This window comes from Bos indicus, chromosome 10, assembly GCF_029378745.1.
Source record: "Bos indicus isolate NIAB-ARS_2022 breed Sahiwal x Tharparkar chromosome 10, NIAB-ARS_B.indTharparkar_mat_pri_1.0, whole genome shotgun sequence".
NCBI classification, from domain to species: domain Eukaryota; kingdom Metazoa; phylum Chordata; class Mammalia; order Artiodactyla; family Bovidae; genus Bos; species Bos indicus.
In genome coordinates this window covers 44,011,649-44,148,369 of record NC_091769.1, presented here as the reverse complement: position 1 = coordinate 44,148,369, position 136,721 = coordinate 44,011,649, and the positions used below count along the sequence as shown (strand labels likewise).

The 136,721-nt window shown below is 40.6% G+C and overlaps 1 long non-coding RNA gene across 2 annotated transcripts; it reads left to right on the top strand.

Moving 5' to 3' along the window:
• Positions 1–30,438: 30,438 nt before the first annotated feature.
• On the top strand, positions 30,439–81,674 carry LOC139185241 (uncharacterized). 2 transcript variants are annotated; one of them, XR_011568824.1, is made up of 4 exons: positions 30,439–31,175; positions 62,768–62,938; positions 76,721–76,887; positions 78,543–81,674. It is a non-coding gene; the product is annotated as an uncharacterized lncRNA (long non-coding RNA). The 2 variants fall into 2 exon arrangements; XR_011568825.1 differs by lacking the exon at positions 78,543–81,674 and having other exon boundaries at positions 76,721–77,044.
• The last annotated feature ends 55,047 nt before the right edge of the window (positions 81,675–136,721 follow it).

Here is a 136,721-nt window from a genome sequence, read left to right as displayed (position 1 = left end):
AAGCTACTAGGAAGTATAGTAGCCAGGATTAACCCCAAGCTGTCTACCACCATAATTGGTAGGTGTTTTCAGACACTATAAAAATGTCACTTTTCTTCTTCATTCATTCAGAGAAAAGGCATGAAAAAGAAACACAAATCACTGTGTTCCTAGGTCTATGGCTATTTTGCCAGCACATCCCACAAAGCAGACTATTGAAAGACTGCTTATAATGGTTTCAGTGAGTTTCTGAGTAGGAGGCCTGGGGGCTGTGGCCCAGGAGGGCCCTCACACTGAAGCTGGCGGAGGAGGAAGTGGCACCCTTTGCTGGGAAAGCTCTGCTGAGCCCTCATGGCAAGTGGGGACTGGTGGCCGTGGGAGGGTTAACTCGACCACGCTTCCTGGTCGCTCCTGCACTGACTGACCAGTTTTGCTGGCAGGTCTCTCTGCCCCGACATGACTCAACTCCATTCTGTGTGTGGGCTTAGTTACTCAGTCGAGTCCGACTCTTTGTGGCCCCTTATGGGCTGTAGCCGGGCAGGTTCCTCTGTCCATGGAATTTCCCAGGCAAGAATTCTGGAGTGGGTTGCCATTCCCTTCTCCAGGGGATCTTCCCAACCCAGGGATTGAACCCCAGTCTCCTGCATTGCAGGTGGATTCTCTACCATCTGATCCATTACTCTGATACAAAGCAATCATAGGATAGCAGAACAATCAAATGACTGACTTCCTTTATGTTCTCAAAATTAGGAAAAACAGATATCAGGAGCAGTGGTTTTCAAACTTTTTGAGGGGGAGCAAGATTTTTTCTGTTCTGGCCTTTGGTGGTAACCTGCCTTTGGGAATCTTTTCAGTGGTTCCTGAAAAATCTAAAATGCAGGGGTTTTATGGTACAGATGGAAAATTACAGTTCTGTTTTAAAGGCCTCACCATATACCTGAGGACCTGAAAAACAGAAAGGTAAAGTGATTTTCCCAAAGCCACACAGCAGGCACAAGCAGGCAGAGAATCTGCCGTTTCCTGGTGCTCCCAGTTCTCTGTGACTCACATCCTGGTGTTACTGACTTTGGTGCTCTCTGGGGACCAGTCTTGAACAGATAACACGGTATCTGTGAGCTATGGGGTCCCTCACACTTCTCAACTGGTGACCTGCTGGCCAAGGTGGGAATTCACCTGCCAATCCCAGGGCTCAAGCAGGAGTTGCTGACCACTGGCATCAGCAATTGCCGGCGGTGATGAAAGGTTCCCACTCTGGGGAGCAGATGCTGAGACGGAGTGATCATATTTTACTGTAATGGAGCTGTTTTAATGTATGCCTTGCCCATCTGTCTTCCATAAAGGTGCAGCAGCCTTTCCGCTTTGTTTGGCTGGAAGGTACAGTTATTTTTATTGTCAGGTGCATAAAATATATAGAGTCACTTGAAAGAGCTTCTTTGGAATGCACAGAGAGTAGCTGCTTGGCACAAAGCAACTGTTAAATATTTTGTAAGGTTTTCATAATTCATGAAACCTGTTATTCGTGAAGCTTTTTCATGAGACCCAATTAGGAATCCCCAATTACTCCTATGAAGAGCAGAGAAAGAAGACAGTGCTACTTTCCTTCTGGGTCTGCCTATCTGATCTATTTGTCTCATCCACCCAAATATTTACATAGGGCTCTCTCTTGATTACTAACTTGTCTAGCGGTAACCAGTTTCTTGCCCCCAAATCTGGATGTTTTGGAACAAGCTGTTTAACTATCTCAGGCCTTGGTTTATCAATTCATGGCAAGGACCAGTCTAGGGGTTTTCATGAAGGTGACATTGAGTTAATGTTTATAAACCATGGTGATGTTCTCAGATGAAAGATGTTCAGTGAATATAAAAATACTCAGCTGTGATGATTAATGCATGGCCTTTGCCAATGAGATTATTTAAATGATGTAACAGTGGCTACTATTTTGATCATATAGAGTCTCACTGAAGTTTCAAAGCACTTTTCTGACAATAAATCATGGCAAGTGTTATTTAATCCTCACTTTAGAGACCAACAAGTTGAAACATCATAATGCACATGCTTTACCCACAGGGCAAGAGTTAAATTTACCTGTGGAAAAGTTATCAGTGTTGCTTCTCTTCCAGGACACTGGCCCCCAAACTCATCTACCTTGTCTCTCTTGTTTGGAATTTTGTAAAATATTCTGAGCTATGCATCCTTCCTCGAGGAGGATGGCAGAGCCCAGAGGAAATCCACTTAGCAAGCATGTGTTGAGTCCTGGAGATACAAAGATGAGAGACATAATGCATGTTCTCAAAGCCCTTAGGATTCAGAGAGAGTTGGGGGAACGAGCACACGAGATCAGACTTCAAGATGCCTGATAAACTTTGCTATACAGCAGAAACTAACAGAACATTGTAAAGCAACTATACTCCAGTAATTTTTTTTTTTTAAGATAGAGCCACACATGTGAATGGAGAGGAGAGAGTCAAATGGACAGTAAAGGGAGTGTAGGGACAATACTAAAAGTGATGCTTTATTTGTTTGTAAATGTGCTTTTTTGTTCATGAGTCTTCATGCAGGTTCCCTGAGAAGCAGATGCTGGGGCAAGGATTTGAGGTTTATAAAGAGATTTATTTGGAAGATAAAGAAAGCATCACGGGTGACAAGAAAGGGAGACAGGGAAGGGAGCGAAGCTATCACTGTGGCCAACCAGGATCATTTCTGGGGAAACACACACCGCAGAGCCATTACCGGAAGGGACAAGGTTGAGCTACTGGAGGAGACTGCTCCTGGGGGCAGTAATTCTTGCCTGTGGAGTGTGTGGCAAGGTGGGCTGCAGACACCAGAAGAAGTCTTTGAATAAAGAGGGCACAGTAACTGCTCCACTTTTAAAGAAAATCACCATTGGAATGCAAAGTACTATATTCTCTAGTGCATCCCCTTGACCCTCTGGTTTATAGACACCATTTAACTATAGATTTCAGTCAGTAGAGAACAGTTGCTCTTAAGAGAAGGGACAGCGTTGGCGGAGGACTGGTGAAGAAGAAAAGATCAAGTTATAACCGACTGCTCATACTTTGACAAAAGATCCAGCAATCTCCTCTTGCCCTTCATGGCTCAGAAAAGGAGTATCCTCCTCGGCCATCATCCTGACCTTCCTAGCTGCCTTGCAGGACCCAGAGCTCACTACTTTAACGGTGGTTATAAAATCTACTTGGACTTTATATTTACTCATCCTTCTCCTTTAAAAGACTCGACTTCCAAAGGCAGAGTCTGAGCCCAGTAGAGAATCTTTCAAGTGATGCATGTGACCTTCTTTTAAAGGAACAAAAGAAATCTTTTCTATTTTATTACTTTCCCTTTAGAGCAAACGTATGGGAGAATGTGAATGTGTGCCCTGCTCCAGAGGAAGTGTAAGAAGAGCTGAAAATCATAAGTCAGAGATTATGCAGTGAGCACAAAAAGAGATATCAGGAAGGGAAGGGAGGTCCACCAGATAGGTATGTATCAGGGGTTAAAAATCAAGCAGCAAAAAGGATGACATCAGGGCTTCCCCAGTGGTCTGAAGGTTAAGAATCCACCTGCCAATACAGGGGACACAGGTTTGATCCCTGCTCTGGGAAGATGTCACATGGCAACTAAGCCGGCGCACCACAATTACTGAGTCTGTGTGCTCCGCAACAAGAAAAACTACCAGAATAAGAAGGCCTCGTTCAGCAGTTAGAGAGTAGCTCCCGCTCACCACAACTAGAGAAAGTCTGCACCCAGAAACGAAGACCCAGAACAGCCTAAACAAATAAATATGAAATATTTACTTTTTTAAAAATATAATATCATATGACGAAAGATGGGCCCTTAAACTCAAGCCTAAGACTCATTTCTTCTTCCATTTGTACTTTTAGAAATCTGTATTTATATGTCATCTATCTATGTATTTATTGATCTATCCATCCTAGATTATGTATTCTTATTTTTTGTTTAGTTTTTTCTTACATGTTATGCCATTGTTTTATTGATAGAAAATGAGCTAAAATGCTCATCCCCCTCTCCCTGACGTTAGGCTGCATTGAGCAGGTGTGTATTAACAGCATCCTAGATTGTGCGTTCTTTAATAGAGAGGTATAGAGAAGAAAAAGTGAAACTCTCCCTGTACCAAAACCCCTGCTCTCTTTAAAACTAAAAGTAATCCATATAAAAGAACAGCAAATCCAATAGTAGAGAATAGTACAGAATGGAAAGGACTTCTCCAGACCCACAGCAGACCCTCTCCCCCAGGAAGCACCTAGCAAAGCTCTGTAAAATTCCTTCCAGAACATAGCATGATATGATGATAAAATGACAATAGATAATATTTATTGAGTGGCTACTACATGTCTGGCACTATTCTAAGACCTTGATAGATACTAAATTCTTTAATCTACAACATAAATAGTTTTATTTTCATCCACAATTTACAGAAGGAAAAACTGAGGCAATGAAAAGTAAACTCACTTGCTCAAAGTGACATGCATGCCCAGGTAGAGGGAAAAGCAAGATTTGAACTCAAGAATTCTGAATCGAGAATCAGCCTTTTAACAGCTAGTATACTCTGTTTCCAAACCACATGTGTTAATTTGTATATTTTAGTACACAAATGCTAATTTGTGTATGTGCATGTGTATATGAAAATCAGATCAGATCAGTTCAGTTGCTCAGTCATGTCCGACTCTTTGCGACCCCATGAATCGCAGCACGCCAGGCCTCCCTGTCCATCACCAACTCCCAGAGTTCACTCAGACTCACGTCCATCGAGTCAGTGATGCCATCCAGCCATCTCATCCTCTGTCGTCCCCTTCTCCTCTTGCCCCCAATCCCTCCCAGCATCAGAGTCTTTTCCAATGAGTCAACTCTTCGCATGAGGTGGCCAAAGTACTGGAGTTTCAGCTTTAGCATCATTCCTTCCAAAGAAATCCCAGGGCTGATCTCCTTCAGAATGGACTGGTTGGAACTCCTTGCAGTCCAAGGGACTCTCAAGAGTCTTCTCCAACACCACAGTTCAAAAGCATCAATTCTTCGGTGCTCAGCCTTCTTCACAGTCCAACTCTCACATCCATACATGACCACAGGAAAAACCATGGACAACTCTAAAACCGGCAAGAAGCACACTTGATCTAAGCAGCTGGGCCCTCTCCCCAATGCCACATTTTTCTGGAGGCTTTACCCCTGACCTTGCCAGCACAAAATAATTTCCAAAGTAGGTTTACATCATTTTGTAACAGTCACCTGTTTCCCACCATATACATTTTATTGTGCACAATTCTATCAACAGCATTGTCATTAGTACACTTCCAGACTACACACACTGAATACAGGCAATTTTAGTAAGTCTGCTTTTACACTTAGGTAGAGCCTAAATCGCAGGTGTGCACCAGCGGTTCACTTGGTAAGCGAGATGTGAGGCTCTAAATGCCTCCTTGATCCTCTCAGGAGTTATCGGGTGTTGGGCGGGGAGGGTCCAAAGCAAACAATTTGTGAAGGACCTTGAAATTGTTACCATACTATTCTGTATCACAAAGACCAGACGGGCAACGGAAATAAGCTAGCCAGGCAACCGTAGTGAAGACCAATCATATCAAGAGCATCGGGTTAGGTGCCAGAGATATCAGCTGTATGGGCTCTGTCTTAAGAGTTAACTGCCCAGTTCACAAGCCATGGCCACAGCCATCGGTTTTGCAGGTGCACTCTGAGTGTCCCGGGTTTGGTGCAGTTGCCTTCCAGGGAAATGGGAGGCTGAAAGAAGAGAAGGCTCAGCTCGCCCTCTACTTCTATTCTATCCCTCCAGAGCAAGTCCTCTCTTCTCTGTTTTGTGTGCTGGGCATCAGCATACCATTTTATATTTATGAAATTTCAGTACTCAAAATAACTTGAGGTATCATTCTCTGAGGTATTTTGTTTAAAGTAAAAAAAATAAATTTAATTCACTTTTGGTCAATTCTATTTTTATCTTTAGGTAGTCAAATAGCTTGAATGAACTTCTTTTTATACCTAAATGTTTTTTTCTGATTATGTGTTTATATACCCTTACTGTTGAAAATGTTTAAAAATACAGAGAGGTTGTAGTCCTCATTCCCGAGGGTAATTACTTGTTTACATTGTGCTGTATCTCCGTATAGCTTTTATCCTATGCAGATCACATTTTTAGCTTACATTTTTAATACAATGAAAAGCACTTACAAGGATATGCATGTCATCTTATGGGTACCACAGTAATATCCCCATATTGTTCCAATCTGAGTACACGTGCTGCTAAAATAATGTAGGTTAAATTTTATATTATGTATTGCATTTTCAATTTCTATTATATTTTAACTTTGCCCACAGCAGGATATTTTTTGGTCTGAGTCCTCCAGGCCAAATCTAATTTGTTCTAGTTGCTGGAGAAATTTCTGGCATAGGAAGTATTTTCAGTCTAGGGGGACATGTAGCATTCTCTTTCCAAATCCCCAAAGGGGTGCACTTGTGCAAATTTGTCAAATCCATGGTTTTATGATGATACTGAGATGCAGATCCATGTGACTGAATTTTAAATTCATGCTCCATTTCCTAGAGCCCTTTCTGAAAAAGTAGAAGGGAAAAACAGGCATTCTCATTATGGTGCTACTACCCCTGAAACATAGTGCTGTAGGATTTTATAACAGCAATATGATGGACAGACACCTGAATGGCAAAGCTAACTGAAACATGTCAACCTGTTTGAAAAGGCTAATTTGGATTGTTTATCATCTTGTTATTTGACTCCTGTCCCTCCTTTGTGGATTTATGTGTTCACAGAAATATGGCCACACATAAAATATGCAACTAAAATTATATTGTTTACATGTCATTCATAACCTAAAATTTTCTAGGTTAAGACCAGATTATTTTCTGACATTTAGAAAAAAGACATTTTATGTAAGAATACATTTTTGATTTGATGAGTGGTCTTGGATAAATAGTATATGGTGTATTTTAGTCACTTTCAAAATTCTGCTAAAGAATAAGAAACAGCTAAATTAAGAATGTCATCTTTTCAGTTTATATTTTCACAGATGATTCACTTACATGACCTTTAATCTTGGCACATTTAAAGCGATTACTACAATTAAAAGTATTCATTCTATACACTACATTTTCAATTATGCATTGAGTTCTCAACACTGTTCAGAGAAAGGTCTATATAAATAAGTAGGCTTAAACCAGAGCTGGCCAAAAATATGGTTTGTCCAAAGATAAACTCCTATAGTATATAAATATCTCTTTTGCTCTTAACAAATTTGTCTTGGTGAATTAAAGAAAAGGAGGGAAATAGAACTTTAGGGATGAAATAAGACCTGATCATTTTAGAATATGTATTAAACTCACCACATGCCACTTCCAATGCCAAGATTCCACTGAGAAAGGTGAGTAGACTGTGGGTCTCTATCTTAGACTGGCTTATGTCTGAGCAGAATTTCAGGGTCTTCCATAGAACAGATATGAGACTTAGACCCAAGATGTATTCCAGGGAGAAGATAAGGAATAGATGGGACCAAGACTGAAATCTGTGTCTACAAAGCACACAGAGTAACTCAATGAATTTGGCATCCCTGGGAAACTAATCTATCTTATCACATCATCTCTTTAGTGGAAATTTATCATTTCAAAACACTTGGCCTCTGCAAGTCTCTTTTGTTTCTTCTTCGTTTGGTTGAGGTTAAGACCTACTTTTGGCTAGGGTTTTGGCTTAAGTTTCTTAACCTGCCCACCTCTTATCAACAAATCAATGCTTTTCTGCCATGAATTTAAATAAGAACGATGTCAGTCTGTTTTTAAGGCTGTATATTCTATATTGGAAGATAAAAGACATAAATATGTAAATGTTTCCTAAAGATTCAAGTGCCTTGTGTTTCATATTCTTTGAGACATATCACACTATGCTTGTTGGAAGAATGTGGAGGTAACATTTCTTTCAAATTATATACTCTGATCTTATATTAGCTCTTTATATTCAACTATACCAAAAATACTTACTTTACTAAAAATTATACATAATGAAAATACTGACTCTTAGTCCTACTTTAATATATTTATGTATGTCCTTCCATAATATCAGTTTTAAAAAAACTTTATGGAGCCCTAGCTTACACATAACAAAATGCCCCTATACTAGTGTGCAGTTTCACCCATAGTCTGTGTAACCACCTCCACAGTCAAGATACAGAACACTTCCATCACCTCAGAAAGTTCCTCAAATCCCTGTGAGCTAACATGCTCCTCAACACCAACCCCAGGCAGCCATTTACCTGCTATCTATAATAATGATAATTATTACTACAATTAGATATATCTTTTTTAGGCATCATGAAATGCATATTCTTTTGTGTTTATCTTTTTTGATCAGCATAATTTTTGAGATTTATCCACACTGTTGCACAGACGAATAGTTCATTCCTTTTAAATGCTGAGTTTAAGTCCATTATATGACTGTATCACACTTTGTATATTCCTTTACCATGATGGACATTGGGTTGTTTCTAGTTCTTGCCTATTAATGAAAAGGCTGCTGTGAACATTCATGTACAAATATTTGTGTACACATATATTTTCACTAACACTGAGTCAAATGCCTAAGAGTGGAATTGTTGGGTCATAGAGTACTACGTGATTGATTTTATTATAAACTGCCAGACTTTTCCAAAATGGTTGCACCATTTTTTTCTTTCCATCAGTTGTGTATAACAGCACTAGTTGCTCCATATTTTTTCTAATTTAAGCCATTCCAGTGGGTGTATAGTGGTGTTTCATAATGGCATATAATTTGTATTTCCCTGATGACTAAAGAAAGCTGAGCACCAAAGAATTGATGTTTTTGAACTGTGGTATTGGAGAAGACTCTAGAGAGTCCCTTGGATTGCAAGGAGATCAAACCAGTTAATCCTAAAGTAAATCAGTCCTGAATATTCATTGGAAAAACTGATGCTAAAACTGAAGCTCCAAAACTTTGGCTACCTGATGCAAAGAACTGACTCATTGGAAAAGACCGTGATGCTGGGAAAGATTTAAGACAGGAGGAGAAGGGGACAACAGAGGATGAGATGGTTGGATGACATCATCGACTCGATGGACATGAGTCTGAGCAAGCTCCGGGAGTTGATGATGGACAGGAAGCCTAGTGTGCTGCAGTCCACGGGGCTGCAAAGAGTTGGACACAACTGAGTGACTGAACTGAACTGATGACTAATGAGGCTGAATATTTTTTCATGTATTTATTGGCTAGTCATATATCTCTTCAATAATGTATTTGTTCAAATCTCTTGCCCGTTTTTAAAATAGGTTGTTTGTCCTTTTATTTAGTTATAGAAATTCTTTATGTATCTGGAGAAAAATTCTTTGACAGATACACATATTGTAGGTTTTTTTTCCCCATCTCATGGTTTACTTATTCATTTTCTTAATGCTTAATTCATTACTTAATTCATTTTCTTAAAGAGCAGAAGTGTTTGACAATAACATTCCATAGGACATAATGGACACCTATGTTTACAAACAAGCTTTGCTAACAAGTGTAGGGAGTATCTCCTATGATACTGTGCCAAGGCAAATTATGTTGCCTATTTCACAATTATTCATAATATATCTGTGGCAAAGAGTCCCATTTTATCAAGTCCCAACTCACCAGCAATATATCACCCCAAATTTGTGTTACCAGGAGTTTCTGTCTCAACAACCCCTTCATTCCTTTCTTTCCTTTCTCTTCAATATATCTCAATGGAAAGTCTTCTTCATAAAAAAGGATGAGTAGGTAGTGAATGCAAACACTTTTTCATTGCAATGCAAGGGTCACCATGACCTCCTTGTTGCATTGGAAAAGTAACTTAAAAGTTTGGTTTTGTTCTAGATTTCAGGAAGAGAAATCTCTGATACATTGACTCAGAAAACACAAACTTCCTGTTGACTCTCAAAACTGGAACTCAGTGACTTCATCCTTTCTTCTAAGAAAACTAGTGGCCTGTGTTTTATTCATTTCTTTCAGTAAGTATTTGTTAAAATGCACCATATCCCCAGCACTGGTACTAGAAAAGCCTGAAATGTGTAGAGTAGTGTGTATCATGTCTTTTAGTTTATTGTTAATGAAACAGTGAGCATCTTAAGAACAGAAATGTTATTCATTCTTCTGTGCTCAGTATTGGCATATGGGTACTTACTAAATGTAGTTAATGTCTGAATGATTGTATGTATGTGTGCATGAACAAAATGTCAGAGAGAGCTGCCTTGCTTGAGTTTTCTATATTTTCTATGATGGAAGTTTTTTTTCATGATGGGAGAGTTATAACCAAATAGCTACAGCCACTCCAGGAAAATGATAATCCAGATCTCTACCAACATCCCAGTGAGGAGGTCAACTAATACTAATACTAATAACTAATACTCTGAGTAAGGCTTGTATCATTTTGATTCCTAATGGTTAAAATTTCCCAAGTGGAAGATAATGCACCAGACCTTGGACATGAAGAGGGTCACAAGAAAATAATTTCTTCTTAGATTAAATCTGAGGTAAATTCAATAATGAAAAGAATATTGACTACCACTATAACAAATAGTGTTTGGTACACTTTATAAAACAGTTTCATATACAGTTTCCCACTGGATCTTTCCAATATCTCTGGGAGATAGCCACAAGTAGTATTGGTATACCTACCCCCACTATATACTGCTGGAAATGAGGTTCAGCAGCAAAATGGAGTAGCCGGGCTCTAGTACACTGCTTTACTGTCTTTCTAGGATAACCCCCTTACTGACAGAGTGTCATGATGGTAGTCTGTTTCCCATGATTTTTAAATATTATTCCTCTGTTGTGTGCCAAGAAATGAGATAAATTATCCTTACTACAGTGTATGTTTATGGGGGGTACACGCTGCATAGTAGTAAAGAGAACTCAATTGTTAAGCAAAGTTTTGATACCGAATTCCATGGGGATGAGCCCCACAGAAGTCATGACTCTGTGAACCCTCAAATTCCTTTTTCTATACAAACTCTATTTCTTAAGGTGTTAACAGGAACTTGCTGAGATGACTGTTTTCTCTTCAGTTCAGTCACTCAGTCATGTCTGACTCTTTGCAACCCCATGGACTGCAGCAGGGCAGGCTTCCCTGTCCACCACCAACTCCCAGAGCTTGCTCAAACTCATGTCCATCGAGTCAGTGATGCCATCCAACCATCTCATCCTCTGTCATTCCCTTCTCTTCAAGCCTTCAGTCTTTCCCAGCATCAGGGTCTTTTCCAATGAGTCATCAGGTGGCCAAAGTATTGGAGCTTTAGCTTCAGCATCAGTCCTTCCAATGAATATTCAGGACTGATTTCCTTTAGGATTGAGTGGTTTGATCTCCTTGCTGTCCTAAAATTGTCTTTATGTTATACTTGTCCAGGAGGAATTCCTTATTTTAGACACATCTATTAAGGAATTTTATTGCCTTGGCTTGTTAGCTGTAGACAGGAGCTTGGGAGTAAGGATCTTTGAGCTACTCACCACGCCAGTTCAATCCTCCAAGGAGCAAAGTGAGGCAGCACTATGTGTGAGCTATCACATCAGGATATACTAGAGAACTGCTCGCATTTGGAAAACAGTCTTCAGTTGCAAGCACAGCCATCAGTGAAATAACTGTAGCTTGACATTAATCTTGTAGCAGGATTACATTTCAGGCCATTGCTTTGCAGAAGATGAAGTGTGTTTGCCTCTGCTTCAGTGACAATGGTGTAACTGTATGCTTTGTAATTGGGTCCTAAGGAAGGAAAACTCAACTTTGTTCAGGATCAGGACTGGGTAATTGAGCAACATTTGAGTTTCTGTTATTCCCACCAATAGCTGAGAGCTGTGACTGAGAAAAATTCAATTAATCCCTCTTTCTCAAACAGCTATATTTCTGCATTCTTATTGGCCTCTATAATAGCTCATGAAGGGTAAATAGCTCTCTTTATTAACGCTTCATTAAGAATTTTTATATCTATGTGACAAGTGGTGCATTCTTTGCACAGAATGAAGTACTTGGAGCCTTGATTCCAGCTGGTCTGGATTGGAAAACTCATTATTGTTCTTAGCCTGACTGCCAGGAAACTCCTCAGGGGAGAAATATAGCCTTGTATATATGGAAACACTCAAACTGGATTGGTCAACTTTTATAAATAAACCGTTGGAAAATGTAATTTAGAGGGAGAAGTATATCAATTGCAGATTGTTTTCTTAATTGTCCCTGTTATTTCCCAGTTTCAAATTTTAGGTATTTTTCATAACAAAATAATTAAAAGTAGGGAACAAAGCTCATCATTCAGTCTTTTAAAACAACATCTTTCTGTAATGACAAAGGGAATTATAAATGACTTTATAATTTGGAGGTAAAACTACAAGATCCTTTATAGTTAGGCAATTGATAGTCATCTTGATCAAGTTCTAGACTCAAGTCACCATCTCTTGACTCAAAAATTGGCAAAACCAGGTTAGAATAGACAAGCAATTGTTTCCAGTGGAGAGGATTAAAACACAATTATGAATACATTCATCTTCCTTGGCCCAGGGACTCTATCCCATAATACCATTTGCATAATGGGTTACTTTGTTCCCTTTTAAATGTTAAATTTGGAACATTTTATTCCAAGAGCCATCAAAAAATAAACACGCGGAGTTCTAAGCCCACAGATTTTCATATGTATCTGAGACTAAAAAGCAGTCCACTTTGCCTGTATTTAAGGAAGGATAAGCACTTTCTCATTTGTTTATACACCCAAGATGATGTGGCTCTAAAGAGTTGTAAATATAGACAAATGGAAGTTAGCATCTCACTTCATCTACCACACGCTCAACAAGATACACACCCCATCCCCCCCACACACACCGCCTCTGTTCCTTTCTGAAGGAAACTGGAGATGCCACTTTGTTCATTCGTTGGCTTCTGACTGTCCAGCTCCCTCCCTGTCTCTGATGTCGTCTACTCCTGAGCTGTACTCCTCAGTCAATGCATGCCTGCACTCTTTCCTCCCCTGGGTCCCCAGTGCAAATGAACCTGGCCTATGTCTAATTGCCTGGATGGCAAAGTGGTAACTTAAAAACCAGTCACTGCACAGAGAGGATCTATTATTCAACTCAAGTGGAACACATTTAGGTTTTTAAGAGGGTGTCTTGGGATACACAGGCTCCCCAGGTGACGGGTCGCAAAGAGTCGGATATGACTAAGCAACTGAGCATGCATCCTGAGGATATATAACAGCTGAGTTTAGTCTTTAGTGGAGGGAATTCAAGGTACAAGGTTGACCAGCAGATAGATCTTTGGCAGGGGGAGAAAATTCCATGTTCTCCCATACACCATGTAGAGCTACTTTCTCCTGTCCCCAGTTCAGCCCTGCACAGCACTCAGTTCAGAGAGGAAGTTAAAAAGCACTGCAGCCAACCTGTCCTGATGTTTGGGAGTAGTTATCAGTACAACAATTGCCCAGAGGATTAGAAAGTGCCCCCTTTCAGCCTGCCATCCCTCTGAATTACTATAGAAACTACCCTGCAGCGTCTCAGCCTCCTAGAACTTAAAGTTCTGCTTTTCTAAAGCTTCTGACATTCTATTTGTATTAGTACTGGCTTTTTTTGGGGGGTGGGAGATTCAAACTTTGTTGGCAAGGCTCTAGGTAAGGAGATTCTATGCTTTTTAATGGTAAAAATTCAGCCTCCCTGATGGGTTTTCCCCAACACAGCTATTCACGTAGCCAGTGGATGGGTCTCCTTGGAAACAGCAGCAGCTCAGTTTCTGCATCTCCTAATGACACACTCTCTGTACCCTCGGCTGCTGATTCCCAGCAGTTGATGCCTTGACTAGAGCAGGACACTGAGGACCACGAGTAATAAGCATCAAATCTGTGCTTAAGCTGGTGCGAGGTAGGCTTAGGTGACAGTGGAGGTTCTGCGAAACCAAGATACTGTCCAGGGAGCATGGGTAGCTCCGTACAAGGTTGCAACAAAGGGGGGCACCAGCTGTTCTCAAAGTAAGGGCCCAACAGTAGGCTGAGCCCAACAGTGAGAAATTTGACAATAAATGTTGACGTTCAGGAGGTTAGGCAGGGCTGTATCACCATATAGAGGACATGGGCTCTGCCACTGGGCAAAGAGACTTGTTAGCAATGGGCAGGCCTGAGTGATAGAAAGAGGACTAAGGGATGTTCCAGAAACAGCTCTCAGATACAGGGAGTACAGCTATATCTGAGTAATCTGTACTGGGATACTCAGTACTCAGCTGTACAGATCCAGCTAAGATCTGGGTTTGGGGAATACAGGTGGGGTGGAGTGCCTGGGCATTTGGGAGCAAGGGGCAGAGTTTTGTTATCAGAATTGGACCATTGAAGGAAGAGGCTGAATGAGGAGGAATGTGTGGTGTGGGTCTATTTCTGTCTTATAGCACAATCGAAGAAAAGAGGCGCAACAAGCCTCTAGAATAAGGGTGGAGGCAACACCATGGTTGAACCAGAGGATCAGGAACTCAGAGTATGTGTGAATACTCTGCTGTTGGTTGGTTGATGGGAGAGAAAACAGGTTAAAAAAAACAGCAATATCCACAGTTGCCTTCTTTATCTGTCTTGCATCTTCTATTTACCCCTCTCTCTCCTTATCACCAGTCTTAATAACTGCTTTTACTAATATCTTAAAGATCTTTGACAGGGATTACTTTTAAAGAACGTGTTAGGGTAGGGGAAAGCTTGGAGAATTATTCCTTTCTCTCTGTGCAACTACACTGTGTTTCAGAGTCTGCTGCCCAGTATTGGCTACATCCGGGATTCAACAAGCAGGCAGAGACACGTGGGGAGGCAATCCAAATGCCAATGGATGATAAAAAGGGACCTTATATCACATATTGAGCCCTTTCCCTGTTCCAGGTACAACAGATCTGGGGACCTTGTGAAAATGCAGAGTCCCAAGCCCCCAGAATCAGGGTGTTCTGCAGGTGGCTCTGATTCAATAGGGTCCTGTAGGGACACTTTGGGGAAGTCTAGCATAGACTCCCCTACCCCAACCCACCACTAATATCACTGTGCCTGTCTGGGTGGGATTGATATTGGACATTCCTCATTTTGAGAGGGTGCAGGTAGAAAGCCTCCCATCAAACTTCAAATAGCCGCTTTTCCTACACACACCAATGTCCAGTGCAGGGAAGGAGAAGGTGCTCCAGGTGCCCAGTGGCCAGGGCTCTGTGGTCAAACCCAGGAGACACTGAGGCAGCAGGAGAGGAACTTTCTCAGGGCAGCTACAGTTTTTTTACCACTGAGCCCTAAGCCTTATTTTTCTTCCATTCTAATCACACGAGCAGGGCTAAGTGGGTTCCAGAAATGAGGAACAAAAGAGGGAACCTACAGCCTGTTCTTTCTCCCAGTTGCTCTCTTCCACAGCTACTAGAACCCACCAGGATTTGTTCTGCATCCTGAAGACTAGTTTTTTATATCCATCTTGGAAAAAAAAAAAAATGGATTCATGAGACCCACCCTCAGAAGGAGGTTGTGACTTCTTAGTATGAGCCAGCTTTAAGTACAAGCAGTTGTTGAGGCAGAAAATTCCCCAGTGGCAGGCTTGATGGATGATATGACATTGTCTCCTGGGGACATGGTGATTTGCTGCAGCATTGTGGCAACTTAAAATAAATGATCCCTCTGCACAAGGGCTGACAAGCTTCATGTCTATGCTTCTAATCACGATTTTAGTAGCAGAGCTTCCCAGCTTCTAGATTAACCCCTTTCACTTTGGACCAAAAATCTGGAGCAGGAACATGGGTGGGATCATAAGATAATTTTTCTTTGGATAAGCAACTTTCATCTAAGGATCTCCAAGTACTTTAAAATAATAATTAAATTGCCACAACACCTTCACATTTGTAATTATTATCCATCTACCATCCCTAGCTCTGTGCCAATACTTAAAGATGAGAAACTTGAAGGACAGCCTGGCTAGACTTCAATGGCTGAGCTTATCATAGAGGTAAACCCCAAATTCAATGTCCCTCATTTCTAGTCTAGCACTACAGAGGGCTAAAAATGATGAAGATGATCATATGATACTTATGCATGTACACACTGTGAAGTACTATTAGTAGAAAAGAAGAATAAAATATGTATATTGAATTTACAACTTAATTAAACTACTATAGCAATCCTACCTTTTAACCAATTTTTCCCTCTCAAGAAACTTAGCTCCATTCTGTTTCAGTTTTTCTATCTTTAATGGGGTTCCCTAAACACCTACATTGGGCTTTCCTGGTGGCTCAGATGGTAAAGAATCCACTAGCAATGAGGGAGACCTGGGTTCAGTCCCTGGGTTGGGAAGATCCCCTGGAAGAGGGCATGGCAACCCACTCCAGTATTCCTACCTGGAGAATCCCCATGGACAGAGAAGCCTGGTGGGCTACAGTTCATGGGGTTGCAAAGAGTTGGACACAACTGAGCGACTAAGCACACACAGTTACTTCATCATAAGTGCTGACAGCTTGTCAGGTGGAATGTTCTACAACCTCCGAAAAGGACTCATGTTTCCCTGTGAGACAGCATCACCTCATAATTTGAAATAGATTATCCTAATATGGGACTTAACTTTAAAGAATTTTTATGATCAAAGCTGTTATTCACTTTATCAGAATTTCCTTCCTCTTCATTTTAGTTCATGGCCACTGGCTTGTATGATACTATCTTATCTGAGCCAGTCACAATTCTTCTTTTTTTTTGGAAAGCTGGTACTAAAACCACCACCAAGGTTAGAAACAAGAAACTATAGTTAAGACCCAAAATTGTTGGTGGTCCTAAAATTGATCTCAGCCTCTACTCTGAGGAACATCAGTTTCTCATTTAATATGTGGAATCAGAAGTAGCTACCTGGGGATAGGTTAGAAAGTAGTAGGGCTACTTAGAGGAACTTGGGACAGAGTTGAAGATAAATAAAGCAGCTAACAGCTAAATTACCAGTCTTTGCCAAGCAGTCCTCCAGGTTCACTCTGAGCTGTGGGCCACAGAGATCAAGATAAAGAGAAGAGCCATACATGACTTCAAGACTTCATGACTATTATACAGAGTGAAGTAAGCCAGAAGGAAAAACACCAATACAGTATACTAACGCATATATATGGAATTTAGAAAGATGATAACAATAACCCTGTGTACGAGACAGCAAAAGAGACAGTGATGTATAGAACAGTCTTATGGACTCTGTGGGAGAGGGAGAGGGTGGGAAGATTTGAGAGAATGGCATTGAAACATGTAAAATATCATGTATGAAACGAGATGCCAGTCCAGGTCGGATGCAGGATACTGGATGCTTGGGGCTAGTGCACTGACGACCCAGAGGGATGGTATGGGGAGGGAGGAGGGAGGAGGGTTCAGGATGGGGAACACATGTATACCTGTGGCGGATTCATTTTGATATTTGGCAAAACTAATACAATTATGTAAAGTTTAAAAATTAAATAAAATTAAAAAAAAAAAAGATGAGCCAAACAGAGAAGCACACACACATGAAAAGGTCAGAGAGAATGTTGCCACCACAAGGCTATGCGAAAACGGGGAAACAAAGAAGGTAGCCAAGGTGGATCCTTCATGTGTTAGTCAAGGAGTTTACTTCCCAAGAGAAATGCAGATTTGCAAGTTCCAGATGAGGTACCAATTACCAAGCATATTTGATGGAACTGTGAATACATGATATAATATGTTTATGTATTGAGATTTCTTTTAAGATTTACAAAGAAAATAATGTATACTGTTTGTAGTATGTCAATGATAAAACATTTCTACAGAGATCTCCTTTATGAGGCAAGTGAGAAACATCTACAAATGGCTAGAGTGAAAATCTGTAGAAATAAAAAATTCTTGGGATTTTTTTTTTAGAAATCATGAATAATATTCTAGGACAAAATAGAGAAATAAGTGCCTGAGGTGGGGGAGGAGGGCGAAATGTAAGTAATGAGACTACTGAGAATTCAGGAGAGACAGCCATATAAGAAACGCACGGACACTCATGTAACACCGAGCGGTTTATGATGTGGTATGTTATTTAAGGCCCTAAACAGCTGGATGTGTTAGGAGCACAAAGAAAACAAATGAGCTGACTCATGCTGGCAAGTGGGTGATTCCGGCCCTGGAATCGGCAAAACAGGTCCAAGTCCTGGCTCTGCGTCTCTCTTGCTGTGTGACCTGCCTCTCAAAGCCTCAGCTTTCTCCCAGGGCTGCTGGGAGAATTAAATAGGATGCTGCACAAAACATGCGCAGTGTGGAGTCTGGTACATCACAGAATGCACACAATAAAATGTTAGTGCACTTCACAGGTCACAGCCGCCTTCTCTATAGGGCAACGAGACTGATAAAAACTAAACGACATGCAATGTCTTTGAACTGATACAGGAAAGTGTATCTTTTCCATCGTGGCCTCTCTGGGCGCTATGCCTGACTACAGCGTTGCTCTATTTTCACAAAATAATTTTAGACCATCTCCATTGTGAAGGCCCTTAAGGATTACTTAAGCTATACATACGTGTGTGTTTTTATTGGTAGCCAATCTTGGCCACCAAAAACAATTTCCTTTAAAATTATTTTTTCCCTTCAGAAATCTGTCATTTAGAGCTAAACCTAATGAAGAAGCATAATCAAGAGGGGATAAGAGGAGATGGCTTTGCGCAAATTGCCCAAAGGCAATTCTAAATAAAGATTTGTATAAACATCTTGAATAATGTGGACAATGATGTTAAGTACATGACTTCCTGAACTCATTACCTGGAGGATGTCCCTCATCTAAGTTTGACTTTTAAAATATTTTTTTAAACATAAAAGTCTCATTCTCTCATAGTCATACTTGCACTGTGGGCCTCTGTTCACTTTTTGGAATAGTGAGTACTGGGAAGGAAAGGAAGAGGGAAAGGCCAAAGGCAGAAAGGAAAGGATGGGAAGAGAGAGAAACAGCAAAAGTAAAAGGGCAAGTTGAGGCAGAGAAAATCAAGCCAGCTTAGAAACATCACAGAGAAATCTACCTTGTAGACAACAGACCTTAATTATAGTTTGCTTTTAAAGACGTAACTCATACTGCTGTTTGTTTTGTGGAAGGGGGGAGAGGGCTTATAATGGGCTGCAATAAACTTCCCAGTCCAGCCCCAATCATTTTTTTCTTCTGCTCTGGGAAAATGTGCTTTAGTACAGTACCTCAACCTTTCAAAAAACTGAACATTTTAGGAGAACGTTTATTTTGCTTTTGCCCTCGTATTTCAGATGCTCATTTACTACCTGTTCCTTTCTTTGCTCTTGTCTCCTCAAGGTCCCCGGAGAAGCATGGGCTTGAGGAGCAGGAGTTGTGGGAAAGGAAGGAAGCACGCAGAGTCCTCTTATGTGAATAAAGTGATTAACAGAAATATAAAAGAGGCTTCTTCCCCTGTTCACAAAGCAGATTTTCTTCAGAAACTGGCAGAGCTCCCAGACAATTTGCTCTGGGGACAGACTCCAGCTAAACTGCTGGCAGTGTGGGCCCTGGGGCCTCCAGATGGGTTTGGGGGGCCCTAGGGAGGGTGCGCTACCAAGAGGGGAGGAGGGAAGGACTCAGTGCAGCACCGGCAGGGCCAGGGTGGGTCAGGCACAGAGCAGGCTAGGTGCTCTCCCAACCACCTCGTGGCCCAGACCTCTGGGCCACAGCTGTGGACAGGCTGAGGGGCTGGCGAGGGGAGAAGCTGGCTCCAAGGTCCAAGATGGAGGAACCTGAATGGTCACAATGCAGAGAAGGAGTAATGAAGGATGGGGCAGTCCCCACGAGCTGGCCCGGGGTGCAGGCTATTTCAAGCTGCACAGAATAGCTTGAAGGGCAAGGCAACCCTGAACTCTAGCACCAAGCTAATGGTGTGCTCCTGACTCCCTGCCTGGTCCAGGGATCTGAGCAAGCTATAGGGTAGGTTTGGGGAACGATCCAGAGGCAAAGGTTGCTGCCACATTCCCTGGGCCCTGCATTCAGCACTGTCACCACAGCAATGCCCAGCCTGCCCCTTGCAGCTTCCGCTGGATAGTGTTTTCAACAAACACTCACTCTGGAGCACTTCTAATGAACTGGAAATCAGCAGGCACTCCATGAACTGTGATGCGGGTTGGTGGGGAAAGGAGGAGGGAAGGGGACCAAGGCCATCGGCTTCTGAGGCTACTGCCAACTTCCTTGCTAACTTTTAGCTCAGATTAGGGTTCCTGATAGTGAGACTTTAAAAAGTGACTTTTCCCCTATGGTAGAACTTGGAAAAGGTCTATGGCCATGAATTATTCAGGGTCACCCACTGATTTAGTCCCCAGTGTCTTCCAGATACTCTCATGTGGATTCTTGGCTAGCTTGGATATCAACAGAAAGGGTATGCGACACATTTGCCTCTCTGCTGCCTTAAATGTCCACCAGCCAGGATGCCTTGAGGCTGTTCATGAAGCTGGGAACCGGTGGGCAAGTGAAGCAGGCTAGACTGCTGCTTTTGTCTTTCTCTGCTCTTTCCGCTAATGGAATAGCCTCTGTGTCTGTGTGTACACAACTCATCCCTGATCATTTCAAAAAATTCAGAAAATACAGAAAAATGTAAAGAACACCATCAAATGGAAACAAGCATGGTTGGCCTGATAGCACACGTTCCTCATAATTTTTTATACTATATTTTGATGGGAGATGATAGGATGCATATATTTTTATAACCAAATTTTTTTACCCTATGATTTATCACAAATATTATCCTTCCACATTCATAAGTATAGAACTATATTATTATTTTTAACAGCTGTTTAATAACCCAGGATAAAAATGTGCTGTGATCTATTTAATCAATTGCCTGTAGTTAGATGATTTCAGTTATCACCAGATTATTGCTGATGGAAACAAGGGTCTTTATATAAACATCACTGAATCCTTATCAGGTCATTCTCTTAAGATGAATTCTGCAATGTAGAATTGTTGGGTCAAATCTGCTTATCTTTTTAAAGGTACTGATGCATCCTTTCAAAATTTTTCTATCACAAGCAAAGCTCTACTAATATTCCATCCTTCCAAAAATCAATGAAGCCACTCATTTTCCTCCCCTTCCCCTGCCCTGGACACTCAGCATTATGAATCTTTTTCATCTTTTTTAGTCTGATGGTTTTAAATAATAGATCTTATTTGCTGTTTGAACTCAGTGTTCAGTGTTTCCTCTTCTCCTCTGTCATCTCTTGGAGTTCTTTCTCCATTAGCATCTCCTTCATCAATGATGAGCATCAGCGGAGCACTTCCAGTGTGTGGGCCCTGACTGTGCTGAATGTCAGTGCTTCGGGAGCAGCACCATCTCAAGTGTTTTGGGGGTGGAGGGACGGCTTGGAGGAATGACAGCTTCAAGGAGGAGGAGATAGTTACCTTAGATTTGATGAAATGGTGACAGCAAGATGGGTAGGAAAAGGTTGTCTGATGCAGAGGAAAGAGTATTAGCAAAGTCACTGAGGCCTGGGTTCCAGGGTGACCGAGAGGCGGGATGGCCAGGCTTATATGAGCTCTCTGTGCTGTACAGTGGAGTTTAGATTATCTATAGCGATGACAAAGCTTAAGGAAGGGTTTTGGAGGACAGCAGTGATCAAATGCGTGTTTACAAAGTTCATTTTGGCAGTGGTGTGAAGGAGGAAAGGAAGTGGGAGCGAGCAGCTGAAGCAGGAAGACCAATAAAAAGACTGCTGAAATGGTCTGTGTGAAGATGCTGCGAGCTGGAAAGAGGTCAGAGCAGCCAGGCAGGAAGCAGAGGAATGGTGGCATACAATTTCCAAGACTGGTACCTGAGTTGGAGAAGCAGGGGAGAAGTTCAGGAAGAACTGGAACAGAAGAGAAGGTATGAACTTTAGCCAAAAAAAAAAAAAAAAAAAGGGAAGAAAAGATGGATTCCATTTTGAATATGCTATACTTAAATGACCATTTGACTTTGGATAGATACAGCCAAAGGGAAAGTGTAAATACAGATTTGGGACCCTGGAGAGCTGCTGTGGCCATGGATACAGGCAAGGGGATTAGGGGCACACAGAATCCACACACGGATTGCCAGGAGCCCTTCCCTAAGGGGTCCCCACACCCTCACACAGGCTAGACAGCCAGATGACTGCTTTGTCCTTGTCCTCAGCTGGTGAGCCCCTTTTCTTTCTCTCAGAGGTGTCCAGCTCATTACCAGGAAAGAGTCGATCAAATGTAGCCAATTCATATAAAAACTGGGGGAAAAAAAAGCTTTTTCTCTTATGTTACAAACAGTAAGCCTTTGTTTAAAAGGTATTTGTTAACACAAAGAAATGACTTCTTAGTGGTGTGGCAACTGGGTGGGAGAGATCTGGGGGACCAAAGCCTTTCTGAGCTCTGCCAGGTCATGTCAACAAACCACCATCCAAGCCTGCCCTGTGTTGGGAGCTCTGCTCCGCTGTTAGAGATCCAAAATTCAAAGCACTGCCAGCCTCTGAAGAAAGCATTTATAACTCTAGTTTGCCTTAAGACAGAGCTTTGCAGCCAGAGACTTACTTCCAGGAGTCAGGTTTAAGCCCCGGGACCTGAAGAGGAACAGGGGGTGCATCCTGGTGCCATCAGCTGGGCGTCTTCTCAGTTATGGTTTGAACCGCTCAATTAAAAGGACAGGGAGTGGCTGTCTAAATTTAAGTAGAGACACAGTAAAACAAATCTGGGTCATTTTAGCCTACTTTGTTCTCTTCAGCATCTTTTTTTTTTTTTAATTGGAGTTCAGTCGCTTTACAATGTTGTATTAGTTTCTGCTGTACAACAAAGTCAATCAGCTGTATGTATACACATATCCCCTCTTTGTCACCACAAAGCATTTAGTAGATTTCCCTGTGCTATACAGTAGGTTCTCATCTTCAGCATTTTAATATATATTTATCTAGAAAAACTAAAATTGCCTCAGAGAGTCTTCAGGGATGGAGATGTGTGTCAGCTCTCAGCTTCATTTTTCAGCAGCTGACATTCTAGCTTGTCTTCAGACCCAGAAAACCTTACTCTGACTCGACTAGAAATCATTCTTTTTTACCTTTAATCCTGTCTATTTTTCTCCCTGGCTCCCTTCAAACCCTCTTTGTCTGTTGCATCAAATCAGGGATGCCTACTGCATCTGGAAAAGCAGCCCTGGCTGTGCCCAGGGAATCAGACAGGGACTGCCAACCACACCCACTGCTTCAGTGGACATCATTCCATGCACATCAGGAAATGAGTCTGCAGTGGACGCACCCCACTCACCAAAACTGATGAACGAACAAGCAACGCCTCTATGATTTCAGTAGTAAGGACTTAACTAGAAAGCATGTATCTGAAAAACAATATTTTGCTCCACGATTTGTATTACTGAATGGCTTTCCCTGTTACAAATATATGATGTCATTAACCGCAAGTCAAAAAATGAAAGGTTTCTTAAATAAATTAGGCATCTGAGGTGTAGGGGGATGGCACAGAGAACATATCCCATGCACTTACGCAGGGAAGCAACAACGCAGAACGTGGGAACAAACGGCTCCCATCCAGTGCTGAACCTACACAAGATACACCGTAAAGAATCTGCCTGAAATGTGGGAGACCCAGGTTCAGTCCCTGGGTCGGGAAGATCCCCTGGAGGGGGAAATGACAATCTGCTCCAGTATTCTTGCCTGGAGAACTCCATGGACAGAGGAGCCTGGTGGGCTACAGTCCATGGGATCGCAGAGTTGGACATGACTGAACGCTAACGCTTTCTTTCACTAAATACCTCAAAGGAGGAGGCAAGGCAAGAGGGAACAGGACACGGAGAGATTCCAATCTTTTATTCAGTCCATAACACAATTCTAAGTCCAAATGGTTAGAGTTCCCAGGCAGAGGAAATGATTTCTCTATGAAGGAGGAAGAGGGAAACTCCCTGGGGCACCAGTTTCCTTAATGATAGGCCACCCTGAGAAGCCGGCAAGGCTCCTTTAAGTATTCATGGCAAAAATCCCGGCAGTATCAAAGATCAAAAGAGCTTTGTAATGTAAGGCAACACTTTTGAGACTGTTGACACTAGCAATAGAAATTAACTTCAAAACAGCTTGCTTCTCTGCTCACTGTATGGGCTTCCAAGTTCAGGGCACGGAAGGTGAGTGACTCACACCTATCTGTGTAAACACAGCATCTTCCATGGCTTCCATGCTGCTTTACCTTCATAAACCTTCTTTCTCTGTTAACTGAATTACCCAGGCCCTTCAGTGTTCACATAAACAAAAACTACTCCAGAAGTAGTTGAGTAGCACAGATCTCGCTTCCTTCAAAGCTTTTCTCTATACACACTCCATTATAGTACTTTCACCTGTGCGTGCTAAGTCGCTTCAGTCATGTCTGACTCTTTGCGACCTTGTGGACTGTAGCCCGCCAGGTTCCTCTGTCCATGGGATTCTCCAGGCAAGAATTCTGGAGTAGGTTGCCATTCCCTACTCCAGGAAATCTTCCCAACCCAAGGTCTAACTCTTGTCTCTCATATCTCCTGCATCGGTAGGCAGATTCTTTACCACTAGTGCCACCTGGGAAGACTGTTTATTTCTTTAACATTTCCACATTATTTCCCCAAATGTGTAACTGCCATAACCCTTTAAAGTGCAACACCAGCAACATTTGGGTAGATTTTAAAAGACACAGTTGTGAATGTGAGCTGCTGCTTCTTTCTCACTGTGCAAACTTGGTGCTTTCACATGTAATTAATCTTGAAACAGCAGCAGCAGAACCAGAGTGGCTGTTTTCTGCTGGGATCTGTGTGTTCTCCACTGGGGTGACAGTGAGCCCTGCCAAGTTCTTCTGAGACACAGCACACTCTGGCCACCATTCAGGGCTACCAAGCCATTATTATAATAATATATCAGAAGATTTTCAACTTAACAAGCTCAGTTCAGATACGAGAATCAAATAAGATCAACTAGGGGGGAAAAAAAAATCCCTCCCTATCTATTTGTCCTGAATGGGAAAGCTGATGGCCAAAGAAAAGTCAGGGTTCTAGAAGAAGAGTTTCTACAGAAAACCCAAAGGGCCAAACACTGGGGGGAAATATACAGACTGGGATGCTGCCTGATTTCTTCTGCACCCCAGGCCTTGTTTTCCTGCATTTTCGTTGTTTCTCCTGCTGTCCCTGTGTGTACACAGCTGTGCAACACTGATCACAAGTGATGACAAGCACAGCCCCCAGAGCCAGGCTGCCTGGGCCCAGGACCAGGCTTTTTTTCTGTGTGACCTTGGGCCTTTAACTAGTCTCTCTGTGCCTTATTTCTTCATCTGTAAAATGGGCTGCTTTGAGGATTAAATGAGAGAACACAGTGGATGTCTTTTGCATAGTGTCTGATATTAGACATAATCTGTTCCCTCTGCTCCACCCTTGGTCTTTGTTAGGCTGTGACAAGAACATGGATGGATCTTTCCAAATATGAAACAAGAGCAACTTTGGAACCAAATTCCAGTGTCTGCCTGTGGGTATTTGGGCAGATTTAGAGCAGTAGTACTATGCTAAAAAGTGCTTTATGTATAAATCCTCTCACATAATCCATAAGATACCTATAAGAGATTTACATTAGCTATTCTTCAACTAAACATTCCTCCCAGGACCCTTGCTCTTGTGTAACTCCTCGCATATTGACTCTGGACTTGGTCACATGCTTACTCTGGCCAATGGGACCGAGAAATGTAGATTAGTAGAAATTTGGTAAATGCTTATACATTAAATCTTGTACCTTTAGAATGCTGCCACCTCCATGTCACAAAGTCTAGCCTCCTTAAGGATGCAAGAGCACAGGGAGAAAGAAGCTGTGTTGATCCCCACCCTTCGCTGGTTTCCCAGCTGAAGGTAGTTAACTTGAACAAGCCCAGGTAACACCAGCAATTAAAAGAGCCAGTCAACTCACAAAATCATGAGAAACAATAAATTATTGTTGTCACCAAGTTTTAGGGTTATTTGTTACTCTGCAAAGAATAACTAAAACAGAAATTAGTGAGTACAGTGATTCCATAACAGAAACTTAAAAACATGAGCCACTGGCTTTGGGACTAGAGAGTTGGCAGAGGCTGAAAGGGCAGTTAGGAATTTCTTTTTGGAGGCTGAAAATGAGCCACCTGAGTTGCTGAAACAATCTTCAAAACTATAATCTATAGTCATTTGTAAGGCAAAAACACATATCTAATAAATTTGTGGATCTGAGCTAAAGAAATTTTCAGGCTTAATGCTGGAAGTGCCAATAGATTTTTTTTTTTTTAACTTTGCTTTAAAAGGTACACAAAGAGAGAAGGATGAGTTAAATAAGGAACCACTGAGTTTAAAAGAAAAATTTAGAGGAAATTGGGAGGACCTGGAACTTGCTGGGTTTAGAAATAAAACAGTTCCTCATTTCCATCCTCTCCAGATGGCAAAGGATTCTCAACATAAGAAATGGTCTCAGAGTAAAGATTACTCGAGACTGTGGCTGTAAGACCCTTTATTATGACCTTTAAAAGACTTTGAGTAGATCTTTTCAACTAGACAAAAGCACTTCTAAGATAAATAGATGCCTAATCTCAAAATAGCTCTGAGTAATCTGGAGCTGGGCTGCCTAGTGCAGTAGCCACTAGCCACACATGACCCTTGCATGCATACTTGAAGTGCAGCTAATCCAAATGGAGAGGTACTTTACGTGTAAAATATACACTGGATTTTAAAAAATAGTAGGAAAAAAGGGAAATACCTTATTAATAATTCATTACATTGATTACAACATTGAAGTGGTAATATTTTGGATATATTCAGTTAAATAAAATGTATTACTAAAATTACTTCCATTTGTTTCATTATTAAAGTGTGGCTCTTAGAACTTTTAAAAATACGTATGTGGTTCATATTGGTAGCTTACATTATATTTCTATTAGACAGCACTAGTGTAGAAAAAGACCTGTCCCAAGAAGTATCTTAGGTATAGATTTTATTTAATGAAATGAACAATAATGAGGTACGTAGAAAATCCATAATGTTTTTAAAGGAATCCTGTCAGATTCAAGTAATTATCTAAAATGATAGGAGACTTCTAGACCACCCAACTTTCTACAATCAGTATGCAGGCTGAGAAAGCTGCTTAGCTGCAATTATAGGCCATTTGTATTAAAAAAGAAATGACATCTCAGAAGATGGAGCCAAGAACCAAAGGACTGAATCCAGAGAAGACCTAGACCCTTATCAAGAAAGCTTGCCTGCTTGAGTTGGAAAACCTGATAATATGTACCCATATAGATTTCAGAATTGCTATTCTATGGAACAATTACTGCTATTGTCTCCTATTGTGTTATTTTTGAATGGGAATATCTATTGGGGTTACCATGCCCCTGTTTCAACACTTTATGTTGGGTGTATGGTTCAGTTTACAGGCAGAATTTAGAGGAAATACATAGGACTTGTTAGGCTGTAATACTAACCTTAATCTCTGATTGCAGAGGAGCTATCCACGAGAAACCCTATCTATATCTGTACCAGATTCGGATGACAAGATCATGGCCTTTGAGTCTAATGGGGTCACTGGATGAGATCTCAGGGGTCTTAGGAGGGCAGTGTATTTTTCCTATGGGAGGAATTTAAATAATTGTGACCATGGGATGAACTTGATGGATTACAATTGACCACACATTATTTAAAATTTTCTAATTAAGAGGTAGAGTTTATTCCTCCCACCCTTTGAATCTAGGCCGGTGTTTTTACTTGTTTTGTCCAGTTGAATGTGGTGAAGTGGTATTGTGCAATATCCCCAAACCTAGACCTTAAGAGGCCTTACAGCTTCTATTCTTGTCTTCTTGGTACTTTGAGAATACCACACTCTTATAAAACTCAAAAGGAAAGGCCACCCTAGCTGTTCCATCCCTTGCTATTTTAGGCCCCAGATGTGAGGGTGTCACCATCTTAAATCTGCATCTGACTGCAATCAAATAAATAGATCCAGGAAAAACCATAGTAAGAACAACTCAGCTAGACAAAGAATTAATAAATAATAATAAAAAACCTGATAAACAATGAATCATTGCTGTTTTCAGCCATTACTGTGGGGTGATTTGTTCTACAGCAACAGATAACTAATATCTATCCATGGTCTAACAAGGAATAGAGTGGAGCAGATGGGACAGGCTTTCTGGCAGAGGTGTCACTTGGATTCTACTGTGCTTGTGATGCTGTTACTACCAGTTCTTCAACACATGGGCCTCTCCAAAGTGCTACTCACAACATGACAGCTGATTTCCCCCAGAGTTAGCGAACCAGGAGAGGGAGAAAGTCGTCAAAATGGAAACCACAGTATGTTTTATCATCACCTCTCCTGTACGCTATTGGTAACACAGACCAACCCTGATGGAATGTGGGAAGGGACCACTAGGGTGCTAATATCAGGGGACAGGGATCATCAGGAGCCACCAGGAGGCTGACTACAACATAAATTAGGAAACAAATAAATGTACTTCATATCCTAATCTTCATTTCAAGAATCTCCAAGAGGCTAGTTTTCCCATATCCTCTATTTCTCCTCTGACCTACTTATTTATCATGAGTTTTATCCATTTCTCTTTACTTTTCAACTTATCCCTCACCTGTTATCCCCCTCTCCAATTTCATCAGGCCACAGAACATGGCATTTCAGGTCTTCAAGATTCAGTTCAGTCAGTTCAGTTCAGTCGCTCAGTCACTCAGTCATGTCCGACTCTTTGCGACCCCATGAATCGAAGCACGCCAGGCCTCTCTGTCCATCACCTAAACTCATGTCCATCAAGTTGGTGATGCCATCCAGCCATCTCATGCTCTGTCGTCCCCTTCTCCTCCTGCCCCCAATCCGTCCCAGCATCAGGGTCTTTTCCAATGAGTCAAATCTTTGCATAAGGTAGCCAAAGTATTGGAGTCTTAGCTTCAGCATCAGTCCTTCCAATGAAAACCCAGGACTGATCTCCTTTAGGATGGACTGGTTGGATCTCCTTGCAGTCCAAGGGACTCTCAAGAGTCTTCTCCAACACCACAGTTCAAAAGCATCAATTCTTCGGCGTTCAGCTTTCTTCACAGTCCAACTCTCACATCCATACATGACCACTGGAGAAACCATAGCCTTAACTAGACGGACCTTTGTTGGCAAAGTAATGTCTCTGCTTTTAATATGCTATCTAGGTTGGTCATAACTTTCCTTCCAAGATTGGCTGAAGGCAATTGAGGCAGTTAGCTGACTCAGCGGGGTCCTCAGGTAGAGGCCTCAGTGATGGGAAGAGAGACCCTCCAATATTAGAACTCCCAAAATTTTTGCAGAGGAGAACTATAAATGATTTCAGCTCAGTAAAAAGCAGGCCAACATGGAACTGTGAGGAAACAAGTCCCTGTGTTTGTTGCTGATGACAATGTAAGGTTTCTGAGGAAAGCAATCTTTTCAGCGATTTGTTATAAATATTTGTCATATTATTTCATTCACTAATGTCCTCTTTGGAAAACATAACCTCCAAATACAACAATAACAATGACAAATTAAAAAAAAAAGTGATCTTTGAACCATCTCAAATCCTCAATAACATGAAATTGGCCTGCGAAACAGGACAGAAAACTATATCAGCATAAGTGTCAAGCCTGTCATTTCACTGGCACTGACCTGTGTCTATGGAAGAAAACTATGCTAGAAACACAAAGTAGGGCATATGTAAGTAAAGACACATTGCTAAGATCAAGGTCTGGAAAATCAAAGATTACAGTTGATTAGGATCTTGGCCGTTGAACCTTTTCATGTGAAGACTATTTCCTCAGGAAGTCATTCATCTTTGAGATGAGTAGGAAACCATCAAATCTTAATAAAAGCTGGTTTCCATTAACCCAAGCAACACCCTCTGAGTCTTGGTTTCCTTGTTCATCCAATAGGTGTCACATACTTAAGTCTCAGAAGACTAGATGAGATCAACAATCTGAGTCCATCCTGTCCACTGGGAAGGGGTTTTGAATCCAGGTAGAGGCAGTGCGGAATAAAGGAAGCAACCTGGGCTTTGCATTCTGCCTTATGTTTGTATTACACCCCCACCAGACTTACTAACTTAACTCTTTTTGACCCTGAGTTTCTTCAACTGAAAATGGGCCTTTCTACCTTGCCTGGTTCTGTTGTCATTCCCTTCTCCAGGGGATCTTCTGGACACAGGAATTGAAACTGGGTCTCCTGCATTGCAAGCAGATTCTTTACCACCAGAGAAGCTCAGCATATGTCAGAGGTTAGTAGAATACTCAGCACATAGTAGGTGCTCAATTAATATTAGCTCCCTTCCTTTTTGTTACCTCAAATCTGCAACCCTTTCAATCTCTCCTAATAAAATGAAAGACAAAGGAAACCCTTTGAAACTGGAAACAAGCAAGTTAAGGCCAAATCTCGAAAAAAGGTGATCCTTTACTAGTTCATTACCAAGTTACACAATAAAAATAGTTTGTAAGTCTAAGGGGATGAGGTCTTGCTGTGGTGCTCTAGTTAACGAAAGGGCCATCAAATGGTTTCTGTGCAGAGGCCTGAAACTGCACAGGTGTCTGATTTGAGCCCTTCCCTGGCATCCTTAGTCTTGGGAGACAGAACAGTTTGCCTACAGGTTGAAAACAGAAAGCGTTCAAGATGTGAGAGTAATTCCCCAGAAATGAGCCTGTGCCATGACTTGTGAATTGTGGAGCCCACGGGTAAACAGACTAGAGACCACAATCTCTTCCTCAGAGGAATTTCCAACGGTACTAACAGTGGTAGTTGGTGAAACAGAAACCATCCTTATCGGACAACTCCTCCAGCTTCCAGGTAGCTTCTGGGGAATATATGAGCTGAAAGTCAAGGAAAGGGAAAGAAGAGGTTATAGACTCCCTCAGAAAGGGAAAGAAGAGGTTACAGACTCTCTCAGACTCCTCTTAGGGCTGGAGTCTGTCTCCAAAAACACCAGCACAGTGGAAGTAAAACATATGCTTCTTTGGAATTAAAGTCAGCCCCAAATAGCAAAGAAAGAACAGGATGCATGACCCCTGTTTGTAAACAAAGACCAAGATAAATGTCGGCTGCCAGACCTCAAAGGAAGGGATGAGAGGCCACTTGCAGAGAGAAGCCACAGGCAGCCGAACGAGCCCTTTGGTCTCCCTGGTGGTCTCTCGAAGACCTTTCCAGAGGCATCACGGAAGAGCAGGGAAGCCAAGGGAGCCAGAGGGCCACCTGCCCCAGCACCCTCTTCACAGGTCTGTTTTTCTATCTTTTCTTAGTTAATGCTTAAGTGTTTATAAACTTGATCATCATTCACATCACAGCTGTGGTTGAATGTTTTAGAATCTGGCACTCAGATGTAAATCTCCCAACAACAGGTAAATGGCTAAGCCTCAGTTTCCTTGTCTATATCATGGGGATCCCAGCATTCCCTACTTCATAGATGGTTGTAAAGAATAAATGAGATCATGTATGTAAAGTGTTTAGCACAGTGGCTGGCACACAGCCAGTGCTCACACACGGTAGGTGCTATTATTTTTGTTCTGTTGTTGTTGCTGATTCTGCCCTTGGCTTTGTCATGACCGACTCAGACATTTTCCAGAGTGAGGAATTAGGTATTATTGATGTCAACCACAAAAAGTGGCAGCTGTAGGGGAGAAGTGAAGAGGAAGGGAGTATGCCTGTAATGATTGTGCAGATCATTATGTGCTGTAATGATCTGCACATCGTGCAGATGTGCAGCATCCACATCTATCAGCCTAGTTCCCAAGTCTGTCTCGGCCAGCTTAGAAGTTAGCTTCTCAGGGCAGAAGAGGCATCAGGGCTGGTCTTCAAGGAGATTCAGTCATGCTGGCTGAGGGCTCAGGGGCCATTCATGGGCTTCCCTAGTGGCTCAGATGGTAAAGAGTCTGCCCACAATGTGGGAGACCTAGGTTCAATCCCTGGAGAAGGGAATGGCAACCCACTCCAGTATTCTTGCCTGGAGAATTCCATGGACAGGGGACCCTGGTGGGCTACAGTCCATGGGGTCGCAAAGAGTCAGACACAACTGAATGACTAACACACACACACACACACACACGGGCCATTCACACATGATATACAATGAAGAAGGAGGTCCCCTGGGAGACATCTGGAGAAGACCCCTCCACTGGGCCAGGAGTTCTGTCCACCCCCCTCCCCACCTCTCTCACTCCCACAGGGTTTGGGGGAAAAAACAGTGCAGAGACAGCATCGCCCCCACCTTGGGGCCAAACATCCTGTCAAGGACCAGTGCCTCACTCTCAGCCAGGGAACTCGAGACCCACAACAGGACCCAAATCAGACAGCAGAGCTCTGCTAGTCCTCGGCATCAGAGCCCTGGATTTTACTGAAGCTGGGAGGCACTGTTTGGTTTCAAGTTGTCATTTCCAACTGGAAGACAAGATATGCTTTTCTAGCAGATCAGTACACAAGTAGTTTTGATAACCAGGCCACTTTAGAAGCTGTGTTCCAGTAATTGCACTAAATCTCTGGAGTTCTCTTTCTTTTGATAACACAAATAAGAGGAAAGTAAAGTAAAGGTTTCTGACTTTTGTCTTCAGTTCAGTTCAGTCGCTCAGTCGTGCCCGACTCTTGTGACCCCATGAATCACAGCACACCAGTCCTCCCTGTCCATCACCAACTCCCGGAGTTCACTCAGACTCATGTCCATCGAGTCAGTGATGCCATCCAGCCATCTCATCCTCTGTCGTCCCCTTCTCCTCCTGCCCCCAATCCCTCCCAGCATCAGAGTCTTTTCCAATGAGTCAACTCTTCACATGAGGTGGCCAAAGTACTGGAGTTTCAGCTTAAGCATCATTCCTTCCAAAGAAATCCCAGGGCTGAAAGACTTTTGTCTTAGGTGTTACCAACAAAAAGACAACTCCATAAAGATTACTGAGGGCTTCCTGTCTCATGGTAGACTCTGCCTGCAATGCAGGAGACATGGGTTTGATGCTTGGATCAGGAAGACCCTCTGGAGCAGGAAATGGCAACTCACTCCAGTGATCTTGCCAGGATAATCCCATGGACAGAGGAGCCTGGTGGGCTACAGTCCATGGGGTCTCAAAGAATCGGACATGACTGAATGACTGAGTACACACACACACACACACACAAAAGATTACTGAAGAGGAAATGCGGCATGATATATATATATATATATGTGTGTGTGTGTGTGTGTGTATATATATATATATATAGTCCAGGGCCTAGGACAATGCCCAGAATACAGAGGTACTAATTAATGTTTACATAATAAGTGTTTACTGAAGTTCATTGAAAAATAGCCCTGCGTCTGAACTTGCCTCGTGACCCACTGCCTAATACTCCACACTCCCAGTGCAGCAGGCCGGGTTCAATTCCTGGTCAGGGAACTAGAACCCATGCGCTGTAACTAAGAATTCACATGCTGCAACAAAGCTGGACGATCCTAAGTGCTATAACTTAAGATCCAGTACAGACAAATAAAATAAATTAATACTAAAAAAAAAAAAAAAAATCCCAGCACTGATCTGTAACTCCATGTATCAGGAAAGTGCCTTCTCTCTCTCACACACACATACAAACATACACATAAAATGGCAAACAACAAGCAACCTCAATATATGGTCATTTAAAAAAAGAACATAACACAATTCACAGATATTTTCTCTGAGAATCGATTCTCTGGTTGCTGACTCTCAAACTTTGTTTCTTTGAAAAATATAGACCTGAAAATTCTCATAGAACTCCATTTTGTTCTTTTCCATATTCCCTTTATTCCTTCATTCTATCATGCACACCTCATATTTCATCTTTACAACATTCGGGATCTGGTTATGACAAACTCTGTAACAGCTCATCATATTCCCTCTATGGTCTTTTGTCTAGTTTTACTAAGTTATATCCCTTATACAGAAGTACATGACCCCAAAATATATAAAAGTCTTTTTTTGCAACCCAAAGAGTGAGGGTGTAACTGATATAAATGTAACTGACACTTATTTAACATTGGTGTCTCAAATAACTTCCTTTTTAAAAAATGTATGGTGGTGTTTTACAAGAAGTCCATTGATGGGCTCTTGAAAAATTTAGAACAAAACAATGCATCAGAGGGGGCCTGTCTTCTGGCCAGATCATCATCTATGCTTTTGTGAGTGTTTGTCTGGAGTATGGGACACTTATGTATGCAAACACGCACACTACAAGGGAAAATCCAGAGAATGCAGAAACTGTCTAATTCATCAAGGCATGAATTTCTTCCTGGTACAGACTTCAACTATTATATCGGTCAACCCAAGCCAACCCCTCCCCAAAAAAGAAATCAATCCTCTCATTAGTCTGGGATGATTGATGGACAGAAATCATATTATTTAAATCCTTTGTTGATTCTGTGCCCAATATATTGATACTTAACATGAAATTTGCCTTCAAATCATGATTTACAAAAAACAAAAAGTAAGAACAATCATTTGTTTCCTACCTGCTGCTGTGGCCACCAGAAGCCAGGATGCTGCTCTCCAAATGGGGCAGGCTTCAGGATTTAATTTTCAGCTCCCTCCCCTGGAACCAGAATTGTCAGAAGAAAACTTTCAATTGCTATGAGCAAGCAGACTATTTACTTCCAGCCAATTCTTCCTAATTCCTATGGCTTGCTGAGTGCCAGAGTAGGGTGCTTAAGAAAGGATGTCTGGGGATAAAGGGGTAGAGTTTGGGGGAAAAGAGAAGAGAGAGTTCCCAGGGCAAGAATTTGCTCACCCAATACCCTTCCTTCAAGCAGAGGAAAGCCTTCTTTTTCAGTTTTAATTTCTCATGAAAGAGCTGCCACTGCATTACTCATAAGTAATTATTACATTGCTCCTTTACAAACAGCAGACATACTTTTTGGGCGAGCCTCCAGATTTCTGATGCATGCCTGTACCTGTCCATAAGGATAATGCTGTGCCTGGGAAAATTGAGAGGACAGCAAGCCCGCCCAAAGGGAGGACCAAGTCTAGACTATTAATCAAGTTCCTGAGATAAAATATACCACAAAAGAAGATCAGAAACTTCTGTGAGCCCCTCCATCCACAGAGCATCCACCTCACTCATGGAATCACTTGGTTAGGACTCAAACTTTTTCCAAGTAGACCAGCAGCTACACTTAGTCAAGCTTTAACTTGTTTGCCCAAGGAGGAAAGGAGGAGCAAGAATTACTATTACAGAAGGAATGTGGTTTTCTTACTTACTATGAGCAGTCAGTGTAGGAAAGTCAAAGATGATCGATGTGCAATTACAGCTCCTCTAAGTTTTATATCTGAAATACAGTGTTTAAGAAGACATTTCAGTGGTAAGCATGTATTATAGAGGCTTCATATTCAATTCATTTCTAGTTTCCAAGAAGAAGAGGTAACACAGTAGAGAGGTTTCTACAGCAAAGGGGTAGAAATAGGAAATCTTGGGTCTACTGTTTACTATTGTGACTTACTCTGGTTTCCAAATAAGTAAAAGGAGAATACTGTGCTGCAAGATCTGCACAGTAATATAACATCATCTCTCACTTTTATATCTATCTGCCTTGTTCTTACATCAACATTTTAGTTCTCCTCTGGGGAATCATCCCTTCCTCTCAGTTTTTTTGGGTGGGGTTGTACCACCCTTAGGCTTCTTCAGAAATGTAACTGTGGCAAAGCTGAGCTAGTCAGAGATTGATGGGGAGATTGGTCCAGAGAGGAGTTCACGCCAGCAGAAGTCATTGATGGGACTTGCTGCTAAGAGGAGTTCTCATCTTGCTGTGGCTGCTAATCTGGTGAAATAGAACCTCTTGCTTCTGGTGGCCACCCTAGGGAAAGAGGGACTACATGGAGGCAAAGCCATTGCAGAGGAAAGGAGAGCTTAGAGAGAGCAAGAGACCAACTCCTAAGGATGTCATTTGATGAAGACTTAGATTCAGCCGTGACTGAAACTATTAATATCATTTCCTTTGGATTTCTTGAAAATTTCCTTTGGTTCCTTAAGCCTGTTTTACTTAGGATTCTGATGCTTTCCACTGAAAAAAATTCCAGCTAATATGAGTCCTTTTCAGGTGCCCTCTAACACCACTTTAAAAAAACATTTCTCTTTAATATTTATATCCACAATAAGCTGGGTGGCATGGGGATGCATATGATCAATGAATCAATTTCCTTTTGATATACTCTTGGAAATTTTTGCTATTTTAAAAGCTAAGCCTACAGAGCAGAGAGAGATAGAAGTAAGACAAATTCTGATGAAAGATTTTTAAATTCTTTACTCTTCTCTCCCAATATAGCTCTTTGCAAGAAATTAAATTCAAACAATGCACAAAGGTGAAATGCACAAAGTGAAAATCTCCCATAATTTTACCTTCCAGAAATAACCATGGCTGATGTTTCAGTGGTGTGCCATTCAAAATGTGATCCACAGACCAACGCTTTGGCCTGGAGCTGGTTACAAATGCAAAACCTCAGCCTCAATCAGCTCTCACATTTTAATAAGGCCCCCAGAAATCTGTATGGATATCAAAGGCTGAAAAGCCTTGGCCTAATATATAGTTCTCTAGATATTTTTTTCTTCTAGTTGCTAGCATTTTTCAGCACATTTAATTTTTTTTTAATTTTTACTGATTTTGTAAAGAAAAGACATATATGAATACAATGAATCAGGGAGAATGAAATCAAAATCCTTTACAAATGTAAGTAATTCATTTACTGGGATCATATGCAAATTTTAAAGGTGTTAAAAACCCATACATACCCTGCATGTGTGCTAAGTCACTTTAGTCATGATTCCACTCTGCAATCCCATTGACTGTAGCCTGCTAGGCTCCTCTGTCCATGGGATTATCCAGGCAAAGATACTGGAGTGGGTTGCCATTTCCTCCTCCAGGGGATCTTCCCAATCCAGGCATCAAACTTATGTCTCCTGCCTTGGCAGGTGGGTTCTTTACCACTAGTGCCACCTGGGATCGGGGATACACACCCTGCTGCTGCTGCTGCTGCTGCTGCTTCTGCTGCTAAGTCACTTCAGTCGTGTCCGACTCTGTGTGACCCCATAGATGGCAGGCCACCAGGCTCCCCCGTCCCTGGGATTCTCCAGGCAAGAAAACTGGAGTGGGTTGCCATTTCATTCTCCAATGCGTGAAAGTGAAAGTGAAGTCGTTCAGTCGTGTCTGACTCTTAGCGATCCATAGGACACTACATATAGTAGCAAACAATCCCAGGACAGGACGCACTAGAGCTGTGGTTCTTCACCATCTGGAGGTCACACTGCCAGCCCCACAACCAGAGTTTCCAATTCAGTAGAATGGCTGGGTGCTGGGTGGTGGGAGGGGCGGGGGTTAGGCCTAAGAATCAGCATTCTAACAAGTTCCTGGGCAATGCTGATGCTACATTTCACCAGGGCTTCAAAAATAAAGATGGTTTTATACTATACATACATACATACTATATATAGTACTCTGAACCTTGCTTTTTTTCAATTAATACTGTATCTTACAACCTTTCCATGTCATCCACATAGCATTACAGCATTCCTCTTAAGGGCTGCAAGTTCAGAGATTTTTGGCTAATATAATAATATATGCCAAATGACAAAGAAGGGAATCACCAGCATCTTCAGAAGAAGGACAAGCAACCCCAACACTGGAGTTATCATTTTCAACATTAAATAAGCAGCCTGTGTTTGAGTCTATAGATAAGCAAAGGTCTGAATGGACCAGGAAAGTGATCAGCATTGTGCAAGTGCCACTAAAGACACATGAGAATCTATTAACAAACTTCTATATTTAAAGCCAAGAGTCAAGTCAAGGTCTTTCTATGAGGACTTGGGGAAAAGAGTTGTATCCTCAACTGACATGGCATGCTCTCAAATTTCTCAGCTCAAACTTCTGAGGAGTAAGGTATGGTATGACTTACTAGACTGGCTTTGTCCAATCTTCATCTCATGCCAAGTCCACTCTGAAAATAAACTTCTTATATAAGGGAGCTGTGATGCAAAGGAAAGATATCCTCCACCTTCTCAAAGCTGGTGGTTGGTGAGAGGCCGTCTAAGACCCATAGTCTCAGGCTTCTTAAAATCCAACCATCCACAGATGCTATGAACTTGGTTAAACACTTGGCAAGATTAGCCGGGACATCATGTGAGCTGTAATCACACTGTGTTCTTCTGGGGGCCTTCCAGGGCATAATCTAAATCCTCTGTTCATTTCTCTTTGAGGACAGAAGAAGTATCACAGGACAAACACATACCCAAGAAGCTTCTCACACAGGAAGCTGCTAATGCAGCCTTTCATTGCTCTGACTGGTGTCATCCCAAACCCTACCATGTTGGCTACATTCCTAAAGAGTTTCACAACTGCTTTGCCAAGTGGCAGATACTGCATTTGGGCAGAAAGGGGAAGACTATGTCACTGTGAGAACTTGGTATCCACCGTCCATCCCACTTGCCTTCTTTGACACAGAGGTTGGAAAGCTGAAAGATATGTTCTACAGGCTCCTTGTGGCCAGGGTATGGTTTGCAAATCAGTCCTGCCAATAGATACATGTGTGGGAGATTTGGAAGATGGACATAAGGGTGGGACTGTTTTTCCTGCTGCTTCTACTCTGCTGTTGGCAGATGGGAGCTATTCCTCAGCAGTGTCCCAGGGTCCAGGGTCCAGGCTCCAGCTGTGTGACTGCTGAGGGGCTATTCTGGTGGTGGTGGTGGAGCTTTCTGGGTTGTTTGATTGCAGCTAAGGTTATGTGTTCAGTCTAGTCCATGAACTTCTAGTCACATCCTGCTCCTGAGTAGCAGTAGGAGGTAGAGGGTGCTTCCCCTGGCAGGTCAGATAGTCATTTGCTCTGGGGGTCAGCCGGGAATCCTGGCCTGGCAGCCCCCTTTCCAACCTTCCCAACAATTTTGAGGTCTTCACAAAGGCATCTTGTCTGTTGAGTATATGCTGGTTGCTGTTTCTCTGACGAGGGCCAAAAATCTAGTTTGTCTTCTTTCTGATGTCACTCTCCATAAATTTCTCAGGTAACTCAGGTGCCAGGACTTCTCAAATTTCAGTCACAGTCCTGAAGAGGTCAGATATCACTCTCCAACAATTCTGAATGTACTGAAATCCAGGATTAAATTTCTTTCTGCTTAAGAAAGTGGATTGCGTTTCCCATGACTGAACCCTGACTCAGATCCTAATTTAAATACAAGTCCTGAGTTTTTCTAGGTAGTTTCTAAAACTTTTCACACCCTCACTGTAGTAGGGCTAATGTTATTATTTTTATTTACTCCTTATGCTAAACTATCATTTTGGCATTTGATGTTGAAGATAACATTTTTAAATGAAAATGTTTGCTCTTTTCATATTTTAACAAAGATTTATTAGATGTCCTTTATGTTCAAGGCTGGAGAAGGCAATGGCACCTCACTCCAGTACTCTTGCCTGGAAAATCCCACGGACAGAGGAGCCTGGTAGGCTGCAGTCCACGGGGTTGCTGGGAGTCGGACATGACTGAGCGACTTCACTTTCACTTTTCACTTTCATGCATTGGAGAAGGAAATGGCAACCCACTCCAGTGTTCTTGCCTGGAGAATCCCAGGGACGGGGGAGCCTGGTGGGCTGCAGTCTATATGGGGTAGCACAGAGTCGGACACGACTGAAGCGACTTAGCAGCAGCAGCATGTTCAAGGCATTATACTAGACACTCAAGCACTACGACAACACGGCACTCCTCATCAGGAACTGATTTTTGGTTGCTCTATCCATGTGGGCTGGGGTAAATTACTTAATCTTTCCAAGTCTCAGTTTTATCATCAGGATGAACAGAGATACTAAGAATTACCTCTAGAATTGTTCTAAAAGTTACCTGAAACATAGACATATCCAAAACAATATGGAGTACATTAAAGGTGTTCAATAAATCTCAATGCCCTTCATTTTTCTTAAAACATGTAAAAATGAAATATTTATTAAAAAATAAATTTTGAGTAATCTTCCACAGTATTTGCCTGTCATTTTCAAATCAAATTTTGTCATTTCCCTGATTCAAATCCTCTAAAAGTTTCTCATGGTACTTAAAGAAAAGTTCAAATTCCTTGCAAGCCTAGAAGATCTTAACACCAAGAACTTCCAGATGTACAAGCTGGATTTAGAAAAGGCAAAGAAATCAGAGATCAAATTGCCAACATCATTGAATCATAGAAAAAGCAAGGGAATGCCAGAAAAACATCTACTTCTGTTTCGTTGACTACACTAAAGCCTTTGACTGTGTAGATCACAACAAACTGTGGAAAATTCTTAATGAGATAGGAATACCAGACCACCTTACCTGTCTCCTGAGAAACCTGTATGCAGGTCAAGAAGGAACAGTTAGAACTGGACATGCAAAAAAGGGCTGCTTCAAAATTGGGAAAAGAGTACATCAAGGCTGTATTTTGTCACCCTGCTTATTTAATTTCTATGCAGAGTACATTGTGTAAAATACCAGGCTGGATGAATCACAAGCTGGAATCAAGATTGCCAGGAGACATATCAACAACTTCAGATATGCAGATGATACCAGTCAAATGGCAGGAAGTGAAGAGGAACTAAAGAGCCTCTTGATGAGGGTAAAAGAGAAGAGTGAAAAAGCTGGCTTAAAACTCAACATTCAAGAAAAACTAAGATCATGGCATCTGGTCCCATCACTTCATGGCAAATATATGGGGAAAAAGTGGAAACAGTGGCAGATTTTATTTTCTTGGACACAAAACCACTGTAGAAGATGACTACAGCCATGAAATTAAAAGATGTATGCTCCTAGGAAGAAAAGCTATGATAAACTTAGCATATTAAAAAGCAGAGACATCACTTTGCCAACAAAGGTCCATATAGTCAAAATTATGGTTTTTCTAGTAGTCATGTACAGATGTGAGAGTTGGACCATAAGGAAGGCTGAGTGCCCAAGAATTGATGCTTTCAAACTGTGGTGCTGGAGAAGACTCTTGATAGTCCCTTGGACAGCAAGGAGATCAAACCAGTAGATCCTAAAGGAAATCAACCCTGAATATTCATTGGAAAGACTGATGCTGAAACTGAAGCTCCAATACTTTGGCCACCTGATGCAAAGAGCCTACTTATGGAAAATACCCTAATGCTAAGAAAGATTGAAGGAAGGAGGAGAAGGGGACGACAGAGGACAAGATGGTTGGATGCATCACAGACTCAATGGACATAAGTTTGAACAAACTCTAGGAGATAGTGAAGGACAGGAAAGCCTGGTGTGCTGCAGTCCATGGGGTCACCAAGAGTTGGACACAGCTTAGAGACTGAACAACACATTCCCGTTATAATTGTATTGAGCCTATTTCTGTTTAGACAGATTCTCCCACTTAGTAAGAATTTTTGTGGCATGCCTGAATTTTACTATTCCCAGGGATTCTCAATGAGCAGAGATGGAATAAAAGCTACAATTCTGACTCCCTGGGGAAAAAAACGGGGTATGAAAAAACCGGCAGAGTCCTTCTTCCAATCTGCTCTGTGGCAGTTCAAGCTTTGTTCTAGAGACATGAATTGAGGAGCCCCTCCATGGTACCTGGAGGGAGTATGTGGCCTAAGGCCAAATGTGGGTGTGAGTTTCTTCAGTCCCCATTACACCATGTTGCTCAGGCTGGCTCCAGAAAAAGGGCCTGCATCCTGTCCTCATGCCATGACAAAAGCCCCAATCAACATTTCAGGTGGATAGTAAACAGCTCTAGGGAACATGTGGATCTGAGCCCAAAGTAGGCAAAACCATATAATTCTATTGGAGGCAGCATCTCTTTTATGTCAAAGAAAGCACTAACCAAATTCAGATGGCCAGCCCTGGCTAGACATGTTTTTCCTTTCTATACTGAAATGATCCCCATTCTACAGTCTCTGAAACTTCCAACTCCTTTGACAAATGGCAAGAGTTGACATTCCCATCACCATACTGCTTGCCTTCTGGTATACCCAGGGAAAAGCACAATTATAAGCTTGATTTGAACAAACAAATTAAAACATAATACAAATTGGGGCCAGTTCCTGGGAAAATAAAAGGGCCTGTTCTGCATATGCCCTAATCTCTGTTACTGATTTACTGGCTGAATGGCCCACTCCAGAAAGCATTTGGAGAAGCCCACATGCCAGAAAGCACTCTAATGCTTTTCAGTTTTCAATCAAGTGACTTGGAATCTTCCTTTGACAAAACACACTTATTGTAAGCTGGCCACTTATCCCAACCTAGGACACAACTTATCTGCAGCATAAGGGCTATAATAAAATCCAGCTTGAGTGACAGAGAAAACATGAGCTAAGGGAGCTCAACTTGGAATCCAGATGTTGTTAACTCATGTAAAGTATCTGAGTCTTTTATATTTTATACTTTTGCAAACAGTAGGTACCTAATATTTCCCCCCTTACCTTTCAAGTGCTGTGCCTATAGGAATGCAATCTGCAGAGTACTTTTTTAATTAAATGGTCTTTGCATGAACCCAGGTGACACTCCCTGAAACGTGAGATTTGGGCTTTAATGGATAAACCCCAATCCCAAATATTCACTCTGTACTTCTAGTCTTAAACATGTAGTTTCACAGGAGTTACCTTGGAAAACTATGCTTTCAGTATATTGGTTGGAGACCCATTTCCTGAAGGTTATGATATTTACATTCAGCGGGGTGAAGGAAACTACTTGCGCTCACCTGCACTGTGACTCACCACTAAGACTACTCTTACAACTCCTCCTAGATAATATCTGGCACCCTCTAGGCACTGTTTTGAGCACTTAGCATGTATCATCTCACTTAAGTCTCACAATACCACTATACAGTAGATATTATTATTATTATTCCATTTTAACCATGAGGCATAGAAAGTTCCAGTAGCTCATTCAGGAGTATACAGTTACACGTGGTGGAATCAGGATTTGAACATAGGTAGGACACCAAGCTATCCCCAACTGATACAGTCACTATTTTAAATATGATGCCATTTTACCCTCAAGCACCAATAGACCCATGGAAGATATACACATGTAGATCATTACAGTCCTGGATTTTTAAACCAATGTTTGCTTCCTAGCAAACATTTCCTACACAGCAGGAATGCACATACACAGTAGATATAAACTAAAAGAATACTGGATTGGATAGCTCCCTCTTCATATCCTTTCCCAGTTTTATTAGTGTTTGTTCTCTGCCTGGCCATGTATTTTGCTCCTCATAAGTCTCATTTTCAGGGGCATCTTCAGTTATTCATTCTCAATTGTTTCATGAATACACACATATTTGTCAACCTTGTATCCGGGTGCTGGGCTCAGAAAATACGGCACTAGATTTCAAAACACTACTATTATTTCATTTTCCTGTTATTTTCCCCCTACTTGTCACTTCTTCCTTTATAGTTTCTTGGCTCTATGTCTTACTGTCCATTCCGCCAACTAAGCCCTGATCACAGCTCACGGGGCAGTGTTAACAGCCTTCTCCCTGCACTCCACTCCCTCCAAACATCCTGCCTCCTGCTACCAGACTCCTCTCTGTTATATCACTCCTCCCCCTCAAGTAGAGACAATTCATTGCTGATCCTATCAAAATCTGAACTCCTTTGCCTGACTTGTAAAGCCTCCATAATCTCACCCCACCCTATCCATTCAATTTTGTTTCCCACAATGTCCTATACATACCCACTGAACCAATCAGGCTATTATCTTAACTGTAGAGGCAGCAACCTACATGCCTCTACAATGACTATTTTTCCCACCTCATATGACCTCCCCAATGTTTAAGTCACCAGCTAGCTAAATTTTACATATCATTCAAAGGCCCAACTCAAATCACAATCAGGAATTAAACATTCTCCACTGCTGCAGCACACCCTGATCACTTCTTTTTCTTACCTTCTATTACATTTACAAATTAACTGTAAATTAAATAACAAAGATTATGGGCTAACCTCTGTTGAGCACTAACTATGTACCAGGTCTTGTTGGGATACATAGTTTTGTTATAAGTAGCTTTTCTAATTTTATAGATGAAGAAACACAAGCACAGGGAAGACAGTACAATTCAGCTTCACACCTGATGGTTTGTTAATCATTTCATTTGTGTCATACTCCTCTGCCTAAACTAGCTTTCCACTTCATTGAGAGCAGAGACTAAGATTCATATTTATTCCGTGTCTTCCACACAACTAGTGGAGTCTGCATGCATTGTGAATCATCAGGACTCTTGGTTGGTTGGTTGTACATACTAATGTTATGCATCTTTTAAAATTCCTACCCTGTAAGAGTGGCACCACTGTTTATATAAGGTGCAAATAAATACTAAACAAACCTTTTAGAGAACAGCAATGAGTGGTTTGGGACAATTCATAGTCTACAGAAGGCCTTAAGTGATTCTGTCTAACTTGCCCTTACTGCATCTATCCTTTATATGCTTAGAAACACATTAAAGATGAGAAACCATGGGTGAGTTGTCAGCAATCAATGACAAAATGAATTAGAATGTTTTGAGGGTTGCAGGGAAGGTTATGCATTCTATCCTGGTCAAGAACTGGATCTTCTGTTTTTATTAAAAATCAGGAGGCAGCAAGATTTCCCCAAGTAACCAAATACTTGCACCACAATGTGATGGATTTTCCCCAAATTCTTCTAGCACTTTTTTTTTCCTTTAACAACTATAACTGGTATAGACAGAACTTCAGCAAAGATAAACAGCACAACAAAGACAGGAAAAGATTATGACTTAGACTGAAGCTTTAATACTTTTAAAGTCATAATTATTTCTGATATTCAGCATAGGCGTAATTTTCAGTTTCTCATTTCTACACCCACTCCATGAAGAGCACCACATGGAAGAATTCCTGAGATTCCTCTCCCTCTTACTTCAAATCAAAGTTTCAACAAAAGCCAAAATAAAAGAAAAAAATTTATTTCAAAGTTCTTATATTGGCTCAAGTGCAATTCATGAATTCCTGAGCAAACTCTCATAATCAACAAAGAAACAAATTTTTAAAAACAACTTATCAAATAAGAAAACTTAAAAAAAAAAAAGAAAACTTATCTTACCAAAGTCATCCTAGTTGAGTTTCTACTGACTACTGCTCACTCTCCCTGATGCCAGCACTTTTCTTAACTTGAAAAAAAAAAAATAGATAAGAAGAAAGAAAATCATTCATGTATCTTGTCTCTCTATGTAATTTCTTGACACCTCAGCTTCAGCTTATCAGGATTTCCTTCATTTTCTTTCATTTTCCTATCAGGATTTCTTTCAGATTCCTTTATCAGGATCTGAAGCCAGATACATGGCCATATAATAATTCCAGTTTTAGAGATAAGCTTCCAAAAAGCATTCTCTTGGAGAATTCAGTTGTCAAACTAAAATTACTCACAGAAAACAGGATTTCTCATTAAATGACAACATTTTATATATTTCTCCCTAATTACAAAAAAAAAACAACCCACCAGCTGACACTGGATAACTTGGAACATATTCCTCCTCCCTCTTTTATCAGTCTTTATCTAATTTCAGTTTTTAGACCCAAGTAAATAGTTTTTCAACAGTAGGTATTAGGTTTTGCACACACCTTTGGAATCACATTTAAAACTATTATTTTTTACATTTTGAATAGTCTCCATTGCTCTCTGCAAGTCATTTTGTGTGTGTGTTTCCTTATACAAATTCATCTGTTGATCAATTGGACAGGAAATTCAGATACTTTTTTTCAAGAAAAGGCCATGCAAGATATATTTACAGCCTCCTTGTAAATCTGAAAATCAATTTCTACAGCCTTTGAACATAAACGTCATGTTGGGTGAATATGGAATTCTTGAGACACAACCTTGCCTTCTGGAACAGTTCTCAGGGTTGAGAAAGTCTGAGCCCAGCTTGATGTTTATTTCATTAGTAACCTGTTCACATCTATCTAAATGCCTGAAAGATTCTTTCTTTAACTTGGAAACTCAATATTGATATTTTAAAAGATATGCCTCTATATGGGTCTGGTCATTTTAATTTTGTCTCAAATCTCCAGCTTATAATAGTTTTCTTCTGACATGTGTTTGACTGCTGTTTCCAGTATTTTGTTCCATTTCTTCACTGGGAATAAATGTAATTCTCAGATTAGATCTGTGTTTGCTGTCCTCTCTCTCAACATTTTCATCTTGGTCCTTTCCCTTATTTTGTCTTCTACTTTACTGATTTGATTTCTGCTATGTCTTCTCTGTATTCATACAGGTGTTTAATTCTATTATACTTTTAACTTATTTGCCCTCATTTCTCATTTCAGCCTTTGCAAATCTTACTTCATCCCAGTCTGTTTTCTCCAGATGGCCCCTGACTCTGATCTTATTGTGGCTAGGCCTTCCCACATCTTGTTGAGACAACCAAAAATATGTCTGCTAAAATGTTTCTCTCCTTCCTGGAGAAATTTATTTTCAGTGATATAATCTCACGTCAAGTTTTAACAGAAAGGCTTCCTTTCCTTTATCTTGCAGTATTCTGCAAGATTTCCTTAGGCCCTTTTGGGCATTTTTCTGTCTCTCTGCAAAAGAGAACAGTATGTTCCAGCCTGGCACTTGCTAGTGGATAGTCCTGATGAAGTCTTTTTTGTCCCTCAATTTCCTCTTGGGCACAAGTAAAGCGGATCTGAAGGGCACACTGACTCACAGAAGTGCCTACCTCCTTTTTCAGGATCTGACAGATATTTAGCTATTGCGGACAGCAGAAGGAAATGGCAACCCACTGGAGAGAGAATCCTATGGACATCTCTGGGCATTAGATTGGGGCTCTTGCTCTAAGTAGGAGACACTAGTAGGAGATGACAGAGTCTGCTGTCCTATTTTAAAGGGTAGCACATAAAATCACATGCCCTCCAAGCATGCACTGACCTCCCCGTCTTCTTGTCTCTCTCCAATTTACAGTACTTAAAAAAAAAAAATTATTTATTTGGAGGACTCTTGCAAAATCTTCATTGCAATGAGCAGGTTTGGTTGCCCCACCACATGTGGAATCTTAGTTCTCTGACCAGGAATTAAATTTGCGTCCCTTGTGTCAGAAGGTAGATTCTTAACTACTGAGCCACCGTGAAAGTCCCTACAGTACTTTTTATTTTTTTTTAAATTTAAATTCATTTATTTTTAATTGGAGGATAATTGCTTTAAAATATTCTACAGTACTTTTTATTACACAACTAGCCCTTCCAGGACACAACCCACCTCTACTTGTCTCCATCTATATCCTGCCTGGCTGTGGACTGGGAGCCATAGTCTTTTAAGGGATATGGGAGCAGAAATTGATGGGTTGGGTGGGAGGTTTGACTCTGGACATGACCCTGGCTGGCTCAGAAGGCAGTTTCTTCCCAGCTGGAATGTTTGCTTTTCTGGCCGGTATATCTCCAAGTTCCTGAAGTAGTTGGGAGCAAATGATGGGAGCCAGGGATACTTGCTTTCTGTTCTCCTTCAGCACCAGCTGGGCTTCTCTGGTTCAGTTTGTGAGCCATGCATCTTGTAATCTTGAGAATATGCTTCTCAATCCACCCCATTGACAATTACAGTAGTAGACATTCCCTATGGATTTAAGCACATGGTCTTTCTCCATCTTACATTTACATTTATTTTCCTTCTTTTTTTCCACTCTTTCTGTGCAGTTTCATGGGTATTTTAGGATGAAACATCTCAAATATTACCTGTCTCCTCATGATGACCAGAGTAGTTTGTAAATAAAAAATTGTAATATTGCTAGCTAAAATGTACAGGTAATCCATAATAGCATATCTACATTAGGTTTTGAATGCAACACAAGGGAAACACAGAGAGATTTTCCCATCCCTTACAGATTCAAAGGACAGAGATAAGGATGTACTGTAGAGCACAGCGAACTCTACTCAATACTCTGTAATGATATCTATGGGAAGAGAATCTAAAAAGGAGTGGATATATGTATATGTATAATGATTCACTTTGCTATACAGCAGAAACTAACACCACATTGTAAATCAACTGTATTTCAATAAAAATTTTTAAATTAAGTTAAAATAAATTTAAAAAAAACAAAGGACAGATAAATCAGTAATTACGCTAATAACACCATAATGGCTCATGCTTTAGGCAGAGAGACAGTGAAAGCTACAAGATGCAAAGCGATCATAACCTTTCCAGACCTAGGGGTAAGAACATTCTCTGAAGTTGAGAGTGTTAACAATTTAGAATGGGTGAAATCAGTCCCCTGCAAAAGTTACTCCTGAGATTACAGTGTTTCCCAATTCTACAGAAAGGAGAACAGCTTGTTCATTCAACTGAAACAAGAAAATTGAAGTGTTTCTCAATACCCAAAAAAGAGCCAGTTTGATCCATATACATTCTTAGGATTTCAATGTTGCTAATGTCACTCAATGTATAACCAAGGAAAGTGCATATTCTCTTGATGGAAGAAATAATGAAAAATAGTTAGTCTGTTTGGACTCTAGAAAAGGGGGAAGCAGAGAATAGGAATCTGTCGGTGAGTTTTTAGCCGTGCATAAAAGACAGAGCATGTTCCGGATCTGAACCAGGCAGAATTGTTCTGGCTAGCTTAACAAGCATTGCCATTCTTCTGGCAAGTACATCCCCGTACTGGAAAAGGAGATGATCAGAACTGATGACTCTATTACTAAAATCATCGAAATCCTTTATTCTGAGCCAGTAAGCAAGTTCTCACTTTCCATATGAGGCTTTCTCCCAGTTGAGGGAAAAAATCTGGGCAGGAAGAATGTGGCTTTAATGCTGAATAGAAAACAGACCCTAATTCTGGAGTTCAGTGTTAACATCTTGACTCCAGCCACAGTCATTTGATATGGAGAAATGACCCAAGCTGTGAGAAAAATATTCCACATGAATTTTTTGGGCCTGTTTTTCCTATGTTCAAATGCCTTCTGTGATCCCCCATTGCCTTCAAACTCAATTCCAAATTTTGAGTATTACTCTCAAGATGCTTCTCAAACTTATCCTCCATACTTTATTATTCTGGCCCATCCCGATGCCTTCCCATGCATCTACATTCATTCCCTCTTCCCTACCTTTGATCATACTTTCTCTTCCTTGGAATGCCCTCTCTCTCTTCTTCTCCACTAACCAAAACCTCATTGGTTCCAGGGTAAGTTTAAGTCCACCTTTTTCCATAAAAACTTCTCCTGCTACACTAGACCCACTAGTTTCTGCATTTCAGATATACTGCCTAGCATTCTGAGGCTTAACTCTTCCTTTCTAGTCTTAAATTATCATTGTAGATTCCTACTGACTTCATTATTACTGCATTCTCTTCTCTATTATCTAAGCTGAATAAAACTGTATTACATAGTGTTTAACTATTTGTGTATGTAAAGAATCTGCCTGCAATGCAGGAGACCCAGGTTTGATCCCTGGAAAGACCCTCTAGAGAAGGGAATGGCAACCTACTTCAGTATCCTTGCCTGGAGAATCCCATGGACAGAGCAGCCTGACAGGTTACAGTCTATGGAGTTGCAAAGACTTGGACATGACTGAGCAACTAACACCACTACACTACCAGTCTCTCAAATTTCTAAGGCCAGGGAAATTTCTGAACTCCCTTCTGAACTATCCTTACCGTGCTAATCATAGTGATGCCAACAAACAAGCACCCAAGAGTTTTCTCTAATGAAATGAAATTTAAATCAGTCCACATTGTTAAAATCCAGACCTGGGTGTGATCTACTATGAGTCTCTTTGCAGTGAAGTGGGTGGTATTCTCTGTCTTTCCTGAGGCAGAGCATGTGGCACAGTGATTAAGAGTATGGGTTCTGGGTTCAGGGAATCCCTGGATTCAAATCTCTGCTCTTTTTCCTCCACATTCTTATGGCAAGCTTATTCAATTCTCTAAGCCAGGATATTCTCATCTCTAAAATGGGTAGTTCAGAGGGCTTTGATTAAGATGAAATGAGATCATGTCAATGAAGTGTTTAGCACAGCACCCCACACATGGAAGAAAAGTTCCAAGGGATACTTTTATCTGTGTCACTCCTTGAGAACTCTGGCATAGCTCCAGGATAAGAGAAATTGTATTGCCTAAAATCTGAAGGCTTACTGGGATAAAAGAAAAAAGTAATGAAAGCATCAAAATTAGCCATCACACTAGGACTATCAGTCCTTGGTAATAAGTGGGAGACAAAGATGCTATCAATTCACATGTATGTGGCTGGAAGAGACAGAATAAGGGGAGAGACTATTGCTCTAGGAAGGCAGAAAATTCCCTGAGATGTAGCCCAAAGCCCATGCCCTAACTGGGGACATCACCCCAGAACCAGCCAAGGAGGTAGTTGAGGAGACTCCAGATAGTGTCTTCAAATGGAATGGATACTGGTTCCAACCTGTTCAAGTTTCCTCAACCAAAGGGTGTGTCAAACAGGAAAAACAAGACTCCTTCTGGAAATGGGAAGTGTCGTGCTCACTTACTGGCCCGACCGCTCTAGAGGGTCAGAAGCTGTAATCACTGGAGCTGAGCTGTCAGGTTCAGAGTCAGCTGGGGAAGCAAAGGAGCAGCAGTGGTGGTAGCTGCTTAGGGCTGGAGCTGGAAACTGCAGCAGACACTGACCACCGGCTGGGTAGAGATCGCCTTCACTGGAAGCCTTTAAAATGAAATGGGGTATGAAGACAAACCAAAGTGAAACTGGGAGGTAGGTGGCTGAGAGCCACACAGAAGCATGATTTAAGGCCAAGTCCTGATTGTCCTTAATGGTATGGCCCCAGAAAACTGTGGTTGTAGATAATTATCCCAGAGCTGGGGAGCATAAGCACACCACTGGCAGGGTGTGATCCCAGGCCCTCGCTTTTTCCCACTGCCTCCACTGTTGGTCTTGGTGCCCTCATTTGGATGGCCTCCAAAATGACTTAACTCATTATACTTAATTTGAAAATTATTTCCCAAACTGCTCAAGGGTATCAACTCATAAGTGTTCTAGAGGTAGCCATTAGGTCTTATCGCATGTAGGGGCAAATATTCTCCCTACAGAAGCATACAGTACGTTATTCTTAATGAATTTGGTAACAGACTTAAAATACAATCTGGGGATTAACTTGCTAAAGTGGTTAAACAAAGATTCTTGGCGCCTGAGTGCTTGAGTACTAAGGACATTTCAAAGATTCACACGACTCCAGTCAAACCAAAAACCTGGGTGAGGGGAACCGGGCTGCTCTGAATTCTTGGTGGGGCTGTTTCAGCTGTGAGTCTATATTCAAGTGAGCTGAGGACAAGACTCAGGAACTGAAAAGAAAGATCCCTGCTTTTTATCCTAGAACAACTATTTCTCTCAGGGCTAAAACCATTCCTTCAGCAGTCAAGCAAAAGAAAGGGGTCCACAGACCACCCAGATATTCTGAAATTTCACAAGCATCTTGGTGTAGTTCTTCAACCTACACTACTCTGGACCCTGGGAGGCCCTTTGGATCTCGTAAACTGTGTCCTCTTATAGGAAATGTTCTTATATTAGTTCCTGGGTAATTTCCAGGAACTTACTTAAAAAAAACAAAAACAAAAACAAAAAAAAAAACCTCTTACTATTTGAATGTGGATCTCCCAGAGCAATTTTCTCAGATTCTTATTTATCTACCATTTTCCATCACCATTGTTTTCTTTGCTGTTGTTATTTCACTTACTGGGAGGTTTCTACAACTTTATCTTTTGAATCTTCTTTTAACACAAATATTTTAAAATTTCAGTTTATCATACCTTCATTTTCCAAGAGTTCTGAATGCTTTTTTAAAAATTAATGAGCATTTTATACTGATAATATAATTTTGTTAGGAATACATAATAAAATGTATATGCCTTTAATAACAGAGCTTCAAGATATACCCAAAAAAATGGACTGAATTAAGGAGAACATGGCTGTACAATTATATCAAGAGATTTTAGCATCCATCAGTATGCAATTCAGAGAAAAATGAGATAAAACATCTGCAGAGACACAAAAGAGATGAACAACACTATCAATCACCGCCTAATTGACATTTATGAAACACATCAACCAATTGCAGACTATGTATTCTCTTTAAGTGTACAGAGTACCTTCACAAAGATAGGCCGTATGCTGGACAATAAAACAGGTTAATATGCTTTTATTTTGTGTATTTTGTGGCCACAGTAGAATTAAATAAGAAATCAATAACAATATAATATCTAGGAAAACCCCAGATACCTAGAAGTTAAACACCCTCCTAAATAATTCATGTGTCAAAGACAAAATCATAAAGGCAATTAGGAAATATTTTGAGTGGGATGAAAATGAATTCAGCTAAAAGAGCTTTAAAATGTGTGTATAATAAAAGGAGAAAAAGTGTAAAAATCAGAGAATGTAATAGATAAGGACAGAAATTAGTGGAGTAGAAAACAGATAAAACAGGAACTTATCAAAGCTAAAATTTGGTTTTTAAAAAGAGCAACAAAACTGACAAAGCCCAAGCCAGATTGACTGAGAGAAAGAGAATGCAAGTCACTAAAATGATGGTAAAGAGGGGGCTTATCACCACAGATCCTACAGGCATTTAAGGATAAAAAGAATAATATGAAAAACTTAATGCCAACAAATTCAACTATTTAGATTAAGTGAAAATTCTTGGAAAATATAATTTAATTTACCAAAATTGATACAATTAGAAACAGAATATCTGAATTGTCCTTTATCTATATAAAACTTGTATTTCTTACAAAAATCCTCCCCAAAATAAAACTCCAGGTGCAGATTATCTTAGTGGTGAATTCAACAAACATTCATTGAAGAAATAATGCCAATCTTACACACACATCTTTAGAATATAGAGGAGACAACATTGCCCAGCTTATTTTATGAAGCCAGAATAACTCTAACACAAAAAAACAGACACAAAAGTCACAGAAAAAAAATTAAAGACAACTATCTCTCATGTACACAGATAAAATTTCTTAATATTAGCAAATTAAACTCATAAATATTTTAAAAGAATACTACATCATGATCAAGCAGATTTTATTGCAAAAATCAAGATTGGTTTAACATTTAAAAAGTGAATATAATTTACCATGATTATGTAATTAACAAAATAAAGGAGAAAAACCATTTCAAGGTATGAAAAAGTATGCAAAATTCAACACCTATTGATGACTATAGAAAGAAAAAAGGAAACTCACTACAACCTGGGAGGCAGGGAATTTCCTCAAACTGATAAAAATCATCTTAAAAAAAAAAAAAAAAACAAACTCTACAGTTAACATCATGGTGGTAAAAAACTGAATTGTTCACCCCTAACCAGTCCATTCTGAAGGAGAGCAGCCCTGAGATTTCTTTGGAAGAAATGATGCTAAAGCTGACAATTTCTGCAAAATAGTTTGCTGGGACTTTGATAGGAATTTCCTTGAATCAATATGGGGATATGAGAGTTGGACCGTGAAGAAAGCTGAGTGCCGAAGAATTGATGCTTTTGAACTGTGGTATTGGAGAAGACTCTTGAACTGCAAGGAGATCCAACCAGTCCATTCTAAAGGAGATCAGTCCTGCGTGTTCTTTGGAAGGAGTGATGCTAAAGCTGAAACTCCAGTACTTTGGCCACCTCATGAGAAGAGTTGACTCATTCTTCGCAGAAGACTTCACAAAAGACTCTGATGCTGGGAGGGATTGGGGGCAGGAGGAGAAGGGGACGACAGAGGATGAGATGGCTGGATGGCATCACCAACTTGATAGACATGAGTTTGAGTAAACTCCGGGAGTTGGTGGTGGACAGGGAGGCCTGGCGTGCTGCGATTCATGGGGTCGCAAAGAGTCAGACATGACTGAGTGACTGAACTGAACTGAATTTTTATATATTATATATTTATAGCTAATGATTTAAATATAAACTTTCAAAAAATTGAATTTTTTGTAGTGCCATAAAAAATAAAATAGGAGTAAATCTAACAAAATATTTCTAAGACCTCTGCACTAATAACTATAAATCATTGCTGACAACAATGATTGCAATGATTGCAACTGCAATAGAAAGATAAATAATATTCATGGACTGGAGGACTGAACATGTTTATTATGATAGCAATTATCCCCATATTGATTCAAGGAAATTCCTATCAAAGTCCCAGCAAACTATTTTGCAGAAATTGACAAATCCATTATAAAATGTAAATAGAATTACAAAGAACCTGGAATAATCAAAGTACTTTTTTAAAAAAGAAGAATAAAGTTGGAATATTTAGATTTCTTAATTTTAAGAATTACTACAAAACTACAATAATAGTAAGAGTTTTATAAATCAATAAATGGAATAGAGAATTCAGAAATAAACCTATACATATATGATCAAATAATTCTTGACAAAAGTGCCAAAATGATTCACAGGGCAAGAAAAATCTTTTCAACAAATACTGCCAATATCATCTGGGTATAGACATAGGAAAAGAAAAAATGAATATCAATCCTTATCTTACACCACACACAAATGCTAACACAAAATACTGAATCACAGACCTAAATGTAAGACCTTAAAGTATAAACATTATCAAAAACATATAGGAGAAAACCTTTGTGATCTTGTAATAGGCAAAGGCTTCTTAATACTCACAAAGCATAAATTACAAAAGAAAGAAATCGATAGACTGAACTTTTTCAAATTTAAAAGTTTCTGCTCTTCAAAAGCGGAGAAGGCCATGGCAACCCACTCCAGTACTCTTGCCTGGAAAATCCCATGGACGGAGGAGCCTGGTGGGCTGCAGTCCATGGGGCTACTAAGAGTCGGACAGGACTGAGCGACTTTACTTTCACTTTTCACTTCTATGCATTGGAGAAGGAAATGGCAACCCACTCCAGTGTTCTTGCCTGGAGAATCCCAGGGACGGGGGAGCCTGGTGAGCTGCTGGCTATGGGGTCGCACAGAGTCGGACACAACTGAAGTGACTTAGCAGCAGCAGCAGCAGCAGCAGCTCTTCAAAAGAAGCAGTTAAATATGCAAATACAAGAGAATATTTACAACCCATATAAAAGGTCTGTATCCAAAGTATATAAAAAATTCTTATAAATCAATATCAAGACAGCCTACTTTTAAAAGTGGATGAAAGATGTGAACAAGCATTTCACTAAATATGACATTCAAATAGCCAGTAAGCACATGGAAAGATATTCAACATCATAATTCATCAGGAAAATGAAAATTAAAACCGCAGTGAAGTTTTACACACATATTAGAATGACTACAATTTAAAAGCCTGACCATATCTAGTGCTGGAAGGGTTGTCGAGCAACTGGAACTCTCATACACTGTTGACAGAATGTAAAAGTACAACCACTTTGGAAAACAATTTGAAATGATCAAACACTTACCAAACAACCAGCCATTCCACTTTTAGATATTTACCAAAATGAAATGAAAACAAATGTCTATGCAAAGGCTTAAACATGTTCACTGCAACTTTTTTGGTAATTGCCCAGAATTAGAATCAACCCAAAAGTCCATCAACATGTGAATGGGTAAACAAGTTATAGATATCCATATTATTGAAAATATTCCAGCAATCAAAAGGAACAAACTGTTGATAAATGTAGTATCATCGAACTAAAATGATCATGCTGGAAGAAAACAGACGAAGAAAGAGTATCTGTGTGACTCCATTTACTTAGAATTCTAGAAAATGCAACTTACACTTTCAGTTAAAAAAAAATCATGGTTACCTGGAGATATGGGTAGAAAGAACAGAATTATGAAAGAGTCTGAGGAAACTTTTAGGATTGATAGAAATATACATTTTCTTGACTGTAACAACAGTTTCATGTGTGCTACAAATTTCAAAGTCAAACTGTATATTTTAAATATGCAGTTTATTTTCCATAATAATGAAATAAATTTATAATGTGGCAAGAATAAAACCAGAAACAACCATTCTAGTGGGTCAAAAAATTAAAATAGCATTTTTTTCTTTTTCACCAAATGATAATATGTGTTAATTTTCTAAGAATGTTAATTACACTTTTCTTCCTATTTTCCAACTGTTCCTTACATTGTTTCCCATCTTTCAGTTTCTTTTTTTCCTTTTTATTTTGGTTTCTTTTTAAAAATTGTCATTCTTTTAATTTCTGGTGGAATGGTAGCTTTAATTTTGGTTGATTGGAAGCTTTGTGTGTGTAGCAAAAGATGAGCTTAATCGCAAGTAGATTTCTTCATTTAATGATCTAGCAGAGATCCAGCGTTTTGTTGGGGAATCCTAAATATCAGTTTCTGCAGGTCAGTTCTCCTGGGCTTGCCTGTCTCCCTAGAGAGGAATCCTCTGGCCTCCTGCTCCACGTTTTGACCCTGGCTGCCAGCATTCTGATATCAAGTTGGATGAGGTGGTAAGATCCTTCTGCAGCTCCTCCTTCTTGTTTACAGACTGCCCCCCGCCCCCATCTCACTACCACCCCACGTTCTGTCTGAAGCTCCCAAGTTCTGAGCCACTCACACCACACGCCTTGAGGTAGTGTAGGATCCCTGCCTTTGGCTATGATGGGGAAGGTCAGCTGCACAGACTAAGGGAGGGGGTAGTTTTTGCTAACCTACTCACAGCTCTAGCCGCTTCCCTGTCTTCAGAAAAACCTGTCTAATTCTCCAGCCTTTCTCCAGCACAAATTAGCTGGCTTTAAACACACATTCTGCTTTCTCTGTTCCAAGCTAGATACCACTTCCTCTTTTTTCTATCTTCCAAAAACGTATCTTCTCTGCTGTTGTTTCTTCTTCTATTCTCATTATGCTGGGTTTACACGTATTTTATTCCTTCACTGTCATTAAAACTGAGGTTTGGTTGGAGCAGAGATAAATATTAATAGTATAACTGCTCCCTAATGAAACCTCAAGGAAAAAATGATTTTAATATTGAAGTACAAGAGATTATTGTGGGCAGAGAATCAATACACCCTCTTCAAAGGCCATCCATGTGTCTGGAGGAGAGCAAGGAGTTAGAAGCCCAGAAGCCTGCCTGTGTGCAGCATGCTCACTGGGAATTCTCACTGATACCAGTTTAAGACTATTGTTAAGAATTTCTGGCACTGTCAACACCACTTTCTGTTTCAACGTTTCCCTAGAGCCTCCCAGAATCTTTCCTGTGGATTCATTCTGGGCATTTATTTTTATTATTTGGGGAAGGGGTCATATATTTTTAATGTGGAAACAGCAAGGCTTTTAGAGGCAGAAGAAATATTTTCAGTCAGTTGTTGTTAGTCTCTCAGTCATGTCCAACTCTTTGCAACCCCTGGACTGTAGCCCACCAGGCTCTTCTATCCATGGGATTCAGGCAAGAACGCTGAAGTGGGTTGCCATTTCCTTCTTCAGGGTATCTTTCCAACTGAGGGATCAAACCCCAGGTCTCCTGCATTCTTTACCATCTAAGCCACCAAGGAAGCCCAGGGTAGTATTCTTTACTAACCAGCTAACAGAATGGAACTGAGAAAATTCATATCAGTTCAGTTCAGTTACTGAGTCGTGTCTGACCCCTTGCGACCCTCTGGACTGTAGCACACCAGGCTTCCCTGTCCATCATCAACTCCCAGAGCCTGCTCAAACTCATGTCCATTGAGTTGGTAATGTCATCCAACCATCTCATCCTCTGTCGTCCCCTTCTCTTCCTGCCTTCAATCTTTCCCAGCATCAGGGTCTTTTCCAATGAGTCAGCTCTTTGCATCAGGTGGCCAAAGTACTGGAGTTTCAGCTTCAGCATCAGTCCTTCCAATGAATATTCAGGACTGATTTCCTTTAGGATTGACTGGTTTAATTTCCTTGCAGTCCAAGGGACTCTCAAGAGTCTTCTCCAACACCACAGTTGGAAAGCATCAATTCTTCAGGACTCAGCTTTCTTTGTAGTCCGACTTTCAGATCTATGACTACTGGAAAAACTATAGATTTGACTAAAGGGACCTTTGTTGGCAAAGTAATGTCTCTGCTGCTGTCTAGGTTGGTCACAGCTTTTCTTCCAAGGAGCAAGTGTCTTTTAATTTCATGGCTACATTCACCATCTACAGTGATTTTAGAGCCCCCCAAAATAAAGTCTCTGTTTCCATTGTTTCCTCATCTATTTGCCATGAAGTGATGGGACTGGATGCCATGATCTTAGTTTTCCGAATGTTGAGTTTTAAGCCAACTTTTTCACTCTCCTCTTTCACTTTCATCAAGAGGTTCTTCAGTTCCTCTTTGCTTTCTGCCATAAGGGCGGTATCATGTGCATATCTGAGGATATTGATATTTCTCCTGGCAATCTTGATTCCAGCTTGTGCTTCATCCAGCCTGGCATTTCGCATGATGTACTCTGTGTATAAGTTAAACAAGCAGGGTGACAATATGTAGCCTTGACATACTCCTTTCCCTCTTTGGAACCAGTCTGTTGTTCCATGTCCAGTTCTAACTGTTGCTTCCTGACCTGCATATAGATCTCTCAAGAGGCAGGTCAGGTGGTCTGGTATTCCCTTCTCTTTAAGAATTTTCCACAGTTTGTTGTGATCCACACAGTCAAAGACTTTGGCATAGTCAATAAAGCAGAAATAGATGTTTTTTTAGAACTCTCTTGCTTTTTTGATGATCCAACGGATGTTGACAATTTGATCTCTGGTTTTCTGGCTTTTCTAAATCCAGCTGGAAGTTCACGGTTCACATACTGTTGAAGCCTGGCTTGGAGAATTTTGAGCATTACTTTACTAGTGTGTGAGATGAGTGCAATTGTGCAGTAGTTTGAACATCCTTTCGCATTGCCTTTTTTGGGGATTGGAATGAAAACTGACCATTTCCAGTCCTGTGGCCACTGCTGAGGTTTCCGAAAGTAGAGAAAACCACCAGACCACTCAAGTATGACCTAAATAAAATTCCTTGTGATTATACAGTGGAAGTGACAAATAGATTGAAGGGATTAGATCTGATAGAGTGCCTGAAGAACTATGGATGCAGGTTTGTGACATTGTACAGGGGGCAGTGATCAAGACCATCCCCAAGAAAAAAGAAATGCAAAAAGGCAAAATGGTTTTCTGAGGAGGCCTTACAAATCACTGAGAAAAGAAGAGAAGTGAAAGGCAAAGGAGAAAAGGAAAGATATACCCATTTGAATGTAGAGTTCCAAAGAATAGCAAGGAGAGATAAGATAGCCTTCCTCAGTGATCAATGCAAAGAAATAGAGGAAAACAATAGAATGGGAAAGACTAGAGATCTCTTCAAGAAAATTAGAGATATCAAGGGAACATTTCATGCAAAGATGGGCACAATAAAGCACAGAAATGGTATGAACCTAACAGAAGCAGAAGATATTAAGAAGAGGTGGCAAGAATACACAGAAGAACTATACAAAAAAGATCTTCATGACCCAGATAACCATGATGGTGTGATCACTCACCTAGAGCCAGATATTCTGGAATGCGAAGTCTAGTGGGCCTTAGGAAGCATCACTAGGAACAAAGCTAGTGGAGGTGATGGAATTCCAGTTGAGCTATTTCAAATCCTAAAAGATAATGCTGTGAAAGTTCTGCACTCAATATGCCAGCAATTTTGGAAAACTCAGCAGTGTCCACAGGACTGGAAATGGTCAGTTTTCATTCCAATCCTGAAGAAAGGCAATGCCAAAGAATGCTCAAACGACTGCACAATTGCACTCATTACTATGGACAGGGCTAGTAGAGGTGATGGAATTCCAGCTGAGGTATTTCAGATCCTAAAAGATGATGCTGGGAAAGTTCTGCACTCAATATCCCAGCAAATTTGGAAAATTCATATAGAAAAGAGTAAAATATTCTTGTGAATACAGTTGATGTGCAGTAGGAAGAGTTTTCCTTTTTTTATTTCCAACTTATCCCAAACCAGGTAGTCTTGGAAGCAGTGTGTGCTGAAAAAGACATGGCAAATATTAAATTGTATTTTTATAGTAAACTAGCAAGGCAGGTTAGTACTGTCATGCCACATATTGTGAACAAGGAAATGAAGCTTCAAAGTGATTAAGTTACTTGCCCAATGCCACTCAGCAAGTCATGGCACAAATGAGACTGGAAATCTTGGCCTCTGGGTTTTCAACTTGTTTCTTCATCAGTCAGCCTTTCTTTCTTTCTTTTTTTTGTAAAGAAACTTGACTTATAGCTCAATCTCCAATTCCATTTCCTAAGAAGGTTACACTGGTAAACCAAAAGCAGAATGGCCCAGATGAAGCTTTTCTTCATTTATAGGCACATTGTTCTGATGAAGCAATTCAGAAAACACACACACTGATATCCAGCAGTGATCTTCACCTCTCCATTGCCAGCACCCAGGTAGGTGGGATCTACACATTTGATCTCAATGAACAATTGCTGCACATAGGTCCAGAATAGGGGGAAGGCCCAGCCCAAAGCCCCAAACTCAAGGATCCAGCTCCTCCAGAAGCCAGTTCAAGCAGGCACATGCCTAAGAAAATCCTTGCCAAAGGAAGAGTCACTGAGACACATAACCACACCCTCATCATCCTTCCTTATCACTCACAAGGGTCCTAATCATATATCAGCTCATCTCCACTCACGACAACTCTGTGAGGCAGATATTACTGATACCATTCCACTTACAGATGAGAAGAGGACCCCGAGGTTCAGCGGTGTCACATGACTGCTTGGATCACACACTCAAGGGAATGGCGAGCTCAGACCCAAAGCCCAAGTCATGTGGATCCACATCCCATGTTCTTTGATTGCCTTGTGACCTTTCTTTTCTTCTTTCTTTTCCTCCCTCCTCGTCTCCTTCACTGCCTTCCTTCCTCCTCATCCTTTTAACAGAATTTCTTCTTATGAGTTTTATCATGAAAACAGGAACTGCTAACATTTGTTGAATGCCGTGTTCAGAACAGTGTGTGTTATTTACCTCACATGGATTTGTTTTTTACTGTTATTATCTTCAATATGTTGTTGGAAAAAGGCACTGGGAGGGAAGTAACTTAAACTAGGTCACCAGCTAGTAAGATGTAGAGTCTAGGACTTACACCCAGGCAGTCTGACATCGGAATTGACATTCATTACTTTATACCTTGCTTTATTTTAATGCAAAAGGAGCAAAAGCAAACAAAAACTTTTATTTTTATACTGACCAGCAAACTGATGGTAGGCAGATGTTTAACAAAACACAGTTCTCATCTGTTGGATATCTCCTCAATATTATGGATAAGCCCTTTCTCTGAGCTAGGTCTAGTTTTCATTTTTTTAAGACAAAATAACAACAACAAAAAAATCATTTGTAGTTCCTTTTATTTTCCATCCAGTATGGTGCTAAATGCCATGCAGGTATTATACACAGTGGCTTCAGGGCTTACTGTGAGATTTCTTCATTATATCAAATGTCTAAACAGTTCTGGTCTCTGTTACTGGGGATGTGGACACAAGGGTAGCAGCCTCTGACCCATAGCTGAACTCTATGGACACAACTGGAAAAAGGTTTCAGAGGTGGAAAGTTTTTGACATCTTTCATTACTTCTCCTGGAAAGAAATAAATGGGAGTAGTAGCATCTAATCATAATTCATGTAACCATAACTCCTTTGTCTCAACACACAAAAGTTCAGTGGTTAAGTAACATGCTATAGTCTAAGGGCAAAAATAAAGCAGCAAGCAACACAATTCCTAGACTGAGAAATTTCTCACAGAAATTCGTTAAACAATACATGCCCCAGTTGCTGCAATAGGTGTGCTTTATCTTTCTGGGAAAGGAATTCACAGATCTTGTGTGGCTTAAATATACATGTATATTCTTAAAATTTGCTAATTCCATTGGTTTCCCATGAGAAAGGGGAAAAAAAATCATTATATAGCATTAGGGAACTTTGGATCCGGATCCATTAAAGAAAATTTGAGCAAGGGGGTTCTACTAGCTTTCATGCAAACTATGTTTGAGAGAGGACTTGTTTTTCCCTCCCAATGTATCATGAACAAACACTTCTGCTGTTTAAATTTAAAAAAATAATGAATTACTAGAGAAAAATGAAAAAGTAACAGACAACATACATATTCCAGTTTTTTAACATAAAATCACATAATCGTATTGCCATGGTTGTTGTTCAACCACTCAGTTAGGTCTGACTCTGTGACTCCATGGACTGCAGCAGGCCAGGCCTCCCTGTCCCTCACCATCTCCCAGAGTTTGCTCAAACTCATGTTCATTGAGGTTTTTAAATATTTAATCCTCAATTTCTGTACTTACCACAGACCACTAATCAACATCTCCAGAATCTACATCAGTTGAAAGACTGAACTTTGAATGTTGTTGTTTAGCCGCTAAGTTGTGTCCAGCTCTGTGACACCATGGACTGCAGCAGGCCAGGCTCTTCTGCCCTCCACTATCTCTAGGAGTTTGTTCACATTTATGCACATTGGCTTGGTGATGCTGTCTAAGCATCTCATCCTCTGCTGTCCCCTTCTCCTTCTGCCTTCAATCTTACCCAGCATCAGGGTCTTTTCCAATGAGCTTCTTCTACATGCCAGACTAGGTCAGTGTCCCCCATCCAGTCTCTCTTATGATCCACATGTATTTATTTTCTTTGTGGCACTATTATGATTAAGCATCTATGTAATTAGTAACTTCTAACACTAAGCTCTGTCTCTATTGTTTTCTTCAATGCATCCCAACATTTGTAATAGTTTCTGGCACATAGTAACTGCTCAATAAGTATTAATGGAATGAGTGAACACAGTATATATAAATTAATTCCGATGACTTGGGGAGACTCTCGTGATATAACACTGAGTGAAACAGTTAGGGTGTCAAATTCTACTAACAGAAAGACAAGAGTATTTAAGCTACCTATAGTATTCCTAGTACCATTTTTGTTGTTTAGCATGAACTTGTTCAAGTAATGTCACAAAAGCTAAAGATGAGCATTATCTGTCTAAGACTTGTTTTTCTTTTTTTAAAGGAGCCATTAATTGCTTTTTCAAGATATGTCTGAAGCGAGGACAAAAGCAAAGAACTTCATTTGGGAATTTGGTGTAGTGATAAAGGAGGGAAGAGAGAAAGCAGAAGTGCCCAGTGGCTTTTTCCTTCTGCGCTATTCAACAAGGCAGCCCAGTGTTCAACCCTAAAGAAGGTAAAACAAACAACGCAAAGAGGGAATTTCAGTTTCAGATAGGCTCTTGCCTATTGAGCTAGTGAGAGACAGCCTAGTCACTTCAAGTGGCCTCAAGAATCCAGGCCAGTATGAATTGGATTACAGGGCCTCAAGGAATTTCAGAATCACTAACAGTCATCTTTGAGAGATTATGAGAAGCAGAAAAATAATAATGGAAGACTGAGGAGAGTAAGGGATTGTCAGAGAAAGTAATATTTGCTCTTTGCTGCTACAGAGAACCAAAGCAAAACCAATGAATTTCAGTTATAAATAGATATGAGTGTCAATGAAAGGAGGGAAGTTATATGTGGAATCTTAAAAAGGTGGTGGGGGGCGGGTGTACAAATGAACTTATTTGCAAAACAGAAATAGAGTTACAGATGTAGTAAACAAACTTATGGTTATGGGGTCGGAGGGGAGAGGAGAAGGATAAGTTGGGAGACTGGGATTGAGACACACACACTACTATACATAAAGAGATAACTAATAAGGACCTACTGTACAGCACAGGGAACTGTACTCAATACTGTGTAATGACCTATATGGGAAAAGAATCTACAAAAGAGTGGATATATGTACAGCCGATTCACTCTGTTGTAGATCAAAAAGTAATACAACATTGTCAATCAACTATACACCAATAAAAAAATTAATTAGAAAAGAAAAAAAGCAAGGGGGGCAAATATTTAGCCAGTTACAAGCCCCATTCAGTGCTTCCCTACATTGCTTTGTGCACCTCAGATGCTGTGTGACCTGCAGAGATGAGGAAGGAGGACTGGGGATGATATGTTCATTCATCCCTTTAGCATCCCTGCTAAAGGGAGCTCTTTCATTCTCTCTGGCAGCCCAAGCTCCACAGTCACAGCCATGGTTTCAGAACCAGGGAGCCTGAGTGTTTCAGTAACACACCTCTTCATTTCCATCACCAACTCTCTATGCAGCTAAAACAGTTGCAGACATCTCGAAAAAGACCAAGAGTACATCATGGCTTGTGAATCAAAGTCCATCCCAGGGGATGGCTACTCTGGGTACAATTGAACACTATGTGACTTATCTTTTGCTCACGCAACCCCAGGCCAAGCCAAAAAAAAAAAATCGGTATGCAGACTAGAACACAGTTCAGATTCCCTTTCAATTCTGTTTTCATATTGTTTATCTTCTAGTTTTCCTAATTATAAATAATCAATCATCCAAGTGGTTTTGGAATTGCATCACTAATGGTTTGGAAAGTGGTTTGGAAAAATACCACAAGATATTGTGGTGTTGACTGGGTTTATAAAGACCAGGGAAGCACCGTGCCCCTAACTTCAAAGGATTGTCCATTTAAAACATGCTAAAAAAAATTTTTTAAACCTTAGAGATACCAGGCGGTTTAGACTAAAGATACCAAAAGTATGAAGATAAGATACATAATCTCAGAACCTTCCATGGAAGCTGTGAAAATGCTATCAGGATCATCTCCAGAAAATGCAATTTACTGTGGAAGTCTAATCAGTCATTTGGCAAACATTTCCCTAGACAGATAAGAGATTAGAGTGGGGGAGAGGGGATGGGAAAAGGGCCATGCAAGAAAGGAAGGGCAATGAGTTACTGGTAGGGATCTCTCATATCATACCAATACAACTCTCTTTCACTCTTCAAAAATTAAGAATTACAGCATAGGAAGCAGTATAGGTCAAAGACTGAACAGCTGAATTTTTTAAACAAAGGAATCGAGTTATTCATATAGACCGCAAGTCTCCTTTTTATCCACTTTATCTGGCCCACATTCCAAGGCACCTTAGGAAGGTTAGTAAACAAACAATCATGTTAGAACCCAAGCAGATGTCAGAACAAGCCCAGACCAAACATTCAAGGTCATCTTCGGCTACATGAGTCCATGATTTACAAAATATTCATGACTTCATCCATTTGTTTCACATTAATAAACATCTGTTCTACGTTAAAGCATTCAAGTTTTTTATAAATCAGCCATTTTGCCCTACCGAACACTCCCATAAGGGATATTGTTTTACCCATTGACTAGGGCCTTCATCTGATTATAGTGAGAAGCTACAGTACAACCTGCCCAATTCCTAACAACTGGGCCCTACTATATGACCAGGGCATTTTATAAAGCACAATCCAGTTGTGATATTTAATAATGATGGATGTTCAAGAAGCCCATTTGTAAGGTGGAGAATGGAGAACTTTTTTTTTTTAATTCTTTACCGTATCATTAGCTTCAAATGGAAAATAGAAGGTTCCCAAAGTGCTTTAATAAATGTAGTACAAAGAAAGGAACTGAAGTAACAGGGACTTGTAGCTCATCAAATTAGTATGGTTTGGCAACCATAGCACCCTCTCTTTCATCATGCTTCTTCCTAATCATCACACACTTGAAGATTTATAGCCTTTTTAAAAATTGCTTCTGTAGGTTTTCAATTATTACTGCAGCAAAAACTCTAAAGTATGGCACCATCACTTGTCTATTTGTGAAGCTTCCAAAGGGGTTTAGCTGGTTCATTTTTGTAGTTATGGCAAGCAACTGTTGTTATAAAATGGAGGAACATTATATATAGTCGGAATGCTTCTTTTCACTGCAGGGAAAGGAGATTGCAGAAATATAGTCCAAGGAAATGAAGTCTTGCCTCAAATCACACAGCTAGAGGCAGAGTGGGGCCCAGAAAGCCAGTTCTCCAGACCCAACGTCCACACTGTTTCCATTTCTACTGTATTTCTAGTGTTTTGTACAGCTTCCTTTATTAAGTTTAAATTCATGTGTATATACATATGTGTCTGTATATATATATATATATATATATATATATATATATATATATACATACATATATATGTATGTGAAAGTGAAAGTCACTCAGTTGTATCTGACTCTTTGCAATCCCATGGACTATACAGTCTATGGAATTCTCCAGGTCAGAACACTGGAGTGGGTAGCCATTCCCTTCTCCAGGGAATCTTTCCAACCCAGGGATTGAACCAGGGTCTCCTGCATTGCAGGCAGATTCTTTACCAACTGAGCCATCAGGGAAGCCCAAGAATACTGGAGTGGGTAGCCTACCCCTTCTCCAGTGGATCTTCCCAACACAGGAATTGAACCAGGGTTTCCTGCATTGCAGGCAGATTCTTTACCATCTGAGCTATATAGCTTATATAGCTATATAGTTTATTTCAAATACCTTATAATTAAGGCATGTTAATGCTTTAGTTCAGACATATTTTACCTAACAAATTGGAATTGGAATTGGAATTCGTGAAGCTTTCTGTACATTTTTATCTGAATTAATAAGCCCCCTGGAAATGGACTTCCTGTGATAAAATCAGCCAGCCGCTGGTTGTGCTGCTCCCTAGAGTGGAACAGAAGGCATAATGGAATCCCCTTTGGCAGACAGAGCCCCTTCTGTCCAGGAAATGAGGTCCCGCCACAAATCCTCAGCAGCAAGACAGGTGAGATTAGCAGAGGCCCAGCAGAGCCAGGGAGAGCAGGATGAGCTGGAATTCTAGAATTCATTAAGAACTGTGAACAGACTACAATTAGTACAGAGGGGAAGCAGAAGGAAGAGAAAGGAGGTGGAAGACAAAGGAAGGACCTGATGGGGAGGGAATGAAGGAGCAGGTGCCCTGGGGCAGAGTCAGAAGTGAAATAAAGAAGGAAGACAGGACAGACTGGCTGGATCAAGGCAGGCCAGAGGTCAGGGGGTCAGGCAGCCTGGAACACATCCCAAGACTCCAAGAGCCTGGGGAAGCAGGAGGCGGAAGGTCTATGACCCAGGTCCGGGGCTATGTCTGTCTTGCTCATCTCATGCCCCATGTCCAACTCACACAGCAGGTCTTCGAAGTTGGTGGGAGGATGAAAGGGATGCAGGGAGTTCAGGAACCAAAGCCAGAGAGTCTGGTTGTTTAGGGGCTGTGATCAATCAAAGGGGCTTCCCAGGTGCTGCTGGTGGTAAAGAACCCGTCTGCCAGTGCAGGAGACATAAGAGATGCGGGTTCGATCCCCTGGAGAAGGGCATGGCAACCCACTCCAGTATTCTTGCCTGGAGAATCTCATGGATAGCGGAGACTGACAGATTACAGTCCGTGAGGTTGCAAAGAATTGGACACAACTGATGCAACTTAGCACAGCACACAGCATATGATCAATCTAAAGGTCTAGATAACAGCAAAAATGGCATGAAAGTGAGTCAAGACCCTTGGGAAACAGCACACACTTCTCCCCAGAGTTAGAGAAGTGGGAGGCGAGTTCACGGCCAAAGGCAGGGAAGAGACAACAGAATAGGAAGAGAGGATGGAGGAGTTGGAGGGAGAGTCAAGAATAATTTTTATTTTTACTAAGTATCTGTGGAAGCCTCTTTTTTCTACTATGTCCCAAAACACTGATAGACACTTTTGATTAAACATATATATATATACATGTTGTTGCTAAGTACTTCATGTTGGTAGTAGCATTATTTCACTTCAGGCTGGCCTCAAACCCTATCTAGAAAAGGCCTGTACAGTCTATAAATATTCTCAAAGGACGATGAATTAGGTAAAAATAAACACCTGCCCAGAGGGGCACCCCCCCCACCCTTGCCTGCCCCAAATCGAAAACTTCCAACTTTTGTTATGGAACTGCTTCCCTCCTTGGATCCTTAGCTCACATATCTACAGGTACAGCCTGACTACTGCACCAGCCTGTTTATTGCTCTTCTAGAAAGTGACAGGTCAATCAGGCCCAAGAAGCCCAAGACTACTCCTGAATTTTGACCCCTAACTTTCTCCTCCTGATGATGAGGCCTCTGCAGATCCTTTTTTGCAACAACCTGACTCAGAAAAGCCCAACATTAGGATAGACAGCTCAGATCCCTCTGCCTCTGCCTTACATCCTTCCCCACCTCTTCCCTCCCCCAACCAGGATTCCCTGACCTTTGCTTTTCCTTTAACATCCTCAAATCCTGGGAATCTTAACACTGAGCTTGCCAGTTCCTGAAGCAGTTCCCCGCCCAGTGTTTGCTGCTCCTGGACCCCAGCCTAAGCCACCTGACCCTACTTAAAGGCATTAAATGAATCACGCAAGATCATATAGGTGCACAGAGGCAAAAATCAGTGATGGTACAGAGTTACGCACAAGGTAGCACGAGTTGATAAACATGCGTCTGAGAAAATTAATACTGGCCTACAAACACAAGAACTTTCAAAACTTAGAACATAGAGTATAAAAGATGAAGGGGATCATGGGCTTTAAAAACTCAGCTCAGGATACCACCACAGTGACTACAGCATTCACATATAGTTATTGAAAGAGGCCTCAAAAAGGTACTTCTTTGAGAATCTGTAGCATATTCAAATGGAGAAGACAATGGCATCCCACTCCAGCACTCTTGCCTGGAAAATCCCATGGATGGAGGAGCCTGGTGGGCTGCAGTCCATAGGGTGGCTAGGAGTCAGACACGACTGAGTGACTTCACTTTCACTTTTCACTCTCATGCATTGGAGAAGGAAATGGCAACCCACTCCAGTGTTCTTGCCTGGAGAATCCCAGGGACGGGGAGCCTGGTGGGTTGCCATCTATAGGGTCGCACAGAGTCAGACACGACTGAAGCGACTCAGCAGCAGCAGCAGCAGCATATTCAAAAGCAGAGACATTACTTTGCCAACAAAGGTCCGTCTAGTCAAGGCTATGGTTTTTCCAGTGGTCATGTATGGATATGAGAGTTGGACTGTGAAGAAGGCTGAGTACCGAAGAATTGATGCTTTTGAACTGTAGTGTTGGAGAAGACTCTTGAGAGTCCCTTGGACTGCAAGGAGGTCCAACCAGTCCATTTTGAAGGAGATCAGCCCTGGGATTTCTTTGGAAGGGATGATGCCAAGGCTGAAACTCCAGTACTTTGGCCATCTCATGTGAAGAGTTGACTCATTGGAAAAGACTCTTATGCTGGGAGGGATTGGGGGCAGGAGGAGAAGGGAACAACAGAGGATGAGATGGCTGGATGGCATCACTGACTCGATAGACGTGTGTCTGAGTGAACTCCGGGAGTTGGTGATGGACAGGGAAGCCTGGCGTGGTGCGATTCATGGGGTCGCAAAGAGTTGGACATGACTGAGCGACTGAACTGAACTGAACTGAAAAGGAGCTACAACAGTATTTCTCAAGCTGTGTTCTATGGAATACCAATATTCCTGGGATGTGAATTACTGCTCCTGAGATGTGAATCACGCTGCCTTGACAAAGCACTTCGATGATCAGGTTAACCAGGAGGCAGAGTTCATCTCCTCCTTGGTAGTCTCAATGCACTTAAGCATATTTCAGGTTGTAAGAAGCTGTACAGCAAAGAAGCCCATTACATTTGATTTATACGAATCTTTCCTAAACTTACCTGACCACTACTCTCTTTTACTAGAGAATACCTCTTTTTTCTAAGAAAACAGTTTGAGAAATTCTGAACCAGATTTAGTTAACCAACTCCCGGAGTTCACTCAGTTTAATTAATCCTTGACTTTTTAATTCAATTATTAGCTAGAATAAAGCAGGCCACTGGCTTTACGTGGTTAACTGGCTGGTCATAAACCTTGTGTCATTAGAGATTCTATGATATATCTGATATATGCCCTACACTGAAATGCATCTTTATTCAATGCTTTTTAAAAAAAATTAGAGTAGCATTAAAATATATACATTACCAGGTATAAAATAGATAGCTAGTGGGAAGCTTCTGTATAACACAGGGAGCTCAGCCTGGTGCTCTGTGATGACCTAGAGAGGTGGGATGGGGTAGGGTAGGAGGAAAGCTCAAGAGGGAGGGGATATAAGTATACTTATGGCTGATTCACATTGTTGTGTGGCAGAAACCAACACAGCGTTGTAAAGCAGTTGTCCTATTTAACATTTTCTAGGATTTGACAAAAAGGAGCATAATCACATCACTTGAAAATGCCTTCCTTTGAGTCTTTCAGTCACAGCTTCAGCAGACTCTGAATTTCAGAGGGGAGGCTCTAACTGCTCAAGAAGAAAGCATATAGAAAAGCACACCTTTCTGGGGAATCAGGCCATCACAGGCCCATCACATCTGTGTGCTGGAAGAAGCTCTAGAGGTTAGCCAACTGATGTCACCTTCTCATGAATTTGCTGAGTAGCTTCAGGAGGGTTGGCAGCTGCCAAGACCACAAACTCCACACTGATGGAGCTGGGATTAGGACCAGGATTTTTTGGTGCCTCTGCCAGGAGGATTTTCCTGTCCTGGAATTATCTGCTTTTCTCAGAAAGGAAGAATCCAGTCTTTGTCGTCTGAAAACCACATTGGAAAGACAAGAAGGAAATAGGCCAAAATGTGAACACTACTCCACATAGAGGGGATATTTTGGTCTTTGTTCTATTTTCCTTCATTGACCAAAATGTCTACAAAGGGCATATATTCCTTTTATAGCAAAACAAAAAGAAAAAAGCAAAAAATTGTTTTACTATTTAAAAAAAAAAAAAGCAGCTGCGGAAGGTAAATTCATATGCTGAAAAGCATCATCCACGTGGCTCCTAGTCATTGAGCAGAATAAGCAGAACTAATGAATGCCATGGCATTTCCCCGTGTTGGCTGTGAGCAAGGATGATTCACTGGGGCAGCTTGGAGACCACCCTGCTGGCTGCTGGCGGAGCACCGGCCCCACTGATCCACTTCATGCTGCAATGGCTTCACCCACAGACTATCAAGGAGCAGAGCATTGCTTGACTGCCTTCCATAATTTCCTCTCAAAGCATGTGTCTCAATATTGGATTTGAGTGACTTCTCAATGATTTCTAAATTGAACCTAACTGAATACACAAGTTTAAATGGAAAGAGATTTTTTTATTGCTTTTCTGTACTTATGCACTGGCTTCCCAACTAGAAAAACTTCTCTTCAGTCTGATTATGTCTGAAAACAATAGTTTTAGAGGTTTAATCCCTATTTTGGAGTCCAAGCAAGTAGTAAATTGTTTATATATAAGGTGTGTATGTGTGTATGTGTATGTGTGAATGAGTGTGTGTTTGTGTGTGTATGTATGTGTCATTTTCTGCTACTACAACAAAAACACCACAGATTGAGTGGCCTATAAACAACAGAAATTTATTTCTCACAGTCCTGGAAATTGCAATTGGTGTCTGATGAGGGCTCACTTTCTCACATGGTAGAAATGGCAAGGGAGCTTTCTGGTGTCTTTTCCTATAAGGGCATTAATCTCATTTATGAGGATTCTACCCTCATGATTTAAACAAGGCCCCACCTCCTAATACCATCACCCTGGGTATTAGGTTTCAACATATCAATTTGGGGTGGATAACAGTGTGTTGTTCAGTCACTAAGTCATATCTGACTCTTTGCAACCCCATGGACTACAGCACACCAGGCTTCCCTGTCCTTCACCATTTCCCAGAGCTTGCCCCACTCATGTCCATTGACTCAGTGATGCCATCCAACCATCCCGTCCTCTGCTGTCCCCTTCTCCTCCTGCCTTTTATCTTTCCCAGTATCAGGGTCTTTCCCATAAGTCAGCTCTTCACATCAGGTGGCCAAAGTATTAGAGCTTCAGCGTTATCAACAGTTCTTCCAATAAATATTCAGGATTGATTTCCTTTAGGATTGACTGGTTTGATCTCCTTGCTGTCCAAGGGACTCGCAAGAGTCTTCTCCAGCATCACAATTCAGAAGTATCAATTCTTTGGCACTAAGCCTGCTTTACAGTCCAACTTTCACATCTGTACACAACTACTGGAAAAACCATAGCTTTGACTATACAGGCCTTTTTTTGGCAAAGTGATGTCTCTGCTTTTTAATATCCTGTCTAGGTTTGTCACAGCTTTCCTTCCAAGGAGCAAATGTCTTTTGATTTCATGGCTGTAGTCATCTTCCACAGTAATTTTGGAACCCAAGAAAATAGAATCTGTCACTGTTTCCACTTTTTCTCCATCTATTTGCCATGAAGCGATGGGACCAGATACCATGACCTAAGTTTTGTGAATATTGAATTTCAAGTTAGCTTTTTCACTTTCTTCTTTCACCTTCATCAAGAAGTTTGTTAGTTCCTCTTCACTTTCTGCCATTGGTATCATCTGCATATCTGAAAAGTGAAAGTCACTCAGTCATATTCAACTCTTTGCAACCCCATGGACTATAGTCCATTGAATTCTCCAGGCAAGAATACTAGAGTGGGTAGCCGTTACCTTCTCCAGGGGATCTTCCCAACCCAGGGATTGAACCCAGGTTTCCCACATTGCAAGTGGATTCTTTACCAGCTGAGCCACCAGGGAAGTTGTTGATATTTCTCCCAGAAATCTTGATTCCAGCTTGTGATTCATCCAGCTTGAAATTTCTTGTGATGTATGCTGCACATAAGTTAAGTAAGCAGGATAACAATATACAATTAGACATACTCCTTTTCCGATTTTGAACCAGTCAGTTGTTCCATGTCTGGTTCTAACTGTTGCTTCTTGACCCAAATACAGGTTTCTCAGGAGACAGGTAAGGTGGTCTGGTACTCCAATCTCTTTAACAGTATGAATGGATGCTATTTGAATCTGACAGACCTAGACAGCATATTAAAAAGAGAGCAGAGACATTATTTTGCTGACAAAGGTCCATATGGTCAAGCATTTTTCCAGTGGTCATGTATGGACGTGAGAGTTGGACCATAAAGAAGACTGAGCACCAAAGAATGGATGCTTTTGAACTGTGTTGCTGGAGAAGACTCTTGAGAGTCCCTTGGACTGCAAGGAGATCAAACCAATCAATCCTAAAGGAAATCAAACCTGAACATTCACTGGAAGGACTGGTGCTGAAGCTGAAGCTCCAATACTGTGGCCACCTGATGCAAAGAGCCGACTCATTTGAAAAGACCCTGCTTCTGGGAAAGATAAAAGGCAGGAAGAGAAGGGGATGAGAGAGGATGAGTTGGTTGGATGGCATTACCAACTCAATGGACACAAGTCTGGACAAGCTCCAGTAGATTATGTAGGACAGGAAGCCTGGTATGGGGTCGCAAAGAGTCAGACATGACTGAGACTGAACAACAACAGATCATTTCATTCTAAAGGGAACAATTGTATATAATCCTCTCAATCAAATAATAAGTGTTTAGTCAGTTTTTGGACATCTTTTTCTGAAATTTTCCAAAAATCGTTTGTCTACTATTACCTGAAAATACTCTGACTCCTTTAACTATATGCATTCTTCTAAAGTAGCGGCTAAGGTACATCTTCAACATTTCCATCACTTCCTTCAATACTTCTTCACTTTTTACTCTTTCCTTACTGACATTAAGCACAACCCTTTGTTTTGTGCCTTCCCTGTTCCAGGCAGACACTCCTCCTTTCCTTTAGGATCATCCTAGCCTGCTCTCTCTGCCACAGTCCCTGGGTGGTAATATCCTTCTCCCCCATGTTTAAGGCCAGTCTCTTCCTTTGTGTCTTTGAGTCCATTCCATATCATTTCATCTCCCCGTGGGTCCTGATCCAGTTACCTCTGTTGCCCATTGTATCTTTAATTTTCTTCTTTTTACCAATTTTCCCCTCTTAGTTTATAAGCTTGTTCAGTTCTTACCCATCTCAAAGAAACTAATTTCCCCTTGACCACACATGGTCTTCTGCCTTTTGTTTTACCTCTCTTGGTCCCTTTACCTCAAGTTTCTAAGTGGTTAGACAGTAGTCACTGTCTCCATTTTCTGATCTTACATATATTCCTTCCCAGGAGTAACCCTGGCTTCTATGCACCAAACCACTAAGAGGGCATCAGCTAAGATCATCAGCTGAGGCACAGTCTTCTCTCCTCATGGTACTGGATATCTTACCTCTGACCCTGATGACTGCTCATACACTGAGACACACTCTGCTCACTCTTCTTCCCAGATTCCATGTTCAATCTGTTCTCCTTACACCCCTATAACTGTTCCTTCTCAGCCTCTTTCACAGGCCCTTCTTTCTCTATATTCCCCTTAAATGTTGGAGTTTTCATGTTTCATTATCCAGAGTTTCATTCTAGATCTACTTCCCTTTTTATTCTACAGATTCCCTGGATGATTAAACCCACTTTCATGGTATTCCCAAACAATCCCTATTTATGCTGGTGGTGCCTAAATCCACTCTCTCCAGGTCAAAACTCTCCCATTCTTGAGCTACAGACTCATATTCCAAGGGCCTGCTGGAAACCCTCATCTGGATGTCCAGGGGCACTCCGAATTCAATATGCTCCAAATCAACTTACTATCTCCCCAACCTATGTCTTCTACTGTTCCTCCTGTAGTTGAAGAACCATCACTAGAGTCATCAGTCATTCCTATTTTCCTTAGACGAAGGGACTTCCCAGCACATGGGACTCTCAGTCTTAATAGGACAGTCCTAGGCAGGCGGGGATGGCCCCTAACACCACCCACCCATCTTCAGGTCTAGAATCTGGGTCTTGATCTCTGTCCTCTCTTCTCACTTCTTCAATCTCCATGTCCTTCCAATTTCATTTCCTAAGTAGTTATCAAATTCCTACTCTCCTTTCCACCCCAAGCTCACACCCTTACTATCTCTTGCCTGTTTTACCCCCCTGGATGCCTAAGTATATCTCTGATGCCAATCTTCTTCCCCTTTAGATTCATGCTCCACATAGCTGCTGAAGAGAATTTTCAAACAGAAATTTCACCAAATCTCTATCCTGCTCAAAATATTCCATGGGCTACCCATCGCCCTTGGGGTAAAGCCCAAACATGTTAATATGGAAAAGTCCTCCTTGGTCCCTCCAGCCCCGGCCTCACCTCATGTCACTCATTGAGCTGTGTGGGTGTCTCCACAGTGCAGGCTGCTCACCCTCGGCTCTTCCTGTGACTTTTTCCTGCCATGCCCTTATCTCTTTACCCCAACTGCCTTCCTCACCTAGTTTACATTCAACATTCAACTCAGGTTCAAGACTCAACTCCTCTGGCATCATTCCGCCAAGTGGCTTTCTGTGACATGCACAGTCTACAGATGTGTGCTAGCTGCCCCTCCAACCCCCAGACCACTGCGCACAGTGCACTCAGATTTGCCAGTTGGTCTTTCTTTCCCTCTGGACTGTGAACTGCCAGGAGGAGATACAGGCACGTCCTGGGCAACACCTAGGAAAATGCCTAGCACAGGTAGAACTCAACAGACACTCATGGAACTCTATTTGGAATGCAAACGTCTATTTGGAATGAAAACTGGCAGCCAGCAGGTTAGATCCACCCCATAATCATGGTTTATTTGACCTACATGATTTTTTTCAACACTAGTGTTTAAAAGTCAGGAGACCTCATCTAAAAACTTAAAATTTTCAAATCCCTTGGAAAGTCTAAGTATCTGAAAATATGAGGTTCATATTTTTCTGTGGTACTGACCTCATTAGAAAGGACACTTGCTCATATCTTCCCAGTTCACTATCAGCCTACCTCCTGGACTCTGGAAGGAGCAGTAAACCCCAGGGACAAGTTCCCTGTGTCTGCTCTGCTTTCTTCTCAATGGGATGTATGGACCAATTTTTTGTTGTTGTTAAGTTTTATTGGGGGGAGCTACCAGATGCTGTGCAAAGCAAGTGGGTGGCTGCTTTTCCTTAGGGTAAAGAAAATGGTCAGAGACCATCTTGGTAGAACATTTTGGATCAGCAAGAAGTCCACCCTGGCTGATGACTTCTGCTCTGGTTTTCTGTCATTCTAGATTTGTATCTAATATTGAACCCTTTACATTGTATTATAATTCATTGTTCAAGTTTTAAAACTCAAAGAACTTAATTCCAATTTCTTCCCATATATTTCCCAAGAGAGGGCTGCACAAGAAATATTCAGTTCAGTTCATTTCAGTCGCTCAGTCGTGTCCAACTCTTTGCGACCCCATGAATCGCAGCACGCCAGGCCTCCCTGTCCATCACCAACTCCCAGAGTTCACTCAGACTCACGCCCATCGAGTCAGTGATGCCATCCAGCCATCTTATCCTCTGTCGTCCCCTTCTCCTCCTGCCCCCAATCCCTCCCAGCATCAGAGTCTTTTCCAGTGACTCAACTCTTCGCATGAGGTGGCCAAAGTACTAGAGTTTCAGCTTTAGCATCATTCCTTCCAAAGAAATCCCAGGGCTGATCTCCTTCAGAATGGACTGGTTGGACCTCCTTGCAGTCCAAGGGACTCTCAAGAGTCTTCTCCAACACCACAGTTCAAAAGCATCAATTCTTCGGCGCTCAGCCTTCTTCACAGTCCAACTCTCACATCCATACATGACCACAGGAAAAACCATAGCCTTGACTAGATGGACCTTTGTTGGCAAAGTAATGTCTCTGCTTCTGCATATGCTATCTAGGTTGGTCATAACTTTCCTCCCAAGGAGTAAGCGTCTTTTAATTTCATGGCTGCAGTCACCATCTGCAGTGATTTTGGAGCCCAGAAAAATAAAGTCTGACACTGTTTCCACTGTTTCCCCATCTATTTCCCATGAAGTGATGGGACCAGATGCCATGATCTTCGTTTTCTGAATGTTGAGTTTTAAGCCAACTTTTTCATTAGTGACATTACAATCTTCAAAATAGTACTTTCACCATCACTATGTCATTACATTCTTACTTCATTTCTGGGACAATAAATCACAGGGTCTTGGCATGAGAGATTTCAATTTTATACCTATATTGAATTTTCTCCACAAGTCTGATTGTTTTCACACAAAACAGACAAGCATCACATGCACAGATACATCTCGAGAGCTTTTTACACCTTAACTGCTAACAGCTTTACGAATCTTAATGGTTCAGAGGTTTATTTTTCACCACAGGCCCAGATGGAAATCACTGGCATTAGGAAGAACTGAAATCCCCAGCTGAGATAAAGCAGAAGACTTCCAGGCAGAAGAAATCAGAATCGGACCTACTAGTGCTGCCATCTGTTTCTCTGCACTCTTAGAGTTTGTGGCTCCCATCAGACCCGGGGAATCGTCCAGCTGTGAGTTTCTGTTTTACTGGGATTGAATTCCATCAATGTCCCTGACTTCCAGGCTTTGACCATCATCCTATGATGGTTGCCTCTATCAGACATTTCTGTTCTTTGCTTTATAATATGTATTTATTAACAATAATAAAGTTAATTCAACTGAGTCTAACTATGATCATTTGATGACATTTTTGGGGATCGCTTTGGATACCCCCACTCCAGTACTCTTGCCTGGAAAATCCCATGGACGGAGGAGCCTGGAAGGCTGCAGTCCATGGGGTCGCTGAGGGTCGGACATGACTGAGTGACTTCACTTTCACTTTTGGATACCAACAAGCATGCCCAAGTCAGGATTTCAGATCAGGGACTACAGGGCTTCCTTCTATTCCAGATGGCCTGCCCTGGGTGGTGCTAGTGGTAAAGAACCTGCACACCAATGCAGGTGACCTAAGAGACTCAGGTTCAATCCCTAGGTTGGGAAGATCCCCTGGAGGAGGGCATGGTAAGCAACTCCGGTAATCTTGCCTGGAGAAGCCCGTGGAGAAAGGAGCCTGGCAGGCTACTGTCCTTAGGGTCGCAAAGAATTGGACATACTGAAGCTGGTTCCAAATAGGAAAAGAAGTATGTCAAGGCTGTATATTGTCACCCTGCTTATTCAACTTATATGCAGAGTACATCATGAGAAACACTGGGCTGGAAGAAGCACAAGCTGGAATCAAAATTGCCGGGAGAAATATCAATAATACCTCAGATATGCAGATGACACTACCCTTATGGCAGAAAGTGAAAAAGAACTAAAGAGCCTCTTGATGAAAGTGAAAGAGGAGAATGAAAAACTTTTTGGGGGCTCCAAAATCACTGCAGATGGTGATTGCAGCCCTGAAATTAAAAGACGCTTACTCCTTGGAAGGAAAGTTATGACCAACCTAGATAGCATATTCAAAAGCAGAGACATTACTTTGCCAACAAAGGTTCGTCTAGTCAAGGCTATGGTTTTTCCAGTGGTCATGTATGGATATGAAATTTGGACTGTGAAGAAAGCTGAGCACCGAAGAATTGATGCTTTTGAACTGTGGTGCTGGAGAAGACTCTTGAGAGTCCCTTGGACTGCAAGGAGGTCCAACCAGTCCATTCTGAAGGAGATCAGCCCTGGGATTTCTTTGGAAGGAATGATGCTAAAGCTGAAACTCTAGTACTTTGGCCACCTTGTGCGAAGAGTTGACTCATTGGAAAAGACTCTGATGCTGGGAGGGATTGGGGGCAGGAGAAGAAGGGGACGACAGAGGATGAGATGGCTGGATGGCATCAGTGACTCGATGGCTGTGAGTCTGAGTGAACTCTGGGAGTTGGTGATGGACAGGGAGGCTTGGCGTGCTGCAATTCATGGGGTCGCAAAGAGTCAGACACGACTGAGCAACTGAACTGAACTGAAGCCACTTAGCATACCCTGGTACAATGGGCCAGTTGTTTTTTTGTGTGTGATTTTGAAACTGTTCTATAGCAGCACTGATGCCATGGTCTAGTCTGATAACCACATATGCCATGAGGGAAAAATTAATTGTATTCAGAGATTCCTTTCTCATTGGGTGGAATCTCAAAATCAGCAGCTTCACCACATGTCCTTTTGTAGAACTGCCCTGAAGACTGATTTTCCTATTTCTCTCCAGGAACCTCCCAGTGAACGATGGCCAACTGCCAGATGCTGAATGCCACAGAGAGAGACTCACCCTTCCCACCAGCCCTGGACCTCTTGCCAAAAACACTCCGGGAAACTCCCTCTGAAGTCATGCATATCTCTCTGGACTGTAACCCTGCCTGTGCGTGATCATGGCCACAGCTGGGGACAGCAATTGAGGGGTAGACATCTGCTACATAAAGACTGCAGGCATAAATCTTCATTTTAATGAGACTTAAAAGATGGACTGCTCTGATTAATACCGGGAACTGGTGTTTCTAAGGGTGGACTACATGCACTGTTTGCCTACCTTGCCCCAATTACCTGGTGCCCGAGATAAGCTACTAGTTTGAACAAGCCTTCTCAGACTTACTGTACTCCTTTTCTTGACAGTAACCTTCCTTCATGTATTTTTAAGTGAGAGAGAATGTCAAGATCAAACCTACATCAAACTGGCTGAGGTAACCCAATTCAAAAGCAGCTTTTCCCTAAATCTGTAACTTGGCATTAGGGCTTGTTTCCTGCCCCAATCTTATTGCATAATCAGGATATTTGGCAGTTTTGTTTGTAAAAAAGAGCCTGGTTTAGCCGCAGCGGGTAGGCAAGTTTGCCACGTGCTCCTGCCTGGCCGAACCAGCCCTTTCGACTGCAGATGGAACAGTACAGTCCAACTAGTTCTATATGTCATTATCATAAGCAGAGAGCCCCCATCCTCCCCCTTTCTTTGTCAACAACCACCTTGCATTTTAGCACGTGTTTATATCTTGGATTGAATAAGAAGATCAAGCCAACAATTACTCCTCAGATACATGGATTCATTTCAGCAAACACTTATTGATCACTGGCAATGTCACAGAAACTCAACTAAGATGAAATATATGTAGTCCTTCATCTCAAAGAGTTCAGCTCAGTTGCTCAGTTGTATTCAACTCTGCAACCCCATGGACTGCAGCATGCCAGACTGCCCTGTCCATCACCAACTCCTGGAGCTTGCTCAAACTCATATCCATCAAGTCGGTGATGCCATCCAACCATCTCATCCTCTGTCGTCCCCTTCTCCTCCTGCCTTCAATCTTTCCCAACATCAGGGTATTTTCTTCTTCACCTTCCCATCAGGTGGCCAAAATAATGGAGCTTCAGCTTCAGCATCAGTCCTTCCAGTGAATATTCAGGACAGATTTCATTTAAGATGGACTGGTTGGATCTCCTTGCAGTCAAGAATCTTCTCCAACACCACAGTTCAAAAGCATCAATTTTTCAGTGCTCAGCTTTGTTTATAGTCCAACTCTCACATCCATACGTGACTACTGGAAAAACGATAGCTTTGACCATACGAACATTTGTCAGGAAAGTAACGTCTCTGCTTTATAATATGCTGTCTAGGTTGGTGATAGCTTTTCTTCCCAGGAGCAAGTCTTTTAATTTCATAGCTGCAGTCACCACCTGCAGTGATTTTGGAGCCCAAGAAAGGAAAGTCTGTCACTGTTTCCATTGTTTCCCCATCTATATGCCATGAAGTGATGGGACTGGATGCCATGATCTTAGTTTTTTGAATGTTGAGTTTTAAGCCAGCTTTTTCACTCTCCTCTTTCATTTTCATCAAGAGGTTCTTCAGTTCCTCTTCGCTTTCTGCCATAAAGGTGGTGTCATCTGCATATCTGAGGTTATTGATATTTCTCCTGGAAATCTTGATTCTAGCTTGTGCTTTATCCAGCCCAGCATTTTGCATGATGTACTCTGCATGTAAGTTAAATAAGCAGGGTGAAAATATACAGCCTTGATGTACTCCTTTCCCAATTTGGAACCTGTTGTTCCATGTTCAGTTCTAACTGCTGCTTCTTGATCTGCATGCTCAACAGGCAAGTAAGTTGGTCTGAATTAGGCACAGAAACACCTAAGTACAGATTAGTGAACTAGAATACGGAAGTTAAAATTCCAAATGCAATCCAGAGATACAAAACAATGAAAATATTCTTTAAATGGTTAAAGCATATGGGGAAAAAAGTAAAAAAGTCTCACATATATCTATTTGGAAATCTAGAAGGAGATTATAGATAGAATGATGAAAGGTCAGTGTTCAAAGAGATACTAGCTAAGGATTTTCCAAACATTAGGAATTAAAATTAAAAAACAAGTAGAATAAATAAAAGGAAATCTGCAAATAATCCCATCAAAATGAAACTATGAATATCAAAATGGAGAATCTTAAAAGCACCTAGAGAGAAAAGACACATTCCTTGAAGAAAGAGCAATTATAATGACCTTAGCATCCCACAACACTATTGGAAACCAAAAAAGACTGGGATTGTTACCTTCAAGCAGTACATAACTGTCAACCTAGTATCATATGCCCTCAAAGCATATAAAACAATTTCAGCTGTGATAAGAATTGTAACTGAGTTGTAAATAAGGAGCTCTGAGAAAGCTAATGAAGGAACAGTTGATTCTGCACTGTAGCAGAGCTGAGGAGTGATCTAGATTTGGGCCCTGATGGATGGACAGGATTTAGGCAGCTGGGGGAGTGGGGCTGCAGGGCAGCTAGTTTTAGGATGCTTTGTTCAAATAAAAAAAAAATGCCCTACCTCAAAGGCAATGCTGCTCCATGCAAGGTGCCCAGAGTGTAGGCTCTACCTGAAATGCCAGCCCTCCCTTGACTCTTCAGCTCTGAGCCCTTACACAGGGCACCATCTGAACATAGGTATCTTGCTGCCCTGTGCAGAGGCACTCCAGACAGAGAAATCTGAGCAAATTATTCCAAGAATACATGGAAGTTCTAGTATGTTCAAGCCATAGGAAACAATGGAAAGACTCTGGTACCTCCATCCAGTAAGTATGTCTTCTTCCTGGTGTTCAAGCTCGTGCACTGGACTACATAGAACAGTTGTTTCTGTGAGCAGGAAAGGCAGCAAAGTGAGAAGGCTAATCAGGAACTTCAAGGTGGATGAGGCTCTTCTAGAATACAAAAGACATGGTAAGGCTACCTACCACACAGAACTGGTGTGCAAATTAAATGAAATAATACATTAAAGATACCTGACATACAGTAAATGAAAGAACGGTGAACTAGCATAGTCATCATTACTTTCAAAGTATTTATTAAAATTTTTTGTTGTTTAGTTGCTAAGCTGAGTCCAACTCTTTTGTGACCCTGTGGACCCCACTATGGGATTTCCTAGGCAAGAATACTGAAGTGTGTTGCCATTTCCTTCTCCAGGGGATCTTTGCCACCCAGGAATCAAACCCAGGTCTCTTGCATTGGCAGGCGGATTCTTTACAACTAAGCCACCTGGGAAGCTCCATTTATTAAATTAATTACACGCAAAAGTGAAATCACATGATTGGACAATCCTTTGATAGGGACGTTCTTTTTCATGTTAATACAGAGTTTCCAGAGCCTTCTCTGTGTAAGTTTCTGAGGGTACAAAGATGAAAAACACCTGAGATAATGTTTTTTTTGGGGTGAATATTCTTTTCTCACCTTTTCCTGGGAATATTTGTTACTGTAAGATGTCTCTAATAAGATGTTGGTTAGCAGGTATCAAAAAACCTTATTTAATTAAGTCTCTTAATCCTTTTGGGTCTGAGTTTCCTCCACTTCAAAGCCAGATGGTTTGGCTAGTTGATCTTCAGGGCTCCTTCTGGAACTAACAGTGTATGGTTATAGAATCACGGGGATTTGGCTGTTAGTAAAAACTCTCACTTCTGTTTCAGTGGCTTTTCTCCCCACTCATCTTCTCATGGACTGGGAAAGCCTATAGGAAATTCATGTTTTAAAGCAATATTTATTTATTTTGGGCCATGCTGGGTCTTCTTTGTCATGCGGGCTTTTCTCCAGTTGTGGTGAGTGGGAGGCCCACTCTCTAGTTGCGGTGCATGGGTTTCTCTTGTGGAGCTTCTCTTGTGGAGCTTCTCTTGTGGAGCATGGGCTCTAGGGCACACGGGCTCCAGTAGTTACAGCACAGGGGCTCAGCAGTTGCAGCCTGCAGGCTCTAAGTACAGGCTCAGTAATTATGGCACATGGGCTTAGTTGCCTCACGGCATATGGGATCTTCCAGGACCAGGGATTGAACCCATATGCCCTGGATTGGCAGGGGGATTCTTTACCACTGGTCCACCAGGGAAGTCTAAAACTCATTTTTGAGGTCACAAAAGAGGAAGAACTCAGACCCCTCAACCCAGACCCAACTACTACCTTTACAAAAGGGCAGAGAGTTCTCTGCAGACCTGGAAAGCGAGCATGTGATTCTCAGGAAGGCTGGTGGGCCTGAGGTCTCTATGGAGGCCCAGCTGTACCCCTCATCCAAATCAGACTGGCTATGGGTTCAGATCAGGAACAAAAAGATGCTTTTAGGCTGGGACCTAAAGAAGAACTATTCAGCCTCTTGTTGTTTTATAGAATAGCCCAGTTTCTCCCAGCACAGAGAAAACCTATGAAGAAATTCACTGAGGCTTGGATGGTCAGTTGGATAGTCACAAATCCTTGCTTTCTCCCTGGGTCCATTAAACAAATAGGAAAATAAACAGTTAATCAAAGCTGAGCCAGCTCAGGCTCTTAAAGCATTTCAATGTGGTTATTATATTATTGCTGAAGTTTTCAAGCACATTGCATTAAGAAGGGGGGAAAACCCAATTAAAACGAACATCTCTGAGAAGCTGCTTCACCCCAGGCTGTGGGTTCCCTGAAAGCCAACACTGACAATCAAGAGCTCCCAGGCACACAGATACCCCCACTCCCTGGCAGCTGCACAAGCATTGTTCACTAAAGCACTTTAGAAAGCCATTTAGAAATCCGGAGAGTAAGGCCTAAGGGAAGCTAGGACTCAGCAACTCCTTGCCAGGACCAAGAAGAGCTGGCTCTCCTCCTGGCCTGCGCCAGCACCACCCAAGGCAGAAAGAGCCTGTGGAGTGCCTAACAAAGATAGGCCATGCGTCCAGATTCTCTTGCTCTCTCCCATCTGTCATCAGCCCCACAAGTGTGGGCTAGAATTTGATGAAATGGCTTATCACATATATTGCTAACAACTGAATTGCGACAGATCGTCCCAGGAAAAACAGGAGAGGAAAAACTGAACGAAAACAGAATCCCCATTTCATTTCATGGCAACCGTGAACCAACAAATTCTTCATGTATCAATGTGGGGATGTGTCTCAGACCTTCCCAGGCTCAGGCAGCCCTCAAGAAGACTCTTAAGAGGGTCAGATGTTCACAAAATTATCATTAAATCTCTTGACGGTGGGGCCAGCACTGACCAGGAAAAACATTCTGTCAGACAAAAACTCACACCAAGGGGAAAAAAACTTAGTAACTTGAAGGGGATTCTCCTTCCACTGTACCCCATACACTCACCTACAAAGTTTTCTCCACAAAAGCAATCACTTTGTTATTCTCTGCTAGAGGGAGATAAGCCAGGTTCTAGCATGCTAGAGAATGCTGAGGAGACATTTCTCTGTTTGTTTAGTAAAGGGGGGGGCTGCTTCAAAGGGCCTTAGCAAAGAGAGATCTTTTGTATCCTCTCTCTTGAAAGTTGGTGACAGAGGCTGTAGAGGGTCAGGTATTCGGAGAGAAGGGTATGGCATGAAGCCACATAGGAAAACCAATTACTGGTGCTGGAAGTCATCTGGATCTTTGGCCTAATCAGGTCCAGAAGGACTACATGTGCAGGGTAAACTGGTGAGGTTTCAGCCTTTGATTTCATGAAACACAGGGGGGTTTTGTTCATATGTTTTTGGAGGTAAGAGTCTGCATCATTTTTGGCAGCCACAAACCTTGCCATATGCTGAGAGAGAGTGAGGGTTGAATTACACACTGCCCAATCTTTTGGTGTATCACAGCTGAGTCACATCCATTCTGACACCCAGAGAATATAAATACAAAGATTTGGGGAGAAGAAATACAAAATCTATGTCTTGGACTTTTCCAACTTCTTTCTGGGCTATGCTGTTTTTCTTAGCTGTCTTGGCTATAAGAAAACATCAGAGGAAGAAGAGCCTTTGCCCAGACTTTTGAATATTTCTGATATACAAGATTAGGAGACCTGGGTTGAAAACAGAGAACTAGGTAGAATGTGTGTTTCCTAGGCCAAGGGTGGGAAGAAGGGAGAGATGCTTATGGCCACTGGCCATCAGATTGAAGTCCTTTGGTGTTAATCCCATTCTGGTGCCTTCGTGATCTTACTAAATACAGGGAAGCCAGAGTCAATCCAGCGATTCTTGCAGCAGGAATCAGAGCTCAGAAAACATCAGGGTGCAAGGCCAGACACTGTTGAATTCTTTTTTGCACTCTGTGTCTTCCTGACAAAACGATGCATTACTTTGTTGGCTTTCTTGCTGTTCTTCTGAGGTGAAGCCTAGAGTTTCAACATGCTTCCTACCAAAATGATTACACTTAAGAAGGCTGGCATAGAGCTACCCTGAAGGAGGCTGCCTCGGAGGCAGGAGAACCAACCAGAGATGTTTACTTCCAAGCCATAGACATTAGGTAACCTGGGAGAGTCAACATGTTAACTATGTAAAGAAATATTTCTTAAGCAGCCACTAGAAGAGTATAAATTTAAAAGGCATAGTTCCTGCCCTGGGGAGCTTATGATATTTGTTGGAATGAATGGGAAGGGAAGGCAGGAGATAAATATTTAGCAATTAGAACAGAGTAAAACTTGAGGCAAGCAAAGCCAGAGGCTCTCTGGGTGTTTGTCAAGGTGAAATCAGAAAGAGAAGCAACTCACAAGGCCATTTAGCCTGTTAGGTGCGAGTTTCAAGATTAGTCTTCATTTTGGATGTCTAATTTAATTATCACTACAATGGCTTCCTCGGGGACTCAGTGGTAAAGAATCTGCCTGCGATGAAGGAGACGCAGGCAGGAGACTTGGGTTTGATCCCTGGGTCATGAAGATTCTCTGGAGAAAGAAATGGCAACCCACTCTAGTACTCTTGCTTGGAATATCCAAATCCCTGGGGTCACAAAAGAGTCGGACATGACTGGGCAGCTAAACAACATGATAATGGACAGTCCAAAATTATTATTTCTCAAGGTATGGAAACTCTTGACAGGGCTTAGAAAAAAGAGGCATAGGTGCATGTGTGTTTTAGAGAGACAGACAGACAGAGAGACAGAAAGGGAGGAAAGGAGGAGGGGGAGAGAGGGAAAAAGGGAGAGAGAGAAGGAGAGAGAAAAGAAGAGAAAGAAAAGTTCGGAAGAGGAAAGGAAGGGGAGACTGGGGAGGGAAACACAGGCATTACGATGAAAACGGGATCTCCAGCTTAGGTCACCATCCCCCCCGCCAGAAGCTACTAAGTGCTTTCTACCAATATCAGAATTATTATAGTCACTGTCATCCACAAATGCTTCCGAGTTCTCTAAATGTATCAGAAGCGGTTGTTATACTTCACAGAATAAGCTAAATTAAAAAGATCCTTGCACCTGGTCCTGCGGGAGGCCTCCATAGGCTGTCTGATGGTGGGAAGATTGCAGCACACACAAATAGAGGACAGCCAGGCTGCCTCAGGGCAGGGCCTTGGGAAACTTGACTTTTCAGGTGCTCAGATAGAGGACTGAGTTTGTTTCTATATTCATCAGAGTGGAGACAGATAGAAAAGATTAATTATGTCATTAAGTAGCAATTATCAGGCACATTTAATGCACTGTATATTTATGGCAATTTTCTAAAGCAATTTTGCATCATTATCTTATTCCCACAACTGAGATTTTTGTATGTTTTTCTGAAATTTACTAGTTCTACAAGTACCTTAATGTAACTTCTTTAACTTAATTATATCCTCAATATAGGAGGAAAGGGCAGAAAATATCAAAGCTCTAAGTGCTTAGATTTAGACATTCATCCTCTCTCTGTCTCTCTCTCTTTCTTAGTATTATGGCACAGGAAGTAAAGCTAGATCAAAGCCTCCATGTGAAGATCACAGAATAAAGGTATTTCAGATCGACTTCCTTCTTTAAAGCCAAATACAAATTTTAAAGAACTAGAAATAGAAAAATGAAAAACTGTACCTTATTCAATGAAACTAGGAGATACTTACAACTCTAAACCTCAGTCTTGAGGAATGGAGGCCAAGCAGACTGAAAACAGGACCAAAATGAGGGAAGACCAAAGGACAGACACAGATACCCACAGATCTCGGACAGGATAGATTTCTCCAAAAGGGGAATGGCTGGTGATTTGGAGAAACCTGTCCCTGGATGTTCTCATGCCTCAGTGAATTAGATGGGAAAGTCTTTTGAAACAATGCATTTAAAAGGAAGTTTTTACCACCTCATCCCTCCGCCATCATTAAATGACTGGCTTGGTTAGAAAACCTCTATTCAGAATTAAGTAATAATCGGGAGGAAATCAACATGCAAAAAAAGTTGAAGGCTACTGGTTTAGAGCATGAGGCTTAGAATGTGAAAGACCTAGGTTAAAATACTTAAAGAGTCTGCCTAGCAACCATTTGAGAAAATGACTAGCTTTTAGTCTAAGGTTCAGCCTCACGAGAGGCAATCCTCATGAGTTGGCCAAGGGAAACAGATTTACAGGAAGGGCAGTACGTGATGAGCTCTTAGCTGTGGCAAGGTTAGCTGACTCTGGTTTGTCAGGCTGAGCCTCGCCTCCAGTCCAGGGACCTCAGGGGACTGTCTCCCCAACTTTGGCGACAGCAGAATTAAGGTGGGACTCTGTAGCTGACTTTACTGCTGTGCTTTTCTGCTCTGGAATGCTTTAAATCCACTCTGTGATTCAAGAGGGTCCCTTGTAAATGGCCCCAAAGAATTTTTAGTAAACCTAAGTCATCAAAATGCAGCCCAGGTATGTGTGGAGGCCTGGCTGCACACCAGCTAAAAAGGCCCTAAAAGCCAGCTCAGGTGACTTTCGTCACAAGCTCACTAAAGACAGGAAAAAAAAGAAGAGCTGCCTTCTCATTTAAATTATCACCCCAAACTAATTCTTTCCTATGTTGCCTAAATTGCAGGCACAATTCCATGCTGACCCTTTATCATGGCTTTAGCACCTCAGCTACACTGGAGGAAATATCACTGAGTTTTAGGTAAAAGTTAATAAAGAAAAGAACCAAATTCCCATGCACAGTCTACATAATAATAATGATAATCATTTTTTTAAAAAGATTTCTTAGGTATCTATCTAGGAGAAGGCAATGGCACCCCACTCCAGTACTCTTGCCTGGAAAATCCCATGGATGGAGGAGCCTGGTAGGCTGCAGTCCATGGGGTTGCAAAGAGTCAGACACGACTGAGCAACTTGACTTTCACTTTTCGCTTTCATGCATTGGAGAAGGAAATGGCAACCCACTCCAGTGTTCTTGCCTGGAGAATCCCAGGGATGGCGGAGCCTGGTGGGCTGCTGTCTATGGGGTTGCAAAGAGTCAGACATGACTGAAGTGACTTAGCAGCAGCATAGATATCTAAGTATACCCAAGTATATAGCTGGTGATCAAATCTAGGTCTGTCCAATTTTGAAGTTCTAGAATATGGCCTGGGGTTGAGTACTGGCCCTATCACTTACTTATCCTCTGACTTTCACCAAGTTCCTTAAACTTTCTGGGCCTCAGTTTCTTCACCTGCACAATGGGACTAATACCTATTTTATTGAGTTATTGCACTGGTTAAATACAACATATATAATATGTGAAGTAATATTAACAGTGCTTTAAACATTGTATGCAGTCAATCTGTGTTAACAATTGATTGCTGCTTTTTCTTTTTTTAATGTGGTAAAATACACAACATAAAATTTACCATGTCAACTGTTTTTTTATTTATTTTTTAACTTTACAATATTGTATAGGTTTTGCCATATATCAACATGAACCATTTGTAAGCATACAGTCCTGAAGCATTAAGTATATTCACATTGATGTACGACTACCACTACCATCCACCTCTAGAAATTTTTCATCTGATCAAAGTGAAACCCTGTACCCAGTAACTCCCATTCCCTCTTACCTCTAGACTCTGGCAACTACTGTTCTACTTTCTGTCTCTACGAATTTGGCTATTCTAAGTACTTCATATAAGTGAAATAGTATTTGCCCTACTTTGTTTGACTTTTTTTTTTTTTTTTTAAACAAGTAGGGCTGTGTCTTTTTGGCTGTATGGCCCATAGTAGCCTCTTTGACAACACTCTGCCCCCACAAAAATCTTGGTTCTTCAGGGCTTTCTAAGAATGGCCCACCACCGTTGCAACGCTTCTATGGGAACAGTGCTAAAAGTGCACACAGGATAGATTCAGGTCAGGAGTATGGGATTTCCGAAACAACTGATTGGTCTAACACACTATTTTATGTTTAGAATAAGGGCCATAACCCACCTTTCTAGCTTTACCTAACCAAATTACAGTGAAACCCAAGCCATCTAAATCCTTGAATGAACAATTACTTTTAGGTATGTCTTCTGGATCATTGACAATTTAGATGTATAACCATCAACATTTTAATTTAAAATATTTTAAAAATAAATACTTTTAAATGTATTATATCCTTATAATACATTTATATAATACAAATGTATTATATCCTTATAATACATTTATATAATATAAATGTATTATATCCTTATACAAAAATCTTGTTTTTTTTAAAAAACACCATGTGTTCAATAGTTTTCAGTTTTACCTCAAGCCTCAGGAACATTACAACTAATATCAGGTATCATATATGCTTCAATACAATAGGATCTACTGAAGTTAGTTGAATCTTAATCCACCACTAAATAATCCCAAAGTGCTATGTTTTTTGATCTTTTCTTTGCATTAAATTAATAGGTTTTTTTTTTTCCTTTGACTGAATTCCTTGTTATGAGATCTCTAACGAGCTCTTCCCTCAAACATTAGTGCCACTGCTAAGAGCAGATTTAAGTCTTTAGGGGCCTGAAATCGACACTGCTGAGCAGGAGGAAAGGAGAAGCTTTTTAAGAAAAGAATACAAAATGACAAGTACAAAATTGGATATCAAATTGAACAGTGTAAATATTCCTGGAAGACACTCCCACTCTAGGTCAACTAACAAGACACTCCCACTCTAGGTCAACCAACAAGACACATGTGTGTGACTTAGTCATGTCCGACTCTTTGGACCCCATGGACTGTGGCCCGCCAGGCTCCTCTGCCCATGGAATTCTCCAGGCAAGAATACTGGAGTGGGTTGCCATTCCCTTCTCCAGGGGATCTTCTAGACCCAGGGATCGAACCTGCATTGCAGTCAGGTTCTTTACTGTCTGAGCCACCAGAGAAGCCCAACAAGACACATAAGTGACTGTAAAATATACAAATATATCTCAATAAACCCTAATCAAATTCACTTAACTGGAGCTCAGAAATGCCTGCAGTCACTCCAGTGCTATCTGACAGGAGGTGAAACATGGAGGACAAGTCAGAGTGGCAACAGGCAAACCTAATCAACTGTGGCTAACACATTTTATCTTTACAAATTTTAGCAGCCTTATGATCTGGTGAGCACATTACTGGAGTTTATGACTATGTATCTGCTTCTGTAGTGATCTGATGCAGGACTACTTCCTGCTCATCTATTATGAGCTAGAAAACCAGAGAGCTAGCCTTGATAGAGCTTTGTATGACTTGAGAAAGCACCGGTTCCGAATAAAGCCTGAGGGCATTTCCTTGCAGTAAAGCATATGACTTCTGGGCACAGAGTTTGAGACATGAGCACAAAATGTTTCTGGTTTATCTCTTATTTCTGTTTCACCAGGTAAGGAAAAACTAGTCAAACTGTTAGGGTCACTTTTGCTAAGGGCATTCTCTTAGTATAAATAGTTTTGATTATGACTTACATTAAGGTAAACATGACTATATATGGTTGGTATTATTTTCACTTGAGAAAATCCAAGACTTTGCCCCTTTAGGTTTCTAATAAAAGCCAAAAATGGTTACTTGTATGGCCCTTTGTTCTTTCTTACCACCAATTTCTTTTTACGTTTTTATTTTGAAATAATTTTAGACTTAAAATTACAAAAATAGCTCAGAGTTTCCTGATATACTTCACCCAGATTCCCTAACATTAACATCTTGCATAACCATACCACAACTACCAAAACCAGGAAATTAACATTAACACAATACTACAAACTAATCTATAGACAAGTAGGAAAACTGGGCAAATCCAAATAAGATGTGGTTCAGGATTCAATCCAGGATTCCATATGTATTGCACTTGACTGTTACCTCCGACTTGTTACAGTTCCTTAGTCTTTTTTGACACTTTTGAAGTGTGGTGGGGGTGGTGGTTTAGTCGCTAAGTTGTGTCCAACTCTTGCGATCCCATGGACAGAGGAGCCTGGCAGGCTACAGTCCATGGGATTCTCCAGGCAAGAACACTGGAGTGGGCTGCCACTTCCTTCTCCTTTGAAGTGTACTAGCCACTTATTTTGTGGAATGCCCTTCAATTTTGGTTTGTCTGATAATTTCTCATAATTATGTATTATTTTTGCAAACATACCACAGAAGTATGCTGTGCCCTTCTCAGTGTACCATATCAAGGTGTACCCAATATCCATATGTCTTATTACTGGTGATGTTAACTTTAGTGATTTAGTTAGGATGACATCTGTCAGGTTTCCCACTGAAAAGACATTAATTTTCCCTGTAGGAGAGAAAGTTTTAGGAGAGAAACTTTAAAATTATGCAAATAATCTTTATTTCTTATTATAATTTTATCCAATAATTTTAGCACACAGTGATGGTTCTTGCCTGCAACAGCTATTATTCTTTGTGTAATAGTGATTTTTATTTCCATCACTTCTTCTACATTTATTAATTGGAATCCTATTGCAAGGAAGAGTGGTCCTTTTTCACCCATGTAATTGTTCATTCCATTAATTATATCAATTTGGACTCATAGATATTTTATTTCATGGGGTATAATCTGTTAGTATCACTATTTTATTGCTCAAATTGTCCCAGTTTTTACCATGTAGAGCTCGTTCAAGTTTCTGTATCTTCTCAGCATGTCCCCCTCAGTTTCTGAGTACTTCTTACTTTCTGGCCCCACAAGATATTCCACACTATCTTATAGTTTCTCTGACTTCATCTTGGCATCAGCTAGTTCTACAAGGAACTCAGGTTCCTTTTTTGAAGTATTGGGTATTTAGGACCCAAGATTCAGGTGCTAAGTTTGCTCACTGCTACTGGGATATCATGTATAGGAAATATGAGCTAGAAAACATTGGCATCTACATTACACATACATATACAATCTATTTACTTCATCTTATCCATGTATGTATGTATACATATATATGTAATCTATATTAGATAATATGTATATATATCTAAGAGTCATCAAGTTATGCTGAAACCTTCTGCTCTAACCACTGGGTTAATTCTGGCTTCCCCTCTTCTTTATTTGTAACTTTTTTCTATTAATTACTTTGAGAAGTGCGGTGGTGTGGTTTAGTCTCTCAGTCATGTCCAACTCTTGCGACCCCATGGACTGTTGCCCACCAGGCTCCTCTGTCCATGGAATTTTTCAGGCAAGAATACTGGAATGGGTTGCCATTTTGATAAGTGTAGCTCTCTTTACTCACAATGTATTTATTTTTTGTTCAATCTCAATAGACACATAGTTTTAGCATTGCTAAACCACTGCCCCATGAGAAATACATTTATCAACTAGATTACAATATCTATGTACAGTTCTTTTGCCTAACTGTGTGTGTTATAGTATATACTCTATAAGTTTTCCAAAGTTGCATAGGTTAGTCTTTTCTTACCACTTGTTCTATCTGGGATTCTCCCAACATCCTAGTTGAATTTAATTAATCACTGGGGGAGAGGGGAAAGTTCCAGAAGTCAAAGCTATACAGGAAAGTGTATTCAGAGAAGTGCAGTTCATGCCTTGTCTCTACTACTCTGTTTCCATTGCACATTCTTTCCACCCTGTTTTCATTCACCTCCTACAGGTAATGAATCTCATTCCCTTCTGCTTTATTGAAGCTGTATTACTACTTATGCGTAAATGAACAAATATATGTACATGCTCTTAATATTCTGTTTTTTTTTTTTCTTAAATTAAGAAAAATACTATAGATATTCTTTGGAGTTCACTTTTTTCATTCAACAATATTATCCTGGAATTACTACCCACCACTTCATAGATTTTACTTATTCCTTTTTATAGATACATAGTACTCCATGTGTAAATGACTTAGTTTATTCAATCATTTTTCTATGTGTGGGCATTTAGATTGTTTCTAATACTGTTCAATTATAAATGATGCTTCAGTGGACAACCTTGTACACATGTATTTTCATATTGTTGGGAAGTGCATTTGGGAGTAGACTTCTTAAAGTGGAATTTCTGAGTCACACAGTAAGTGCCTATGTAGTTTTGCAAGGTATTGCAAAATTTCACTCTAGAAAGGTTGTAGTAGTTTTATTTCAAACAAACAAGCAATGTATGTGAATGCCTATTTCCCCAGAGCTTCACCAACCGAATATTTGTCAAATTTATTAATTTTAACCTATCAAATAGGCAAGAAATGGTATCTTGATGTTAATTTCATTGTAGTCCTCTAATTATGAGTGAGTGTAAACAGTTTTGTGGGTATAAATGTTATTTTATATCTTTTCCTTGTGACTTGTCTGCTCATGAATGCAAAAGCCAGCAGCAGAAATGGTCACAAGACTTTCAGATCTGTCAGCTAGTATCTTCTGGGTGGAGCACCAGGCATGGAGACCTTGGACTTGCCTGCTTCCTTGGCACTCTCCATACTCCCAGCATTCCTGGGAAACAGAATTCAAGTCCTCCCAGAGACTGACTGAGTCCTTGATTCTGTAGTTCAATAGGTGCCACGACCAGGCTCAATGATCTGTATATCCAAGGCCATGTTATTTTTACATCTCTTTTGTCAATAAAAAACTTTTTTGAGATGCTTAAGAGTAAGCCCTGTGTTTGGAAATCATGAAGTTAACAATTAACATGAGCCCTGGATGTCTTTGAGTTCCAGGTCTTAGTTCTCATGTTTCATGCTGGGAAAGGTTATTCAACTCATCATTTGCAAAGGTCTAAGCAGGAGAATGACCTCATGACTGACGAATTTATTTCCAGATCATCATGAATTCCTCTACCTTTCTGTCTGCAAAAGGAAAAGGGAATTTTTCTGAGTTGCATTTGAATTAATCACACTTAAAAGCTCTTTAGGAAGAAAAAAAAAAAAGCAAACATAAATCACAGGTTTACTTTTAAACAGCCTTGGGATCCACACCTGAGGCACCATCTCTGTTTATGTGGTCAAGCTGGAAAGGAAGCTGGGTTTCAGCCTCTAAACCCAAACCTTTACCGAAGGCAGCATTTCTGCTACTCTCTTTTCAATATTGCATCAGTAAGAACTGGATCAATTTGAATAACAGTGCCATTACTGTATCTTAATTTCAATCCTTTTTTGCTAATTTCTTGTCTACTTTTGATTCTCTAAATTAAAAGATTGTTGCTGTTGTTGCTCTTATTTAGCACTATTATAAAATTAAACAAGCAAATCTTACTTTGCTGATATTCTCTAGACCTGAAAGGGGAGTACTGTAGTACAAACCTTATTCAGATCACACAGCTTAAAAGCACGCTCACAAAGAGAGTGTGTTCAAGAGGCATTTCCTTTCCACATAAGCAATCTCACCAAGAACTCTAACCTGACACCTAAAGACCGTTCTACTTGCATATGACCACTATTTTTCAGTTAGATGACACTGAAGAAAATTAATCTATCCTTAGGGTCCCCGTTACCCCAAACTGCTCTTAAATCTAGCTATAATTTGGGAAAAATACGTAAGGGGACAAGTAGCTAACAGAGTCTATCACTGACTTCAGGTGAAATTCAAGGTCTTGTTTGTATTATAGCTATATTTCTAAACACCTAAATCTATGATGTTTCAGCTAAGGACCATGAACTATAAACTCAAGTTCACTTTTCACTACAACCTTGGTTAATGAAAGAGAAGCTATAACTGCAGGCATTAGTCATCTCAAAGACCTTTACCATGGTTTGGTAACGGTGTGATGGTTTCTCTGACTTTGATGTAAATAGAAATATTCCACACCTTTCACTTTTTGTACCACGTGGTACTACTGGTGACCTTTTCACAGCCCTTTGAAAAGAGACAGAATGAGTTGGAAACTTATCAATTTGAATGTTTCATAGGAAACAACTTCTATCAGAGCCCCTGGCATACCAAAATCGCTCAGTATTATGTGAAACAGGGAGTCTGTTTTGGAATAATTTCTAGCTGGAGTGACCATTTTCCTATTTGTAAACTTTGAAGAGCTCTTATCAGGGGCCATGGTTTAACCATTAATAAGAAAAACACAGGCTCCTTTAATTCTATGATTCCCTTGTTGAACTTGGTCAATCATAGGTATAATGGCTCAGTGCCCACTGAGTCATTCCAACACTCTTCGGTTAGACATTGAAAACAATAACTTCAATTGTCCCCCAAAAAAGACATTTTATATATATGTACATATTTATGTGTGTATATATATATATATCTCCTCTTAAACACATGAGCTATCTTCTGCATACACAACATACTCTGTACATGAATGGCAATGGCCTTACAAGCATAATAAAAGTTCTTTTAATCTCTTCTCTCTTTAGTGGTTCCTATTTCACAGCCACACCACAGAGCCTTTGTGTTCTAAGTTCACAGGAAGCATCCCAAGCATTCTTGCAAGCCCTGTGGCTTGGCTCAAGCAGTTGGGAATAAAAGGTCCCTTGAATACAAATGGCAATGTTGCATTCTAGCAGCTGCCACCCAAGGCAAGCAAACACTGTGCAGTTCGTGTTTTGTACTGCTGCTTTATGTCCAGAGAAAAAGATGAGAGAAATATTCTTCCTGCGGAGTCCCTTTGGTTTGATTTACAGGGGTGGGCAGGGAGTGGGTATGGGGTGGGGATAGGTTCTTTAGATGATTCCCTGTGGTATGTAAAAAGTCTGACTTTAATTTTAACTACTAGGAATACATGAACTTCTACACAAGGTTATGTCTGAATTTTAAAAATGAAGGAATTGAAGGAACTGTTTCACTTTGCATGAAGCTACCATTATTCATCTTTCCAGACAACTGTAATGCGTATTGTTAACAGCAGTGGGTTAGATCCTCTGCCATTAATTGGAGGCCGAGAAAGAACACTTTGGGAAAGGTCAGCAAGGCTTAACTGGAGCTGGAGGAAGTGAGTGACTATATTTATAGTCCTGGGATGGAGCATATTTCAGTTTTTCACACAAAGAGGGCTTTCTTTCTGCTTTTAACATGTCACTAAGTCGAGGTGGATAAGTTCTGAAGACTCAGAGGGATTTGTTGCCAAATCGTAAATCCAAACCTACATGAATTTCATTACTGTATCTCTCATTCCACAGGAAGAGCCCATGGCACAGTGTCTTTGGACTAGCATAATCACATGGAGGACAAAGAGTCTACAGAATTTCATGGGATGAAAGAATGGATGCTCTACTTCATTTTTTCTTTCTTCTTGAACTTTATGCATTTAAGATTGGCACACTTACACAGGAAGTTAAGTGCCTGAAGATGTGCTAGTGACGTAGACACAAAGCTTTTCACCTCTGGATATTGGGTGTAAACCTAGACTGAGTCAGGGGTGATCAAAAGTAGATTAATGAGTAGCATGTTTCTCATGAAAATAATCTCTCGCTATTGATAGTTACTATGCTACACACCATCATATTGTCAAGAAATCCCGCAAGAGAAAGGGAACTTAGAGACAATGTCGTTTAACTTTCTCACTTTACAAACATCAAAAATAAGACTGAAAGAAGATACACAACCAGCCTAAGGTCATAAGAGCTAGTAATGTCAAACCTGGGAATACACTCAAGATTTCTAGACTCATATTCCAGTGTTTGGTCTCTTTATAAGTCCATGACACTTTACTGAATGTTATGGATTATTTCTCCCAAATGCATGACATGTCTTTTTGCCACATAATTACTTAATTGAAAAATGAAGTAAATGGTGGATAATATATGGATAAGGGGTTAAGGGAAAAAAATCACTGTAGGTGTCCAGGTAGGACTACTTCTGAAGTAGTCTGGACTGCATGTTAGAATAACCTAGGGGAGAGTGTTGGTTATCTAGTGCTGTGTAACAAACTACCACAAACTAGTTAGCTGAAAACCACAGCCATTTTATTAAATCTCACAGTTTTGAAGGATAGGAATCTGAGGAAGCCTCGACCATCTGATTCTTCTGCTCCATGGGGTGTCAACTGGGGTTACTGGATGGTTTTTAGCTGGCAGGTGGACTGGTTTGGAGGATGCAAGAAGCCTGAACTCACTCACCTGGTGCATTGATGGGAACAAATGGGAGTGCAGGCCCATCTGGTCTCTCCCATGTTATCTCAGTGAATCTCTACAGCCTTCTTACATGGCAGACTTCTTCCATGGTAGTTCAAGTCTCAGGAAACTGCTGGCAATTGCCATTTCCTTTTCAAAATTATGCCCATAACTGGCCCAGTGTTGCTTCTGCCATTCTCTGTTGGTAATGCAGTCATAGACAAGAACCACAGGGAGGGAAAACAGATCCCAATTCTTAGTAGAAGGAGTACCAAAGATTTTATGGCCATCTTTAATCTACAACAGTCCATCCTTCAATCATTTCTTATTTCCAATCCTCCCATACACAAAATATACTCCTTCTGTCCCATGATCTCCAATAGCTTCATCTCATTATAGTGTCAGGCTCAGATTGGAGATCCAGAATTTCCTCTTCTAAATTATATCTGGGTACAGATTAGACTAATTGGGTGTGATTCTCTCAATCTGAAACCTGTCAACTAAAGAGCCAACCTCTCTACCCATTATACTCAAAATATAATGATCACATTGAGATAAATAATTGCAGTAGTCACTCAAGTTCAAACATAGGGAGGGAGGGCAACAACAGTCATAGGGAAGTAACTTGTCCATGCTGCTGCTGCTGCTAAGTCACTTCAGTCGGGTCCGACTCTTCGTGACGCCATAGACGGCAGCCCACCAGGCTCCCCCGTCCCTGGGATTCTCCAGGCAAGAACACTGGAGTGGGTTGCCATTTCCTTCTCCAATGCATGAAAGTGAAAAGTGAAAGAGTCGTGTCCGACTCTTAGCAACCCCATGGACTTCAGCCTACCAGGCTCCTCCATCCATGGGATTTTCCAGGCAAGAGTACTGGAGTGGGCTGCCATTGCCTTCTCCGAACTTGTCCATAGAAATTCTGAAATACAACGGGCACATACCATCAATTTCATGATTAGTATCCTGATTTAATCCGGTTTGGGGTGGAACCAAGGCATTGATATTGTATATTGTCTTCCATAGGTGTTTCTAATATGTAGCCAGAGTTGGACACATTGACCTAGGGAGTTCACTCTGCACTTTTCTTATGAAATAGTTACTTGAAAACTTTATTTCCTGAAGTGTGTTCTCATTTCTGACAGCATCTAATCACCTTGAATTTTTTTTTTAATGCAAATTTCTTTTCTCAGTCTAGACCTATTGAACCCAAACCCGTTTAACAAACATTCCCAAATGATTCCTATGTTACAAAAACTTCAGATCCACTGTTGTTGTGTGTGCATGCTCAGTCATGTCTGACTCTTTACGACCCTATGGACCCTAGCCTGCCAGGCTCCTCTGTCCATAGGATTTTCCAGGCAGGAATACTGGAGTGGGTTGCTGTTTCCTTCTCCAGGGGATCTTCCCAACTGAGGGATCAAACTAGCATCTCCAACATTGCAGGTAGATTCTTTACCACTAGCACCGGCTGGGAAGATTCACTGGATCTTTATAAAAATCCAATTGTATTTTGTGAATTTTTAAAGAATGTGATAGTATTGCACATTCAGTGGCATACTAATAAATGTTCAATAACCAGCTCTTTGGGGAAGTGAAAAAACTTGATTTAGAGTGGATGCCAATTTCTCTGGTATAAATACTCCCACACTGACTGATTTCAAGCTTGACACTGCATCAAAAAATATGCAAAATTTCTCTTCAATGCACACCTGAAACTAACACAATATTCTAAATGAATAAAACTCCAATAATTTTTTTTTAAACGTGCAAAATTTCTGAAACTACACAATCACCTCTCATGAGACAGCACAGACTTACTCTAGCATACCATTTCCCATCTCAGGTGATGTGAAAAATCACAATAATAAATAGGAACAGAAGCTGTGAAGGAAGACTATCTTGGGTAAAAATTCTAATTATGCAAATTATTGGCTATGTGACCCTGGACACATTAATTTTCATAAGTAAAACACAATAATTTTCATAAAAGTACTTATTAATTTTCATAAGTAACACATTAATTTTCATTTTATAAGGTTAAATTTTAAGTTTCTTCAATCATGTACTCCCAAAGCGCTATGAACTTCTCCTATCTCAAGACTCTTCACACTTGCAGAATTTACTTGGCTGCCTTCCTCACAAGTCTGTGAGCAGAATCACTCCTTCCCTTTTGTTCCCCCATCCCCAGTGATCAGCAAAGTCCCTGACACACAGCAAGGGCTCAGCAATCACATGTTGACCAAACAGGAGAACATATGTGCCCACTCGCTCCTACTGCAACCATGGCAAACATTTATAATGAATCATGACACTTGGATACTAGAGGATAAATCATTTGAGAAAAATGGCACTCCAGGAAGCCTCTACCAACTAACCAGAACCAGTACATGAGATCAACCTGCTTTCCACTCTGCTATACGCTCTGCTAATAAAGGATTCTGAGCCTCAAGGAAAAAAAGAGCAACCAGGTTTCAGAAACCTTTCTAACTACAAATAAAATTCTGTTTTATAATTTGAACAAAACTTAGACCTTAAAGTCTGAGAAGGAGAGATGAAAAGGAAGCTAAAGAAAAATTGGTAACTTTTCCATTTCCCATCAGACTAATTCCAGGACAGATCTAATTTTCTTATGGTCATTTTGATCTCATTCAAATGTTGCTCTGTTGGCTCTCAGCTAAGCTAATGGTGTGAAATATGAGGATGTGAAGCCAGTCCTCAGACTCCATTTCTGACACTGGTCTCTGAGCTCAGGTCCCCACTGCCAGTTAAAGGTCCAAAGAAGAAGGAAGGAAAGCAGAAGCCAGTGACCTCAAGAGAAACATCTCCACGGAAGATAAATCCTCTGAGAGGACAGCTATGATGGACTAAACCTCAGAATCTTACTTGTTCCCCCTCTCACACTTCACAGTGCCTGGCATGTCTTATCCCACTCGTGTAGTTTATCTGCATTAGAGATTATTACATCATCTTTGTACTTATTAAGCAAATATTTGTTGATATAAAAATTTCTAGTCACTGAGTAAATATAATGCAAAAAAATATACATGTGAGATATTTTTGTTGAGATATTTTCAATCCACTTAGGAAAACAATGTATACATAAACAATCACAGTACAAGTAAGAAAGTAATATGTCACTGAAGAACATAAATAAAAATCTTCAGAGAATTCAGAGAGAGCAGGATCTAACTCTGGCTGGAGGTGGGGGCTTATTGATGGATAGGGAAATACGGAGGAGGGTACATGTGATGGAATACATGGGCACATACAAGTTGACAAGGTATAAATGGTGTAACTGAGATGCAATTTGATTAGATAGAAGGCCCAGGAGGATATGTGATGGCTAAGGTACAATGACTGGCTAAGGTGCAAGACAAGTAAAGATTTTTGAAAATGAAAAGTAATAGTTATGATAAATATTTTAGTAATGAGCAATGAAGACAGTAAAGGGGACAGATCCAGTGGACCACTAGTTAGAAGACTAACTATAATGATCCAGAAAGAAGCAAAGTTTTGTGCAAGAAAGTTAACAGTTTTGAGATTCAATATGGAGAGAAAGCAAGAGGAGAAAGTCAGTAAGTCTGTGAAGCTCAGGGTCTGAGGGGTAGGGAAATTCATCCATCCAGTCACCACAGAATCACGATGCTCTTGTTATGTGCCAGGCATTGTTCTTGGAGTATTTAGTGCTGAACAGAACAAACTTGGGTTCTGCTTTATGGCACTTATAATTTATTCAGGAAATCAGATCACAGACAAATAAAAGATAAATAATCATAGGTGGTGATAACTGCTATAGTGGAAGTTAACAGAGTGAAAAGAGAGATGACAAGAGGAGGACCTTACTCAGAGAGGGTGGTCTGGGGCAGATTCTCTGTGTGGGTGGCCCTACACTGAGCCCAGAGGATGTGGAGCTATTCCTAGAATAGGGCTCGAGCAGTGGGGAGGAGATGCCCTCTAGGAGGAGGGAGTTATGTGGCTGAAATAGAGATGATGCTGAAATGGAACATGGGAGATGGAAAAGGAAAGGTTAATTTAAGAAACTGTAGATGAGGGTCCAATGGGCCCACAAAAGAAGATAATAAAGCCATCACTGGAAACACTATACTTGAGTTCAGAAAAGAAGATCACCTGTATGGAGGGGATGGGGAAGCAGTGCTTCCGAGGGAACAGCTAAGGGGAGGGATTGAAATTACACAGACACATGAGACATGGAAATGGGATCAAAAAGATCATGGGGCATGCAGGGTCAGTCCTAGGAATGATCGGAGGTCACAAGTCCACCTGTGAATTGAGGAGAATCAAGGTGGTGGAGGAGAGAGAGCTAATAATAAGAGTTCATGCAAGATTTCAAAGGCAAAGATAATAAAGGAAGCAAGGCTGGGACAGGTAATAAGAGTGGGTAGCTACCTCTGGAACACCCAAAACTGTGTCTATTGCACAACAACATGGGCAGTGCCCGTGAGAGCACCAGTGAGAGCCAAGCATGGAGCCTCAGGAAACAAAAGGAAGAAGGGGCTGGGCTAAATGCTGCCCAGGCTGAAGCCAATACAGATGGCCCTGGAGGAGAAGAACATGGACTGGAATTCCTTATTTCAGCTGTTTTGCATGAAAGCTAGTCCTGCCCAAGTCAAAATGCATGATGTGTTTACAGAAAATGATGACCTTTTGTTCTCCCATGAGTGAGTAGAGCAGGGATAGAGAAGGGAGTTGCTCTGGAGAAATTTACAACTAAATTAATGGCTCAAAAAGGCTAGGAGTGTGATGACAACTGCTTTTTCTCACACTTTCCTTTCCTGTTCCTGGAGACACTTTGTTTTCCCATAGGCTTTGCTGATTGTTGCTACAGAGAAAGACAACACACGAAAACTTTCAAATCTGCAAGAATGAGAAAGAGAAATTCCCCTTTGGAACACTATTTTCAATAACATTAAAGCCACAAGGATGAATTTAACAGCATGATCTTGTGGGGGACTTCCAAAAGAGGAGAGTATACAAGTCACAAATCCTTAGAAGAGAGAACGCTTTCTGGAATATATCTGGGTATCCACAGGAGGCTAAGAAAAATGACTTCCTGGGTTTCCCCAGTGGCTCAGTAAGCAATCCACCTGCCAATGCAAGAGACATGGGTCTGATCCCTGATACGGGAAGATCCCACACAAAACTAAGCCCGTGCACCACAACTGTCGTGCCTCTGCTCTAGAGCCCCTGCTCCGCAACAAGAGAAGCCATCACAATGAGAACTCTGTGCACTGCAACTAGAGACTAACCTCCACTTGCCTCAACTAGAAAAAAAGCCCAGGAAGCAATGAAGACCCAGCACAGTCAAAAATAAAAGAAATAAAATTATTATTTTTTAAATGGCTGCATTTGCCTTTCCACTGACGTACCCTGAGGCACAGCCTGTAACTTCCTTACAGTGCAGGTCAAGGATCTGAACTTAAATGATTGATTTTGCCATGTTTTTCACCTTCACTATGCTCTTAGTAATTCTTACAGAAATTGAAGAAAACAATTTCACTAAAGTTCTTGGTCTGTCTGTACACACATGTGGACTTGAGTGGTTTGTCTCAGTACAGATCTTGTCATGCAATGAAGCAAAATGTTCTATTTCTCTCTGTCTGCTGAAATCCAATCAGTAGCTTTATTGTTACTTCACATCCCAGAGGATGAGAAAGAGAATGCAACAGTTTCTTCCTTCAACACCTCAGCAAGGTTTATTTACCTTAATAAAACCAACCATATGCAGTTTGCACCTAACCAGCTACTGCTTAATTGTCCAATTGTCTAAACAATATGACATAGAATTTATTGGTATAGACGCTATGCTAAAATGTAATACTCTTTCATTCATGCATTATTTCACACACACAAGTTCTTTCTCCAACAAAATTGTAAGCATTTTGTACTCAAGGATTGTGCATTTCACTTTTAAAATTTTCCTGTATCAAGGCACAGGAGAGTGAGAGATGTATTTTCACATACAGTAATAATAGCCTGGTTCTCCAGATATGAGTAAGCTTATTACTAAACTCTAAGAAGTGGTTAGTAAGACAAAAAGGGAAGATGAAGTTAGATAAACAGGTGAAACTGGTAAAGCAAGGATTCCCACCCCCATCCCCCACTGCTGATACAGAAGAAAAAAGGTTGTGACTAGAACCATTCTATGATTCACTGAGATGGTGGGGACAGACCATGCAACCTTCAAAAGGGATGCAGCAGACTGAGCTCCTCTCAGAGTCTGGTACAACGAGAGTAACCACCAGGGAGGAGTGTCCCCTTACAGGTGAGAAGGAGATGAAAAGTTGCTCTGAAATGAAAAGACAGGAGGGTGGGTCATCCCAGGAGCTCAGTTTCTGTTCCAGCACTAATGTTTCTGGTCCCAGTAAACCACCAGCCAAAAGAGGCTAAGACTCAAGGTCCATGCAAGAAGAGCTAAGGGCTGAGGTGAGAAGAAGCCCTTCCGTGGTGGGTGGACAGCCAGACCAGGGGGGCTACAGCACATGGTTCTTTCCCAGGGCAATGGCCATGCGGTGCACCCAGGTAAGGAAAGAGCCACTGAAAACCCAAACTTGGAGACATGTAAAGATGTGGGGGAACAGACAACTCCTAGAAAGGATGGCCTTCTCTTGATTTTATAAAGTGACCATATTCTGAGCCTCATGTGCTGAATTAGAATAAGCTAAACAACTCCAGAATCTCAGTGGCCTAGCACATAAGGATTTCTAGGTTGCTCACACTGCAGATTGGAAGCTGGCTGGCAAAGGGCTCTCTGTTTGCCATCCTTACTCAAATAGTGAAGTTGATGAAGGCTGCCTGTCCACCCAGTGCTGGAAAGAGAACTATATGAGTTGGGTGCTTGGCAAAGCTTCCTCCTGGAAGTGACCCATATCACTTCTACTCAAATCTCATTGGTCAAGGCAAATCATGTGGCCACGCCCAACTTCAAAAGGGCAGTGAAGCAGAATCCCACCAAGTTCCTGGACAGAAAGGCTTGTGAACTGTGCTAATGACTGCCACCTGCACCACAGGAAGACCTGCTTGCCCACAGGTCAGGATCTACTTCATTCAGCACTGAGAAAATCTTTTCTCCATAAGGGAAAAACTGAAAACTGCTTGCCTGCTAATTTCACTTCATCACTGAAACATCACCCAAATATTTAATGAAAAGATTCAGATTAAAACATTTTTTTAATCTTACTAAATCAATTTTATTGCAATAAGTAGTTAAATGGTAAATTCTCCTTGGCTAATTCTTTCCAGAAAGCTCCAACAAAGTAGGTTTCTTCCTCTTGTCCTTCTTCTCTTCACCCTGTTAATTCCCTTCATAGAATTTATCATTATTTGTAATTATTCAAAGATCATATTGGTATAATTTTAGTCCTAATTATAGCATAGAAGACTTAAAATATATAAATATTATTCTCACCTGCCATTTGCCATCCTTGACTCATTACATACTGAAGGCTCAATAGACAGTACTGAAGCCCTCATGATAATAGTATATATGGGAAAACATGTTTTCTAAGGCCATTTCATGTAATAAACAGAATTATGAATATCAGTGGACCCGTAATTAAGTCAGTGAATATTCAGGCTTATGAAGAGAAATTTGGGTCATTAAAAAATAGTTAACTTATATTCACTATCCTCTTGGTAAGAGTACAAGAATAGACTTCAGTAGTAGAGATATTTAAAGCAAAGCCAGCAAAATCTTTCCCTTTCAGATCATAACTAAATTACCAAATGAATATTAAAATAGGGGAAAACCTGTGTCAGCTCTGGAAAGAGTACCATCAATATGCCAGGACTTCAGGGAATTCCTAATGTATTGGGTTGGCTATAAGATGCTATGGAAAAATCTGAATGAACATTTTGGCCAACCCAGTATGTGTAGGATGAGGTGAGCTCCATGTCTTTCTATTCTACCATCTTGACTGGTACCCACATGGTTGAAGAGGGAAGCAAATTAAAGGAAAGCCTTAGGTGGCAATGTGGAAATTTCTTCATTGAAAAGAACAGGAATTTTCAAGCAAAGGGAACTTGAGCCCAAATGTTCACAGCAGCATTATTCACAATAACCAAAAGGTAGAAACAACCCAAGTGCCCATCAGCAAACCAATGGATAAAAAAACATGATATATTCATTTAATGAAATATTATCTGTCCATAAAACAAATGAAGTATTGATACATGCTAAGCATGAATGAACCTTAAAAACATTATACTAAGTGAAAAAAGTCACATACTATATGATTCACATGAAAGTCCAAAATTGGGAAGTCTATAGAGACAGAAAGTAGATTAGAGGTTGCTTAGAGGCTAGGGCAAAGAAGGCAATGGCATCCCACTCCAGTACTCTTGCCTGGAAAATCCCATGGATGGAGGAGCCTGGTAGGCTGCAGTCCATGGGGTCGCTGGCAGTCGGACACGACTGAGCGACTTCACTTTCACTTTTCACTTTCATGCGTTGGAGAAGGAAATGGCAACCCACTCCAGTGTTCTTGCCTGGAGAATCCCAGGGACAGGGGAGCCTGGTGGGCTGCCGTCTCTGGGATCGCAGAGTCAGACATGACTGAAGTGACTTAGCAGCAGCAGCAGCAGAGGCTAGGGAGCAGGGAGTGGGGCATAGGGGGTGATAGTCAAAGGGTACATGTTTCCTTTTGAGGTAATCTGCAGTGGTGATGGTTGGACATATCTATGAATATACTAAAAATCTTTGACTTGTATACTTTGAATGGGTGAATTGTATATTGTGTGAATTAGGTCTCATGAAAGCTGTTAAAAATTAAAAAGAAAAAGAACAAAGCAAAGGGAACTGCAGGGAACCCTAGTCATTTGGCTGAGGGGGTGAGGTGGGGGTGGGCAGTGAAAGACAGCTGTAGGATGGATGAGGTCGGCTCCCTTGAAACCTCTTTGCTGATGCAGATCAACAGCATTCTATAGGAGATACACAGAAGGCCCGGGGCTGAGTGCAGCCACAGCAGAGAGAGAGCCTGCAGCCCTGGGCTGCTCCCAGTGCTGTGGATTCTCTGATGTGTGGACAGAAGGGCCTCTTGTACAGCAGCTTTATGAAACAGTGCAGAAACTGCCTAGAAAGAGTTCCATCTGGGACTGGCCACTTTGGCCACTGTAAAGCAGTCTTTGACTGCTATATTACGATCACACATATCACTTCCATCCACCATCCTCTCTAGTCAGTGAGGTTTCTAATGACATCCAGGTTCTTATGATTCTTTGGCTATCCAATTTTCTCCAAACCCTTAATAGTGTCTAATGTACTTACTTCCAGCAAGCTCTATATGTCAGTAACCACACCCAAATTTCTTTCCTGGACATAACTCTCAAATATAATTTACTTTTTTCCTCACTCAACTCCTTTCCACTTTTTCCTCAAATTAATGGTGGCTATTTGGGGAGGGAATATCACACCCTTAATGAATTCTTTGTCTTGAGACTGAGTCTTCTTCTTCTTTTTTTTTTTTTAAGATACTGAGTTTCAATACTGTCAACCTAGATTCCCACCCTCTGGGCTGTAAAGACAGGAAACTTTTCCTACTCGAAAAGCTTCAAATTTCTGGACTCTCTCTAGTCTCTCTTAAATTTTTGAGCCAGGCAGTTCTTGCTTGAGCTCTTGCTCCTAAAACCTTACAAAATATAGTCACTGTCAACTAGCATACAGCTCTAATATTCTTTATTCAGTTTCTACCCATAGAACTATGGTTTATTAGTCACTTTATCTACCTTAAAAACTATCACTAACAAAAATTTTCCCAAATAGTTTGCCATTGTGAATCACGAGTCTCCATCTTCTAACTTCCAGTATCAGTTTCATCACTGTTTTCTCAACTGTTAGGACAGTACTCTGTGTTTGAGTTTTGTTGTTATGGTAGAACCCACTTTCTTTACCATCTCTTATGTTAGTTCACACTAGCTGCCATGATACTAGCAGCTGAGTGGCTTTACATAGCAGAAGTTTATTTCTCTCTTATATACAGTCCAGTTGGCAGTACAGGGGCTCTGCCCCATGCAGATATTCAGGGACTCAGATTAATAGAGACTTTGCCAATTCATGTGTGGTTTACAAGGTGGCCTTGGGAATTGCCATGCAGACCAGAAAGAGCAAAATGACCACACACTTCACTTTTACCATAGTCTGTTAGCCGGAACTCAGTCATATGCGCACACTCAACACCAAAGGAAACTGTGGGCCCAGGAAGAAAATCAAATGCTCTTGGAGAAGACTAGACAGTGTCTGAACTCATCCTAATCATTCCAGAGATATTCACATAGGTCCAAACAAAAAAGTCAACAAAATCTCTATGCTTTTGATAAGAGAAATGTAAGGAAAAAACGTGATAAAGAAAACTTAAAAACACAAGGATGACTAAAGACATACCAAAAAATACACACAAAAAGAAAGCAAGGTGGTCATATTATTAACATCAGACAAAAAGTATCAAGAGAACTGACATTAAATAGCAAATCAATTAAGGGAATTAAACACTACATCAAATTATATACAATGGTAACTGGAAATATAAGAAGAAAAGATGGGCAGAAAAAGTATAGTTGTGAAGACTTTAACAAACTACCTTTTACTTTCTCATTAGAAAACCAAAAATAAAAATATAAAGTATTTTTAAGTATATCTCATGAAGTTAATTTTAAAATGTTATAACTTTAAAGTTGAAGGATACAAAATAAATACACAGAAATATGCTGCAATTCTATACACTAGCAACAAAGGATCAGAAAGAGAAATTAAAGAAACAATCCCATTTACCATCACATTAAAAAGGGTAAAATACCTAGGGATAAACCTCCCTAAGGAGGCAAAAGACCTGTACTCAGAAAACTATAAGATGCTGATGAAAGAAATTGAAGATGATGCAAATAGATGGAAAGACATCATGTTCTTGGACTGAAAGGATCAATATTGTTAAAATGACTCTATTACCCAAGGCAATCTACAGATTCAGTGCAATTACTATCAAATTACCAATAGCATTTTTCACAGAACTAGAACCAAAAAATGTTAAAATGTATATGGAGACACAAAAGATTCCAAATAACCAAAGCAATCTTGAAGAAGAAAAACAGAGCTGGAAGAATCAGGCTCCATCACTTTAGACTACTACAAAGCTATACTTATCACAACAATATGGTACCAGCACAAAAACAGAACTATAGGTCAATCGAACAGGATAGAAAGCCCTGAAATAAACTCAAGCACCTATGGTCGAGTAATCTACAACAAAGGAAGCAGGAACATACAATACAGAAAAGACAGTCTATTCATTACATGGTGTTGGGAAAACTAGACAGCTACATGTTAAAAAAAAAAAAAGAATTAGAATATTCTTTAACACCATACAGAAAATAAACTCAAAGTGGATTAAAGACCTAAATATAAGATCAGATACTATAAAATTCTTAGTGGAAAAATATTGGCAGGATGTTCTTTGACATAAATTGCAGCAATATTTTTTTAGTCCTGTCTCCTAGAATAATGGAAACAAAACCCAAACTAAGCCAGTAGGACCTAATTAAACCCAAAAGCTTTTGCACAGCAAAGGAAACCATAAACAAAATGAAAAGATAGCCCACAGAATGGGAGAAAGTACTTGCAAGCAAAGCAACTGACAAGAGATTAATCTTCAAGATATACAAACAGATCATGTGGCTCAATTAAAAAAAAAAAAAAATCAAAAAATGGGCAGAAGACCTAAATAGACATTCTTCCAAAGAGGACATACAGATGGTCAAGAGGCACATGAAAAGATCCTCAACATTGCTAATTATTAGAGAAATGCAAATCAAAACTGCAATGAGTCATCACCTTACACCAGTCAGAATGGCCATTATAAAAAGTCTACAAACAATAAATCCTGGAGAGTGTGGAGAAAGGGAGCATTCCTAGACTGTTGGTGGGAATGTAAATTGGTGCAGCCACTATGGGGAACAGTATTTTTGCTGTTGTTTAATCACCAATTCATATCCAGCTCTTTTTCACTCCATAGTCTATAGCCCACCAGGCTCCTGGGATCCTGGGATTCTGGGATCCTGTCCATGGGATCTCCCAGGCAAGAATACTGGAGCAGGCTGCCATTTCCTTCTCCAGGGATGGAACCCACATCTCCTGCACTGGCAGTGGGGGTTCCTTAAAAAACTAAATATAGAGCTGCCATATGATCTAGCAATCCCAATCCTGGCATATATCTAGAGAAAACCATAATTTGAAAAGATACATGCAGCTCAATGTTCATTGCAGTACTATTTACAATAGCCAAGACATGGAAGTAACCTAAATGGCCATTGACAGATGAATGGATAAAGAAAATGTGGCTCATATTCACAATAGCAAACCACTCCAGTGTTCTTGCCTGGAGAATCCCATAGACATGAAAGATATAGTCCACAGCGTCGCCAAGAGTCAGACACGACTGAAGTGACTTAGCACGCATGCATGCACTATTCAGACCTGTGGTGGATTCATTTTGATATATGGCAAAACCAATACAATATTGTAAAGTTAAAAAATAAAATTAAAAAAAAATTTTTTAAAGGAATAAAATAATGCCATTTGCAGCAACATGGATAGACCAGGAGATTATCATACTAAGTAAAATAAGTCAATAGACCAAGACAAGTATCATATGATATCGCTTATATGCAGAATCTTAAAAAAAAAAATGATACAAATGAACTTATTTACAAAACAGATTCACAGAGAGAACAAACTTAAGGTTATGAGAGGAGAAGGTGGTGGGAGGAATTGGGGGTTTGGGATTGGCATCTGCACACTTGTATCACTTCTGTATTTAAAATATATAATCAACAAGGACGTATTGTATAGCACATGGAACTCTGCTCAATATTCTGAAATAACCTAAATGGGAAAAGAATTTGAAAAAGAGTAGATATATGTATAACCGAATCACTCTGTTGTACAGCTGAAACAAACACTACATTGTTAATCAACTGTACTCCAATATAAAAGTTTTTAATGGAAAAAATTAATAAATGAATAAAATACACATCACACTGTCCTTCCAGAAAAAATTAATAAATAAATAAAATACACATCACACTGTCCTTCCAGAAAAAAAAAAATAAATAAATGAATAAAATAAAATATTGTACTTTCAAATTGAGAATGCACATTTCTTTAGCATATGCAGAAATGTATAATATTCTCAACTACAAAGAAAACCTCCTGATCATTTTGTGATAAAATTCGAAATATATTTAAACAAAAAGTTTACACTCGCACACACATACTTACATAAGAAATAGCTATAACCCTAAGATAAAAAATCCATTCCCTTAAGTAACTGTTGTGTTTAAATGATCAGAGTAACTGTTTTATTTATATTCTTTAGCCTCAGGTAATAGAGACTCACTCAAACTTCAATCTATGAGTTGATGAATTAGTGGATGGAATTGTGAGAATATCTGGAATCCTAGGGAGATGAGATCAAACAGAAATCAAACAATAGGAGCCACTGTAAGAATGGGCCACCCCCAGTCCAAGTGGGAGGTGATTCATGGGAGGGACCAGCAGACTGAGGATGTAAATTTTGCTCTAGGGGTCCACCATGAACTGACTCAGGTACCCTCCACTGACTGCTTCTTCCTGAACTCCTCCAACTGACTTCCTCCATCTCCATATCTCATCTTTATCTTACCGTTTCTGCTTCTTTGTGCCCTAAGCTTAGCCCTTTATGACCTTTCCATTCTTGCAGTTTAAGATGACTTTTCAATTCTTCTCCTGCTGTGCTTTTTCTTCTTCTGCATATTTTGAAATTAAAGTCTTAAGAAATGGAATCTCATTAGCTAGCTCATCCTTTGCTTATGAGATGAGACCACAACTTTAGGTCCCCTGGCCAGCCTGTGGATTCTCTGGGGCCTCTATGAACCTCTTACTCAACTGGCAAAGACTGAAGAAAGAACAAACGGTATAAAATATGGATGCCTAATATCTGCCCTTTCTGCAAGGGTAGCAGTCAACTGCCCAGGAGGAGTTACAAGCATGGCAAGTAGGATTACAAGTATTTGTTGCCAGTATCAGATGTTCTGCTAGACATTAAGCACATTGTATAGGACACCTACAAACTACAACGCACTTTTCCAAAACCCACATTTACAGGCATGGAAAGAGATTCACAATATAACATTGATTTATTTATTTATTTTGTTTTGTTTTTTTTTTTCATTTAAATTTTATTTTATTTATTTTTAATTGAAGGATAATCCCTTTACAGGATTGCACTGGTTTCCACCAAACATCAACATGAATCAGCCACAGTTTACCCATGTCCCCTCCCACTTGAACCTCCCTCCAACCTCTCTCCCCATCCCACCCTTCTAGGTTGTTACTGAGACCGTTTTGAGTTCCCTGAGTCACACAGTAAATTCCCACTGGCTATCTATTTTACATATGGTAATACCTATTTCCACATTTTTTTTTCTAATTTTATTTTATTTTTAAACTTTACATAATTGTATTAGTTTTGCCAAATATCAAAATGAATCCGCCACAGGTATACATGTGTTCCCCATCCTGAACCCTCCTCCCTCCTCCCTCCCCATACCATCCCTCTGGGTCGTCAGTGCACTAGCCCCAAGCATCCAGTATCGTGCATCGAACCTGGACTGGCAGCTCGTTTCTTACATGATATTTTACATGTTTCAATGCCATTCTCCCAAATCTTCCCACCCTCTCCCTCTCCCACAGAGTCCATAAGACTGTTCTATACGTCAGTGTCTCTTTTGCTGTCTCCTACACCGGGTTATTGTTACCATCTTTCTAAATTCCATATATATGCGTTAGTATACTGTATTTATGTTTTTCCTTCTGGCTTACTTCACTCTGTATAATAGGCTCCAGTTTCATCCACCTCATTAGAGCTGATTCAAATGTACTCTTTTTAATGGCTGAGTAATACTCCATTGTGTATATGTACCACTGCTTTCTTATCCATTCATCTGCTGATGGACATCTAGGTTGCTTCCATGTCCTGGCTATTATAAACAGTGCTGCGATGAACATTGGGGTACACGTGTCTCTTTCCCTTCTGGTTTCCTCAGTGTGTATGCCCAGCATTGGGATTGCTGGATCATAAGGCAGTTCTATTTCCAGTTTTTTAAGGAATCTCCACACTGTTCTCCATAGTGGCTGTACTAGTTTGCATTCCCACCAACAGTGTAAGAGGGTTCCCTTTTCTCCACACCCTCTCCAGCATTTATTATTTGTAGACTTTTGGATCGCAGCCATTCTGACTGGTGTGAAATGGTACCTCATAGTGGTTTTGATTTGCATTTCTCTGATAATGAGTGATGTTGAGCATCTTTTCATGTGTTTGTTAGCCATCTGTATGTCTTCTTTGGAGAAATGTCTATTTAGTTCTTTGGCCCATTTTTTGATTGGGTCGTTTATTTTTCTGGAGTTGAGCTGTAGGAGTTGCTTGCATATTTTTGAGATTAGTTGTTTGTCGGTTGTTTCATTTGCTATTATTTTCTCCCATTCTGAAGGCTGTCTTTTCACCTTGCTAATAGTTTCCTTTGATGTGCAGAAGCTTTTAAGGTTAATTAGGTCCCATTTGTTTATTTTTGCTTTTATTTCCAATATTGTGGGAGGTGGGTCATATAGGATCCTGCTGTGATGTATGTCGGAGAGTGTTTTGCCTATGTTCTCCTCTAGGAGTTTTATACTTTCTGGTCTTACGTTTAGATCTTTAATCCATTTTGAGTTTATTTTTGTGTATGGTGTTAGAAAGTGGTCTAGTTTCATTCTTTTACAAGTGGTTGACCAGATTTCCCAGCACCACTTGTTAAAGAGATTGTCTTTAATCCATTGTATATTCTTGCCTCCTTTGTCAAAGATAAGGTGTCCATATGTGCGTGGATTTATCTCTGGGCTTTCTATTTTATTCCGTTGATCAATATTTCTGTCTTTGTGCCAGTACCATACTGTCTTGATAACTGTGGCTTTGTAGTAGAGCCTGAAGTCAGATAGTTTGATTCCTCCAGTTCCATTCTTCTTTCTCAAGATCGCTTTGGCTATTCGAGGTTTTTTGTATTTCCATACAATATAACATTGATTTAAAATATCAGTTTACAAACAGGATTATTCTGTTTCTGAAAATAAAATATTTATATGCATAAGAGAAAAATCTGACAAGATATAAAACATATGAACATGTTGAGCCATGATTTTCTTTGGGTTGCAGAAAATTTAGATAATATCCTAAATTGTCTTTAGGGTAATTTTCATTTCTTCCTCAATCTTTCTGAAGTGCCTGTAAATATCTAACATTGACCTTATTTTAGTATCTTTTCTATAATCAGGACAATAAAACTATTTTTTATTAGGGGATGGAGAGTCTTAAAATATCTATACCTTGTATCCTAGTAAATCCATTTCAAAGAATTTCTCCTAAGGGAATAATTGGAGTTATCCTCAAACATATTTTTATAAGAAAGTACACAGGATTTTTTTCCCTCCTAGAAAAAGAGTGTTTAACTTTTCTGTGGCTTCATGGTTTCTCTATAAATGTGACTCAAAAATGAGCTTCCTTCACATTTCCTTGGATGGTCTCAAGAAAATCCAGTAAAACAAGTCAACCACTGACTTTGAGACTATATAGTCTACAGGTATAGGTGAGAATGGTTGGCAGCACCCCACTAGAGCAGTCAGGGAAAATGGAATCGGTGACTATTAGTCTCATATCAGAAAGTGTTTTTCCTCCAGATATCAAGTATTTGAAGCATCTGTTGTTGTGAAAATTTGTTTCAGAAAAGAGTATTGAAACTAATTTTTACAAAGGTATAAGAGATAACCATGTGATTCTCCATTGGCACACTTAGTAAAAATTCTTTCTCCTTCCATCCTAAGATTTGTATCAGGAAATGTGAGTCATAATTAGCATTTTAACAAGCATGACAGATGACTTTTTATGGTATTAGTTTTAAGATGACACTGTTAGAAGGACTGCTTTAGGAGGCTATCTCAAGCATAGATATTTGCATTTTAACAAGAATCAAAACTTCAACTTTGTCTTCCCACATGGTTCAGTGGGTAAAGAATATGCCTGCAATGCCAGAAACACAAGAGATGCAGTTCTATCCCTGGGTCACTTCTGACCTAGGTACAAAATATTGCCAAAGATAAAGTTTTCAAAATATGAGCTCTTATTTAAAAAATTTCCCATTTACATACAAATACATAGATGTCAATATCACACTGTATTACTGTAGCAATGAATCCTGATGACTTGATCTTTAATATACACACACAATTTCACCACCTCCATATTTACCCCCCCTACTTGAGTTCAAATCATCATCATTTCTCACCAGTGCTGCATGTTCAGGCTCACAATTTTAGATATATAATACACAAACAAAGAATTCTGAAGCATCTTAAATATAGTGTTTTACAAGAATTAAAAATATAGAGCAATATCTTGTTTCGGAAGAATTAATACTGTTAAAATGGCCATAGTACCCAAAGCACCAGATGGTCATGCCAAAATCAGACTGATTATATTCTTTGCAGACAAAGACAAAGAAGCTCTATACAGTCAGCGAAAACAAGACCAAAAGCTGACTGTGGCTCAGATCATGAACTCCTTATTGCCAAATTCAGACTTAAATTGAAGAAAGTAGGGGAAACCACTAGACCACTCCAGTTCAGTTCAGTTCAGTCACTCAGTCATGTCTGACTTTTTGCGACCCCATGAATTGCTGCACGCCAGGCCTCCCTGCCCATCACCAACTCCTGGAGTTCACTCAGACTCACATCCATGGAGTCAGTGATGCCATCCAGCCATCTCATCCTCTGTCGTCCCCTTCTCCTCCTGCTCCCAATCCCTCCCAGCATCAGAGTCTATTCCAATGAGTCAACTCTTTGCATCAGGTGGCCAAAGTACTGGAGTTTCAGCTTTAGCATCAGTCCTTCCAAAGAACACCCAAGACCAATCTCCTTTAGAATGGACTGGTTGGATCTCCTTGCAGTCCAAGGGACTCTTAAGAGTCTTCTCCAACACCACACTTCAAAAGCATCAATTCTTCGGCGCTCAGCTTTCTTCACAGTCCAACTCTCATGTCCATACATGACCACTAGAAAAACCATAGCCTTGACTAGACAGACCTTTGTTGGCAAAGTAATGTCTCTGCTTTTCAATATGTTATCTAGGTTGGTCATAACTTTCCTTCCAAAGAGTAAGTGTCTTTTAATTTCATGGCTGCAGTCACTATCTGTAGTGATTTTGGAGCCCCCAAAAATAAAGTCTGACACTGTTTCCACTGTTTCCCCATCTATTTCCCATGAAGTGATGGGACCAGATGTCATGATCTTCGTTTTCTGAATGTTGAGCTTTAAGCCAACTTTTTCACTCTCCACTTTCACTTTCATTAAGAGGCTTTTTAGTTCCTCTTCACCTTCTGCCATAAGGGTGGTGTCATCTGCATATCTGAGGTTATTGATATTTCTCCAGGAAATCTTGATTCCAGCTTGTGCTTCTTCCAGCCCAGTGTTTCTCATGATGTACTCTGCATATAAGTTAAATAAGCAGGGTGACAATATACAGCCTTGATGTAAGAGAGTTCCAGAAAAACATATACTTCTGCTTCATGGACTACTCCAAAGGCTTGGACTGCATGATCACAACAAAGTGTGGAAAATTCTTAACGAGATAAGAATTCCAGACCACCTTATCTGCCTTCTGAGAAATATGTATGCAGTTCAAGAAGCACCAGCTGAACTGGACGTGGAACAACAGACTGATTCCAAATTGGGAAAGGAGTATGTCAAGCCTGTGTATTGTCACCCTGCTTATTTAACTTATTTGCAGAGTACATCATGCAAAATGCTGGGCTGGATAAAGCACAAGCTGGAAACAAGGTTGTCAGGAGAAATATCAATAACCTCACATATGCAGAAGACACCACCCTTATGGCAGAAAGTGAAGAAGAATTAAAGAGCCTCTTGATGAAATTGAAAGAGGAGAGTGAAAAAGTTGGCTTAAAGCTCAACATTCAGAAAACGAAGATCATGGCATCCAGTCCCATCACTTCATGGCAAATAGATGGGGAAACAATGGAAACAGTAAAATACTTTATTTTCCTGGGCTCCAAAATCACTGCAGGTGGTGACTGTAGCCATGAAATTAAAAGACGCTTGCTCCTTGGAAGAAAAGCTATTACCAACCTAGACAGCACATTAAGAAGCAGAGACATTGCCTACAAAGGTCTGTATAGTCAAAGTTATGGTTTTTCCAGTAGTCATGTATGGATATGAGAGTTTAACTATAAAGAAAGCTAAGCACCAAAGAATTGATGTTTTTAACTGTGTTGCTGGAGAAGACTCTTGAGAGTCCCTTGGACTGCAAGGAGATCAAACCAGTCAATCCTAAAGGAAATCAGTCCTGACTATTCATTGGAAGGGCTAAAGCTGAAACTCCTATATTTTGGCCACCTGATGGGAAGAACTGACTCATTGGGAAAGACCCTGATGCTGGGAAAGATTGAGGGCAGGAGGAGAAGGGGACAACAGGATAAGATGGTTGGTTGGCATCACCAAGTTGATGAACATGAGTTTGAGCAAGCTCCAGGTGTGGGAAGCCTGCTTTGCTGCAGTCCATGGGGGTGCAAAGAATCAGACACAACTGAGTGACTAAACTGAACTGAACCCAAAGCAATCTACAGATTTAATGGGATACCTATCAAATGACCCATGACATTTTTTTTCACAGAACTATAACAAATAATTCTAAAATTCATATGGAACCATAAAAAACCCAGAATTGCCAATGCAATCCTAAAGAAAAAAAAACAGGAGACATAACCCTCCTAGACTTCAGACAATACTACAAAGCTACAGTAATCAAAATAGCATGATATCAGCACAAAAACAGATCAATGGAACATAATAGAGAGCCAAGAAATAAACCCACACACCTGTGGTCAATTAATCTTGATGGAGGAGACAAGAACATGCAATGGGGAAAAGACAGTCTCTTCAGCAAGTGGTGCTGGGAAAAATGTAAATCAATGAAGTTGGAACATACCCTCTCAACATACACAAAAATAGATTCAAAATGGTTTAAAGACTTAGACATAAGACACAGCTCCTTAAAACTCTTAGAAGAAATCACAGGCAAAATATTCTCTGTCATTAATCATAACAATGAGTTTTAAGTCACTCTCTTAAGGCAATAGAAATAAAAACAAAAATAAACAAATGGGACTTAATCAAACTTACAAGCTTTTGCACAGCAAAGGAAACTGTAAAGAAAATGAGAAGACAACCTACAGAATGGGAGAAAATAGTTGCAAACAATGCAATTGACAAGGGATTAATCTCCAAAATATAAAAATACCTCATACAACTCAGTAACAAGAAAATAAACAGTCCAAATGCAGAATGGGCAGATGACCTAGACATTTCTCCAAAGAAGAAATACAGATGGCTGATATGCACATAAAAAGATGCTCAACACTCTAATTATTTGTTGTTGTTCAGTCACTAAGTCACATTTGACTCTTTTGCAATCCCATGGATTGCAGCCCACCAGGCTCCTCTGTCCATGGGCTGAGCCAGGCAAGAATACTGGAGCTGGTTGTCATTTCCTTCTCTAGGCGATCTTCCCAGCCCAGGAATCAAACCCATGTCTCCTGCATTAGCAGACAGATTCTTTACCACTGAACCACCTGAGAAGCAAATCAAAACTACAGTGAGGTACCACCTCACATAGATCAGAATGACCATCGTTAAAAATTCTACAAAATTATTTGTAGAATTATTATTCTACAAAATGCTGGAGAGACTGTGAAGAAAAGAAAATCCTCCTGCATTGTTGGGAATGTAAGTTGGTACAGCCATTGTGGAAAACAAGACGGAGGTTCCTCAGAAAACTAAAAATAGAATTACCATATGATTCAGCAATCCTGCTAGTGGGCATATATCCAGACAAAATTCTAATTTGAAAAGATACATGCACCCCTATGTTCACAGCAGCACTATTTACAATAACCAAGATGTGGAAACAACCTAAATGTCCATACAGATGAATGAATAAAGCTGTAGTACATGTATACAATGGAATAGTACTCAATCATAAAAAGAATGAAATAATGACATTTGCAGCAACATGGATGCAACTAGAGATTATCATACTAAGTGAAGTAAGTCAGAAAGACAAATACCATAGGATATCACTTATATGTGGAATCTAAAGTATGACACAAATGAACACAACTGCAATACAAACAGAAACAGACATTGAGAATAAACAAACATCACGGACATAGAGAACAGGCTGGTGGTTGCCAAGGGGAAGAGAGCTGGTGGACGGATTGAGTGGGAGACTGGGGTTAGCGAATGTAAGCTTTTGTGTTTAGAATGGATAAACAACACAGTCCTATTGTATAGCACAGAGAACTATATTCAATATCCTATGATAAACCATAACGGAAAAGAATATAAAAAATGTATGTATGTATACATATATATGTATATATATATGCATAAATGAATCACTTTGTCATACAACAGAAATTAGCACATTTTAAATCAACCATACTTCAATAAAAAATTGATAAAAATATAGAGAGCTATATATCTAGCAAAAAATGTGCAAGACCTTCATAGAGAAAATCACAAAATGCTATTTCAAAGTTAAAAAATAAATATAGCATTAGACCATGTTATGAATTGCTTAATTCAATATTGTAAAGATGCCAATTCTCCTAAAATCTATAAATACAATGCAAAGCAAACCAAAATCCCAAGAGATTTATTTTTGATTCTTCCTTTTGTAAGTGTGTGGGTACGTATTTAAGCTGTGTTTAAAATGCATGTGGAAGTACAAAGAACTAAAAGTAGTGAGGATTATCTCGGTAAAAATTGCTTGGGAGTGGAAAAATTTACCTAATAGCATGTCAAGAATTATTATATAGCTACCTTAGTTAAAACAATAGAGTATGAGTAAGGGATAATGAAGAACATAGCACATATGTGGTTTATGGCAGAGAGAGATTACAGAACAGTAAAGGAAAGATGAACTTTAAAAAAAAATGATTCTGGAACAATTGGTTATCCATAAGGAAATCTAATCAAATTGGATCTCTTCTGCACAGGTTATGTGAAAATCAATTCCTGGTGAATTAGAGACTTAAGAGAGAATGGCAACACTTTAACATTTGAAGGAAAAAAAATAGAATATCTTTATGATGATGAAATAAGAAAACATTTTTTTTTTTAAATAAGGCTTAAAGACACAAACCATAAAGGAAAGACTCAGCAAGAATCAACTATATTAAAGTTAAGTAATTCTACACATTGAAGGACAACAAAGAGAATAAAAAGATAAACTACCTACTGGGAGAAGATATTTGCAACATATATAACCTAACAATGTTTAATATTCAGAATTGATAAAGAGATTCTACAAATAAAAAACAAAGAAAATGGCCAAAGCTTGAATAAACATTACAAGAGAAAAAATACATCTTGAAAATAAACTTGAAAATATCAACTTAGTAACAGTAAGAAAACTGCAAATTAGTGCTACAATTATTAATAGCATTTCATGCCTATGAGAAAAGCAAAAATTAAAAATTTCAAAAACCAACCATTATCGGTGATGATTTTAACACTTGTACAGCATTGATAGAAATTTAAATTGGTGCAACCATTCTTGGAAATAATTTGGCATTTTCTAATAAATTTGAAGTTGCACAAGCTCTATGATTCTATATCTTCTCTCCTAATAATAAACATAGAGAAACTCTAGTACATATGCACCAGAAGACCTATGCAAAGAATATTCACAGCAGTACTGTTTAGTGATAGCAAAAATCTAGAAACAGTACAAATATCCATCAGTTGTAGAATACAATTTAAATTGTGGCATATTCACTCAATACACTTACCTATAGCAGTGAGACAAATGAACCACACACAAACCAAAAACATGGATGAATCCCAAGATATACCACTGATTTTTTAAAGTTGAAGAACATAGTATAATTCCACTTAATATAAAGTTTAAATATAGGTAAAACCAAACAATATGTTTAAACATAAAAGGTAAAATCTTAAGCAAAAGCAAGGTGATGATCAACATGAAAATCAGGATAACAGTTTTCTCTGAGAAGGAAAAGACTGCAAAGGACTTTAAAGACAATAATGAACTACTTTTCACTCTTCATTTTATCTTATTTACCTATTTTGTATCCTTTATTTTAAAGCTACTTTTAGATATTACATATTCCTCAAAACAGTGAATTTCTATTAGGACATTTCAAACTTTTATAAGCAATTGGGAAAGAGACTGAAAAGGAATTTGGGATTCAGAGAACCTTCTCATCCCTCTGACATGTGGATATTAGGAATGACTTGCCTTCCCAGAAATAGGTCCCTCTGACTCTCCTGTTCTCCCACTTCTTGCAAAGTTGGAATTAAAAAAAATTCCCCAGCTCTCCTACTGCCATTTACAGGCATTCTTTTCAAGGCCATTATGGCCCATTTCCTCCTCAACTTTGTAAATTTGCGCATTTACCCACCCAGGTTTAGCCAAACCTGTAGGAAAGGCCTCAACGGGCATGTTGTGTCACCTCAGCAGAATTTGCCCAGATCTCATCTCCTCTGGCCTACCAACTTTCCTGGTTGCTCAAACACCGTTTTGACCCAGTTCCTTGGTTCTTGACATTTGCTCAGCTCTTATGACGACTCGATGGACGTGAGTTTGAGTGAACTCCGGGAGTTGGTGATGGACAGGGAGGCCTGGCGTGCTGTGATTCATGGGGTCGCAAAGAGTCGGACACGACTGAGCGACTGAACTGAACTATGATGGGTAACCTGGTTGGGCCACGTGTTTCTGCCTCATCTTCAGCACTTTCTTGAACTTCCCTCCCCCTTCAGTCTGTCCTCCATCATCCATTCCCAAGCCTCAAGCACCAGTGATCACACAGACAAACAAACGGCTTTGGGAGGAACAAGTCTGGCCCCCTCAGACACCCACCTCCCCATCCCCAATATAGAGGAGAGCTGCTGCTGCTGCTGCTGCTGCTAAGTCGCTTCAGTCGTGTACGACTCTGTGCGACCCCATAGACGGCAGCCCACCAGGCTCCCCCGTCCCTGGGATTCTCCATGCAAGAACACTGGAGTGGGTTGCCATTTCCTTCTCCAACGCATGAAAGTGAAAAGTGAAAGTGAAGTCGCTCATTCATGTCCGACTCTTAGCCACCCCATGGACTGCAGCCTACCAGGCTCCTCCCTCCATGGATTTTCCAGGCAAGAGTACTGGAGTAATATAGTGATTTCATATCATCTGAAGCATGTACCTCTGTCAGTGTCCCCCCATTTAAGCCTTGCTGACATTAGCAAGTTAAATGTTCCCACTGGGGAACTTCCAAACAATGGAAAAACTCTACAGAGAAATTGACGACTGTTTTACTTTTGGCCTAAGCTTGAGGTAGGATGGGCATTCCAGAGAATCCATCCAAGACATCACCTGATTTGGTTCTTTTACTCTCCAAGTTCAAAATGTTCCTCACAGAGGGACCTTGCATTTTACAGACTGTTGCCCAAAGAACTTGTTGCTACAACAAAAACTCCCAAACCATGGAAACTGTGTCAGCCAAATTCAAAGCTCAACTATATACACAGCCTAAAAATCAAGCTGCCTTCATCTTGCATTTTTGGCTCATTTTACCTGGTCATATCCTAAAACCAAGCAGATTGCATTACTAGGTAAAAATAAATTTCATCTGTGGGAACTGTTGCTATTGTCTCAGAAAACAAAGGGAAGGTCTTTTTCTGCCATGTCTTGAAAGGAGTGAAGTCACTGAGGATTAAAAATCAGACTTAAATTCCTACCACAAGCAGAAAAATGAAGCTGGTTGCTTAATTAGACTCCCTGCTAAAAGGTTACTTAATTATTTGAAATTGTGTTTTAAAATATTAAGTTCAGGGAAGACTTTCTGGGGGACAATTTGAAAATGTGCATTTAAGGTCTTTAAAAGGTATATAATTTTACCCAATAGTTCCAGTTCCAGGAATCAGTAAGAAAGTACCTTAAAGAATTATGTGCATGGATACTTTTAACAGTAACAAAGAAAAGAACTTTTAGATACCCAACATGGGAAGTTGGTTAAATAAATCACTGCATAGTAGAAGTATTCTTTAAGATCTATATAGCCCCCTGGATTAACCATCATGCTCTATTCTTTACCTAAACGTATTGTTTAATGCCCCAGCATGCTGAGTTTTCACCGTTGGAAGCCCTCTTTAGCTAACGCACACACTCACACTCTCACTAGGTGAGTTGTATGCTCACCAGGATGCAGTTGTGTTTGTTCCCAAACCTATTTATGCTGTTACAGCTTTTGCTGTAATTATGTAATTTAATTAAATAATATGTACACCATTCCATGACAAAAGACAGATTTTTATTTAAAAAAAAGTGTATTGGATATTTTAGAAAGACCGAGTAAGGTTGAGCTCCATCCTCTCAAAAATTCTGTTGAGTTCGGTGATAGTGAAGAACTGTAAAATAATAAGAGAGAAAACTTTTAACAATGCCAAAGTCCTTTCTCTAGATTGGTAAATATTTCTTAATCTAAAATAAATGGCCTGGGGTACAGTGTAAGTTAGAATAAAAATTGGATATGAGAGATTCTACTGAATCTAATCAAGTTGAATATGAGAGAACAGACTGGTTCCAAATAGGAAAAGGAGTATGTCAAGGCTGTATATTGTCACCCTGATTATTTAACTTATATGCAGAATACATCATGAGAAATGCTGGGCTGGAAGAAGCACAAGCTGGAATCAAGATGGCCAGGAGAAATATCAATAACCTCATAAAGCAGATGACACCACCCTTATGGCAGAAAGTGAAGAGGAACTAAAAAGCCTCTTGATGAAAGTGAAAGAGGAGAGTGAAAAAATTGGCTTAAAGCTCAGGAAATGAAGATCATGGCATCTGGTCCCATCACTTCATGGGAAATAGATGGGGAAATGGTGGAAACAGAGTCAGACTTTATTTTTGGGGGCTCCAAAATCACTGCAGATGGTGACTGCAGCCATGAAATTAAAAGATGCTTACTCCTTGGAAGAAAAGTTATGACCAACCTAGATAACATATTGAAAAGCAGAGACATTACTTTGCCAACAAAGGTTCGTCTAGTCAAGGCTATGGTTTTTCCAGTGGTCATGTATGGATGTGAGAGTTGGACTGTGAAGAAAGCTGAGCGCTGAAGAACTGATGCTTTTGAAGTGTGGTGTTGGAGAAGACTCTTGAGAGTCCCTTGGACTGCAAGGAGATCTAACCAGTCCATTCTAAAGATCAGTCCTGGGTGTTCTTTGGAAGGACTGATGCTAAAGCTGAAACTCCAGTACTTTGGCCACCTGATGCAAAAAGTTGACTCATTGGAATAGACTCTGATGCTGGGAGGGATTGGGGGCAGGAGGAGAAGGGGACGACAGAGGATGAGATGGCTGGATGGCATCACCGACTCGACGGACATGAGTTTGAGTGAACTCCGGGAGTTGGTGATGGACAGGGAGGCCTGGCATGCTGCAATTCATGGGGTCGCAAAGAGTCGGACATGACTGAGCGACTGAACTGAACTGAACTGAACTGAATGTCCCTTGTGTGTTTCACCTCTTGGAATTTGGGGTACATGTCTAATTTCTTTATTAAACCATGGGATCCCTGAAGCAAAGACTGAATTTTCTGTTATATCTCCCATGGTGTTTCAGTTAATCCCTACCTGTGGCCAGCATTGCCCTTGTTCCCTGGCTCTACCACTTGCCAGCTGTGTGACTTCAGGAAGATTGCTCAACCTTTCTGTGCCTATTATTTCTTCTCTAAAATAAAATGATAATTTTATCATGTTTCCTAAATTCTATAGAAATTAAATTACTCCAAAGATTAAGTCAGTGAAAGTCATTCAGTCGTGTCTGACTCTCTGTGACTCCATGGACTATACAGTTCATGGAATTCTCCAGGCCAGAATACTGGAGTGGGTAGCCTTTCCCTTCTCCAGGGCATCTTCCCAACCCAGGTCTCCTGCATCGCAGACAGATTCTTTACCAGCTGAGCCACAGGGAAGCAACCCACCCCCCGCAATAGATTAAGTGAGTTAATAAATGTGAAATACTTAGAAGAGTGACTGGCACATAGTAAGCATTCAGGAGGTGTTAGTTATTATTAGTGACATATGTACCAGCACTTACAAAATATAGACATGTTTTTTATGTATTTCATATAAGCTGGCTTCTACAAATGACTAAACTCTGGTTATTAATTTAAATTGACAAAAGATAAATAATAAATAGCTAATCATTAATATCATAACTCTAAAGTATATTTTTTATTTTACTTATCAGAAATATCACTATTATCTGAAACTAGCATAAAACTACAAGTCTTGATGAAATCTTCTCAAATGATTAATAATGTGTAATCAAGGAATATTTGCTAACTCAATGAACCAATATTCCTTGAAAATTTGAGCATAAAAAGAAATAACAAATCCAAAGTTATCGCTTTTCTTATTCCCTTCTGTTTTGCCTTGTATAATAAAATCTTGTATTTCTATCTAAATTGATTCAACAATTTCACTAATTTTGACAAGAACAAACCTGGGCTAAAGTTTGTTCTGTGAGAATCAAAACAATAATATAAATAGAATTGGAATAAAAATTCAAAGAAAACACTTCTCTTAGTTAGATAAACACTTTGGAAGCATCCACTTAGGTATTGATAATTTTACTGAATTTCTACAAATAATAAATATTGGAGAGAGTGTGGAGAAAATGGAACCCTCCTTCAGTGTTGGTGGGAATGTAAATTGGTGCAGCCACTATGTAAAACAGTATGAAGGCTCCTTAAAAAATTAAAAATAGAGCTAACATATGATCCAGCAATCCCACTCCTGGTCATGTGTCCAGAGAATAATAATTCGAAAAGATAGATTCACCCCAGTGTTCATAGCAGCACTGTTCACAGTAGCCAAGACATGGAAGCATCCCAAATGTCCACTAACAGATAAATGGACAAAGAAGATATGGTATGTATGTGTGTGTGTGTGTGTGTGTGTGTGTATGTATGTGTGTGTGTGTGTGTATGTGTGTGTGTGTATGTATGTGTGTGTGTGTGTGTATATATATAATTCAGCCATAAAAAAGAGCAATATAGATGGACCTAGAAATTATCATACTAAGTGAAGTACGTCAGACAAATGCAAATATCATATATCACTTATATGTGGAACCTAAAAAATGATGCAAATGAATTTATATACAAAACAAAAACAGACTCACAGACATAGAAAACAAACTTATGTTTACCAAAGGGGAAAGGTTGGAGGGAGGGATAAATTAGGAGTTTGCGATTAGCAGATACAAACTACTGCATATAAAACAGATAACAAGGTCCCACTGTATAGTACAGGGACCTGTATTCAATATCTTGTAATAATAAACTATAATGGAAAATAATCTTAAAAAGAATATATATCACACAAGAATACTAAAGTGGGTTGTCATTTCCTCCTCCAGGGGATCTTCCTGACCCAGGGATCAAACCTGCATCTTTTACATCTCCTGCTCTGGCAGGTGGGTTCTTTACCGCTAGCACCACCTGGGAACCCCTATATATAGAGAGACATACATATATATGAATCCCTTTGCTGTACACCAGCAACTAACAACACCGTAAATCAAGTATAGTTTAAAAAAAAAAAACCTACAGTTGTCATTATAAAAAATAATTTTATTGAATTTGAAACATAGATGGGCACTGTTAAGGCTATTATAATATCTTAATTTTAAATTGTTCATCAGGATCAATTCAAGAAGAAACAGCACTTTATCTGACAACTGCAGATATTCAAAAGTAATAGTTATATTTTAGAAATAATATTCTAGTGATCAGATAACTTTTCTGACTCAGACTAGTAGCTCTACTTTAACCTAAATTATTGGTTAATAATTATAGGCATAAATGCACACCTATAAAAAAAAGATTCAGTACATTCAGACAGTGGCTGATGTCCACCACAGGAAAGCAGTAGATTGAACACTTATTGAGCACTTGCTATTTTTCAAGACTGTGAAGAATGAAAGATTAGTTACAAATAGTCCCTCAAAGCACTAGCCTACCAAACTGGTGTGGGAAACGCACACAGACAGATGGATTTAATACAAAGCAGAGGGAAGCCCCACTGTAATGTCTGAGAGTAGATGAGGGAGTGGTTGATTGTGACTCAAGGAATAAAGAGAGGGTAAGGTTTCCAAGAGCAGAGTTGGGCCAGGGCATCAGTGGATGAATGCACATAAGCACTGGTGGTGTGGAGGAAAAGGGCTTGCCCTAGAGCCATGAGCAGCTTCCTGTGAGTCGAGGGTGTGCCCATCCTGGGTGGGGATGAGCGAATGTGTGGGAAACAAGACTGGAGACTTGGACTGCAGCCAGACCAGAGAGAGACTTGGAGACCATTCCAGGGAGGTTGGGCTTTATTCTGTAAGGGGGAGATCCACAGACATTTTTTGAGCCTGAGAGTGAGCAGACCTCCATTTGAGGCACTCTCTTATGCAGCAGTGGGGAGGATGGTTTAGAGTCAGGAAAACCAGGTGACCAGTGAGAAGGTCATGGTGCCAACTGTCCCTGGTTGAGACTTTTATTCTCAATCTTCCAGTTTCCTGCCATCTTCAGAGAGGATTGCTATGTAAAAATTGTTTTACTCCAGCCCCCCCCCAACCCCCCACCAAATCATCACAGCTACAAGTACACACGATATACTTGGACAATATACACAGTATCAGTTCAGTTCAGTCTCTCAGTCGTGTCCAGCTCTTTGCGACCCCATGGACTGCAGCATGCCAGGCCTCCCTGTTCATCACCAACTCCCGGAGTTCACTCAAACTCATGTCTATTGAGTCAGTGATGCCATCCAACCATCTCGACCTCTGTTGCCCCATTCTCCTTTCCGCCTTCAATCTTTCCCAGCATCAGGGTCTTTTCCAGTGAGTTAGTTCTACCCATCAGGTAGCCACACTATTGGAGTTTCAGTTTCAGTATCAGTCCTTCCAATGACTATTCAGACCGATTTCCTCTAGGATGGACTGGTTGGATCTCCTTGCTGTCCAAGCAACTCTCAAGAGTCTCTCCAACACCGCAATTCAAAAGCATCAATTCTGGAGAAAGAAATGGCAACCCACTCCAGTATCCTTGCCTGGAAAATCTCATGGACAGAGGAGCCAGGAAACTGTTTCCATTGTTTCCCCATCTATTTGCCATGAAGTGATGGGACCAGATGCCTGATCTTAGTTTTCTGAATGTTGACCTTTAAGCCGACTTTTTCACTCTCCTCTTTCACTTTCATCAAGAGGCTCTTTAGTTCTTCTTTGCTCTCTTCCATAAGGGTGGTATTATCTGCATATCTGAAGTTATTGATATTTCTCCTGGCAATCTTGATTCCAGCTTATGCTTCATTCAATCCAGCATTTCTCATGATGTACTCTGAATATAAGTTAAATAAGCAGAGTGACAATATACAACCTTGACATACTCCTTTCCTGATTTGGAACCAGTCTGTTGTTCCATGTCCAGTTCTAACTGTTGCTTCTTGACTTGCATACATATTTCTCAGAAGGCAGATCAGGTGGTCTGGTATTCCCATCTCTTTCAGAATTTTCCACAGTTTGTGGTGATTCACACAGTCAAAGTCTTTGACGTAGTCAAAAAAGCAGAAGATGTTCTTCTGGAACTCTCTTGCTTTTTTTGATGATCCAATGGATGCTGGCAATTTGATCTCTGGTTCTTCTGCCTTTTCTAAGTCCAGCTTGAACATCTGGAAGTTCACAGTTCATGATCTGTTGAAGCCTGGCTTGGAGAATTTTGAGTATTACTTTGCTAGCATGTTAGATGAGTGCAATCGTGCAGTAGTTTGAACATTCTTTGGTATTGCCTTTCTTAGGATTGGAATGAAAACTGACCTTTCCAGTCCTGTGACCACTGCTGAGTTTTCCAGATTTGCTGGCATATTGAGTGCAGAACTTTCACATCATCATCTTTTAGGATTTGAAATAGCTCAACTGGCATTCCATCACCTCCACTTGCTTTGTTCATATTGTTGCTTCCTAAGGTCCACTTGACTTTGCATTCTAGGATGTATGGCTCTAGGTGAGTCATCACACCATCATGGTTATCTGGGTCATGAAGATCTTTTTTGTATAGTTTTCTGTGTATTCTTGCCACCTCTTCTTAATATCTTTTGTTTCTGTAAAGTCCATACCATATCTGTCCTTTATTGTGCCCATCTTTTCATGAAATACTCCCTTGGTATCTCTAATTTTCTTGAAGAGACCTCTAGTCTTTCCCATACTATTGTTTTCCTCTATTTCTTTGCATTGATCATTGAGGAAGGCTTTCTTATTTCTCCTTGCTATTCTTTGGAACTCTGCATTCAAATGGAAATATCTTTCCTTTTCTTCTTTGTTTTTCACTTCTCTTCTCTTCACAGCTATTTGTAAGGCCTCCTCAACCATTTTGCCTTTTTTGCATTTCTTTTTCTTGGGGATGGTCTTGATCACTGCTTCCTGTACAATGTCATGAACCTCCATTCATAGTTCATCAGGCACTCTGTTTATCAGATCTAATCCCTTGAATCTATTTGTCACTTCCACTGCATAACCATAAGGGATTTTATTTAGGTCATACCTCAGTGGTCTAGTGGTTTTCTCTACTTTCTTCAATTTAAGTCTGAATTTGGCAATAAGGAGTTCATGATCTGAGCCACAGTTAGATTCCAGTCTTGTTTTTGCTGACTGTATAGAGCTTCCTTATCTTTGTCTGCAAAGAATATAATCAATCTGATTTCGGTATTCAGCATCTGGTGATGTCCATGTGTAGAGTCTTCTCTTGTGTTGCTGGAAGAGGGTGTTTGCTATGACTAGTGCATTCTCTTAGCAAATCTCTATTATATGCACATTATATATTTCAAAAATTCTGAAAAATTCATCTTTTGTTTCAAGCTCTAGGTCTGAACCTGTGTGCAATCTTGTGGGGTCAGAGGGGAGGCATCTGAGCTAATTTGTTGATCTTAACATTTCCTTCCCTGCCTACAGCATAAGCCACAGATACCCTATGAAAAGGGGTCCACAGCTGTGTGCTATGAGAGGGGAACCCTACCCAGGATGTCTGCGTCTCATCCTCTCCTTGAAACTCTTTCTTTTTGCCTTAGTTTCCTTCCTGATATCATCTACCTAGAACCTACCCAACACTTTTGGGTGGACAGTTCAGTGCGCAGCCTGCCTAGATCTATGGTCCAGCCTCTCTTGCAGATTAAGATGCCATCTCTCATATCCTTCTCTGCTCCTCACCCACCAACCCAAAGGCCAGATCTTCCCAGTCCAAGATGGGCCCCTTCTAGAAGAAAATTCACATAGGATGAGTAAAAAAGGAGTCAAAGCAAAGGGTAAATGCTTTCAGCTCCACACATGAGAGGCCTTTAATGCTTATCCTTAAATACCTTAACTACCAAGATGGAGAAGGCAATGGCACCCCACTCCAGTACTCTTGCCTGGAAAATCCCATGGATGGAGGAGCCTGGTAGGCTGCAGTCCATGGGGTCGCTAAGAGTTGGATACGACTGAGCGTCTTCACCTTCACTTTTCACTTTCATGCCTTGGAGGAGGAAATGGCAACCCACTCCAGTGTTCTTGCCTGGAGAATCCCAGGGACAGGGGAGCCTGGTGGGCTGCCGTGTATGGGGTCACACAGAGTCGGACACGACTGAAGTGACTTAGCAGTAGCAGTAACTACCAAGAACAAATTATGGTCTCTTCAGCACAACTATAAAGAGAAATTTGGATTTGCATATAAAAAAGGAGGTTGTTGGAGCTAACTGATTTGTCAGGCCCCTGTGGCTTGCCATGTTACATATTAGTGGCTAACGTGTCATAGTCTGGCTGACTAACTTAGCCAACAGACTCCCCAAAGGTGAGACTCTAATGACTCACCTGAAGTTTTAACATTCTGAAATCTGGACTTCTCCCTGGGAAATTTTCTGATGAGCAGGATGTAGGTTTGTGAGCCTGAGCACTGCCTTGGCCTCTGGCCGTATCTGCGTGGCAAATGTGGAGACAGAACTCAGCACAGATGGTGGCTCCTGAATCATTAACTCCAGGCAGCTGTATTCAGTGGTCACTGAGCTCCTAGCAACACGTGTACTGCTAGCCTAGAGACTATACCGAGAAATAGTATGAGGCCTCTTACAGGTCGTAGGCCATGGAACACATGTTTAATTTCTTCAGAAAAAAAAAAAAGAAGCACTGGCCAAAAAATGATAGACAAAAATCTGCCAAACATCTCATTTCCTGCTATATAACCAGATGGTTATGAATCATGTGAAAAGCCCGTCCACCTCCATGAACAAATATTTCATGTTATTTACAAATGAGGAGTACATCGGTGACAGCATAAATGGCTAAAAAAACATCTAGTATACGGAAGTATACAGAAAGTATATTTTTTCGTATACTTTTCTCAAGTATACGAAAAAATGTGTAGCATTCAAATTTTTAATCTCTCTGGGTTTTCTGAATAATGCACATTAAACAGTTATCAATGATGCAACAAAGATTATTCAGTGTTCAAATGCATAGACACATCACTATTTTGCAGAAAAGATTTTCCATGAGGCAGTAATTAAATTTTTTCACTGTGGTTTGACCCTCTTATTTAGAAACAGCAATAAACATTTTTGTTATGGCTTTGAAAAGAGAAAATGAATGCTTTCTTCAAAGAGAAAAAAAAAGACAGGAGGAACAGAGAGAAGGGAGGAAGAATGGCTGGTCCTTTGCTAGGTGAGGTACCTACAAGCTGTGAACAAAATGAGGAAATGCTGGAGCTTTCTACGCATCTGCCTCTTGCTGGAGCAGCGCACAGCCCTCAGCCTCCCAGCCCCCATGGGGAAGCAGCAGCCTTTGGCACAATCTGGCACAGAGTGGTTCTGGCACTGTCCTCTTTGGCCTCTTGACAAGAATGTTCACTTACACATCCCAAGTTATCCTAAGTCCATCTGTTGTGTTCTGGGGATCAAAAACAAATGTGGACACTCCCCTGTCCTGTGACGACCCTATCTCTCAGGCTCTGACTTGCTTTCACAAGTATTTGGGGAAAAGCCCAGACTTGTCTCAGGAGGATTGTCTGGGAGGCAGAGCTGAGCCCACAGCCAGTGGCACCCCTGCCCCCTGACCTCACCCAGTGACAGGGTGAATCAACTTACAGTCCCCAACAAACAGTGGGGACAAGGGACTGCTGGGTCTCCCAGAGTCTTCAGTTTGGAGATAAGCCACACACTGTTTGGTTCATTTCTCGGTAGAGACAGAGCTATAAGGAAACTTCAAGATGATTTTACAGAAGGAAGACTCATGAGGGTGAGCAAGTTCAAGCAACTCATGCTGGTCGCAAACTGAGTTACAGAAGAGTTGGGATTAGATACCAAGGATGGGAATTTTATTTTTGATGTCATCTTGGGGCTTCCCCAGTGGCTCAGCAGATGAAGAATACGCCTGCAATACAGGAGACATACATTTGATCCCTAGGTTGGGAAGATCCCCTGGAAAAGAAAATGGTAACCCACTCTAGTGTTCTTGCCTGAAAAATCCCATGGACAGAGGAGGCTGGCGGGCTACAGTCCATGAGGTCACAAAGAGTGAGACACAACTGAGTGACTGATCATGACAAATTGAATTGGTTTAAATTAAAGGTAACAGCCTTAATCGAGGTACTCTTCAAAAGGAAATAAAGCCAGGGCTTTTGGGGTGGTAGGGAATGGAAGTAAGGGAAAAGAAACGTCAGTCAGTGTTGATATCACTGAACAGACACCTTTTGGACACAGGTTTGACGGGTCCAATAAAATACCATGCCAAGCGCACAACCTGCCAGACCTGAACCACAAGTTCAGGTGCCAAGTGGAGGAGGGGACACGCAGGGAGAGAAGAGGGGAAGAGGTTTCTACCTCTTCTCAGCACAGCAGCCTGGCACCTCATTCTTCTGGGGACAACAGAATGTTGTGCCTCCACATTACCTGCCAGGAGAAGCCCTGAGGCTTCCTCACTGGCTCCTGATTCTGGGGGCTCTGGGTTGGTGGGCAGCTCTTGAAGCCCAGTCATGTGAACTGTTTACCCATCCTGTGCTTGATTTTACTTTGTTACAGGGAGAAGTCAGAGGGTAACTGCAGGCTCTCTGAGTCTGGATTTTCTGCTAAAGAGGACTTATAAACAGAACTTGAGGGCCTTCCTGAGAAAGAGGAATTGGCCTCTCTTCATTCAGGAGCCAGTGATTATTTGCACACGAAGCAAATAGCACTCAAGCTAACAGTAAACGGCTCTGGGGACGTGTTGTTCTTGGACCCTGGGAATTTACCCAAGATACCTCTGTAATTTGAAAATTGCTGTTAATCACATTAAATTCTGATGGTTACAGATTCTTCCAGAAGGGATGACTATTAGAAATACATATTGACAATCGAGGGTCTGATGAACAGGCACTACCTGTGTAAATTGTTTTTCTGATAATCCAAGTCCCTTAAGATGACTTCAGAATTCATAATTCATAAATGCAAGTTATCTATGAGTCAAAATTGCCAATATAATGGGAAGTGAAGTTAAAACCTGTATTATTCCCTCCTCCTCCTAAACAGAATACATACTGCATTTGTTCTGGTGCTGGAACCACCCACTGCAGGTTATTGCTTTGGGCTTTTGTATCCAAGAGAATTTCTTCAAGATGAAAGTATCTCAAAAGGGACATATCAGCTGTCACAGACTAACATGTGTCCCCTCAAAATTTATATGTTGAAGTTCTAATCCCCCATACTTCAGAATGTGACTACTTGGAGACTGGGTCTTTAAAGAGGTAATCAGTTAAAACGAGGTCCTTAGGGTGGGCCCTGATCCAATATGACTGCTGTCTTTATAAGGACATTAGGACACAGACATGTACAGAAGGAAGACCATCAAAGATACTGGAATAAGACGGATGTCTGCGAGCCAAGAAAAGAGGCCTTGAAAGAAACCAACCGTACTAACACTCTGATCTCAGATTCCCAGCCTCTATGATTGTGAAAGAATAAATTTCTGTGATTTAAGCCACCCAGTTCGTGGTACTTTGTTATGGCAGCCTTAGAAAACAAATGTGTGTGTGATCACTTGATGAGTCGTGTCTGACTGTTTGTGACCCCATGGACTGTATCCCACCAGGCTCCTCTGTCCATGGAATTCTCCAGGCAAGAATACTGGAGTGGGTTGCCATTCCCTATTCCAGGGGATCTTCCCAACCCAAAGATCGAACCCACATCTCCTGTGTCTCCTGCATTGCAGGCGCAGGCTTTACCCCTGAGGCACTAGGGAAGCCCCTAGAAAACAAATAAACATTCAAACATGAATTATTGATAGAAAAAAAGCCAGCCCTGTTGATTCCACAGGAACAGAGACCATATGCAAATCAAGCCCCTTGCAGAGATGCTGGGGCGCAGTGTTCAACAACATGAGCTTTGGACTCACTGTTATTAATAGCTGTAGAAAGCTACTTCACCTCTCTAAACTTCATGATAATTGCGCCAACCTTATAAAGTTGTTAGGACAATAAAATACATGGAAAGTGCACAGTGCCTGGGATGTGGCAAATTCTCCACAGATTGTTATTATGATAATGGTGAGAGGGACCAGGAGAGGAAGTCTCTGACAATGGCACTGAGGGAGAGAATAGGAAGCTGATAGAAACAAGGATGTTCTGGAGAGCTGACAACCAGATTTTAGGTCCAGCTCTATAGCTGATTAGATAACTTTGAGACATTGCTTAGCCACTGTAATCCTCAGTTTCCCCACCTATACAATGAGAAGTCTGGACAATATACAAAAGAAAGTACGCGAGAGGGAACTGAAAACCACCTCAATTTTTTCTTGTGGTCCTGGTTCTTTGCTTTTCCTTTCCACAGATGTCAATCATCGATCAACCTTAGAGTCACACAGGGGACATAAGTTTGTACTTTCTCTCTCTTTTTTTTTTTTCTCTATTCCACCAAATTCCCAGCCCTGTAACAGGTACCATGATTGACAGGAAGAGCATTTTCCTAGGCCACTTTTAGCTGTGATCTTAGGACTCCGATGTGGCCCCCTTGACCCCTCTCCAATGATTTTCATTTGAGTCTCCCCTCAAACTCTGATATCCAAGAAACATATATTCCCACATCCCAGGGCAAAATTACCCTGGGTCCTAGGAGAGTGAAAGAGCATGGGTGAGTTAGATCTGTTACCCAGAGATTTACCTGACATTAAATTCTCTGTCAACATCAAACTTACGAGCCTTAATCACAAAAATGACTTAGTATATGACAATTGATGAAGCTTTGAATAGAGCACACATTCGTTCAGGCAATTAGCGCTTGCTCTGTGCCTACTTGCTCCCAAGATGCTGTCCTAAGCTCTAAGGCTGCACATGGGGAGGAATAAGACACAGTTCTTTGGGAAGGGGTGATTCATGGACTCAGACAATCTGTTAAAAAAAGCCATCATTTTACCATGCTTCTTACATCAAACAAACCATGGCATTTTGCTGTTAAATACTGATATATGCCATCATGAAAATAATTAAAACTTCTTCACTTCTAGAGCCATCAGTTGCCCATTTCTCACCTGTTCAGTCAAGGCAAATGGCATTTTTCCAGATTCCAGGACTCAGACTCATTGCTAATATCAGGACACTTCTCAAGTCAGAGAGGCCAGACTTGACTGCTCATTGACTCCTCAAGCAGACTTATGAATAAACAGAAAAGTCTGGACCCTTTAGGTATCTCTGGTCAAAACAAGTACTTGAAATTTCTGACTCTTCCATTATCTGGCACCCAACTTGAGCCATTTCCTAGAAGTAAGAGGACTGGGAAACATCAAGATCAGGGAACTTACAAGAAAGTCCCCACTGTGTGGATCCTGGGCATGGAAGTACCTGATAAAAAGTGGTTATAAAGTGAGAACACAGTTTTCCAGTTACTGAGTCCCTGGGTCTCATATGCATGTGTGTGGACTTCTAGGGCAAACTTTCCAAGCCTCAATTATCAAAAGAGGAGGAGGATTGAACACCCTCAGAAAGTTCTCAGTCTTTATAGCACAATTTGAAAGGAGTGTAGAAGGGGGCAAGTTCCCTTTTACAGGGCAAAGTTGAAAGATTACAGAGATGATTTTCATTGTCGCTTGTTCTATAGGTAACAAAACCCCAGCAGCCCCAAGTATTTAGAAGGAAAATAATGCAAGGCTTAACATGATAAGAGGAGGAGTGAGGGGAAAAGGGGTGGGGGGAAAGGAAGAAGGAGAATATGATGGCAGAAGAAGAGAGTGGGGAGAAGGGGCAGGAAGAGGGTAAGGGATGGTGGGGGGAGAAAGAGAATGGGAAGGGAAAGGAAGTGCAGTAATTGTCCAGTTCTGTCAATAAACTGGCCTGTGTGCATATAGATGAATTTGGCTGGCTTGACAATAAAGATCTTAACATAGAACCTCTTTGAAGATTCTCTATATCATAGTGATCCTACTGCTGCGTGGAGAGTGGGCTTTTCCAAAAAGGATGCATGATCAAAATCTTCCCACAGCCAGAGATGACTCAAGGCTTCCTCACAAGCTTCACTTCTACACTGTAAGAATAGGCTTTGCTTTTGATATGGCTTAAAAAATGTGTATTTTTAGATGAAATAAAGGTATTCTAAAGCTAGAAGATTTTAAACTTGCAACTGGAAGGTTTCTTATGAGCAAACAGAATGCATTCAAAAAAGTTTGTCTGTAGAATAGTCAGAATGATTATCTGTGCTTTGCAGAGTTAAGAGCATATTCAGTCAATGGAAGGAAAATGCTAAATGTTTGGGGAAAGGCCTAGTAGCCGATACTAACAGGTAATATTTATTGAGCATTTACTAGGCACATTTGCTCTTCCCAACAACTCATGAGGTGTGTATTATTTTCCCTGTTTCATACATTAAGGCAGTTGAGGTTTAGTGATATTAAACAACTTATATGGTAATGGGATTTGTCGGTATGTCAGGATAACTAAGAACCTGGCATCTGACCCAGGGCCCACCTATTCTTCCAAGTACTACATTGCATTGTCTTCCTACAGATTAAAAAGAAAAACATCTTAATCTTCAATTGTCTGATGAAATGACAGGTGATTCCTCTGCTTGGGAGTCAATAAAGTATGTATAGTGCAACAGACTCTCTTCTACTCTTTCCTTCCTCTTTGGGATTTCCAGAACAGGCCTTTTCGTCATTGGCTCAGCATAGGAGGAACCTAGAATCTCCGTCTATTTTATTTTCTTCTTCAGCTTGAGCCAAAAGCTGCTTCTCTGCTCAGGCCTGCCCCAGCTATGAAAATCCATCTACTCTCTCACACAGCAAGGCATGTGTGGTCTCTGGGGAGGCCTCACAGACTTGATGAGTATGGAAGAGCACCGTACCTTACAGCCAGGAGATGCCAGGAAACATTCCACAGGGAAGTCTGGAGTCACAGGACCATTGAGAGACATGCCTCCCACTGAGGAAAGTACAGAGCTTTTCCACCCTCAGTTAATATAAGTGTGGATGAGTTATCTGGTAAATATGAATGTAGCATATGTAAGATCTCAATTCTTCTCATCTGTGTCCGTCATTGTCTCTGAAAATGGGCTAATGACACTCTTTCTTGCTGCCCAGCCATTTTTTGGTCATTTGTCAACAATTTAATACTGTGTAAGGGGTAAGAAGGGAGAAGGCAACGGCACCCCACTCCAGTGCTCTTGCCTGGAAAATCCCATGGACGGAGGAGC